This window comes from Heloderma suspectum, chromosome 3, assembly GCF_057233095.1.
Source record: "Heloderma suspectum isolate Gila_16-S chromosome 3, 16-S_ref, whole genome shotgun sequence".
Taxonomy (NCBI): domain Eukaryota; kingdom Metazoa; phylum Chordata; class Lepidosauria; order Squamata; family Helodermatidae; genus Heloderma; species Heloderma suspectum.
In genome coordinates this window covers 31,942,678-32,086,856 of record NC_139460.1, presented here as the reverse complement: position 1 = coordinate 32,086,856, position 144,179 = coordinate 31,942,678, and the positions used below count along the sequence as shown (strand labels likewise).

The 144,179-nt window shown below is 42.9% G+C and overlaps 2 protein-coding genes and 1 pseudogene across 12 annotated transcripts in view; 2 read left to right on the top strand and 1 right to left on the bottom strand.

Moving 5' to 3' along the window:
- CPAP (centrosome assembly and centriole elongation protein) overlaps positions 1 to 28,411 on the top strand; it is a 36,760-nt gene extending 8,349 nt beyond the window's left edge. For 2 of the 3 annotated variants that reach the window (XM_084842780.1, XM_084842778.1), the window contains exons 5-17: positions 2,892 to 3,030; positions 6,121 to 6,226; positions 8,424 to 9,996; positions 13,393 to 13,525; positions 14,892 to 15,057; positions 15,992 to 16,231; positions 17,352 to 17,448; positions 20,585 to 20,685; positions 22,053 to 22,154; positions 23,065 to 23,205; positions 23,290 to 23,374; positions 24,175 to 24,295; positions 24,694 to 25,074. In XM_084842780.1, coding sequence (XP_084698906.1) covers positions 2,892 to 3,030; positions 6,121 to 6,226; positions 8,424 to 9,996; positions 13,393 to 13,525; positions 14,892 to 15,057; positions 15,992 to 16,231; positions 17,352 to 17,448; positions 20,585 to 20,685; positions 22,053 to 22,154; positions 23,065 to 23,205; positions 23,290 to 23,374; positions 24,175 to 24,295; positions 24,694 to 24,886 — 3,197 coding nt within the window. In that variant the 3' untranslated portion in view covers positions 24,887 to 25,074. Of the gene's footprint in view, positions 1 to 2,891; positions 3,031 to 6,120; positions 6,227 to 8,423; positions 9,997 to 13,392; positions 13,526 to 14,891; positions 15,058 to 15,991; positions 16,232 to 17,351; positions 17,449 to 20,584; positions 20,686 to 22,052; positions 22,155 to 23,064; positions 23,206 to 23,289; positions 23,375 to 24,174; positions 24,296 to 24,693; positions 25,075 to 28,344 lie in introns of those variants that run through there. The other variant, XM_084842781.1, reaches the window with a different exon arrangement.
- Positions 28,412 to 34,075: 5,664 nt separating this feature from the next.
- On the bottom strand, positions 34,076 to 112,646 carry RNF17 (ring finger protein 17). 9 transcript variants are annotated; one of them, XM_084842768.1, is made up of 37 exons: positions 112,467 to 112,646; positions 110,205 to 110,260; positions 107,934 to 107,989; positions 105,942 to 106,047; positions 104,443 to 104,523; positions 102,306 to 102,406; positions 101,233 to 101,404; positions 97,061 to 97,137; positions 95,883 to 95,957; positions 84,003 to 84,277; positions 82,198 to 82,278; positions 80,476 to 80,631; positions 79,701 to 79,890; positions 79,000 to 79,171; positions 78,410 to 78,600; positions 70,934 to 71,072; positions 66,910 to 67,066; positions 64,776 to 64,891; positions 64,054 to 64,174; positions 62,799 to 62,919; positions 62,297 to 62,581; positions 58,112 to 58,262; positions 56,895 to 57,013; positions 56,401 to 56,491; positions 54,741 to 54,850; positions 53,091 to 53,410; positions 52,321 to 52,484; positions 51,326 to 51,445; positions 49,093 to 49,173; positions 48,068 to 48,196; positions 46,054 to 46,110; positions 45,439 to 45,555; positions 44,068 to 44,221; positions 43,143 to 43,278; positions 38,066 to 38,255; positions 36,554 to 36,652; positions 34,077 to 34,266 (listed from the first exon to the last, which is right to left on the bottom strand). In XM_084842768.1, exons 1-36 carry the CDS (start codon positions 112,585 to 112,587, stop codon positions 36,560 to 36,562), a joined length of 4,881 nt encoding a protein of 1,626 aa, XP_084698894.1. In that variant the 5' UTR covers positions 112,588 to 112,646; the 3' UTR covers positions 34,077 to 34,266; positions 36,554 to 36,559. The 9 variants fall into 9 exon arrangements, with proteins under 9 accessions (XP_084698899.1, XP_084698901.1, XP_084698894.1 ...); XM_084842774.1 differs by lacking the exon at positions 48,068 to 48,196 and adding an exon at positions 35,688 to 35,728; XM_084842770.1 differs by having other exon boundaries at positions 82,198 to 82,266.
- Positions 99,559 to 100,291, top strand: LOC146349496 (serine/threonine-protein kinase pim-1 pseudogene; annotated as a pseudogene).
- Positions 112,647 to 144,179: the final 31,533 nt, after the last annotated feature.

Genomic DNA, 144,179 nt, shown 5'->3' with positions numbered 1-144,179 from the left:
ATCCCTAAGCTTTTTGTGAAGCCACATCGGCTTCTTCTGTTGTCTTCCACCTTTTCTTCTTGTTGGAATGGTTTGTAATTGTGCCTTGAGAATTTCCTTTTTTAAAAACTCCCACCCATCCTGGACTCCTTTTCTCGTTAGAGTCGCTTGCCATGGGACCTTACTTATCATTGTTCTGAGTTTATTAAAATCGGCTTTTCTAAAATCTAGGGTACACGTTGGGCTACACTTGGCTTTTGCATCCTTTAGAACCAAGAACTCGAGTATAACATGGTCGCTTTCCCCAGAGTTCCTGTAACTGCTACTTTATCCACTAAGTCATCTCTGTTGGTTAGGATCAAGTCAAGGATATCCGATCCTCTAGTTTCTTCCTCTACTCTCTGTAGGAGGAAGTTATCCGCAACACAAGTCAGGAATTTCTTGGAGGGGCCATGTTTTGCAGAATTTGTCTCCCAACAAAAATTGAAATTCCCCATTACGACTACATCATGCTTCCTTGAAACATTGGCTATTTGGTTTTCAAAAGTTTCATCCTCATCTTCTCCTTGATTGGGTGGCTGGTAGTAGACTCTGACCACCATGTTCCTTTTGTTCCTTGCTCCATTTATTTTAACTCAGACGCTCTCAATGGGGCTACCAAGCTCATCCTCCTGTATTTCTGTGCAGAGATATGTATTTTTAACATATAGTGCAACCCACCTCCCTTTCTGTTCCTCCTGTTCTTTTTGAACAAATTATATCCTTCAGTTGCTGTATTCCAGTCATGAGAGTCATCCCACCAAGTCTCAGGTACGCCTATCAAGTCATAATTTCCCTCCTGTATTAAGAGTTCAAGTTCGTTCTATTTGTTTCCCATACCCTGGGCATTAGTATATAGACATCGAAGACCATGTGCTTCATAGTCTGGCTTTCTTCCTACATGTTTCTGAAGACTATTATTGGGCGCTATTAATGCTGTTCTCTCTGTTGCGTTACCCCCAACTTTACATCTCCCTTCCCTGTAGGATTCAGTTTAAAGCCCTTCTGATAAAGTTCTGCATGCTATGGCCAAACATATTCTTCCCAGCCTTTGTGAGGTGCAACCCATCCCTTGCCAACAGTCCATCTTCCAGGAAGTATAGCCCGTGGTGCCACAATCCAAATCTCGTCGGCACCACCTTCGTAGGCACTCATTCACCCGGATGGTTTTTATTTCTCTTTCTATCCCTCTTCTAACTAAATGGATGAGAAAACTATCTGGGCCCCAAAGTTCTTGAGTTTCCTTCCCAAAGCTTCAAAGTCTGATGTGATTTCTTCGTAGCTCCATTTGGCAGTATCATTTGTTCCCACATGGATGAGAAGAAAGGGATACCTGTCAGTGACCTTTATGAGTGCAGGCAACCCTTCAGTCACATCTCTAATCCATCCTCCCAGGAGACAGCATACTGAGCGAGTCCACGGGTCTTCGCGACATACTTGAGTTTCAATCCCATGCAGCAAGGAGTCTCCCATTACTACTACTCTTCTCTTCTTGTTGTTGTAGGCCTTGGTTTCATTGCCTCTGCTTGACTGACCTTCAGCCTCTTGCTCACTCTCATGCAGGTTCCCCTGTGATTCTTCCTCTGCAGGCTGTCCTCCAGTCTCATCCGCAAGTACCTGGAATCGGTTCCACAGCTCCACTGCTTCCACCGGTGCAGAGTGGCATCTAGTTCTTCTTCTCCTAACTGTCACCCTTTTCCAAGGAGTATCCTCTACTCCATTTTTCTTCACCTCAGCATTTTCCACTGCCTTATCTTGCTGTTGCTCTTCAAGCTTCTGATCTTCCCTTTGCTGCTGTAGTTCCCCCATTCTGTCCAAGAACTCTTTGTGTTCTCTTATTCCCCGGAGGGTCGACAGTTGCCGCTCCAGTCCACTTTTTCTTCCAGCAGCGTGATCAACTTGCATTTGTTGCAGGTGTAGGCCATGTTGTTCTCAGGCAAGAAAATAAACATTGCACACACCTTGCAGGTCACCACCACTGGAGAGTCTTGTCCTTCCATAGCCTCTTTTCCCTTTTTGTGTCTAGCTTTCTGATTGTTCTAGAGTAGCCTGTGCTTGGTCCTCTACTCACTGGAGGTTAAAAACAGAGTCCCACTGGTATGGAAGTGTGTGTTACAAGAAAAATAAATTTAAAAATACGTTAAAAAAAAAAAAAAAGCTCAGAGTGGTGACACAGGTAAGAACTGTGATTGTGATCAGGGGATTGTGAGGGTCCATTGGTCAGCAATTATTTTGGCTGGCTTTTGAGGCCAGTTTGATCATAAGTACAGTTGAGTTTTATACTGCGTTTCAGCAAAAATTGCATCTCCCCGCCAGTAGTGTTATTACTACTAATTTACTATTAGTAGCAATAATAAATTAATTGGACACAGGAGATCCAAGGTCTCAAAAGAGGCTTGTGTCTCCCCCCCCCCCCCCCGGTCTCTTTCACACAAGCATACTACACAGGAACAGCAACAGGCAGTACCATGGGCCTGGAAAGGGAGATCTCTGCACACCTCTCATATCCCTGGTGTGCATCTAGCAGAGAAAGTAGCTAGATTGAGTCCTATGAGGTTCTTTGTGCCTGTACTGCAACTGGATTGTACCCATAACATTTTTAAATACTACGACTGGATTGTGCCCATAACATTTTTAAATATTGCATTTCAGGTGTGCAAAGCAACTTGCATGCATGCCCTCAGAAACCTCTTCAACAGTCCTTAAAGTAAACATTGTGCATGGGATGAAGCTAAGAGAATTAGTGGCTTGCCTAAGACTAGGCTGAGATGAGATCTGACTCACAGACTTAGCTGCTGAGCTACACCAAACCCTTACACTCAGTTAAGGGGTAAAACACCTGAGAAAACGTTAGCTTTCCCTTTATTTTACAGGAGGAAACAGTCAGCCTCCAGAGGAAAATATACTGGGACCTGCAGATGGTGACATTAGTTGTGAAGGAACAGGGAATGTAGAGACCTCTGAAAGTCTGACTGGAGGGAAGTGCTTGGAAACTCTTAATGCAGACGAAAGGTGAGGTTTTTTGCATGCAGAATGGCCTTGAATGTGTATGTACAGGTGAGTCACTTTTGCATGCAATATTACACATATCTCCTCAGAAGTAAGTCCAATTAACTGCAATGGGGCTTCCTCCCAAGTAAGTCTATGTAGGATTACAGCCCAAAGGAGAGGTAGGCAGCTTGGTGCCTGTGGGAACAAATGCACCCCTGGACACCTTTCTTGTCACCCAGCAAAGAGCCCCACCCCTCCCACTTCTTTTTTTAAATGAACACATTTTGTTACTGGCAGCTAGCTTTGGTTCAAAGCAAAGTGATGGCCTCCAGCCGCTGCAGTCTTCAGTTTCCCATGGAGGTGAGAGCTGTCTACACTTGCGATCCTCCATTGACGTAAATCTCCAGTGTAGTGCCAGTGGGGCTATCTCTTGACATTCTTCAGTTAGAAATGAGTTTGTCCATTCCTAGAACATGGACAAACTTGAGCCCTGGCTCACCTTGCTCTCCTTTTGCCATTATAATCTTATTTTTGTCCTGGCTTGGAGGGTTCAAGGAGAACTCAGGGTTTTGCTCTGGTTTTTTAAGTTCTATGTCATATGGGGCTCAAGGAAACCTACAAGGGCTGAGCCTACCTTTGGTCCCCCGTCACGGTCTGGTGCCTACTCTAAGCAAAGTGTTGTTTGAGAACTAGAGTATCTAGCCCATCCATAATTCATGAGGAACCAAAGTTAGTCCCAAAGACTAACTCCTGGATCACAGCTGGTCCTGAGGTCAAGCCCCCATTCTACCTCCTTTGTATTGGAATAGGTGATATTTGTACTTCAGTCATATTTCTCTCTCTAACTTGTCTTTTTTTCTTCAGTGATTCTCAGCCAGCTACCTGTGTACCTGCATTCTAGTCCCCATCTCCAACTCATTTAGGCCTTATGTGTGTCTGTTTCATTCCTATTGCCCTCCTATCTCATTAGATATCAACTCCTCCTCCCCCATCGTTCTGATATGCTATCACACTGCCCCATCTCTCTCCTAATTCTTGATCCTTTCCCTCTATTCCCAGTTCTCTCTGTAAAATTAACTGAATAGTTTCTGGCGTCTTTGAATCCTGCTCATGTACCTACATTCTTTATTTCTGTAATAAACCATGTATTAGATTACTTTAATATCTGGCTGATTGTCTATTGCTCTTTCCCCACTCTGGGGGCCCTGATTCTTGCTGCAGCATACCATGACTCTAGACTAAAGATCCAAATTCATGTTCCTCCTATACGCATATGTGGTCAGACATGTAGACGTGGTATCAGACATGTGGTAACAATGCAGATAAGTTTTCTCTCTCTCATAATACTAGAACCCAGGGTCATCCAATGAAGCTGAATAGTGAGAGATTCAAGATAGACAAAATAAAATACTGCTTCACACAGTGCGTAGTTAAACTATGGAATTTCCTACCACAAGATGTGGTGATGGCCACCAACTTAGATGGCTTTAAAAAAGGTTTCGACCAGGGCTGGGGAATCTCTGGTCCATGGGCTCGATATAACCAAAACAAAGGAATGATTCTATTTCCAATCAGCAGCTGAGCGAGGATAAGAGCTTAACTCTGCTGCACAGTGACAAAGGTTCCCTTTCTAACTATGCAGCAAAAAGCTCTTATCTGCAATCAGCTGCTGATTGGAAACAAAAGTTTTTCCATGCAGGGGAGAGGGGACAGGCGTGGAGAGGAAGCTGCTGAGTGATTCAGTCCTGCTTTCTTCTTTTTTAATTTTATTACACGGGTGACGAATGGAAGCCAAATAGTATCAAAGGCCTCAGAATTAGTATGCCCCTTCGCCATACGTAGGTTATGAATTAGCTTTTCCATCAGGGCAAGCTTCCATACACAACTATACCAAATCTCTAAAGTAAAATTTGAAGATCCCACTCCCCGCCCACTATTGTAAGTTGAGCTAATGTTAAAAGAAAAATTATAAGTTCCCTATGTAATAATTTTGTACCTGTAAATTGGGAGAGGAGTGCGAGTACTGGGGTTTTGGGAACTAATTGTATAGTAATAATAGAAATCTGATTAAAAATGGGATCCCAGAAATCAGACACATAGGGGCAAAGCCACCACATGTGGAAGAAGGACCCACATTCCGTGCATCCTCTCCAATGATTAGGGGATAAAGAAATGTTCCTAAAACTCAGTTTCACTGGAGTAAGATACCATCTATGAAGCAAGTTTAGGGTTACTTCCCATATTGAACAGGAAACAGATTGTAATGGAGGCGATGGCCACATATTTTTCCATGCTAAGTCAAGGTAGACAGACCTAGGTCTGCCTCCCAAACAGCCCTGAGTCCGGAAAATTGATCAAATGTCGCATCTGTCATTATATGATATAAAATGGAGATCAAACCCTTTCTCTGGCTTGAAGATTCCAAGCAGATATTGTCAAACGGGAGTCCTGCTTACTTCTGAGGTTAGTCCTGCTTCCATCTTAGGCGTGTCCTGCTTACTTGTGAGTAGATATGCTGTTCATGCTTATCTCTGAGTAGACATGCAGAGGTTTGGTACTTGGGATGCTAGTTGAAAGTTCTGCTGAGTGATTAAGTCCTGCTTACTTCTGAATAGGTTAAAATTCATAATCATATTCTGGCCCCACCCACTCTGCTTTTGGCCACATCCCCTTTGCCTTTGGCTCTGGCCACAGATGGAATGTGGCCTATGAGATCTTTCCCAGATTGGAAATTGGCCTACAGGCTGAAAAAGGGTCACCACCCCTGGATTGAACAAATTTATGGAGGATAAATACCAGTTGCTGGGAAACAACAGCAAGTGAGGACTATTGCTCTTATGTCCTGCTTGTGGCCTTCCCATAGACAGCTGACTGGCCACCGTGGGAAATAGGATGCTGGAGTAGATAGGCCTTTGTCCGGTCCAGCAGGGCTGTTGTATGTACAAAACTGGATTATGGTAAATTTTTAGTATAAGAAAGTATTTGGGTGTATAAGCTGCAACACCGATGTTTATATGGTTAAAACAAGCAAGATAGTGCTGGGGATGTGAAGGCATTTATTTTATTGTGTTTTAAAAGATTTGACAATTAAATCTGTGTCTCTTGAAACAGACCTATTCTGGCTAGTATTCAAGAGAGAAAAAAGTCATTTGAAGAATTTCTAGAAGAACAGATACAACTAGAAGAGCAGCGGCTGAGCCAAAAAGGAAACATAAAGGTTAATAATTATAGCTACTATTTGCTACAGTTTTTAAAATGTGCCAGTTTCATAATATGAGGTTGAGTCCCTGCTTTAATTATGGTGCTCTCTTATAGATGCAATATATAACACGTTTTAGAAAATCTGGAATTCCTAAACAGTATTTTGATAGTGGCCGTGTTTGGACATCATGATAATGCATGATAGGTTAATAAGCTACACACAGTAGCTTATTTTGAAACAGTCTATGATCCCCTGACACACGAATGGGCTAATAAGCTTGTTGTTGTTCAGTCGTTCAGTCGTGTCCGACTCTTCATGACCCCATGGACCATAGCACGCCAGGCCTTCCTGTCCTGCGCTGTCTCCCGGAGCGTGCTCAAGTTCATATTCATTGCATCGGTGATGCTATCTAGCCATCTCATCCTCTGCCGTCCCCTTCTCCTTTTGCCTTCAGTCTTTCCCAGCATCAGGGTCTTTTCCAGAGAGTTTTCTCTTCGCAACTAATAAGCTACTGTGTGTAATTTGATTCACACCACCCCCTGTCCTGCTGCAGTCCTTCCACCCAAGCAGTGGAGCTGTTTCAACTCTAAAGGGCTGAAAGTCTGCCATCAGGAGGCACCTGATCCAACATCAAAACCCCACATGACTACTCACCAAGAAGTAGTCCCAGAGGATCAACAATCCTGAGTCCACCAAAAAGGGGGTGATGGCTATAAAACCTTTGAAGTTTGCAGGATCGGGACCACACTTCATACACAGCCTCTCCCAGTTGGGAGGCACCCAATCCAGCAACAAAAACCTGCACAACTATTAACCAAGGAGCGAAAATCCCGAGTGCTCCAAAAGGGGGTGGGTGGGTAGAAAACGTTTGGGGTTTGCAGGATTGGGACCAAGCTTCACATGTAGCTTCTCCTAGTTGGGGGGCACCCGATGCACCATCAAAACCCTGCATAATTACTCCAGAGGAGCGAAAATCTTGGGTGTACCAAAAACAAGGTGGCACAAATAAACCCTTGGGGGTTTGCAGGAGCAGGACAAAACCCTCAAGTTCGCATTTCCCCCCATAGCCATTACTGACATAGATGCCTTTATTGTCATCAAAACTGACGACAATAAAGTGGAGTTGCACATTTCCCCCCAACTCATTGCTGGCAGAGCTGCTTCCATTTGCTATAGCACTGTAGCGGTAAAACAAATTTGCGCAAAAGGGAATTTGTGCAAACCTGGAATTATGCAAAAGTGCAATTGTGCATCCCCCCACAATAGCCATTTTGCTGCTTCTTGGAAAAGTGACCAGAGAAGGAAAAAGTGGGTGGGAGCTATAACTTCCTGACAGTTTGTTGGAATGGAGTGAAATTGCACAGCTGGGATGCTCTCATTGAGAGCTTTCAGATGCTGTAGTGGATAATTGTAAAATTTGGTTCTTCATGGAAAAGTGTGCATAACAGGGAAAAGGGGGTGGGAGCTATAACTCCCTGACGGTTTGCTGGAATGGGGTGAAATTGTATAGGTGGGGTACCCTTATGGGAAGCCTTTAGATGATATTGTGGATAATTGCTGAACTGCGCTTCTTCACAGAAAACTGAGCAGTTCTTTTTATTTATTAAATTTTGGTTCTTCCCCTGTTTTCCCTTTTTCCCAAGTTGTGCAGTTTCAAAGCAGTGATCAGGGAAGCCTGTCATTGCATAACTTCGCTGTAGCAGGGTAGCACAATAGCGCAAGGCTGTCATTTTACTTGGGGAAAGCTGTCATTTTGTAACTAATGTGGCATCAGGGAAGGCTGTGCTTGTTTGGCTGCGGTTGTCCCTGGGCTGCTTGTCAGATCTTGGAAAAAGGGCTCTGCAGGCTGGAGCAGAGCGGCCACAGCGGTTTTGGCTGCTCTTGCCAGCCGACTCTGTAGGCAACTGGAGTAAGCTACGCTGAGTGCCAGACAATACCATAAACCATGATGGGTTAAATAACTTTTACTGCAGACCGTGGGTTATCAGAGTGAGTTATTTCAGCCAAATATGCCATTGTGGTTTAAAAAACTGACAGTTGACACAATAACCAACGACGGGTTAAATAAGCCACCGTGGCTTATTTAACCCATCGTGTGTTATTGTGTGATTCGAACGCAGACAGTATGTCATACTCTCCCTATAAAGAAAACAAAGCATAAATATATCGATATCTGAAGCGTAATATCTTTTTTTTTTTTTTTAACTTCTAGGATGCTGGAAAATCAGCTTTCCAGAAACCAGTTACAAAACGACCCTTTCTAAAACGAGGTGATGGTTTAACTAGGTTTACCAATGCCAAATCTAAAGTAGCTAAACAAAAAGAAAGCAAAGTAGCTCTTCTTCCTGATATTTCAGAAGTAAAAGATATTGTCAAAGCAGACAAACCACAGCTTCATCGGAAAACTGCCCCTTCAAATAAAGATCACATTTCTGACAACTTTCTGCTTAAAAATGGTAATCAGAATGCTAAAACAAAGAAAGCTTTTGCTCTTCCTGCTCGGAAAACAGTAGTGCTCAGGAACAGCATTGGGAAAGGTATCCCTTCATCTACAAGACAAAGCCCCAGTGAAAGGAAGCCCGGAGAACTGAGAAATTCTGTCAGATCAGAAATAAGTGGTGGTAGAGAAAAGAATAAAGAAAATATAATGGCTCTTGCAAAGCTGGATGAAACTGACATCAAGTTACCAGAAGAAAAATATGAGCGACCAACGGAACTAATCAAATGTCTTACAGATTTGTCTGAAAAAGACCCAGAACTCTCTTTTGAACTTTCTTTCCAGAAGAAGTTGGGAACCTGGGAAAATGAAAAAGAACAAGAAAAAAATGAATTGGATGAGTTCTTGTTTCTAGAGCAGGCTGCTGATGAAATCTCTTTTGCTAGCAATTCCTCTCTTATAATAAAGATCTTGGATCAAGGCCAGCAAATTTCCACAGGCCATAGACTGTCTTCTACGCCTGTCAAATCAAGGCAGCAGCATATGAATGTTCTGGATATTATGGCTGCGAATAACAGAAATGGAGAACAGTGTCTTTCCCAAGAAGCTAACAATGAGAAGTTCAAAGGCACAATCGCTGCTTCTCCAGCACCTGAAGTGCTGAAGGATCATCGAAATAAAACTGGTGTTAAAATGCTTCAGGCTTGTCCCATAGCTGAATTTCAGGATTTTGGAGATACTGGGTGGGATGAAGATAAGTCCGATGGAAGCAGTGATATGACTTCTGAGGAGGAATTTGAGATTACCATAAAGCCTGCAAGTGAGAGAGAAAAAAAGCTTGCTTTGAATAATAGACGTGACAGTCCTGAATTTTCTGGGTGCAAAGGACAAGCTAAAGGCACAAGCAGAGAAGCCAGTCCTGGTTTACTGGAAAAAGATAGCGACCAATCTAGTGAGATAAACAAAGCTGCTATATCACCAAGTGTACGCTGTACAAATGAGAATCAAGTTGATTTCGATGATGAAACATCGTGGTCCGACCTTGAAGAGAATGGGAGTCGGTGTACCCAAGTTTCAAACACTGATGTGGTTGTTAAAGTGCCTCTGTCCCCTGACTGTTCTGCTAAGAGTGAGGCATTCTGCTCAGATAAAGTGATAAAGAGGAAGGTTGCCATGATGAAGAAAGGGGATGTAACGCCCAAACAAAGTGTGACTGATAGTGAGCTAACTGCTCCCCCCACAACAGATCTGATGCTGAAACTCTTTCCTTCTCTGAGGCCCAAACAGAAGGTAGATGCACAACAAAGACAAGATGCCAAACCCAACATGGCTCGGGAGGAATCAGGAGGTAAACAAAGGGGAGAAGCTAGTATTGTGCATAGCAGTCAACCCCTTACATCTCAGCAGTACAGGTTTTCAAAGCCTCTGTCTATCTTGTATTCTCAAGAAAGAATAGCAGAATTATATGCAACTTGGTATAGTTCTACACTTAAGTGCTATGTTGCCTCGGGCCAGCCCTGTTGGCACCGTATCAAATGCTACGTAGCCCAGTGTTGGACGGTTTGTTCAGAAGGTCCCAGCTTCAATCCTTCAGATCCCCAGTTAGAAGGATCAGGTAGCCAGTGATGGGAAGGATGTCTACCTTGAGACCCTGGAGAAGCGAAGCCTGCCAGAGTAGATTGTACCACAGGGGTCCCCAACCTTTTTGAACCCGTGGGCACATTTGTGAATTTGAGAAACTGCTGTGGGCGCCACCACAAAATGGTTCCCATAGAGGATGTAACTAGTTACATAATGGCTGCTGTGGGGGTCTGGCTAGTCAAAAGTGAGCTAAAGAAAGGTGGGGGGGGGAGAAATTGTGAGACAAGGGGCTGGGAGGGAGGAGGAAATAGCAAGGCAAAGGGGTAGTGAAAGAGCAAGGCTAGAAAGAGAGAGAAATAAGACTACCCTAACATTTTCCAAGGTTTTTTTAAGAACATTTTTTTTTGAAAGGGACAGGGAGGGGAGAGCTTTGTGGGGGCCTCTGGAGGTCCCTATGGACACTACCTCGGAGACCCTGTAGTACTGGGGTAGATGGACACAAAGTCTGCCCTGATATAAGGTATATTTCTCTATCTCATGTTGGCTCCTCTATTGTGCAAAGGCTCCATAAACACAAGTGCCCTACTTGATTGACACTACTGTACTGTTTGTTTGTTTGTTTATTACATTTCTATAATGCCCAAGAGACAAAGCTTTGGGTGGTTTACAACAATTAAAACCACAAAGTACAGCATAAAAACAGTATAAAATATAAAAACTTAAAACTATAGTATAAAATTATAACTAGAATAAAACCTAGCAGCAATGCAGAGATTTAAAATACAGATTTAAATCAGCAGATATAAAAGATTAGAGTGTTAGAATGCTGTGGGGGGATAAAGGTCTTCACCTGGTGCCACAAGGAATACAACATAGATGCCAGGCAAACCTCCCTAGGGAGCTCATTCCACAGCTGGGGTGCCACAGCGGAAAAGGCCCTCTTCCTGGTAGCCACCCGCCTCACTTCTTTTGGCAGGGGCTCCTGGAGAAGGACCCCGAAGATGATCTTAGGGTCCAGGCAGGTACATATGGGAGGAAGCGATCCTTCAGTTAACTTGGCCCCAAGCTGTTTAGGGCTTTGAATGTTAATACAAGTACTTTGAATTGGGCCCAGACATGGACTGGCAGCCATTGCAGCTGGAAAAGCACTGGCATAATGTGATCTCATTGGCCAGTCCCCATTAACAATCTTGCTGCCCTGTTTTGGACCAGCTGAAGTTTTGGGATCACTTTCAAAGGCAGCCCCATATATATCGCACTGCATTAATCTAGACGAGAGGTTATCAGAGCATGGAAAACTGTAGCCAGGCTATATCTGTCCAGATAAGGGTGTTGTTGGTATATCAGCCTAAGCTGATAAAAGGTGCTCTGTGCCACCGAGTCCACCTGTGCCTTAAGTGACAGTTCTGGGTCCAAGAGCACCCCCAAACTACAAACCTGATCCTTTAGGGGGAGTGCATCCACCTCCAGAACAAATCGAATATCACCAAGGCAGGCAGACGAACTGTCCAGTAACAGTACCTCTGTCTTGTCTGTATTGAGTCTCAGTTTATTGGCCCTCATCCAGTCCATTACCGGACTGCTTCAGAACAGCCACTGCCTCACCTGGATTTGATGAAAAAGACACATAGAGCTGGGTGTCATCTGCGTATTGATGACACCTCAGCCCACACCTCCAGATAACCTTCCCCAGCAGTTTCATGTAGATGTTGAACAGCATAGTGGATAGAATAGAGCCCTGTGGAACTCCACAGCATAGTTGCCAAGACACAGAGGAATAATCCCCCTGTATCACCTTCTGGAATCAGCCATCCAAATAGGAACAGAACCACTGCAGCACAGTGCCTCCAACTCCCAGCCCAGACAACTTTATCCAGAAGGATACGATGGTTGACAGTATTGAAAGCCACTCAGAGGTCCAAACGAATCAACAAGTTTGCACACCCCTGTTCTTCTCTTGGCAAAGGTCATACCACAGGGTGATCAAAACAGTTTCTATTCCATAACCAGGTATGAAGCCCAACTGAAATGGATCTAGATAATCTGTTTCATTCAAGAGTGCCTGGAGCTGTTCTGCAACCACCGGCTCAAGCACCTTGCCCAGGAAGGGGATGTTAGCTACCAACTTACAGTAGTTAACATCCTCCAGGTCCAGGTTTTTTTCAAGAGTGACCTAATTACAGCCTCTTTTAAAGAGGCTGGCACCACTCCCTCTCTCAAGGAGGAATTTACAACCTCCTGGATCCAGCTTGTATTGATTCTGCACAGAAGTAGAATGCCTGAATAGGGCTTCTGTTAGAACTTAATGTGAGAGGCACTGACAGGGACTTTGGAAGCAAGGTAGGCAATGGATCTTGGTTGGAGGAATGCTGTATCCCCAAGCCCTTGTTCATATATGGAATACTGTATCCCCAAGCCCTTATTCATATATGGTTCATATATGTCCCATGCTCTCTACAGGGCAAGAGGTTGCGCTGCAGCATAAGCCATAACTAAGGGCCATAAATCACAAACTGGATTGTATACATATAGTACATTGTCATGGCTTTCAAACAATGTATGCTAGGGATATACTTGCAATATAGAGTTTGTAGGCGTGTATGTTTCCCCACAATGTGTCTTGTGCAGGCTGTTAAAAAATAGTTTAAAAAACAACACCATATTTTCTATCCCTTATGGTTGTAAAATCAAGTTTTCAAATGTTGAAAAAAATGCCACAGATCTAAAGTGACTGTTATGATTTCTGTTTATACATTTATATGCAGAATCCAGTCTCTGGATTCTGAACAAATTGCCAATCCCTGAGTTATGCAGTTTACTGGAGCCGTTTTGTGTTTTAGACTGGTTCCTGTTCATCATGTCTATGTGACAGCTATGATTTTAGTATGTTTTTCAAGTGGTTGATAATTCTTCTGAATTCCACTAGCCCCAAGCTGAACCCCGTGAATTTAATCCAGACTCATGGATACCAAAATAGACAGAGGCATCACTGAGTAAAAAAGATACTGAGTTAATAACTTTAGAGTCATGTTATAAAATTCATCTCTAAAGTCTGAATAGAGAGAGTAGGTGCCTGGTAAAATGTTACTACATGACACAATAGTGCATACATCAATATTTGATATGCTTGAGCATCAAACTCTGTTCACTTGTTACCTCTTAGGAGACACTGTTCGTTCCCAGCTTTTGAGAGAGAAACTTGTTGAACTGGAAATGGAAATTGAGAGATTCAGGGCAGAAAATGAATCTCTTACAAAACTTCGAGAAGAGCGCGAGAATGCTTTGGAAAATCTCAGGTAACTTTCTTCAGTCTTTCTGTCTGACATCTATCCCCTTGCGCTGAAGTTGACTTTAACCTAGAGCAGGCCTACCTAACCTATGGACCACCTGCCATGTATGGGTGTCAGAGCTAGTGGGGCAGTCTGTGATTTAGGCTAACTGACTTACGATGTTCCCAAACTAATGTACTGTATGTGATATTGTTGGGCAGCATTCCCCAATTCTTTGAAGGGAGAGATTTATTATGGCTCATGGCCAGAATGTGTCTTTTGACAAATGATTCATTTTCATATTATGAAAACTGAGGCCACAGAGACAGTACAGCACATTCCGCTAAAAGATTTTCTCAAGTATTTGGAGGTTAGGAAACTTTCTTTGTTAAGGAGGGGATTAAGGCATGCAGATATTTAGACTGAGCAATAATAATGATCTCTTTTGCCAACCAAGAAACACTTTGGACAGTTTCTAAATATATCCCTGGCCTGTTCTTGGATTATTGTGTTTTAATGTATAAAGATGAAAAGGGTGGCCAAAGCCCCTTTGAAAGAACTGAGATCTCTTGCAGCAGCAGTAGGTTGTGTTCTATGAGAGTTTTATTTTTAAATACAGATCAGTTTTGTTTTTGTTTTTAAAAAGAAAAACAAAACACAACAACAACAGAAACAGAAACACAACAACAATACACATACAGTAAAATATCTCTTAAGGTTGTAAGACATCTACCTTTGGCTCCCCTTACACAACAAATGCTTATTATTATTATTATTATTATTATTATTATTATTATTATTCTCTAGTTCTTGTCTTAGTTGTATATCATACGTTGAGTTCACAGACATTATGTAATTTCTCCTAATTTTAACAACAACGGAAAAAAGAGAATCAACCATCTCAAAGTTCAAAATCCACATACATAGGTATCATTTTTCTCTATTTCTTGTACAAATTCTATATAAGGTTTCCAATCAATATAGACCAGTTTTGAATGATCACAGAGTGGGAAATAAGCCATGGGGACTTATTTCCTCCACTGTATGTGCTGGGAGGATTTACATAATTGCCCTTGTCAGCGTGGTTTGCCGTGTCATGTGAACCTGGCAAGGGTGGCTCGTTGCTGTGGTTAACAAGCCTCCCAGAACTCGGGTTTGCATGGCACAGCAAGCTGCACTAGTAAGGGTAATTATGCAAATACCCCTGGTACATATGGTGGGGGGAAATAAGCCACAAGCCACCATGGCTTATTTCCCCCACTGTGAGTGTGCAAATAGGCCCACAGTGTGTGGTTAGCTTGTGGAATTAAGGTTGCTGAGTTACAGCTAACTATAAGATGTCTGATTTCGGGGGAGGAACACTTTCTTGTTACCTTTGTACTGTAAATTTCAGGAGGGAAATGACTGACTTTGAACAACAGAAAACAAAAGAACTGTCTCAAATTGAAGAATTAAAAAAAGAAGAAACAAGAAAACTGCAAAAAGAACGTAAAGTTTTTGAGAAGTATGCACAGGCAGCTAGAGCCATTCCAGATAAAAAAGAACGTGATGAAATTCAGGTATGAATGTAAGAGAGAGCCTATCTGGTTACTTTCATTGAGACTTGACAAGAACAACAACAAAACACCATATATTTAATCAGTGCACCCCAGGTAGATAATAGATCACTTCTTCTACAACTAGTTAGTACTAGTAAAATGATTGCTTGGCTGTGATGGGTCTTGCATGTTCACATTTGGCTCTTCCAAAACTCTTTCCTGAATTGCTGCTCATTAAGGTGATTATGGGTAGTATCCTATTGTACCTGTGCATCCGTGGGACCCATTGCTTGTGGTGAAAACACTCGTTTCCATAACAGGTCAGGTCAGGAGAGCTTGCAGAAGGGAGCTCTGCTGACCTGTCCTGATCCTGAAACAAGCAGTTCTACTCATTTCCGGGGTTATTTAGAAGGGCAAAAGTCCCATTGCACAACGGAACCAGTGAAGGAGAAGCAGCCCTGCTGGATACTGCCCTGTGTCATCTCTCCAATTGTACTGCAACTAAATTGTGCTTCACAGACAGTGTCTCATTATTTCTTTCCTGGGCAAGTAGGCATAATGTGACCACTTCTTCACACTTGCCTTCTAGAATTACCTTTTAATCCCTGCTGGGATCAGGTTTCCCAGTCGATTGCCTAAAGTGAGGAATATGGGTTAATGAACCAATGCTTTGGGGTTGAGGTGAAGTGTACTGCCCAAGTCTTGACATAGAACAGGATTGATTTTAATTTTATGGATTTTTAATAAATATGTTCCTTATTTTTCAGTGTATCCACTTTGTGTAGTTTTTATCTTGTACGCTAGAGAGGTTTCCACCCCTAAAGGTGGCCTAAAAATAATTTTAAATAAATAAAATTAAAATTCTGATAGCTCTACTGTGGAAAGAGATTTATTCTTTTGTTTATGTGTTTGTAATGTAGCAGAAAGTGACTAGTTTGGATATTAATTTCTTAAGGCTTTGAAACACCAAATGGCAACCTTGCAGGAAGATTTAAAAAGAAGAGAAGCAAAATGGTCAACAACCCACGCTCGACTTAGAGACCAGATTGAGGCCTTAAGCAGTGAGAATATGCAACTACGGGAAGAGATCAAAATTATGGAAAGATTTCGTTTGGATGCTTGGAAGAGAAAAGAAGCACCTGCGAACAAGAAGAAAACAGATGGTTCTGCATATTCAAAGAGAGCTGAGTCTACAGTAAGTCTTTATTTCAGAGAGGCAATATGATGTAGTAGTTATGTCACACAACAATTGGGAGACCTTGGTTCAGCCCCCCACTCAGCCTTGAAGCTTACCTTGGGCAAGTCACCATATCTCACCCTAACCTACCTCATAGGGTTGTTGTGATGATAAGAGGGGGTGAGTGGGGAAGAACCATGTAAACTACCCTGAGCTCTTTGGTGGAAAAGTGGGATATAAATTATTTTTTTCCATGTGACCCTTATTTGACTGGAAAACAAATACACAATATTCAAGGTTGTTAAAATGTGGTGAAAACTTGAAACTTGCCTCTGATGGATGATGAAATGAAACACAAACTTCCCAGTCATCCAAGTGTATTAGTTCTGTTTTGGTAAAAACTGGCTTACATTTGAGTACTCTTGGCTGTTTAAACAAGGTGTCTTTGTTGTCATAAGTCTGATTCTTTCAGGAGGAGAGTTTGTGTGAGCAGCTGTTAAGGCAGATGAGTGATTTAGGAGTCTTGGAGAACCAAGGACAGAATATTCTGAGTGCAAAGTCCTGATTGACAAGCTATCTCCATTCCTAAATTTTTCATGCTTGTGTATTAGTGTACAATTCTCTGGCTTAATCATTCTCGTGATTGTGTTTGACAGTGTATAAATGTTATAAGCTAAATATTAATAGCTTATGTTTGATTGGTTTTAGTTGTACTAGTTGTGAACAGCTTTGTAAATTAATTTTGAAAAAGGGGTATACAAATGTGGTAAAATAAAATCTTTACTTTCATGGCAAAAGGTCTGTGTTCCTGGAGGTTGTTGCAGCATTTTAACAACATTTTTATGAGACTGCTGGTTTAATATTCATTAGTGTGGTAGCTCCCATCCTATGGAACTCCCTGCCCTGGAGGTCAGGCAGACGCCAACGCTGGGTTTTTTCAGCGCCTCCTGAAACAGCTCTTTTCCAGGAAGCCTTCCTTGATTAACCAGCCTCAGTTTTATTGGCACCCTGTTTTTTAAAGAATAATCATTCTTTTTAGCTTTTGTGCATTTTATCTCTTGTTGTTCACTGCTCTGGAATCTGTTTAGATGTGGAGCTTTATACAAATGTTGTAAATAAATGTTTCATTTTATTTCAGCATTTGACAGCTGTATTGCAAAAAGGTCAGGCTGTGTCTTCAGTTCAACCAGAAAAAAGCAGCAAGATAAATGGCAAAAGTGATTTGTCATTAGAAGGTAAAAATATTTATTTACCCGAAACGGTTCTGTTTCTTTTTATCGATAAGGTGTCATTTTATTAAATGTCCTTTCTTTTGCAAGTTTGCACATGTGTTACTTGGTGCAGGGCTGGTTCCAAATTTTGGTTTCAATAATTTTATTCATACAATCAGTCAGGGATGCTTTGACTTGGATTCCTGCATTGAGCAAGGGGTTGGACATGATGGTCTTATAAGCCCCTTCCAACTCTACCATTCTATGATTCTAGTCAGTCTAGAGAGAGACTTGAGGTTTCCTTAATGTATGCGGTAAGCTTTGACAGGGTAAACTACTTTATTATTTACATTCTTAATCTCTCGTAGAAGAGAGCATTGCTTTCTCCCGCTGCTGGGAGTACCACCACCTCTAGCCATTGGGGAGTAATTATCCATTTGATTCAAAAGATTGTTGTTTATAAGCAAACTGTAACAATTAAAAAGCCAAGAATTAGACTGATTTATTTCATTCAGTTTCAATTTTCAGAGGTGCGTATGGATCCTTGTGTAGTCAAATCAGCACCATCCATGTACAAGAGAGATCTTGGTGGGCTTTGGGGAACCCAGAGGTTTGAAGAAGTAGAAAACTTTAGGGAAGAAAACGGGGGGAAGGGATCCCAAAACGGGCCAGTGCGTGCTCAGTGCATGTAGATGGGGACGGGGGGTAGAAAACTGAGTGTAAGAGGAAATGGAATTGAGTTTTGTGGAAGAGGGCGTGGTTGACTGACTGGAACACTGAACAGAAGCACTCTACACTGCAGTATTTTGTTGCAGGTCCCACTTGGGTTTATAGAAAGAGGACACTGAGGGAAGGTGAGAGCCAGTGTGGTGTAGTGGCGAGAGTGTTGGACTAGGAGCTGGGAGATCCGGGTTCTAGTCCCCACTCGGCCATGGAAGCTCACCGGGTGACTTTGGGCCAGTCACAGACTCTCAGCCCAACCCACCTCACAGGGTTGTTGTTGTGAGGATAAAATGGAGAGGAGGAGGATAATGTAAGCCGCCTTGGGTGCCTTGCAAGAGGAAAAAAGGCAGGTATAAATGCAATAAATAAATAATAAAGGTGAGGGAATCCAGTTCCATTGGGATCTGCTGCCTCAAGGCACTGGCAGTGCCTTGAAGTAATGGTCACCCAAGGAACAGTCCCCTCTTCTCTGCTGCTCAGCTGTTGCCCAGTCAGCTGAGCAGCAGGAGAGGTATGGAGATCACAGGTAAGGGAGGTTTGAATTCCCCTTCCTGTGATCCCCTCCCCCATCTCTTTCACTGCGGTTTATGTGTGCCTGTGGAGGGTGTATATATGGATGGATGGATGATGTGCGTGTGTGTGTGTGGATGGGGGGGGATGAGTGAGTGGGGGTACATGCTTTAGCCTGAGTACCGCCACCCAGAGGGAATGCCCCCTCTTTCCCAACTTTCCCAAAAGGAATGAGGAGGGGCAGTTTCCCCAGTCTTGCTTAAATGGATATACAACTTGATATTCTGGGTGCTAGTAATGTACTGGAATACTTTTTTAAAAACGGGTAGCAAAACTTCAAGAGGTCCCGAGAATAGGATTTCCCCATGTTCATTGTATATGTGAAGTGAATGGCCCTTATATTAATATACACTTTTTAAAGTCTGTGTATTTTTACATTTTGGGTTGTGGCTAATGCTGTATTATGTGTGATAATTGGATTCTAATGGGTATTTATGGCTTTCAGTTAAGTGAGACAACATACCATTCTCTCTCTCTTATGAGTCAGAAATTTACTCTGGATCTTCCAATCTTCTGTCATTTTTGCTACAAGGTTAGCATTCCTGTTAGAATCACTGGTGTTCTAGCCAGTTTAGAAGTGGCTTCCAACACTTCCTTACTGACTTCTCAGATTTTAGGAGCTGAACGTTAGCAGAGATTTGGGATTGTTCTTGGAATGGAATCATACCAATGAATTTATAGGCTTGTGTTTCTTTACTTTAAGGAAATGCATTAAGGGCTCCTATGTAGGACCAGAAGCCCTAAAACTAGTGGCTTTTCACTAGTTTCTGATCATGCTGTTACCAATATAAAGAAAACTCAATAGTGAGTTAGACCAATAATTCCTCTAAACCATCTGTGACACCACAGCAGACAGTGGGCAGGTTCAGATGCAATGCCACACCATGTAAGGCTTTGTAAAAGACCCTCACACGTGCACAGTCCTGCTGCCCCTCGTGCATGGCAGTTCCTTGCAGTCTGCGATCCTGAGTCTTTAAAAGCTTGTTCATGATGTGCCAAATCATGGTTTGGAATTACTTCTGAAGCAGGTCAGTGGCTCACCACAATTTCAGGCAGAGATCTTTCCTAGTCATCTGTTCTTCACTTCTGATGCTAGACTCTAGCATATGCAAAGATTAGAAATCCCCCCCAGCCCCGCAATCAGGTTTTTAAAAAGCCTCATTGCAGCAGTTGGGGGGGGATTTTCAGGAGGAGATGAGTGTGTGTGCAGGAGGGAAGGGGTTCTGAGTGCTCAGGTCAGGGGCCATGCCAGCAGTGGGATGGCCCTGCCTGCTTTGGGATGTGGCCCCACCCAGTGCTGGCAGGTGACCCCCAATGTGCTTGCTCAGGCTGAAAAATGTTCCCCATCTCTGTGTTAGAGGGTGGAACCTGGAATTCATATGTGGAACATATATATATATTGAGCACACTCAGGGAGAGAGCGGAGGACAGGAAGGCCTGGCGTGCTATGGTCCATGGGGTCACGAAGAGTCGGGACATGACTTAACGACTGAACAACAACAACATATATATATATATATTCTCTGCCATGAAATTATGATGCATTAAATTAAAATGTCTTATCTTCAGTGCCAAGTTATTTCCTGAAGTTAAAGGCTTCATGGCCTAGAACTGAGTAAATTATTCAAAAATATTATATTAGTTGCAAACACCTTGTTTGTCTGCCACTTATTCTACCAGCAAACTACTGTTAAGTAATAGCACCTGGTAATACTTAGTTGTAGCAGGGGTCAAATTACTTCATGTACCTGCACGTTCACATTTACTTGAAAGTAGCAGGAAATGAGAAGGGGATGTATTGTAATCTACCTCAAGCCATGTCCTAGGAAATGTAAATTGTACAATCTGATATTCTTATTTGAAATAGGAAGACCCTTTGCAAAACCTAAACTAGCAGCTGCACATGATGAGAGTAAATTGGACAATATGGCAACGACTTCTGAAGATTCCTCCAAGACGTTTATGGTAGTAAGTAAGCTAGGAGAATATTGTCTTTTTCCTGGTTTGCCAGAGGGATGACCCAGGGCCACTACTGCAACTCTGGAGGGGGTAGCTTAATGTTTTGCATTGGTACAAGATTTAGCTTTCTGTTGACCATGTGGCTCCTCTTTTAGCTGAAGTGAAATTTGTGGAGAAATGCTGAATGATACGTTAGTAAACACTCTGTATGCGTATAGAGATTAAGTCTTAGCTTAAGACTTAATGGGGGGGGAACCATTCTAACTTACAGGATGGTGGGCATTGGGGTTGGGTAATCGTCGTGCTATTGGCATGTTTTATTACTATGCAAACACAGAGAATTGGTTTTCTGCCGTTTGGATTCAAATAGTTCAGCTAAATACAATTTATTCTGCAAGAGCTTTTACTTCTACATAATAGTTCTCAGTGTGTTTTGGTGTAGCGAGAAGCAGTGCATTCAAACCAAAATGTTGTGTATTTTTTTTTAATTATTGGATATTCATCCTGCTTTTCCATAATATTCAAAATGGCATTTATTACCTGTCCTGCCATTCCTGTGGCTTCATGGCAAATCACAACAATGGGCATACCAGCTGGCAAGGTTATAAAGCCTCACTTGCACACTGTATTCTGTGGGAACCTAGATCCTTTGGAAGCTTATCAGGTTTTTTTGGTAAAAAGAAGAGGAATGGCAGACCAGCTTCCCCGAGCAGCAGCTTGCCCACCACTGCTGAGCTTTGCTTACAATGCACAGCTGCCTGGAAGTGTTATATTCCAGACTTCATATGGGCTAACGGCTAAGCCCAGTATGCCTGGCCAGCTCTGCATGAGCTGGCTGTGCACTCTGAACATGCCCCAGAATATTCTGCCACATGTGGCCTCCATGCGCACACATAAGAGCCGTGCTGGATCAGACCAAGCCTCCATCTAGTCCAGCATTCTGTTCACACAATGGCCAGCCAGCTGCCCGTGGGAAACCCATGAGTAGGACATGAGTGCAACAGCACCCTCCTGCCCATGTTCCCCAGCAATTGGTATACATTGGCATACTGCCTCTGATACTGGAGGTAGCATATAGCCATCAGAACTAGAAGCCACTGATAGCCTTTTCCATGATTTTTTCCAGTCCCCTTTTAAAGCCATCCAAACTGGTGGTCATCATTACATCTTGTACACGCATTGATGTGGAAAGGGATCCATAAAACTAGAAGGTTTGACGGCTACTACAGTGGAATGTATGCTCTTTTAATGTTCCTATTTACATGAATGAAGTTTGTTTTGTGCAAGAGCAATTCCCAAGGTATTGTGGCCATTTAGCACCCACAGGACTATTGTTTACCTCTTAAGAAAATTGATCACATTTCTCCCCCCTTCAGAATGTACATGGCAATGCAACTGTTGAGCCATCATCCGCATTAAGTCCTTATTCTTCAGGTGGCGAAGAAGTAGAGAGGGAAGCTAGTCATCCTGATGGAAAGGTAAGAGAAGAAGCATTTCCTCGAAAGAGATTCCACCGTACTGTATTAGAAAATCCTGCCTCACCTCAGAAAGAATGATAGCCAGCCCCATACCTGTGCCTTTATAAAACTAATCCTGTGCTTGGGGAAGCTTTTTGGACTTGGAATACACGTTTACGCTTTGCCTAATCTTCAGAATTTAGTGCAAAGAATACCAACTAATGTGTAATGGCAAAACCAAGAGGTCTCAAGTCTTCACAATATGGATTCCTTCCCTCCCCCCCGGCCACCTTCCATATTGGCATAGTCTGTGCACCAGCAGTTTCTCTATGTTCCCCTCAGCCCCATAAGCTTTTGTGCTGAATTTAGGCAGGGGCCCCATTACGCAGAGAAAAGCACATTGCCAATTTTTACAGTCTTGGAGCTGTTTGCCAGGCAGTCCTAAGTACTCAGAGGCAGTTCACACTCAGCCCTGGTGTTTGGTTATGCTTATAGCAGACATGGGAGTAAACTTTGGGCTTGTGTAGCCTCCCTCGCTGCATGTAGAAATTTCAGCGTGAGCTCGGCCATGCTCAAAATGTGCCGAATCCAAGAGATCCATTTGCTGCAAAAAAGGGGATAGATAATTCCTGTACGGCCTATGCAAGAAGGCTGCAAATCCCACAGCCATGTATGGGACCATCTCTAAACAAGGCCCCAGTGGGTTTATTTGGGGTTGGGAAGGAACCTTGTTCCTAGTCACATGTGTGGGAGGTTTCTGCCTCTTTCTCTTCCCTAGCTTCTGCCCATAGGACTTTGCTTAGCTGATTTGCTTGAATGTTGTGAAACTGTTTTGTAGATGCACATCTTCAGATACTTCAAACTATTCCAACCTTTCTGTGTCTGTAGGATTGTTAAGAAATGTATTTTTACCTGCTTTTTTTCTTTTTAGATTGAAAAATTTTTTAAAAATGGTTCCCACCTTATTATCTTCCCTAATGGTACACGGAAAGAAGTAAGCTGTGATGGGAAGATCACAACTGTGACCTTTTTTAATGGGGACGTAAAACAAGTTCTAGAAGATCAAAGAGTGGTATGTATCCAGCAAGTAGTACCATTATTCATATATGGTCAGAACATTTCTATTAATGTCGATTTTATGAACTCTTCCCAACAGATCTACTATTATGCAGATGCCAACACTACTCACACCACCTACCCCACAGGTTTAGAGGTTCTACATTTCTCAAATGGACAAATAGGTAAACTGAGATCTGTTCCTGTTTTGCTTATGGTGACTCTGTAAAGCAAGGGTGTAGAACCTCTGGCCCGCAGGGCATCCCAATCTGGCCTGTGCGGTCTCTTGGAGTTTCCCCCAGGGGGTGGGGCTTAGGCTTCAAGCTCTTCCTTCTGGAACAAGGCTCTCAGAGGACATCCCCCAGCTGTTGTCTCAATCTGAGATCAGGCAACAGTGGGGATTCCCCTCATGGCGCATGCCAGCAGCAGATCCTCAGCTGAGAAGAGAAAGGGACTCAGCCGCTTCTCGCTTCAGGCACCTCACCTCCTTCCCCCATTGTGGGAAGGAGGCAGGTTGTGCAAAGCCAGCTGAGTCCTTCACCCCTCTGTTGGAAAAGCAAAAGGGAATCAGATGCTGCTTCTTTGTGTATCCTGCCTCCTTCCCCAATCTGTCAGAAGAGCAATGGGGACTAGGTTGGCTTGACTTTGCTGCATGTAGCACTTCCTTAACTGGGAAATTCTGTGCGTAGCGAAGCCTGTTCCCTGGCCCAAACACCAAGTGGAATATCAACCCTGCACTTGGGCTAGGTAGCAAATGACATCAGGTGGCCGTGGCCATGCCCACTGGCATCAGGGGAGTGGCTGCACCCACCTGACATCACATGGCCAACCGAAGGCTGGGTAGGGGCCCTATCCAGGCTCCAACCCAAAACTAGTTCTGCACCCCTGCTGTAAAGTGTGTATTGATGACGCTACATTAAATAATAACATTTATACAAAACAAGATGACTGAACTTACTGACATGAAATGTGCATATTACTGCAGAAAAGCATTTTCCAGATGGAAGGAAAGAGGTTGTATTCCCCGATCAAACCATTAAGAATGTGTTCACAGATGGACGAGAAGTAAACATTTTCCCTGACGGCACCATTGTCCACCTGCAACAGTAAGGTTTTACTTTGACATAACAATATTGGATCAAGTTTGGTTGCATCCATATAGGAAAAGTAGTAAGTCTCATTAAGAATGTGTTTGAGGAAATAGACTGTGGTACTGAGGGGGAAAGATGTCATCAAGGAGGTAATTCTCAGTGCCAAGCGCTGCTGTTATGGAAGTCTTTGTGGTTCCCTTATTTGATCCTTCCCCAGGGTGCCCAGGTTCAGGAGTAACAAAACGGGGGGCAGCGATCATGGAGCCATAAGTGAGGGCACACTGATGGGCAGTGGTGCTGCAATAACTAGCTGCAATCTGTTCTCCCTCCACCAGTTCTTAAGTTTGCTTTTCAGCAGAAATTAGCTATAATTTGTGCATTGGAAATTATTTATAAACATTGTTTTAATTAAGGGATGGAAGCAAGATTATAGAGTTCTGCAATGGTCAGCAAGAAGTGCATACGGCCCACTTCAAGAGACGTGAGTATCCTGATGGTACCATCAAAACTGTGTATGCCGACGGACGCCAAGAGACACAATACGCTTCAGGTCGCGTAAGAGTTAAAGATAAGGATGGTGATATTATAATGGACACTCTCCCCTAAATGTTTGTGTTTTATGTCTTAATAACTTATCCATGTTTTGTTTGTAGCATTCTCTGAACGCTATCCTAATCTCGTTTGCAGAAAATGTATGTAAAAACTGTTTGTACATAGGCAATAAAATTGTTTTTGTCGATATTTTTAAAATAATTTTAATATGTGAGACTTACAAATTAAATGAATCGCTACATACAGCTGAATCATGAATGCGTTGACACAAAGGTCCAGTGGTTGAAAGATGCATTATATGACCAAATGGCAGTACATTTCTGAAGGGAAGCTTAAACTTTGAGGTTCTTCAGCCTCTTTGTAGGTAATAGTGACCCATTTTTTAGCAGTTGTGTTGTTGCAAATTACAGGACTACTGGGTAACATCTTGTACTAATTGCATGTTTCATAGTAAACCTTCTATATATTAGCACTGTGTGATAGAAGAAAATGTAAACCAGCAATGGGAACTTTGGATGCTAAGAGCAATTCCACTCATATACCAACTTCCCCAAGCTTCCCACTTTTGAATGTTAGCTTAAGGCAGCATTTAAAACAGGGGTAGGCAACTTTTGGGCCTCTGGATGTTTTGGCCTACAAGTCCTATGATTCCTAACCCTTGGCTATGCTGGCTAGGGCTGATGGAAGTTGCAGTCCAAATATCTTGGAGGACCACAAATTGTCCACCTGATTTAATGGCACAATTGGGTGAGATAGATGTGAATAGGTTAGCCTAGTAACTGGAACAGAATCCAGCAGCATCCCTTAAGAAGTTTCCTCTTCTGGGATATCCAGAGAAAAACGGTAAAAAGCCCAAGTTGAAGCAGAATTTCTCTGGAGAAGAGACAAAATGGGTGTGCTCTTGAGCCATGTAGAAGTTGTCAAGAAGGGGAAGGGGACCAAAAAAAAAAAAAGCCTAGCCATATGCTGTCCTACCTCTTGAGCCCAATGGGAAGATATAGCCCAAACTGTATACTCTCCCACACCATCTCTGCACCAACTGCAGGAGTGATTAACTTGGAATAGTACATTTGGGGGGAACAAAGTGGTGCTAAATTAATGCTAATCCAGAACCAGTAGTATATTGTCCTGTCCATTCCTAATAGTTTTTGGCAAGAAAAGGCAGAATATAAATGCAATAAATAAGAATAGGGGAGGAGAGAGACATACGGCTTGCACTGCCTTAATAAAAAAATGCACGGTGTTCACTTGCTCATCTTAATACTGATATTGGATGAATAGTCTACTGCTCATGAGCACACAGCCAATAAAGCTTTTAAAAAAGTGATTGGCAAAAGGGAGACTTATCAATACAACTCAACTTTTAAGGTATAAACAGTGACAGATAGCTGAAGTGGGAGCTGCAGCAGAGGGAGGTTGAGTGTTTTTTTTTAGCTGTTGCCAATTTTGGGCTGTCATCCCTTACCCCTATCCCTTTCCACTCATCTTACTTTCTCTGGATACAGTCCTGCCTTGTGCCTCTCCTACCACCACCTACCCCAAATCCTAACCACTAAATTGCAGTGCTGGTACTGTTATTTGGGTAATTGTAACTAGTTGTGAAGAGTTCTGATAGTAATAGTAAGCTGTTTGATACAGAGTCACACCATTGGGCCATCTAGCCCACTATTGTTGACAGACTGGAACCCTGGGAAGTACTGTCAGTCTGGAATTTTCCCTGCTCTACCTAGAGATGCTGGGAATTGACTGTGGGCCCTTCTGCGTACAAAGCATGTGCTTGATCACTGAACTACATACCTTCCCAAATAGTTCTTATTTGTCCTAACCGTGGTGGAATAATTACAAAGCTGAGAACTGGCTGGCCATACAACTAAGGCCCGAAGCACATTTTACTACCGTTCTATTTACATCCACTTGCCAGGATATGAGAAGTCTTGCCTTAGCACCAGATGCTACACCCGGGTGGGGTCTTCTTGTAAAAGCACCCTTGTATGGCAAAGTAATGCCACCATTAATGTCTTTAGTGTACATCTGACAAACTAAAGATAGTCTGTTAAGAAGATCAAGGTAAGTTTAAAGAACATGAGTATTTACTTTAGCAATTTCTTAAAAAAGGGAACTATTTTAGAACCTCAGCAGTTCACACAACTCTTGGAGACAGTTATGACATCTGAAGTCTAAGCTGCTAGAGCAGATTAAAAATATTGGGGGTACAAGTAATTGGAAATAGTTAAAAGCCAAGATGGGTGGGGTGCTTAGACTTCCTTCCTGAGTTAATGACTTGGAACAAGTTTGGAAAAATGGCATAGCCCCACTTTTTGCTCTGAATTGAAGGGTGAAATGTATCGAGTAGTTGGGGAAAGTGGATCTCCCCACCCCCCACAGTAACACATCTGTACTATATTAGCTTTATTATAGCCCCTCTTACATTCAGCATATGAAAGCTATTACTTAAAACCTCAAGACGCTTCACCAGCAACGCTGTAACCACTGGTGCTGGTTCTGCTGTTGCAGTTTTTCTGGTGTTGGTGGGCTTTGCCTGACTCCTTATCCAGAGTGCAGCACTCTCATTTCTATGGGAAAAATAGCGTAGGGGTGGCAGTAAACAGCTCCTGCTCTAGTTCATCTTAGTGTCCAAAGCAAGCACCCTTTTTTGACCCAACTGTGTTACAGATTGATGGAATCACATTCCTTCGGCATGCGTCGGAGGGATAACGTTTAACCAGAACAATTCATAATATGGCAGCTTCTCCATCAGCTGCAATACCAACACAGGAAGTTGAAATACTTCCCAATGCAAGCCTGGTGCAACAGTGTTCTTCCATGTGTGTTGATTCCAGCAATGAGCTCAGTCTGTCTGTGAGTTGTGGGTGCTATATACACTGATGGCAAAACTACTATTGGCCCTGGATGGTGCTGTACATCCCCACCTACATCAAACCCAGCCAGCTCAGTAGCTCCCATATGACCATAATGATGCAGCTAAGACCATTGGTCACTTGCCCATAAAAGGTATTTCTTTATGCATGTAAAACGGTACATCAGGTGGGTCTTATGTGCCGCCTATTGGTCAATGGCAAAATCACTGCTCCAATTAAGTCTTTTAACTATCTTTCCTGCCTTTGAAGCTCAGTTTCCAATGACATGCTCAGAAAGTACTAGGATCAGTGAGAACAGCAAAACACGCACAAGAAAAACAGGACATCTCATACTCTCTGCAGACAGGGCTTGGAATGAAACCAAGTGCGACAAAAATAGGAATTGCCATCAGCAGAAACTGCTATAACAATCTGATTCTAGGCATATAAGTTGATCTTGTAACGTTTAACAAACGTGCTAGGATTTGCCCATGTAGCTGCCCTACGAATCTCATGCAGCGGAACACTGAAAAAAGCTGCCGATGACTTGCCACTCCACTCTTCTTCATCCAGGACAATGAAGTCCGCATCATTCCCATCTGGGTTAGGAGAGTCCAGACTTCAGTTGATGTTTTCTTTTTAATTTCCCCCTAGGCACATCATGAGGATCTGGAGATCTACGAACCCTGTCTCAAGCTGGAGCTGAAGGAATCTGTGGAGGCTGCTGTGGGGTTAGGACCGAGCCAGAGGGCCGTGCAGCATTTCTAGATTAGCAGATATAGAAAGGGTTAAAGACTGCGAATGAACCAAGGCATCCTTAGCCAGGCCAGCTAATAAAGCCTCCTTCCTGCACTGTAACAGAGAAGGTGGAATTTCCAGAGAAACTGAATCCCCGCAATTGCTGCCCAGTTGTAGGGGACTGACAGGGTTTTGGCGGGAAAAAGCAGTGGGCCTGGAAGATGATGCCCCTGTTCCCACAGGGCGGTCTGCAAGCCCCTGGAACTCCTCTGGGGAAGATTGCATCGAAAACAGATTTCCTAAATTTCCACTCAATTCTGCCTCTCCATCATCAAAGAAATTTTAATCTGTCTTAAGGCTCCTTCTGGCCAACCGCCTGGAATATGACACAGCAAAAGCTGGGCTCCTGCATAAAGCCAAGTTCACCCCTTCTTCTCCTCCTCCTCCTCCCAAACTCGCATCCATACCAGCCAGGGCTGTGTTGTTGTGGGCGCTCAATTTTGCTCTGAGCCCTGCTGAGGAAAACTGTCCCACGATGGAGAAAAGGGAGCTCTGGATGCAATGGAATGGCTTGCTTTTTCATAAGCTGTATACAGACAAACCGTTTCAGTGCAAATGGGAGGCGTGTCAGTAATGGCCGCCATTATTGCCTTCCTGTTGCTTACAGAGGCAGCTTGAGAACAGCCCAAGGAGACTGCCGGGCGAAGCTTATGAGGAGACTTGTGGGCAAAACCAGACTTTCCTCATAGCAAACAGCAAAGTCAAAAACACAAGGAGGAAAAGGCTAGCCAAACTGGAGGGAGTGGGGTGGAGATGATGACCAAGGTAGCTGACAAGAATGGAGAAGCTGCGGGTTGTAGGGATGTACAAAAATCACCTTTCGTGGATTATGCTGATGGTGGGGGGGGGGGGAGGCGTTCCGTCCCTCCCCCCAGAATCCTGGATGGGGGGGAGGCACTCCGTTCCTCCCCCCCCCCAATCCTGGCCGGCTGGCTATGCTCCGCAGGGATTCTGCAGAGCCACCGGCCGGCTCCGCCAGCAGCCGGACATCCGGCCGCTGGCTAGCAGGGACGCAAATGGCGGCAGCATTTACGTAGCCTATCACGGCTGACTTACATAGCCTATCATGGCTACATAAATGTTTACGTAGCCTATCACGGCTGACTTAAGAAACAATGCGCGTACACAAATGGCGGCGGCCACAGCCGCCGCCATTTGCGTTCCTTATTTTGGCACATCTTGGTCTACGTCAAGATTTTCGTAGACTAAGACAGCGAAAATAAGGGGAACGCAAATAGCATAGCGTCCATTTTTAAAAAAAACCTAGCCGTGATAGGCTACGTAAATCTTTTTACGGAGCTGCCGCCACCAGGAAGATCCGTCCCAGGTAAGTCTCGTCCAAGGGGGGCAGACCGTTCCGCCACCGATTTCAGGGGGCCGAATGCGCTGGCATTCGGCCTCCCCGAGATCCATGGCGGAATTCTCTGACATCCCTAGCAGGTTGTGTTTTTTTTTTACTGTTTTCCCTGAAAGGAAAAAAGATTAGGAAGGGAGGAAAAGAGAACGACAATAACACAGACGCGTGCAAAAATTAGGGAGAAAATTGAAAAAACTAGCTTAAGTCAGAAGAACGGGGGAAAACCCACGACCACTTCAGTGAGGCAAAATTGCAAAACTGAGCTTCAAAGGCGGGAAAGACTTAATTGGAGCAGCAATTTTGCCATTGACCACTAGGTGGCGCATAAGACCCACCTGATGTTTACATGCACGAAACGAGTATCAGAAGCCTCCTTCAACACACACTTCCTCCCTTACCAGATAGCAGCAGCTGTCCTCTCCACAGGTGTCATGCAAGTCTATTTCAGATGCTATCCAAAGACTAGCTCTCCTAGTGAATGGAGTAATTCCTTTCCCATTTCCACAAGGCTGAAAGGATGTGAACCACCCTTTATAGCTCAACGTCGCAACAGAGAGCTGGGATGAATAACACGTGGCCCTCCCAATGTTTGGAAAAAACAATGGAGAAAAGAAAATTGAGAAATCCCAGGTGCCTATAGAAAAAGGTTTATTGTAGTTCTTTTATATTGGCCTGACATGTTTCAGAAATACTGATTTCCTTCTTCAGGGGCTACAATAAAAATATATACATACATCATCTTGGTTATTACATGTTACTCCAGAACATATAAAAACATCTCAAACACTCCTAAAATAAATAATTACTATAAAATTATATAAATTTCACAGCCAATTTTAACCTATACACAAATAATACTTCTCACATTCATATAAAAATCAAGAAACCATTACTTACAAGTAATGGTTGTACAAGTTACAGAAAGCTAGATTCTGGCTGAACATCAGGAAAAACTTCCTCACTGTTAAAACAATATGACAATGGAACCAATTACCTAGGGAGGTAGTGGGCTCTCCCACACTGGAAGCATTCAAGACGAAGCTGGACAGCCATCTGTCCGGGATGCTTTTGTATGGACATTCCTGCATTGAGCAGGGGATTGGACTCAATGGTCTTATAGGCTCCTTCCAACCCTACCTTCTATGATTCCACTTTTACACAGTAAAACCAACAAGGCAAAAAATGAGAACGACGAAGTGCAAAGATTTGTTATCTGTATATATAAAAAAACTTCAAGTGAGAACATCAGGATTACTTTAACCACAATAATTATATTACATCAGTACAGGTTTATACCCCTTCATGGATCACTGCCTTGTTGTGGCGAAGGGGCTTGCGTAACTCAGTGAAGCCATAAGCTATGCCGTGCAGGGCCACCCAAGACGGACAGGTCATGGCGGAGAGTTCTGACAAAACGTGGTCCACCGGAGAAGGAAATGGCAACCCACTCCAGTATTCCTGCCAAGAAAACCCCATGGAATGTATCACAAGGCTAAAATGAACCTGAGCACACTCCGGGAGGGAGCAGAGGACAGGAAGGCCTGGCGTGCTATGGTCCATGGGGTCATAAAGAGTCCGACACGACTTAACGACTGAACAACAACAGGTTTATAATATTAAGAAACCTTCCTCACATAGAAACAGACCAATTGGCTTGTCTACCTTATATTGCACATTTGAAAACGCCCAGCACCATACACACACACACACACACACACACACACACACACAGAGAGAGTACTGCGCAAAAGTCTTAGGCCACCACCAGCTTTGTTGTTTTAGCAAAGTTTTAATGACCATCCATAATTATTTTTCAGTCTCTGTATTAAGATACAAACAGAAAATACAAGGAATATGTACAGGCAAAAGTCAGTATTTAGTGTGACCTTCCTTGGCTCTAAGCACATCTTGAACTCTTTTGGGGAGACTGTCCTGAAGTTTTCTGAAGTAATACCAGGCTTCTTTCAGCACTTCCCAGAGTTCTTCTTTAGATGTAGGTTGTCTTTCTCTGTCCAGGTGATCCCATACTGCCTCTATAATATTCAGGTCTGGACTCTGTGGAGGCCAGTCCATGACTGTCAGTTTTATCAGCTGTTTTCCTCGCTAAATATGATTTCACTGCATTAGCAGTGTGCTTGGGATCATTATCATGCTGAAAAATGAAGCCATTCCCAATCAGGCGCTTTCCAGAAGGAATGGCAAGATGAATTAAAACCTGTCTGTACTTTTCAGCATTCATGATACCATCTATACAGACAAGATCGCGAACACCTCTGGTAGAAATGCAGCCCCAAACCAGGACAGACCCTCCACCATGTTTCACCGAAGGCCGCAAGCACTCATTTGTCCATCTCTCTCCAACTCTTCTTCTCACATATTGTCAACGATTGGACCCCAAAACTTCAAACTTGGATTCATCACTCCATAATACTTTTTTCCACTAATCCTCATTCCAATCTTTGTGAGCTTTAGCATATCTTAGCCTTTTCACCCTGTTCCCCTTCCGCAAAAGTGGTTTCTTGGCTGCTACCCTTCCACAAAGACCATTCCTGGCCAGGCGCCTGCTGTCACTCTAGTGTAAGGGAAGGTCACACTAAATACTTGCCACTTTAGCCTATGGAAGCTTTTTTCTGATATTTTTCCTATTGTTGAATACTGCATATAAATTTCCTGTATTTTCTGTTTGTATTCTAATGAAGAGACTGAGAAATAATTATATATGGTCATTATACCATTGCTAAAACAACAAATCTAATGGTGGCCTAAGACTTTTGCACAGTAGTGTGTGTGTGTGTGTATATGTGTATATATATACATACATACATACATACATACATATATATATATATATATATATATGTAAAAATATTATATTCACAGCAAATTAGATAGTGTTGACCTTTATAACAGAGTGGGCTTCATGAAGTAAATTTGTAGTAATGGAAGTGTACCATTTATCAATAGCTCTCCAAAATGGCATCCCTCAAGCATGTGGGTGTTAAGCAAGTAACATCCGGGGAAAACTGGCTCATACAAGATTACAATATTTTTTGGTGAGTCTAGGATCTGTTTATATTGGGCACAAAAAGCAAGGGATTAAGTTTTTAGTATGGACATTCCTAACCTCTCTTCCCTTCTCTACTTGTCTTCCTGGTCATTCAAATAAAGTTTCTTAACGGTCTAAGGCAATTTTAAAGAACTACATATTTTTACAGGTGAACAAATGCCTGTTGTTCAATTAAGATAAATAAAATAAATTTTAAAAATCTGTACAATAAGTTGATGTGAGGACTTTAATTTGTCTGATTATCTTACTAAATGGTGGCATAATATAAGGGAATTAGAGTTTAGGTTTTTTTCTATGGTAAATCCTCTCTTTTAAGAGAATGCCTTAGGGATGCCATTTTTGAGAACTACTGACAAATGGTACACTTCCATTACTACAAATTTACTTCATGAAGCCCACCCCGTTATAAAGGTAGTTCAACACTATCTAATTTGCTGCGAAAAAAAAAGGTGCTGGGCGTTTTCAAATGTGCAATATAAGGTAGACAAACCATTGGTCTGTTTCTATGTGAGGAAGTTTTCTTAATATTATAAACCTGTACTGATGTTTTAATATAATTATTGTGGTTAAAGTAATCCTGATATTCTCATTTGAAGTTTTTTATATATACAGACAATAACAAATCTTTACACTTTGTCATTCTAATTTTTTGCCTTGTTGGTTTTAATAAGTGTAAAAGTAGTGGGTTCTTGATTTTTATATGAATGTGAGAAGTATTAATTGTGTATAGGTTAAAATTGGTTGTGAAATTTATATAATTCTTATAGTAATTATTTTAGGAGTGTTTGAGATGTTTTTATATGTTCTGGAGTATGTGAAATAACCAAGATGATGTATGTATATATTTTTATTGTAGCTCCTGAAGAAGGAAATCAATTATTTCTGAAATGCGTCAGGCCAATATAAAAGAACTACAATAAACTTTTTTCTATAGGCACCTGGGATTTCCCCATTTTCTTTTCTCCATTGTTTTTTCCTGCACATGTGCCTCCCCTCCTCTTTTTATCCTCCTGATGTTTGGGCCTACAGGTTGCCCACCCATGATCTAGAGTATCATGCTAGCAAAGTGACATGCCTTCCATGGCAAGTGTTGTTGGGAATAATTTCTGGATGAGCTGAGAGGAGGATGTACAGGATTGCAACATTAATTAACACAAGCAAGGTACTTTCTGATGGAAGAACAGATATTTTTATTTAACATCCTACAGTAGTTGAACATTGCAACGAAACAGGTCTTTGAACTCTTCAATGTAGAATTATTCTCTACAGAAGGAAATACTAGGGAAAAACAAACAAATCCAAGTATAATGAAATCTTTCTCTATTCAGGTTTATTCTCATCACAAGGTTTGTATCTGAAACACAAAAAGGTAATTAAAGTTGGAGCCTACAACTCCCATTTCTTGAGACATAGTAACATAACAAAAGGTATGTGCTCCCCCATTGCATACATTGGCTCTTGCAGTCACCACTGGTTTTGTGTCTTGCTGTACCACTGAGTGGTACAGCAAATAAAAATAATTAAAAGCAATAAAACCACATGAAAACATTGAAGATGTGTCTTAACACCTTTCCAAAAAGCCAAGAATGGGAACCAATCTTCGCTCTGAAGGGAGAGCATTCCACAATTTGTGAGTAATGTGGAAAAAAACCGTTTCACATGTGCCAACAGAAGGGCCTCTCTGAGCAGATCTTAGTAACTGTTCTGTGACGAGACAGGTAGTCCCTCAGAGAGCCAGGCCCTCAGACATTTAAAGCAAGAGTGGGCAACTTGTGGCCCTCCAAATGTTTTGGCCTACAACTCCTATTAGCCCTAGTCAGCATAGCCAATGGTGAGGGATCATGGGAGTTGTTGTTGTTGTTATTATCTACATTTCTATACCACCCCACAGCCAAAGGTCTCTGGGCTGTTTACAGAAGTTAAAACATTAAAATACGATATACAAAATTTAAAAGCCATTTACATAAAAGCACACAGACAATATACACAAATAACATATAACTAAAAACAACTTTCAACAGTCATAACTAAAGACACATCCAGGACTGATTAAAACTCATCATTTGCTGCCAAATGCCTGGGAAAAGAGGTAGGTCTTAATCTGGTGTCGAAAAGATAACTATGTTGCCGCCAGGCAGATCTCATTGGGGAGCTTGTTCCACAGATGGGTGCCTGAGAAGGCCCTCTCCTTCGTTGCCGCCTTCCGAGCTTCCCTCGGAGCAAGCACTGAGGGAGAGAGAGGGCCTTCTCAGTTGTAGGCCAAAGCATTGGGATGGTCACAAGCTGCCCACCCCTGTCTAAAGGTTAAGACTAACACCTTGAATTGAGCCCAGAAAATAATTAGCAACCAGAGCAGAACTTTAAATACAGGGGTGATATGATCACAATACCACGCACTGGTTAGCAGACAGCTGCCACATTTTAATTGCTTCCTCAAATAAAAAGGATTCCCTGCACACAGAAAACCAGCAACTGCTCTTTGACCAAACTCTCATTTCCCCATTACCTTCCTTTCACTCTATAATTTTCTTCCCCATTCCTTTCCTTCCCCATTCCTGTCCCTCCTCTGCATTTTTAGTCCTTTCCATTCCCCTTTTCTCTACTACAACCACTGTTTTATGCACTCCTCTTTGTCCAATTGCTTTCCCTGGAAAGCAGGACCTAATGTCAGCTAAGGTTTCTCAGGGCACACATCAGAACTTCTTTCAGTGCCAGAGTTCACCTCTAGGAGATGTACAGTTATAGTAAGAAAAGCTATGAACATATACAGACTACCTTTCCATCTCCACTGAGAAATCAAAACCAGCAGTCATTCACTGAAAGAAAGGGTAACAAGTCAGAAACTATACCTTCCAGACTGAAGTCCTGGCACCCCTCCCTTAGATACTGTCTGGAAAGTGAGGGGAACAGGAGCCCTCCTTTCACTGGTACATTCAGGTCTCCTCTCTCTCCCTCCAGGCTGGTTCCTAGTCACTTCTATTGCTTAATTAGTGACTTAAGATTTGAGTACACAACTCTTATTACAACACTATCAATCCTCAAGCTCTGTTCTATGGCATGCAAAAATCCTACTGGTTGAGAATTGATAATGCAGGCATGTATTAGCAATTTCCTGAATGGCTTTTTAGAAGTAAATTGCAGGTGTGTGGCCCCTAATCCAGAGCAGCATTTTGGAATGGGGAGGTAGGGGGCTTTAACCCTTTGCTCCCACTCTGCTGCAGCCCTGATCCAGATTGGGGCCCTGTGCCTATTTGCAGTGTAAAAAAAAAAAGCTCCCACTGCAACAAACGGAAGCTTTCCCCTGCCCAATGCAAATAGCAGGTATGGGCCCCCTAATTCACGCAACTACTAATTGCCTGAATGTGTGTCTCATCTAATTTAGCCCAAAATTGTTTTAAAATCAGGACACCTATTTTAGTTTTCTATTTTTCATTAGAACCATTAAGGTTTGCCCACTGCGTGTAAGCAATTTCTTCAACAGTAGCGATATGTTAAAAACCCATTTTCTCAATTTCATGGAATTCATTTGCAAAGCCTTTATTTGCTTTCTGAGACTCTGCAAGGTTCACAAGCAAGGTAAGCAGTCTCTTTAGTGCTGATACAAGACAAACATGTCTAATACTTCTATTCAGCATACTTACTTGTCACTAGCTTAATTCTGCAAATCCCATTTCTACCAGCTTCATGTGAAACAGGTATCCATCTTCATATAAAAACACAGTATGCTCTGGTGAGTGTGTCTGAAAGCAAGATGTATGCCCATGTCAACAGGCAAAACACAGATACAGAATCAATATAGCTGTAGCAAATCCCTTGGCCCCCTCTATCCTTAAGCACTCTCACACACACAAATAAGAGAGGCTTCAGTCTCACGCTTTAATTTATTATTCATAGGCTCATTACAGATGCAAATCCTCAAAGACTCTCTGGCTACAAAGGAATTCCTCCAGGGGATTCAACCAAATGTTGCCGGCAGTTTGAAAGGGAGGCTTTCTGGCTAGGCGAACTTGGGGAGGGAGGTCCCGCCCCTCGCGTGATGCTTCCCTGCGTAGCCTCTCACGGCATCGCTGACTAGCTCTGAGCTGCCACCTCGCATCTCTTAGGTCACAGTCCCCAATCCCTTCCTCCTCCTGCTCGCCGCTTCTCACAGAAGGGGGCAAGGAGGAAGCTTCATGCCCTGCCATCTGGGAGTTGGTAACCTGAGAAGCACACCTACCTATATTTGAACTGGCTTGTGAAAATGCCTCCCACAGGTCTGGCTGCTCCTTTTCTGAATCTGAGCTGCTCTATCTCCCTGCACTCAGAATCAATCCTGACAATAACTACAAGGAATTTGAGTAATCCTACCTTCTTGGCCATCCAAATGTATCACCAGGCAAAGCTCCATATAAACTATAAAGCGGTGGCACACAGTTTGGATAGGCTCCTTGAGGTATGACTAATTTTGTCCCACTGGCATGGTGATGGGTAGCTGGACTGTTCATAATTTGCCAGGATAGTGTTGTAATAAGAACTGTGTGCTCAAATCTTAAGTCACCAATTACGCAACAGAAGTGACTAGAAGCCAACTTGGAGGGAGAGAGAGGAGACCTGAATGCACCAATGAAAGGAGGGCTCCTGTTCCTATCACTTTCCAGGCAGTATGTAATGGAGGGGTGCCATGACTTGAGTCTGGAAGGTATAGCTTCTGACTTGTTACCCTTTCCTCCAGTGAGTGACTGTTAGCTCTGGCTCAAAGGAAAGATCCAACCCTTCATCTTTGTTTCAGCAGGAGTACACGATAGGGCTGCATGCATGGAACAGCAGACAAATTTGAACCCAATATGTTTATTCCGCATCACCCACCTCCAGAAACCATAAAGGATGGTGATTGTTTTGTTTACTCCACTGGGGAGACAAGGTCCCAGAGCCACCTCTAGCAAACTTAAGGTTAAAAATCAGACTGGAAATCTTAGGAATAAGGTATCAAAGAGTTATGCTGTGATTCAAATGGTCCTGGCTTTTAATTTCTACTTTTATTCATTAATATATTTATTTATAATCCCATGTAAAGCCAGTCAAGCTCTTTGTGTATGGCAGAAAAAAAACATATATACAGGTTGTGGATGGGCAGAGTGGATAGGATAAAATGAGAAGGGTAAGAAAAAGCTTACCAATGAGGAAGCACAGAGGTTTTTCCCTTGGAAGCAGTCCATCACGGTCCACAATGCTTCTATGCTCCATTCAGGACAATAAGGAATTCTTTCTGCTGCTGGATCATATAAAGCAGGTTTGAATCCAGCCAGCAAGACTCTGAATGCTTGAGCAGGGTATTGCATGAACTGAGGAGGAATCTGACGTAATCTGAAACAAACTTGAAGTTAGTAACTTTGAATATAGTAACTATATTCAAGGTGACAGTTCATGGCCAAATTTCACAAGTAACAGTAAGCCAAGTTGCAGTTTGCTGAATTGTGCCAATCATTGCATCTGAACCCATCTCTGCAAACAAACCATGGTTTGTTTTCCAGCAACAAGCCACAAATGAGAACCCACAGTTTGAGATGGCTTATGACCTCCAGCTTGTTTTAACAGTGGCTTGTCATTACATCCAAACACAGAACTGTGGGCTCCAGAATACACTGCAGAACGAAGGTCTCCTGACACTGATGTCAAAGGAAAAGGGCTTGAGGGGCTTCCACTGTACCATCTTTCAGTGAAGGGAGAAAATGAACACCTTCAAGAATAAATTCAAGAGGGTCACTACCCATAACAGGTAGTTTGGAGGAGAACCCCACATCATGCCTTTCTGTGACAAGATAGCAACCCCCCTCCTGGACAGAACAGATATCACACCTGTGCAGACTGTGGTAACAGTAACCACAACTCTGCAAGAACAGCCATCGTAGACCAACCAATAGCCCCTTGCCTGGGCAAACTGTCCTGAGGCACCTGGGGGATGACTTTGCAAGGGGCATGTCCCTATGCAATGGGCATCACGCATTCTTACACAGACAGCCTGCAGAAGAGCAACTGAGCACTAGTGGGGTTTCCATATCACTGGCCAAACAACCCCAGTCGGCAGAGGCAATGTCGATGGACACACTTCTGGAAGTAAGTGCTTCTATGCTGCCGGGCCCCTCTTTCCTTGAGTGGGTACGGGAATCCTGCTTGACTTTGGACTCCTCAGGGACACTGTGGCATTCAGCAAGTCCCCACTAAACAACGACTTGCCCATCGACTTCCCTGCTCCCTGCAGAGATGGAAGAGCAGCAGAACAGCGGTGAGGAAGGCAGCGCTCTAGTTGCCATAGTGTTGGACCCTGCTCCAATTACTGTGGAACTGAAGAGAGTGTTTGATAAGCAGAGCGGTGTGGCATTCCTGAGCATAAGGGAATGGAGTCTGGTTATTCCCAAGATAAAGGTTTCCTTTTTTAAAAAAAAAGGGTGGGATGAGAGCAGGGACAAATAGTAGGAATTCTGTAAATAAAGTGGGGTGGGGAAGCCCAGTAAAATCTATGATAAAAGAAATAAGGGGGTGGGTGATGAAACTGTAAAAGTAGGGAACTGTAGCTTGTTTACAAGCCATGGCTTCTTCAAACACTTTACATACCATTCCTTTCTGGGAGCAGAGTATTTTGAAAAGGAAACACTGGTGGAGCCCTTGGATAATACTCAGATGTACAATTTGAGGGTGGGAAGATGTGGTAAGACTTGTACAGGAGGAAGCTTCCAGGAAGGCGCTCTTACAGTTTCTTTTAAAATGGAGGGGGGAATAGTTAAATATTCAATGCATGTCTAAAAAAAGGATGGGGGTGGTTCAAAGATGTCCAACAATTTACTTAAAAATGGGTTTTGTTGTTCAGTCATTAAGTCGTGCCTGACTCTTCGTGACCCCATGGACCATAGCACGCCAGGCCTTCCTGTCCTCCGCTCTCTCCCGGAGTGTGCTCAAGTCCATATTCATTGCATCGGTGATGCTATCTAGCCATCTCATCCTCTGCCGTCCCCTTCTCCTTTTGCCTTCAATCTTTCCCAGCATCTGGGTCTTTTCCAGGGAGCTTTCTCTTCGCATTAGGTGGCCAAAATATTTGAGCTTCAGCTATAGTATCTGTCCTTCCAATGAGCACTCAGGGTTGATTTCCTTTAGGATGGACTGATTTGACCTCCTTGCAGTCTTCTCCAGCACCACAGTTCGAAAGGATCAATTCTTTGGCACTCAGCCTTCCTTATAGTCCAGCTCTCACAGCCATACAATGCTACTGGGAAAACCACAGCTTTGATTATAAGGACCATTGTCAGCAAGGTGATATCTCTGCTTCTTACTACGCTGTCTAGGTTTGCCATAGCTTTCCTCCCAAGGAGCAAGCGTCTTTGAATTTCATGGCTACAGTCACCATGTGCGGTGATCTTGGAGCCCAAGAAAATAAAATCTGTCACTGCTTCCATTTCTTCCCCTTCTATATGCCAGGAAGTGATGGGGCCAGATGCCATGATCTTCGTTTTTTTAATGTTGCGTTTCAAACCAGCTTTTGCACTCTCCACTTTCACCCTCAACAAGAGGCTCTTGAGATCCTCTTCGCTTTCTGCCATTAGGGTGGTATCGTCTGCGTATCTGAGGTTGTTGATAATTCTCCCGGCAATCTTAATTCCGACCTCTGATTCATCCAACCCGGCATTTCTCATGATGTACTCTGCATATAAGTTAAATAAGCAGGGCAACAATATGCAGCCTTGTCGTACTCCTTCCCAATTTTGAACCAATGGGTGGTTCCATGTCCAGTTCTTACTGTTGCTTCTTGACCCTCATACAGGTTTCTCGGGAGACAGGTAAGGTGGTCTGGTACTCCCATCTCTTTCAGAATTTGCCACAGTTTGTTGTGATCCACACAATCAAAGGCTTTAGAGTAGTCAATGAAGCAGAAATAGACGTTTTTCTGGAATTCTCTTGCTGTCTCCATGATCCAGCGAATGTTGGCGATTTGATCTCTAGTTCCTCTGCCTCTTCGAAACCCTGCTTGTACTTCCAGTAGTTCTTGGTTCACATGCTGCTGAAGCCTAGCTTGTAGGATTTTGAGCATAACCTTGCTGGCATGTGAAATGAGCGCAATTGTGCGGTAGTTTGAACACTCTTTGGCGCTGCCCTTCTTTGGAATTGGAATGTAAACTGACCTTTTCCAGTCTTGTGGCCAAAAGCAGTCTTTAATGGTGAACTTGTTTAAAAGACCACAGAGCCCTTACTTTAAGAAGGATGGTGTGCGTGTGTGCCCGCATGTGCGTTCCTATTTCAACAAAAAAAGAGAAAGCCATGGACAAGTCTAAAAACTGATCCCCTTTCCATTCAGTTAAAATTGTATGGAGTAATGGAGTGGAAAGTTAGTCACTCACAGTGAAGTTCCATGCTGGTTCGGTGTGTAGAGGGCGTCCATAATGGGTAATCTCCTCCCACTGGGCAGGAAACATGTGACCAAGATCTTTGCCTTGGTCCTGACCTCTGCAGTCCTCCCTTCCAGTTCTGTCCTACCTGAGCTAAAAACTGAGGAGCCAGACATCGGGGGAAGGACAGTGACAGGATAAACTGCAACCCTCTGAGAAAGCGCAGGCACCACTGAGTGTATTGTTCAATAGGGCTTGATTAGATGTGAAAACTCAACCTGGTGTTCATACAGCATGGTTTGGATGCCCCCTTCACACTGAACCAGAATGGAACTTCACACTGAGTGACCAATTTTCCATTCTACCTGGCGTTAAGGAGGCATCCACGATAGGATGTTCACACGCCAAGAGACCAGTTAGGGTGGGCATAATCTGAAGACTGAGTTCTAGGACTGTGGTACTTCTTGTTGAAATACTCTTTGTCCAAAGGCTACCTCTGCAAGCTGTATCTAACTTATAGTGCCTCACGAATGCGTTATAGGAAGACCAAATAGCTGCCTTATAGATTTCTGCCAAGGGCACATTAGTACAGAATGCCTCTGCGGTTGCTGCAGCCTTGGTGGAATAGGCAGTTACATGTGCTAGGTTGGGAAGTTTTGGGAATTCGTACACAGCAAAAATCCAGGCCTTGAGCCAACATCCAGTGAGTGCCAAGTCCCCTCAGAGGGGCTCTGTGAAAGAGAGAATTGACCTTAAGAAGAAAGGAAGGATGAAACAAAGGGAGATCTGGAACAGAAAACAAGAGCTTGAACAGCAGATAAAAGGACAAGGCCTAGACAAAGTTGTGGAGAGACACATGCTCTGTCCTGGGTGAGGCAGGAAATGAAACTGGGAAGAAGGAACCACAGAGGCCAGGACCAAGGCAAATATTTTGGTCATATTCCCTGCTTTGTCCTAGGAAGATAATTCCTCATGGATGCCTCCTCATATTTAACAGGGAAGGGGAGCCTATGCACTTTGACAAGGGAACATTAAGAGGTAAATTAAATGACCACCAAGGAAGACAAATGGTACTCCTCCCAGCAATGGTAACTGCTTTCATCTGCATTTCTAAGTAACAACCAATCAGGTGTGTTTATTGCATTAGCAGCTCCAGGTGCCAGTCAGAGCTGGTGAATGCTGGTTTTTGGAATGGTGGATTATTTGTGGAAAACGTAGGACCTCTTGGAACTTATGTGATAAGGTTATCACAGACCTAATCAGGTGGTGGGTACACAGCTTTCCCTTCCCCAAAGTAGGAGAGATTTTCTGCAGAAACATAACAGAAAGGCAAACAAGAGTTGGGGGAGAGGCAGGGAACTCTGGATACTGCTTGTTTTTTAAATACTTCTTCCAGACTGCCCATGATATGCTTTCCTGGAGGCTGCCAGTTACAGAGACCAAGAGGGCCAGAGGTGTGAGAAGCGTGTAGGAATGGCACAGGGCTGGGTAGGGGAGAAACATTTTCTCATGTCCCTTCAAAGTTAGATATGTGACTACCTGGTAGACTTGCTTAGAAATCTGTTTCTGTGGACAGTCAAAGCTGGGAGAAATATCTTCCCCTCAGTGCTGCCATGGGTAGGAAACAGTTGAAGATTTGTTTGGTCATGTGCACAACAATTCACTGCTAAAGCAAGCAACAAACCCTGATTAACATAAACCATGGCTTACCGCTGCATGTCAACTCAGCCAGTGAGCAACTTGGTTAGATGCAACTAGAACATTATGAAGGATGCTAATATTTATATTTGGTACAGATCAACTTATCTGGTTAGAGTTTCACTAGTCTTGATGAACAGGAATTTACAAAAAATGCATGAGCAATGTATAGGTTTACCTGCTTGTGGGTAGCGTATCGGTTGAACCATAATCAACAAATTCCACCAGAATTGAAAGAGGACTGAACTCATTAATTGAGAGGAGCTTTGCTCGATACCACAAGTCATCTCTGTACTTTGCAAGGCAAGGCATGCCTACAAGGAAACCCCACCAATTAATTCAGAATCTAAATTCTATAACTATATATACCGTGTTACAGACCATCTTTACTTTATAAAGATGGGAAGGACGTCACATAAAACTGTCTGGAGTAATTAGGTATGATTTAGCATCGGTTGTGCTCCATGTCTGTTTTATGGAGCAAACAACTGTTCGCCTGGGTGATCCTTTGCAACACTAACTAGCATTCTCTATTTTCTACTGGCATATCTGGCAGCAGACTAGTGAAGATGAACAAACAAGTAGCTAGAATATTAGTACAGGTGAGTGAGGCAAGCCTTGCAGCTCTTAGCCATCTGACTGATGTTCAGAATCCTTGGCCATCCTTGTCTGTTATAATTTTACCACACACTGCATCTAATTTGAGTGTGTTAAGTGCTAGGGATCAGGTTAAAATACATCAAGACACACCACAGTTCCTTGAGAATAATGTATATAGTTTGATGGAATCAAGTATTTGTCATTAGATGCTTTCAGAGCACAGCTGCTTCACCAGAGCTGCTGTCACATAAGGATACTAGGATTAAATTATTTCACTATGTGAAGTTCAGCAGAAGCTCAGAGGGGAGTTCTTTGCACAGTTTTTATAGCAAGGGGGACATATGAACTGCTTTCTGGAGGCTTTGCTTTTTCCTACTTGACTCCGAATGAAAGCAAGAGATTGAGATTCCATTCTAGAATAGTTTTAACACTTTTGCTTTCGGTTACATAATGAATAATATTCTATATTTATAATTTAACTTAGATTCTAAGAAATAAGATACCTTTTCGAAAATCTGTTAGAAAAGGGATGGACTCTATGTTCCGATTACACTGACTCAAGGCTTGATCTAGAGTTTCAGAATCTGAGCTGATTCCTCTGTCCTTTGTATCATTATGCTGGTTAGCACTGTCTGACTGGTCAAGGGATATATACACCTGAGACCAAAAAAATAACTAAATTAAGAAATGCTCATGTCAAAATAGTAAGAGGCTTAGAAATGTGTTAGTTCACAGAGAAATAAAGATATTGGAGAGGGAATTCCCCCCCCACAATGAACGTGCCAGCCTCCCATTTTTAATCTAATGGAAGGTGGTCAGAGTTTGACAAGATTCTACTGCTTCAGTTGTGTATAGATAATTGCTCCAATAGCTCAAAGCAGTTAACAAATAAAAAATGTACAATAATAAAAAGAATAAAAGCAAACAAAACAAATGCTGAGAAGGCTGGTATTTTCCATGGCAACTGCCCATACCATAGCTTCTTAGGCAGTCTCTCATGCTTTGAAAGCTACTGTTTGTCATATCTACTATCTGTGCAGCATCCTAACTCCCACAAATTCTTCTGAAAAGTATTAAAAATGGCATTGGCTGACACCTTAAGTACAGCTATTTATAAAAGTCACTTTGAATTGTATTAAGTGGGGCATCATTTTTAAAAAATAAAGTAAAATGCTGGTCATTTGTTCTTTATTGAGGTTCTCAGCAGATTAAGCGTTTGTAGCGCAGTGAACAACCATTCTCATTTGCCTTGCACTCTGGTCTGCTCAACAAAAACGTTAAGTAGCACAAAGACAAGTTCTTGGATGGGTATGGCATTAACTGGGTTCACACAATACGATAACCCATCGTGGGTGACTACCCATGATGGGCTAGTGTGTTGTTCTGCCGCCAAGTCCTCTGCGATACCAGGTGGAGCCACGTGGACTGAGGGGGACGGGAGGGGGAAACAACACACTGTCAGGCGCACCAACCACACACTGGGGTTTGTTCACAGAACAACCCAATGCGTGGCTAGTCACGCACTATGGGTTAGCATGTCGTGCAAACATGTCCATTGCGTATACTAGTAAATAAAGGTTATAGGCAAAAGGTAGAGTAGTGGACAGTGGCCAAGTAGCTCCTGGATAGGGATGAGCAAACAGAAAGCTGGTTGCCACAAAAACATGGCAAAATTTAATATAAGCATAATTAAAATACAAGTCATTGCTAAATTTCATATAAAGTTATTGTACCTGTCTTCAAGTACATCAAAAGAGTAAGAGTAACTTATTAACACAGAATACAAGTCCTCCAATGCATTTCTGTGAAAGGGAGCAATTACAATATATCAGATGACATTAATGATAGTTGCTTAGCATGTTTAATAATGATACCTCATTAGGTGACACAATATGTGTTACTTTCACTGGATAGAGTTCTCCAAGAACAGGCAGCAATGGCGAGATATATGGCGGCAGAAGAGGAGTGTCTACTTCAGACATGAGTAACTCCTAGAACAAATGAAGAATTAGGACACCCCGTGTGTCTAGAAACGTGTGACCAGGAGCCCAATCTGTGAGAACGATCCAAGAGAATGCCAAGAATCTTGGCACTTGGATCTATGTCTCACCAGAATGTCATGGGGGCTATTCTGTGCAAGACCCACTCTTCAAAGGACGCACTATTTGGGGAGCAGGGGCCATAGCTTTTTAAATGCTGTGAAATGCGTTTTAGGTGCAACCCTTGAGGAAAAACCCTGAGTTGGGGTAATCACTTAACAAGACCATTATTGTATGCATACACAGACACATGTCCCTATGCCTCCTCCACCACAAAAAGCTTGCAGTCTTGATCCACCCCACTCCCACCCTCCAAAAACAAACAAATGGATAATGCTATGGACCAGCTGAGGTAACAAAGAAGTGGGAACTTAACAAATGGGATTCAACAAGGTAACAAAGCAATGTTTAGCTTAAAAGCCAAGATGTCCGTTGAACATTTAATTTTACCTCATGACTGATTTCACAATTTTCCTCCAAATCATCTTCACCGCACTCTGTTATAACCTAGAATGTGTTAGGAAAGTTCTTTTAAAGTAAACCTTAGCAATTCAGTTTCTAAAAGTATAGGAAATGGTTGCAAACTAGGAGTTTCTCTCTTCAAGGACACACATTTCCAACTACAGATTGCCATCTAAAATTTGTAGAAAAAAAAATCGATTTAAATTTATGCCATGGAAACTGTAGGAATCAGGACTAATCTGATATTTAAAAGGTGACTGCTCCAGAGAAACAGGAAAATGGAAATCCCTTTCCCCCTAATTCATATGGTGGTTATTGACGTCTTACCTCTTGACCTGAAAGTTTGCCTTATCTACAGAGTTTCTAAAAAAATGTTTCTAGGTCACTCTTCAGTGCTGGAGCCCTCCCAAGGCGGCATACAACAATAAAATGCATATAATAAAAAACAAATGCAGTAATAAAAACAATGAATGTTTAAAAAAAACACCAAACACCAGCGTAAGACAGAACCCACAACACAACTGCAGCCACTGAAGGCAGGTGTATCTGATGCCAGCGGGGCGGTGAATGCATGGCAGGTTTTAGCCAGAATTCTAGTCAGAGCTCCATATGTTGGATAGCTCCTTTAGACTTCTGACTGAAACCCAGAGTGGATTCACCACCCCTCTAACATTGGAGCCATCAGAGTCCACTGACTGCAGCTATAACCTGCTCTGATAATACACTTGCATGTCAAGCAAACTGGGACGCTCTTGCCTAACACTGAAGTTGCTGAATTTTCTCTTTCATATGTATTGGCAGGAGGGAGATCTGCTTACTCGTAAAAGGACAATTCTTCCAGTTGAACCAGGGTTCTTGTCATCAATAAGGAGAATGAAAAACCTGGTATGCCTGCAACTAAGCTTTCCCTTCAGCTGCAGTTTTGGTCCAACTTTCTTTCCGCTAAAGAGGGTGAGACCTACACCAGCTGTTTGTCACACAGTATGATTAAAGACTTACTACAACAGCTGGTGCTTCCTACACCTCCATCCTCAGACCTACCCTGATAGGTTTCTTTTGAACAGCACACTGCAGTTCACAACTGTGCGGGCATGATAATGAAATGAAAATGGTTTAATGAAACGGTTGAACAGTTTTTTAACATTTGGGATTCGTATTACCTGATGTGCTTGGACAGAACAGCTACAGCTGAAATGACATTTCTTACACTTTCTTTCAGACTCTACCAATCATATTGTCCTCTGTATATTTTAGGAAATGGCAAGTCATGCTGAGAAGTTCATCAATAAGGGGAAAAAACTGCAACTCAATAAAAATGATCTATACAGCAATTAGTAACTGAGTGTTTTACCATTCCAAATCTGAAATTATTGGGTAGTGTCCAATTGGGGCCTTACATGCGCAGCCAGCCCTGCAGACCCCAGTCTTTGCATGCCCCACCCCGCTGGCCCTTTTCAGCATGCGGCTGCAATGTAACGTTTTTAGGGGAAAGCTCCCAAATGAGCACAAACGTTCATTTCTGGAAGGGGCACAACCTGCCCCTTCTAGAAACAAGCATTTTTGCTAGTTTGGGGGCTTGCCCCCAGAAGTGCTACATCACGACCCTGTACATACCGGCACATGCAAGGCCCCAATTGTATACTAGCCATTTAGTTGCATCAGTATGAAATGGCAAGAGTAGCTTGCAACAGCAAATATGGAAATCTACATCCATTTATGTATTGTATTCTCTAATGTATGCTATACAAAGTAGCACCCCACATTATAGTCAGTTTTGAGCTTGCTTCCTTTTCGAGACATCTTGCATTTGCTGTTTTGGCAACAAACCTCTCCTGGGTTTGGAAAGAAATTATATCTCATATTTGCCACCTGTAACATAAGCATTAACTGTGAACTGAAAAGTACAGCATAGGACAAAGAACATACATCCATAACCCTGGGGAAATGAATTTCCCTATTCAGTTCTATATAGCTCTTAAAGCTGGAAAGAAAAAAAGATTACCAGTTTTGGTATACAGCCACCATCATCTTCACTAATGCAATGTTTATGGTACGCCATGAAGGAAGAAAGTGACATCCCAGAAAAACAGAGTTTAATGGACACTTTTCCCCATGGATTGTCTGACTGTTCCTGTTAAGTTAAAGACAGGTAAGCCTGTTACCACTTCCACTATTTTAAGCTCCTACAGTATGCCAGTTGCTGTACAGAACAAAGATAATCACACAGCCCCAAAGAATAGGCAGGCTGGCACCCCACGGACATAACACACCCAGAGCACGCCTGTAGTTCCTGGTTGTGTGCATCTGTGCTAAACTGGAAGCACAGAAAAAAACACCTCCAAGAACTATGTGCAACAGGAAAATATTGTGCTAAGAGAGGGGCAGAAGACCACATTTTAATGGCTTTGTTACTTGATTTAGATCCAACTTGGTATACTTTGTGATCTGTTCTGTAAGTTTGTGCCTGGTTTCATCCTTTAGGGTGCAACCCCATCGAGTTGCTGCCCATTCTGAGTATCCAATACCCTGCCAGCTGCTGCCAGCAGTGGGAGGAAGAGTGACAAGAAATCCTTGTCTCAAAAAAAAAATTGTTTTTGAAGAAAGGAAAAGGGGTATTTAAAATGGGGAATTGAATAGTCTTCCCCTCATGCTGTCACCCCAGACACTTTTCTCCAAGCCCAGGTCTGATACAGAAAGTGTACTAAGAGAAGTGGGGAGATGGAGCATAGGGAGAGGGTTCAGCTCCCTTCAACGCACATGCTCCTTTTCATGTTAAAAAAACCCCTCTGTATCCCTTGCTTTACAAGTGAACAGGGCAGATGCATGAACAAATATAGCTTCCACCTTTTCTATCTAGTTTGGCGCTTAAGTGAAACGTATCTGAAATAGCCTGCTCTTCAGACTTTGAGATAATGGTTATGCTGCTTGCCTCTGACAAAGTGCACTGGCATAAAATCATAAAATAAATATCTGTAGAGTGCAAGAGCAGCACCATATATACTTACATGGTTTAGTCTTTATGCTTACCATAATGTGTATTTCAACAAGTCTTTTTGTAAGTAGTTCTTGAAGGAGTTCAACTGCATCCTGCTGCCAAACATTTCCAACCTGCATGATCAAAGATGAAACACACCAGCCAATCTGTTAAGTATGGAAAACCAATTAAGAACTTAAGGAGAGCCATGCTAGATCAGATGAAGGGTCCATCTAGTCCAGCATTCTGTTCACACAGTGGCCAACAAGCTGTCAATGGGAAACCCATAAGCAGGACTTGAGTGCAATAGCACTCTCCCACCCATATTTCCCAGCAACTGGTGTACATACAGTGACTTGCATAAGTATTCATCACCCTTTGACTTTTCCACGTTTTGTTGTGTTACAACCTGGAATTAAAATGGACTCAATTAGGATTTCTTGTCACTGATCTACACAAAGTAGTCCATAATATCATAGTGGAGGAAAAACCTATATATTTTACAAAATAATTTACAAATAAAAAACTGAAAAGTCTGGACTGCTTAAGTATTCACCCCCTTTGCTGTGACACCCCTAAATAAGCTCTAGTAGAATCAGCTGCCTTCAGAAGTCACATAATTAGTTGAATGGAGTCCACCTGTGTGCAAGTCGAGTGTCACATGATCTCAGATTAAATAACGTTTCTGGAAGGCCCAGGAGTTTGTGGGAGAGCATATCTAAACAAACAGCATCATGAAGACCAAGGAGCTAACAAAACAAGTCTGGGATAAAGTTCTGGAGAAGCACCAATCAGTGTTGGATTATTAAAAATTTATACAAATATATCCCAAACTATGAACACCCCTGGAGCACTGTTAAAAAACCATTATTACAAAATGGAAAGAATATGGCACAACTGCGACTCTAACTGGAGAAGGCCATCCACCAAACTCAGTGACCGGGTAAGGATGGCATTAGTCAGAGAAGCAACCAAGAGGCCAATGGTAACTCTGAAGGAGCTGGAGAGATCCACAGCTGAAGTGGGAGAAACTGACCACAGGACAACTATCACCTGGACGCTCCTCAAAGCTGGGCTTTATGGAAGTGTGGTGAGAAGAAAGCCATTGCTGAAAACAACCCATATCAAATTCCCGTTTGGATTTTGCCAAAAGGCACGTGGGAGACACAGCAAACACATGGAAAAAGGTTCTCTGGCCTGATGAGACCAAAACTAAACACACAGCCAAAGTTACTCTGGAGTGGTTTAAAAACAAGAACCTGAATGTTTTAGAATGGCTCAGTCAAACCCAGACCTCAATCCGAATGAGAATCTGTGGCAAGACTTGAAAATTGCTGTTCACCAATGGTCCCCATCCAACCTGACAGAGTTTGAGCAATTTTGCCAAGAAGAATGGGCAAAAACTGCATGATCCAGATGCACAAGGCTGGTAAAGTCTTACCCAAACAGGCTCACAGCTATAATTGCTGCCAAAGGTGCCTCTACCAAGTAATGACTCAGGGGTGAATACTTATGTTTGTTTTTGTTTAATTAACTTTTGTTGTGCCACGATAAAAATATTTTGCACCTTCAAAGTGTTAAGTATATTGTGTAAATCAAATGGTAAAAATGCCAATTAAATCCATTTTAAGGTCAGGAAGGATTGCACTTTCCACCTCAGGCACCTAGATGTTTTGGGCCAAGTACTAGCCATATCCTCACTGATCTCAGTGCTGACTGATATTGTCCACACCTTCCTTCCTCTCCCGAAGAACCACTGACAGTGAGAATACTCATCCTCCTTTATTCACATAAATACTAGAGAGGCCAAGAGAGATCATATAAATATAGTCTACATGTCCTATCTGCCCCAACTTTTTGCTGGGGAATAGTTTTTTGCAAGTAGACTCTCTAGAATTTCAGACACACAGATATATTTAAATACTTACTAGGACTACAGTAATTGCAAGAACTTCTATGTTGATAGGGCAGTAAGCCCTGTCCATTGTTCATGTCCATACAGCATCATGGATGCAACGGTATTGTGTAACGTGGATATTGGATTTGTCCACTTTCATATATTGCTTCATGGAAGACTCACAACCTTTGGGTCTAATTCCTTGTGAGCCATTTTCCCATTTGCAGAAAATTTCTGCAACCCATTTTCCCATTGCAGAAAAATCCTGCAATTTATGAAGGGACAAGTAATACATACATAATCATTTCTTAATTGCCTGTACCCTAGATTGAGCAGCATGTATCTTTCAAACTGCTGCTCGTATTTTTCAAAACATAGTGTCTACTCACTGGTACAGTTTTATAAAGCTGACATGGTATGGAAAATGGAGGTATGTCAGCATACAAAATAGTTGGATAGAGATGGCACTGAGGAATTTTCTCAATATATCCATAGTCCAAATACTGTACCTAATAAAGAAAGAAACATACAACTGGTAGATCAGTGCATATATTTCACAATGTGGTTTTATTCATTTTAAAAAGCATGCCAGCCACTGATCAATTCTTTGCCATAGGAATTTGGGAAATAACCATGACACAATAGCTCCCCACCACTATCACCACCAAAGTAGTCTCTTTAAGGAAAATAGGATCTACGTATATAGATTATGAAATTAAGGGTAATCACAGAGATCACTGAATTTAGTTATTAACACACTAGATTATCAGGGCACATTCATGAATGACTCTTTAGGTTACCTCCTGCATCCCCCATGGCTATAATTTCCTTTATAGAATTTCTAAGCCACCTCTTTTATCATGACACCCCAAAAGCTAAGCAAATATAAAACACATTCCCTAATAATGCATCCTGCTACGTTCCTTGTTCCTCATTACCCTGTGCTTGGGAAGGCATTTTACATATGGGAGGTAAGATCACTCCTGCCCTTTGCTGATGCATCATGTGAACAGGGGATAGGGAATATCTCCTCATTCCAATCACGTTTTGTCTTACGGTTTTGGTCAATTGCTTGAGATTGCTTCCTTGAAGTTGTTTTAGATATATGTTGTCTTGTGTATATTGTCTGCTCATGTGTTTTTATGTAAATGGCTTTTAGCCCCTGTATACTGTATTTTTAATCTCTGTAAACCACCCAGACAGCTTAGGCTATTGGGTGGTATAGAAATGTAAATAAATAAATAAATAAATAATAATACACGAATCATGTGGACACCACCAAAAGAATACACCTTTTGTAATACAACCTTACATTAAAAAAACAACACCTCCAACACATACACATGCAAAAATGAGAAGGTCTTTACACAAAGGTCAGTCTTACTCTTATAATGCCACCACCAACGTCTCTAACTTCCCCTCGATACCACATTGTATCTGCTGCTCTTACAACACAAGCCTCTCCTCTTTTCCAACTGTAGGGTTCCAGAAGCCCTAGACATTTGAAATTATTCTGTATGTCACTCATCAACTTGCTTAGCTGTTGTTCTAGAGAAAAATACCAAGGGAATATTGTTAAAAGCTATTAATACATATAATAATTTCTAAGGATTTCCATATATTCACGTAGCGGTTTGTATAACAATTTTACAGCTAGAACATAAAATATCTCTATTTTTTGTATAAAAAGCGTTATTTGAATAAAATACCCTAACTTTCTAAAGGACTGGGGGGGGGGGGTGGCAGCATTACTGGAAACAGTAGCAGAGGTTCCAAGGAGAAGGACAACAGTGGAAAAAGAGGCAAAAAAATACTGCATCACCTCCTCCTTGTTAGAAACTATGACCAATTTTTATCACCAGCATTAAATAGATGGCCACCATGACAACAACAGCAAGTGTATTTGTAGACCTGATTATACTGAGGGGGCTGGGGAAGGAGAAAGAGAAAAGAGGAGAAACAGGAAAGGGGTTAATGTAAACATCACTGAATTTAGCTCCTTGACAAATGTGTATAGGATCACAATGTAACATCAGGGATGTACTGACCCTTCCCATCTATGGAAGTTTCTTAAATATGGCATGCTCAATTATAAAGCATATTATAAAGTTGCAATTTTATATAATTATTGTATTACTACAATTTCTATTTTACCTTGTGACTTTGGAATCACATAAATAGTTCCATTGTCTGAAACACAGCTGACTATAGCACTGAAGTAGCCTGAGCTAGGGATAGCTGGTGGTTTGTAGGTCTCAACCTTTAGAGGCTGAGTTACAGGCTGAGCCACAGAGATCTCCAATTCATGCTCTTCACAATCTGTAACTGAAGGTTCAGGGTCCTTCTGGGGTATAGATGGCCTTGGCGAACATTCTGTTTCTGCAAGCAAGTGGGTTATCTCTGCATTCTTAGGCTGGAAAGGCATTTCATGTGGTTTGTCAGAGGATCCTGTACGTGAGTCTATGTTAGGTGCTCTAATCAAGATTCAACAGAAAATATATCAACAGAGAAAGAAATCAAAAATGTCAAACTAATTTTATTTCTAGCCTGAAGGTGCTTCTATCTTATTTTTCTTGAATATTGCAACTTATTAAATTACTCGACACCCCCGCAACTTAATTTTTTGCTCTGTTACTCAGTTTAAAGAATATATTTTGACTGATTTTACAGTATTTTGTTGCTACATGCTTTATTACTTTATTGTATTACTTTATTGCTGCATGGTTTTTCTGAAGCCCCCAAACTTGGATTTTTGTCAAACCCAAAGTAGCTTTAGCATTTTAAGCAGGTTTCAAAGTAGCTTTAGCATTTTAAGCAGGTTTCAACGTTATCAAGAAGAGCAGAAAATCAAGGATACATGGCCAAGCAGTTTTGGGAGGATTCCCTTTAAGGATTGTATAAAACAGTTTAGTTCTGTAAACTATAGAAAATTTCTTCGAGTTATAGTGCTGATTGGTCCATGTTGCTTAATTGTTGATGAATAAATTAAACTGAGCCCAGCAATCAGAGGGGTTAATTCCTAATGAAGCCAATAGCAACTAAAAATGCATTAAGTACATACGATTATCAAATAAAAAACTTAGCATTTCTATAGTTTATTTAAAGTGTTCAAAGCCCTTCACATACATTTGCTCAGTAATTACTACAGCCCTGTAGTAGGGTAGACAAGTATTACAGATGGAAGGTTGAGAAAGAGCAGTGTCTTGTCTGGGGAGACCTTGGGAACAATCCTATGCCCCCCAGACAGCATCTGGGGAACATAGGATTCTTTGGTTTCCTAGATACGAGGTCGTAGACAGGGGTCCAACCTTGTAGCCAGGAAAGTATGCTCCCTTCCCTCCTCCCTCTTAGCCAGCGCAGAGAGAATCGCGCCAGCTACCTCTCTGTACTAGGTAAACAGAGAGCGGAGACAGGGGGAAAAGAGACATTCCTATGAGTGGGGAGGGGAGGAGACCAGGCCGGCTGGCTTACACCTTTTCCTATTGCCGTCAGACTCCTTTCCTCCCCCACCCTGAAGCCTTTGCTACATGGGCAAAATCTGCCACCTAGCTTAAATGCAGCACGGGAGGCTCAAAGCCCCTCCTGCTCTGCACAGGATACTCATACGCCTCCGAGTTTAGGGGCTTACGAGTACCCAGGGCACAACACCCCTTGTGAATTTATTGCTGAGATGCGATTACACAGATGTTTTCAAAAACAAAATTGAAGCCTTTATACTTTATTCTCAAAAACTACAAAAAGATGCCAACTCCTAAACATTTTGAAAACTAATAACGTCTCCTAATAATTTTTAAAAATGCATACCTTCTTTTTCTAAGTGCCAAGCCTTCTTTAATCATGTATTCTGAAATGTCAGTACACAACCCTCCATCTTTGCTAAATATTTTCACAGGTAGAGGTGAAGAGTTACTCTCCTGAGTCAAAATAAGATTTCTTGTTATGAAGTTCAGCTGCCATTGTTCTGTGCAAACTATACAGTGAATTCCATTTCTCCTCAAAAATGGTCAGAAAATGTGACCATTTTTATTTAATTAACTACATTTATATCCTATATTTTGGTGCTCAAAAACCAAACCTTGTATATTTGCTCTGGGTTCACAGCAGCTCTGCCTATAACCCAATGGTAACTGTAATTGTTAACAAGTATGCTTGGATGCAACTTTCTTCAAAAACACATTGCCACTTATTTTCCAGTAAACATATTTATGATTAACAAATTGGAGAATAAATGGAAAACAAATCGACTATGCGTGTCTTAAATGGCCTAGCGATGAAGGTTTAAACGAACAGAAGATGCTTCATTTTTAAGATGTGTTCCCTTTGCCGATAGCCAAAATTTAATCCATCCTTAGTGACTGAAATTCCCCATATTATAGCATATGGGATAGCCAATTAGAAAGCTACTATTAGCATCTAATCTTACAGAGACATTTTGCATTCTGATATACATTTACAGTCAGGGCACCAACATACATCATAGCCAACAGCTAAAGAGAACGCAGTGGCGTCTTTCTTTGATATCTATTGCTAGGAATCAAACACTAGATGCCGCTCTATTTAGACATTCCACATAGGACCTTTTCATTTTCCTAGGCTTAAAAAAATGGTCTTTCTATATTTTAGATTTCTGCAGTGCTGCTGGATTTTTATCTTGTTATCTTGCTGTTTTAAACTTTATATTGCATTTTACTATGTTATTATATTTTATGGTTTTAAGTTTTGTCTTGTGAACCACCCAGAGTGCTTCAGCTAACAAGCAGCATAGAAATGTAAGAAATAAATGAAAATAAAATATTTGAGGATATACCAGATAAACCAGAAATAGCCACCTTACATATTTGGGCACAGCCATGGCTTCCCTCCCAGGTTATGGCTCAGTGACCATCCCCAAATGTAGGATTCAGGGATGTAGAACAATCACTATCAGAATATAATGCCAAAATGTACTTGCTAGTAACTCACCATTCCCTTCAAACATTTCCCCCCACCCGTAGACATTTTTGACACATTTTTTCCCCTGAACTAGACTTCCTTCAAAGCAGACATTGCACCTAGGGTAGATAGCAAAGATACAACTTTAGTCTACTCTAGTATGAACAAAACTAGTCAAACTAAGGGCCTCTTATACCTTCAGTGGGATTCTACCAGAGACCAGGAGAAGGCCTTTGGCTTGTGGTCTTCCTGCTATGGGGAGAAGATAATGAGTACACTGGATGATGTCACTTCAAATAAAAGCAGAGCCTATAGTATTTTTTGTCATTTCCTCCCTGCAGTGAATTCAGGGGGTGGGGGTTAAAGGTTGTATAAGACCAAGACCTGCTTCAAATCTCAATCCAGGCAGAATTCTAGGGGCCAAAGTAAAAACTGAACATGCTCCATTGCCTAGCACCATATGATTAAAACAAATGTTATTCTCCCTGAAAGGAAAGCTGTGCTAGTAAATCAGGTATTTTCTCTTACAAACCTGTATTATTAGATTTACCACAGCTCCAGTTAAGTAATGTGAAAGAACGTCACAAGCTGTTGCTGTCCACTGCTCAGTCCCACCGGCTGGTCTAAAATGAGAAGTTGGAGGTCGGGGGGAAATAAATATCATTACAGTTCAAACAACATGCTTTCCCCTGTTGTTTATATCATTTCTGCAGAGGATTCAGTTCTGCAGGCAGAGTACATATAATACCAACAATTTGATTTTGAGTAATATTTTTCAGTCATCTGGAGATCTTTTATTCCTTATTTAAGAAAACAATGTGGAGAAATTCCAAAGTACTAGTGTCAAATATAGATGCCATCTGAGAAGCATTGTAAATACTTCCCAGGGCTTCTGCATGGCTAGAGAACAAATGGTATAGCAGACACAGTTTATACTTGGAACAGGGGTTCAAATACCTCCTCAGCTACCAAACTTACAGGGCAGGAGTAAGAAGGTTTCAGAATTATATTAAATGGACAAATTACCTTATGTCTGTTAATGAGCACTCCACTGCAAGAGGCCTGATAGTCTTGAGATCCTGTTCAAGTTCCCTTAGACACTCAGTATTCATAATTTTCGCTATGCCAAAATCAAAGAGGAACACCTGCAAGAGACAATGAGTGTCTATAAGAAAAATATAAATCATGTTCATCAATGATTAGACGTATCAGTTTAAAAAAATTCTGATTGACCTTCTCGGTCAATCATTTTTCCCATTAGCCAGTTGTGAAATCATATCTTCCTATGATACCGCAATGATATTGTATACATTTTCAAAACCTATTATTAGTTTAGACTGAACAATGTATTAATAAATCAGGCTTAACATATGTAATTATTTTTTAATTTGGGGAGAGCAATCCTATAGCCCATAGACAGCAACTGGTGGGCCACAGGGTTATTTTGGATTCCCGGATCCAAGGCCAGACACAGTGCTCTGACCTCGGAGAGGGGAATCCATGCTCCAATCCCCCTCGCAGCCAGGGTGAAAAAGCCGTGCCGGCTATCTCTCTGAAGTTGGGAACACAGCCTTGGAGAGGGGGCAAAAGGGGCGTTGGGCAGGGAGGGGGCCAGAGGGGCCCAGGATGGAAGCTATCCCAGAGCCTCTCTAGCCTCCTTCCTTCACCCTCCGAAATGCCATGGATAGACAGGCAGAAAAGCCCATGTAGCAAAAATGAAGAGGGGGAGGAGTGGGGAGGTGAAGATTGCCTCTGCTGCTCCTCCAGCTCTGCACTGGATGACCCTAAGCCTCAGAGTTCGGAGGCTTATGGTCACTGTGGCAGGACTGCACTGCCAGTCTACTGACTCTGTAGTTCCACGTCTTCCCACCAACCAGCCACACCTTCTTCCAGGATACTCCATTCTATTGCCTCTCCTCAGTTTCCCATCCCACCCCCCACCCTACATCAGTCACCATTCCATGGCCACTAAACGTGCCTAGTCCTCGTTGGGTTATTTTGAGAGTCTGCCTCCTTTAGGACTTTTTTTTCTAAAGGGTTTTTTCTGCAAACCTTGAAGACTGCTCATACCTCTCTTGTGTGAATGCTGTAGTTTTGGCTTCATAATAGGCTCTTAGAGAACTGTTTGTATATATTTTTGTCCTGTTTGTCCTTTTTTATCACTAAATGGGTGCTCCCCACTCATACTAAGCACAATGAAACCTCTGCATATGAAAAAGAAATGATTTTCTAAACAGTGTTACCTCCATCACTTTTTCAGAAACAATCCTGCGGATTCGGCCTCTTTGCCATTGATTCAGATCATGTACATAAGCAGCACAACTCTTATCCATTTCCCACTGAACTGTTTCACTCACAGATTCAAAGTAAGTGGCAGCCATCTTTTCCTGTAAACTTAACATTTTAAAAAGCCAAACGAAAGAGTAAAGGCACCGTAGACATAGTTATTGCTATAAACTATAGAAAATAATCTTTACAGAGAAGATTACATTACAAAATAGCTATAACTTATCCAAATACCCAAAGATAATATGGAGGAGGAAACAAAGTTGACCTTTGTCTTGTGATTTCCAGAAACTGACACTCATTTTTGCTTAAGTTAATTATGTAGTGGATTATGTTATCCTCTTATAGAACAAGTTGTTTTAACGAAAAGAGCTATATCCCAAATCTCCTAAACCAATTTGAAATTCTAGGTGGTTCTGGCATTTTCATCTGACTTTTTTTTTAAAAAAACTAGGTCATACATTTATCCATTTTTTTAACCTTTCTAGTTTTTGCCTGTTTGTTTGCTAATTTTTTTTTAAATTAAGTATATAATATTATTGTATAATTGTGTTGACCTTCTGTTTACAAATTCAAGGGTGAACTAATACACAATATAGGCATAGTCAATATGGACTACGGTTTCTTTGCACATTATTATGAGTTTCAGTGCACTCTGTGGTTTGTAACTGTTGCTTTAAAAGAACAGAATGCTTGCTGCAGATCTATCTATTAAACTGTATTTTCAGACTCAAAGCCTCCAGTTTCACTTATGGCATTTGATGAAGTAAGCTCATGCAAATGTATTAAAATATCTGAACAACTGAAACAGTTATTGGCATGATCACGGATGGAAAATAAGACACAGTGGCTCATTTTCCATCTCCACACATGCCAGTTGCAAGCTGCATAATTACCTTCATGACGTCTGAACCAGGTGAGGGTGGGTGGCTGGGGTGGTTTAGAAACCCTGAAACCCATAGCTTGTTCTAGGGTTGCTGGATGGTTTGTAAACCACAACCCATGCCCAGTGAGGGTAATTATGGTAATTAGGCAGTTCACAACCAGCACATGCAGGGAGGGAAAATAAGCCACCGTGGTTTATGTTTATCTTGAAAAACTGAATACTATTTTTTAAATCCAAACAGAAGATGAAATCTACATCTTCAGTACTGTTCTGAAAAGAAATCTGCTTCTGTAGAGGGAAAAGATCTGTGCAATAGTGTCAAGTTATTTACCTGTAATTTACCAGGTGAAGTTATTTACCTGTTAAAATAATGCTCTTCAGCTCCTGAAACCAACTTCTCTAAACTTCTCTAAAATGAGGGAACTGGTGAAAAGGAAGTTAAAAGGGTGAGTCAAGAGGATTAAATCCCTTCAAAATGCTTGGCGATTACTCAAAACCACAATAATAGAAGCCCAGCTAAAACGTATACTGTATACCACAGGACAGGAAAGGTAGCACCAAGTCCAAGAGGTCACCAGCATGCGTAACAAGCAGTGTCAAGGGAGCTATTAGAGAAAAGAGAGCTTCTTTCAGAAAATGGAAGCCTTGCCCAAGTGAAGAAAGGGAGCACAAGCTTGCACAAAGACGATGCAAGTGGACAATAAGAAATGCAAAAAAGCATTTTGAAGAGCATATCGCTAACAACATCAAGGCCAACAGTAAAGAATTCTTTAAATATATCAGAAACAGAAAACCAGCTAGGGAGGCAGATGGACCATTGAATGACAAGGGAGTTAAAGGAGTACTGAAGGAGGACAAGGAGATTGCAGAGAAGCTGAATTTATTATTTTCATCTGTCTTCACTGCAGAAGATATAGGACAGATACCTGTGCCCGAACTGATGTTTTCAGGAAGGGAATCTGAGGAACTGAGGAAAACAGTGATGACAAAAGTTCCAAGCTTATTGAAAGCAAATAAATCACCAGGCCCAGATGATATCCATCCTAGAGTTCTCAATGAACTCAAATTGCTGATTTTCTAACCAAAATATGCAACATATCCCTCAGATCAGTCTCTATGCCAGAAGACTGGAAGATGACCAATGTAACACCCATTTTCAAAAAGGGACCCAGGGGGACCTGGGAAATTACAGACCGGTTAGCTTAACCTCTGTTCCAGGTAAATTGGTTGAAGGCATTATTAAAGATAAATTTAGTCAGCATATAGAAGGACAAGCCCTGCTGAAAAAGAATCAACACAGCTTCCACAAAGGTACGCCCTGTCTCACTAACTTTTTAGAGTTCTTTGAGAGTGTCAATAAACATGTAGATGGGGGTAATACAGTAAACATTGTTTACTTGGATTTCCAAAAGACTTTTGACAAAGTCCCTCACCAAAGACTGCTGAGCAAACTTAGCAGTCATGGGATAAGAGGAAAGGTCCTCTTATGAATCAGTAACTGGTTAAAGAACAGAAAGCAGAGAGTAGGAATAAATGGTAAATTCTCCCAATGCAGGGAAGTAAATAGTGGGGTCCCACAGAGATCTGTATTAGGACCAATGCTTTTCAACCTGTTCATAAATGATCTGGAAGTAGGTGTGATCAGTGAAGTGGCCAAGTTTGCCAATGACACCAAATTACTTAGGGTGGTTAAAAACAAAAAGGGATTGTGAAGTGCTCCAAAAGGATCTCTCCAAACTGGGAGAATGGGCATCTAAATGACAAATGCAGTTCAATGTAAGCAAGTATAAAGTGATGCACGTTGGGGCAAAAATAAAACAACAACACACACACCCCAACTTCAAGTATAACCTGATGGGATCTGAGCTAGCAGTGACCGACCAAAAAAGAGATCTTGGGGTTGTGGTGGACAACTCGATGAAAATGTCAACCCAGTGTGTGGCCGCTGTAAAAAAGGCAAACTCCATGTTAGGCATAATTAGAAAAGGAATTGAGAATAAAACTGCATATATCATACTGGCCTTATACAAATCTATGGTGCAACCACACTTCGAATAATGTGTACAGGGGCTAGAGCATCTCCCCTACAAAGGAAGGTTACAACAGCTGGGATTGTTTAGCTTGGAAAAAAGGTGAGGAAGGGGAGACATGACAGAGGTGTACAAAATTATGTGCACTGTAGAGAATGTAGACAGGGAGACATCTCTCTCCCCCCCTCCATACTAGAACCCAATAGGGTCATCCCATGAAGCTAAGTGGTGTGAGATTCAGGACAGATAAAAGTACTTCTTCATACAGCGTGTAGTTAAACTATGGAATTTGCTACCGCAGGATCTAATGATGGCCACCAATTTGAATGGCTTAAAAGGGGGTGCTACCTCCAGTACCAGAGGCAGTGAGCCTATGTACACCAGTTGCTGGGGAACATGGGTGAGAGGGTGCTGTTGTGCTCATGTCCTGCTTGTGGGTTCCTGGTCAAAAGCTGGTTGGCCACTGTGTGAACCAAATGTTGGACTAGATGCACCCATGGTCTGATCCAAATGGGCTATTCTTATGTTCTTAACTTACTGGGCTTCATCGCACAGAGCTTTTATCCTGCGACTGAGATTGCTGTTTGCGGGCTCTTTACATGATGCCATGCCCCTCCTGCACTAAATGCCCTTTGTTCCATTTTTAAATAGATCGCAGATAATGAGCTATCTAATTACCCTGTTCTGTTCCGCTTCAGTTCCCTCTGTGAAAAAGGAAAAGCTGCAAGAGGAGGAGCTATATCAATGAAACATATGGAAGACTCAGATAAGGGGGAGGAGGGAGGAAAGGAAGTGTGTGTAAAGGGAGTCCGTTGTGATCCTGCATTTAAAACGAAAGCAGAAAGCCCCATTTTAAATGCAGGATTTTAGGCTGGTGTAGAGATGCCCACTGTCTCCTCTAGAAAGGGATAAGAATTAAGCAACTAGCATGCTATTCATTTGAGATTATATGATTATTGTATCTATAGAAAACATGCCTATATTGTGTATTAGTTTTGTAAAACCTACGAAGGCGATTTGTGCTGCCTTTGTGCATGTGGAGTGGGAGGGTCTTCTAACTCCTCACTGATGTTTTTTCCCCAATGAAACAGACAATCAAGTTTCCTGTCAGCAGTACACGAATCAATCATGACAAACTAACCAATTCTGGGCTAGGAAAGCATGGCTGTCATTTAGTCCTGTGTTTTCACAAAGAATGCACCCATGGTGTCAAGTTCCTCCCATACCTTTTCAGAATTTGTTCTGATGACATAAAGTGCACAAAGATCTTGCTTGGGGATACAACATGATTAATCCGCACTTGCAGTTCTTTGTTGCAATCTAATCTCAAATCTTCAGACTGTGACAAGTCTTCCTTTCCAGGTTTTAACACATCTCTCTCTGTTTTTAAGATTTCTTCTAGAGTAGGATCCCATACTTCATTGTGGGACCTTGCCATCATTTGGCTTTTGTTTTCTTCTACAGTAGGATCCCATACTTTACTATGGTATCTGGAAGTCATTTTGGTGATCCTGTAGAAAACATAATGGTTTCATTTAAATTTTATCTATTGCCATATCAGACTATTAGAAGCAGAAATGCCCCTCCCAAAGCCCACAACAGCCCCCACCCCAAGCATGAAGCAATCACAATACAACTTTATGGAAAAGTTCCAAGCTGTTCCACACATACGTAAGTTGCAAGTAAGACTGAACTTTCTGTGACAACTTTACAAAACAGCATACTTGCCTTGTTATGTGAGATGCTAGACCTTCGTTAACCAAGAGGCTGTTAACACTACAAGACAGCTCTGGTGATACACACACACTTTCATAGAGCTCAACAGACAGTACATCGTCTTGCGATTTCTCTACAAAGAGACAAAAAGATTACATTCAAATATCCAAGAAATAAATGAGCTGAGAATGTTTGGAAAGAGAGGGATTGCTAGCATGGTTTTGGGACAACTTTACCTGTGCTAGTATGTGTTATTTTGTTATGTTATACTTTTATTGCTCTCACTAATTACATTATTATTTTTTTAAACTGCTTTTTAATTTTAGCAGCCACTTTGTAAGGAGAAGAGTTTTCCTAAAAAAGTGGAGTATGAACAAAAACAAGACCAGAGGGCTTCTGTCTACTGAAAAGCCTTTGAGGCTATTACTTAATGGAATGTGATGCTTATGCATTTGTATGGCAGATCCAGGTCTCTGGATTAGAAAAAACATAGATCTTTAAAAAAATGCTCTGAAATGCACCAAACATTTCAGAAGGTTCAAAAATTACAAAGAATTTTTATCTCATTTGTCATCATAGCAGTCCTTAAGAGTGTGACTTCAAACTACCCAGCTTGTTTCACAGATGAACTCCAAATGAGCTCCCCCCCATACACATAACCGGATTTGATACACTGCTAAATCGATTGGGTTGTGGATGACCTCCTCCTGCAGAGCTGGCTGGACAAAGTGGAACACTCAACTACTCCAGTTAGGAAGAAAAGAGTAGGGATGTTGGAGGAATCTGTCCAGGGGTTGGAGCTCCCCCCAGACTTTGGCTCGCTTCCACGCAAGCTGGCCCGACTGCAATTTGCATAATATGTGCAAACTATGGCCGAAATTTGCTCAAATTAAGGCCGAAATTTAGCCAACTTTCTTTTTACAACCCCTCTCTCTGCCCTGAAAAAAGTTCCCAGATTTTTCACTAATGTTTGGCCTGCGAATGCAAGCCAAGCAGGCAGCAGGAACCTGTTCGGCCCCAAAAGAGGCAGATTTACAAACAATGGACAGAGAGGAAACCATGCTAGGTCCTGGAGCTTTGCTAATCACAGGAGCAGCAAACAGCCCTACTTATGCCGAGAAGGCTTAACAAGACTGGAGGAAGTTATTCCAGGGGAACAGATAAACCAGTCTCTTCTGAGAACGCATTTCTTTAGTTTTTGAGCAAACACTTCTTCTTTATTCCTCTAATATCTCATAAATGACTCCATGAACAGGTGAACACTTACCAGTAACAAAGCAGAGCATGCATTTGTCTTGAATCAGTTCTTCAAATCTGTCCTTTGATTTAGTACTCCATTCATTTACTCCTTCACACGGTTTGATATGAGCCAGCTTGCACCTGATGGCCTAAGTTAAGAAATATAGATTGGTTTGTTTAGCTTGTTTATGCCATTCTTCCTTTAAGAAAATATCAGAGCTGTTTACATAGGGGTACCATTGGTCTCCCATCCATGCAATGAATAGATCCATATTGCCAAACCTCACCCTTGCTATGGCATTAGCTTCTTCCAGACACATCACAGAGCCCCAAAGTACCACCCCCCACCCCCCCCGCTTAAGGGCAATTTGCCTCGATCCTACAAGCTGCCTTGAGTGCCGATTTTGGGTAGAAAGGTGGAGTACAAATCGATAAATCAAACAAATTAATAAATGTGTTGTTAGTGCAATCCACTATGGTGATAATGGGGGAAAACTTCCAGGGGAAACTTTTGACGTATGAACATCAAAGAGTCTTATAGCACCTTAAAATACCAACAAATTTATTATAGCATAAGCTATAAGCTTTTGTGGACACTGCCCTTTGCGTTGCATTTACAAAATTATGAGAATATGGTGGACATAGAAATGTATATAAAACACAAAGAGATCCATAAGCTTTAGGAACTGAACTGAAACCTGTGCAAAAGGTGCTTTGTCAGATTTACTACATTCTGTAGTTTTAACTTACCTTTGCTGGGAGAGTTAAAAACTCATCTTTTATTTTGCGCATCTCTTTCACATTTATTTTAGCACTATTGCCAAAGTCAACATATTTCACCTCAGCTTCTTGATGGCCTGGCAGTCCTTCAGAAAACATTAGGGAATTAGGAAACACTGACAGGTGGACATTATACAATTATAGGCAACATTTGTGTGCACCTGCACCAAGAATTATTTTCTTGAGAGTATAGACATGATATGCAGTGCTCGAAGTGGTGGGAAATGTCATCTCACTTCTCTTCAGGTGGACGTATAATCACCTTAACACCCCACCTTTTTCTCCCACTTTAAAACTACCCCACTTGAAGTAACATCCCAGTTATGTTTCTCTCCCACTTTAGGCACTGCATACACAGCTATTGTTTAATGCTAGCAAAAAGCCTCACAAGAATCAACATTTCAATGTCTCCATATTTCTCTCTATTATTAAATAAGTAGCATTTATTACCCTGCTGAGCAATAAAATTGCCCAAGGCTACAATTAAGCTTTAAAAGAACAGTTTAAGACTTGCGTTTCTTGACATAATAGTACCAAGTCTTAGAACAAAGATGATCAGGGGCCTGGAAACAAAGCCCTATGAAGAGAGACTGAAAGAACTGGGCATGTTTAGCCTTGAGAAGACTGAGGGGGGATATGATAGCGCTCTTCAAGTACTTGAAAGGTTGTCACAGAGAGGAAGGCCAGGAACTCTTCTTGATCATCCCAGAGTGCAGGACACGGAATCATGGGCTCAAGTGACAGGAAGCCAGATTCCAGCTGAACATCCGGAAAAACTTCCTGACTGTTAGAGCAATACGACAATAGAACCAATTACCTAGGGAGATAGTGGGCTCTCCCACACTGCAGGCATTCAAGACGAGGCTGGACAGCCATCTGTCAGAGATGCTCTGACTTGGACTACTACATTGAGCAGGGGGGTGGACTCAATGGTCTTGTAGGCCCCTTCCAACCCTACTATTCTATGATTCTATGAACAGACATCCAAGCTGGCATAGTTTGGCACTTGCCCTGTAGACCGGAATTGGAAAACACATTTTAAATTCCAACTCCGGTTTGGAGGAAAAGCATAAGCCATAGTTTGCCTATTTTGGATGTACTTGCAAACTATGGTTAGGAGAATCAGAGCAAGTGAAAAGAGAGGAGAGGCCATAAGCCTTAGGACAACCAAATCATAGGCATTATTTTCATGTGAACCAATTCATCATTTTTTATTTATGTATTTATTAAATTTATTAATCGCCCATCTGGCTGGTCACCCAGCCACTCTGGGCGATGTACAGCATATAATAAAACAGTTTAAAACAATAAAATTCTACAATAAAAACCTAAAATACCCTAACCCACCCCAAATGCAGCTGTACAATTACACCTACAAACGTTACCAACATGAAACTAATTTACTACTTGCCAATGTAAGCCTGTGATAGGTATAAGATTTTTTTTAAATTGTAAAGTTTATACAGTGGTTAGAAAAGGTTTGTGAACTCTATTACAGAAATTCCATAGTTTTACCATGAATAAAAACCATTTTTTTCTAAATATCCAGTAGGGTTTATATTAACCAATTCATAGAATCATAGAATAGTAGGGTTGGAAGGGGCCTACAAGGCCACTGAGTCCAACCTCCTGCTCAATGCAGGAATCCAAGTCAGAGCATCCCTGACAGATGGCTGTCCAGCCTCGTCTTGAACGCCTCCAGTGTGGGAGAGCCCACTATCTCCCTAGGTAATTGGTTCCATTGTCGTATTGCTCTAACAATCAGGAAGTTTTTCCTGATGTTCAGCCGGAATCTGGCTTCCTGTCACTTGAGCCCATTATTCCGTGTCCTGCACTCTGGGATGATCAAGAAGAGATCCTGGCCTTCTTCTCTGTGACAACCTTTCAAGTACTTGAAGAGTGCTATCATATCTCCCCTCAGTCTTCTCTTCTCAAGGCTAAACAAGTGCTTACTAATAATTCCTATATTTATATATTAATTCACACACACACACACACGATAGATAGATAGATAGACAGACAGACAGACAGACAGACGCCCTTGAAAAATTATTTGAAGAGCAGGATAAAAATCCTTCAATACCTAAATACTCCAGGTACCTACCAACAACCTGTGCTCTGTACCAAACTCCATCTTCAAATCTTGCTATGCATGGTTGACCCTGGATTGGACAGAGAATTTCCAAGCCGACTCCACCTTCATTTTTATACACTTCCTCAACTTTGCTCAGAAAAGCTGCAAATTCTGGACCTTGTTCCAGCTATCATAATAAAAAAGATAAATTCCTATGAATTGTTACAATTTATTTAGCATTAGTGTACTAAGTTGTACAGAACATCAAACTGATGCAATACCCACTTAAAGAATTTCTATTTTTCATCTAACGACGAGATTTTCTTATGTGATAGGGAAAGTGGCATGGAACAAGTGAATAGCAGGGCACGTTAAACCCAGGTTGCAATGTGCCCTCTTCCAGGATACCCCATTCCATTCCCGTTCCTCCCTGATTTTTTATTCCCCACCACCACCACAACAGTCAGCAGCATTCTGAAGCTGAGCACGCTTAGTCCTCATTGGGCTGTTTGGAGGGCAGGTTGCTCCCTTATTTTTCCCTAAAGGATTTTTTTGGGATACTTCTGCAAACCTTGCTGTTTTCCCGAGCCTGCTGATACCTCCCTCTACCATTCTGGCTACAAAGGAATCAGTGCTCGCTCCTGAATATTGCCAATAGAGAGTATTATGTAAATGGAGACTGACAAGGAAGAGGTATGATGCAGACATAACTTTCCTGATAACTTAACTATAGTTAGGAAATGGAAATCATAGGAATATAGCTGCGTTATACAGAGTCAGACCATTGGTTCATCTAGCCCAGTATCGTTGACAATGACTGGCAGCAGCTCTCCAGGGTTTCGGGCAGGAATTTTCCCAGCCCTACCTGGTGATGCTGGGGATCAAACCTGGGACCTTCTGCATGCAAAGCAGGCGCTCTACCACTGAGCCAAACCCTTCCCTTTAAGCATGCTGAAGGCTTCTGGTCTCTCCCCCTCACACACATGCATCACCCCATCCCTTCCATGGGTTGCTTTAACCATGGTGTAACTCTCTACGGGCCTGTTCACATGATCACCACAGCTTAAACAAGCCACAATGGCTTGTTTAAACTGTGGTGCATGTGGCATTTGCCTAATTACCTGGCCAGGCGTGGTTTGTCATGTTGTCTGAACCAAAGCGGCATCGCTCACCGGAGGGGGACACAACTCTCAAATAACTGAACAACAGCTCATGGGCTATTTGAGGGTTGTTTCCTCCTCCAACAAGCAATGCCGTCAGGTTCATAGGACCCAACAAGCCGCACCCAGGTGAGTAATTAGGCAAATGGCGCCCAGCACAAACCTTGACTTAAACAAGCCGCAGTGATCGTGCGAACCAGATTAATATGTTGGCTCTAACTATGGTTAATGCTAGTCACACTGCCTTGTAACCATGGCTTCCAAATCTGTTTCGAATTTTGGTTTCAAAAGCTTGCTGTATTGTAACATTTGCCAATCTCTTAATCATCGTTAATTGATTGGAAGCAGCCTATATTACACAAATCCAGTCTAGCTATATTGATTGCTTCATAATGATTCCACATAAACAATAGTTTCAGTTCTTCTTCTGAAGCACAGAAACAGCACTGAATGCCCGACTTGTCGTCAGATAACTTACTATTGCTCACTATTATCATTCATTCAAGTGATATTTATTAACTAAATTCACTCTCGTATGTGCCTATTACTATTGTTAACCATTATCAAGAGATACTTTTGTATTGTAATTATACTTGCGGGGTAAATGTAAGTTACTTACATTCACTATCATTATTATTTCTGTATGGTAGATGTTACACCATTACGTATTCCTGAAGATGGCTAATTGCATATTATCATTTGGGACTCTATGTTTGCAGCATTGCTATGTCTATGTTCTATCTTTCTTACATAGTGTCTTGCATTTAATTGTATGGTCCTATGTCAACTTGAGACCTTGTGCTTTCACTTGTCACAGCAAGTTTAGTTTGGTGTACATGTGCCTACATTTTTAGTATATAAAACATATTCTTATCCTGAGTTTCATCTGCTTTTTGCTACAGTTGTGGGTCCATTGATTTGCTTGAGGATGCTCTTAATCTAACCATAGTGTATCAGGAACACTGATTCCGCCACGATGCAAACCTAGCATGAAAGGTGAGCAAACGTGTTCCGATAGGCAGCAAGAGTGAAGACCAGCAATTAAATAGTACAGGCCACCTGTTGTGATGGCTTTACAGATAAAGGGGGAGAATGGAAAGGTTCCTTAGCAGGAATTTCTATGCTAAGCAAAGCCAGTAAGGATGAAATTACATTACATTAATCTAAACAAGATACAGTCAGAGAACAGACAAAGGTTTTAGTAGTCAGACTTTGGGGGTCAGAATAAAGGCAGCAAAATAAGGCACAAGAATGACATATCATCCTGAATGTGCATACATGTAGAGCAAGGAACGTATGGGGGCACAACAGTGAGTTTCACATATTCTCTACAGAGACTGCAAAATGAAAAAAAGAGTTTTCAAACGATACACTGATATGGTGAGCGAGTATGATATAGTGGTTAATGTGTCAGATGAGCAACAGAAAGAACCAGGTTCACATGCCCATTTAGCCATAAGACTCACTGGGTGACCTTGAGCCAGGCACTCTTTCAGGTCAACCTACCTCACAAGGTTGTTGTGAGGATACAAGGGGGACACACACACCCATATACACAGCCTTGAGTTACTTGGAGTAAAGAGGGGACACGCATGTGTATATGAATGAATGTGTGAAAAAGTAAGGAAGAGGTCCAGGAGTGGACAATCGCAAATAAGCAAGACCAATTTGAGAAGAAAGGTTACTAGTTTTTTTTTTAAAACAGATAATTCCAACGGTAGTGCAAATATAAGCATTAAAAACCAAAATACTGAATAGAAATTTAAAGAATAACTACCATGTATATAGGAGACAGCCAACACAGATTAATGTCTTCTGCCAACTATGCCTCAAACAGAAGAGTTCCTAGTTCAAAAAATGCGATTTGGATAGGGATGAGTGAGAAATTCGCACTCTCCAAACCAGAACGCAGTGGCATGGCGATATTCGCACTTCTTTGGATTTTGGAATGCAATTCATAAAAAAAGCAGCAGCAGCATAGATGGAGGCTCGTTCTATACTTTGGCTTATAAAGCCAAAATATAATCATCCAAAGACAGCCATTGCCTGTGATGGGACATCTTACTAAACCAGGGATGGGCAACTTGAAGCTCTTCAAATGTTGGGACTGTAACTCCAATTATCCCTCACCACAAGCTATGCTGGTGTGGGCTGATGTGAGTTGCACTCCAACAACACCTGGAAGAAGGCCACAAGCTACCCACTCCTAAACCATGGTTTAGTGAGACCTGAACAAGTCTAGTCTCTTCTCCAGGTCTGTGTGCTTCCCCCAATCCTCCCAAGCTCAGGAGTTTGGAAGTTTTTGGTTAATCATGTTTTGTTGTGTCATCCAAACCCGACAAGACTGTGGTTAAAATTAACTACTGATAGTTTCAAATAAACCAACTTTAAGCCATTGTTTGTGAAGGTGGGTTTTTGAAAACTAACCACATTTAATGTTAACCACAGTTTTGGGTTCAGGTAACAGCAAGCTCTGGTTAACCAAAAGCAGAAGCTTCCAAACACCTGCTCCTAGCCACACTGGAGGAGGCTAGGCTAATTCAGATCTCACAAAATCATAGTCTAGTGTGACGTCCAATTACAGCCATAGAAAGTTTATGGACTCAGCCTTCCACAGTATAGGCCAAAGCCTTCCAATCACTGAAAGCCAAATAAAGCAATATTTTTTTACTTGCCTGTGCATAAAACAAGCACTAGAAAAATATCTCATTTAGTCACTTTATAAATTTACAACGAACTTTTGTAAAGCATACTGCTTCAATTTCCAGCGGCAGTTCTCTTTATATAGAAGTATAAGCATTTAAGAAAGTACATAAGAAGGGCTATGCTGGATCAGACCAAGTACTTTTAAAGAAATGTGAACAGAAAAATTATATATACTGAATGATACTTACCAGCTGAATATAGAAGTCACCAGGACTATAAATGTAACTAACAACAACTGCAGCTTCTGTATCTTCTTGTGGTATCACAGGTGGACAGTACTGCAGTGGTACATCATCTTCAGATTGATCAGAAAGCTCAGTGCGAAAGCTAGTAAAGAGTCCATAATAAATTGCTCAACTAACTTGTAAAAGGAAGTAGTCTTCAACTGCAATTTTTCAAGTTAGTCGTAGTAGAAAATTTACTGTATTGTTGAAACATATTTTTGCATAACCAAGAAACAGAACTCAGGGCAAGGCAATGCACACTGGGGTTCATTTAGTTCTTAATGGCTTCCCATAAATTCTATGGGACAGAGTCAATGACCTGAATTTGAAACACAGCTGCAAATGTACAAAGCCTCCTTCTTAGAACCTAATTACATGTTACACAGCAGATCCACAATTTGATCTTTTTATTTTAAAGCAGTCAGCAGAGGGCTGAACATGATCAAAGAAGGGATGCTAAGGGAGTGTTTAAGCCTTTCACCATGTGTCCTCTTCCCATCCCGTAAGCTCATGGGAAGCAAAAAAACACTGACAGGTACCAATCATGGATCTCCCATGTAACACTGGGTTTGGTCATCCAGATTTGGATCCACTAGGGCAGCTTTAGTCGCATTCGAATGGCGAGGCCAAGTGCATGCTTTTGCACTCTCTTGATGTTACATGAATAGTTCTCATTCATTTCTATGGGGAAAATGGAATGGTTGCACATGGCGACAACATTCTGGAGGGCATAAAACATGCTTGCCAACAACATAACCACATGGTGGGGTGGTCGAGGCAACTATCTCCCTCCTGATGACAGCTGCACGGTTGTATGGTGGGACAATGTATTTCTGATGTCCTCCAAAGCCCTGTGAGGATTGGAAAGGACAGAACTCCTTCCCTCTCATTTCAACCAAAGCTTCTGAAATGGGATTGAAAACATTCCTTGCCTCATTTCTAAGGACCTGGATGTAGTCTTACAATTGGTGGAATAGGTCATAGACCTCAATTTGGAGTATTGGGCTGACTCTTTTGATACACTGGAGGATGGGAAATGGGAAATTGGGTACTTACCATGAAGTTCCATTCCAATTCAGTGCGAAGGGAACATTCATCATGGGTTAACTCCCCCACTGCCCAGGACAGGCAAGGAACATGTGACCAAGCTTTTTGCCTTGGTCCTGGCCTCTGTGGCTCCACCCAGCCAGTTTGGACAAAGTACCTATTGAGGAGCCATTAATGTAGTAATTCAAAAAACAGAAGGGAGAACACAAAGGGAGAAAAACCGCTCTCTGGGTATTGGCACACGCCATGATAAAAATCGCAATGATAGTATATCAACTGGTCAGCCTGCCAGAGAGTGTGGTATGGATGTCTCCTGTGCAAATCGGAATGGAACTTCATGGCAAGTACCCAACTTTCCATTCCCATCCAGTGTGAAGAAGACATGGGATGTACAAAAGCGACTATTCCCAAAGGGCAGGCCCCAAAGCAGGCTGCCTCCATGGTTGAGATAATACCTGTTGTAACACCCTATATCCAAAGGCTGATTCAGCAGAAGCATATTTATCCATCCTATAATGCCTTATGAACGTATGGTGTGAGGACCATGTGGCTGCCCTACAGATCTCTGCTAAGGGGGCGCTAGTAGAAAAAGCCGCTGAGGCACCCACAGCCCCAGTGGAGCGTGCTGTAAAATGTGCAGGTTTAGTGAGGCTTTTTTTACTCCCATAGGCCTCATGAGCCACCTGGCAAGTGAGGCACGGGAAGCTTTCTGCCCTAAGGCTGTTGGATGAAAGGAAACAAAGAATTGGAACGTCTGAGTTCCTCAGTCCTGTTAAGGTAGATTTTGATGGCCCTTCTAACTTCCAATGTGTGCCAGACCTGCTTAGAGGGGTGAGAAGGATTAGGGCAGAAGGAGGGAAGAACAATTTCTTGTGTTCTGTGAAAGCGTGTTAATTTGGGGAATGAAGGATGGATCCAACCGGAGCGTGACAAGAGTCCTTGCTGAATGTGCAAAGGTGGTCCATCATGGAAAGAGCCGATCACTCTGAAACTCTTGTAGCAGAGGTTATAGCTACCATAAATAAAACCTCAAGTGAGAGGAAACAGAGATAACAGTTCTGAGACGCTCAAAGGTTGGAGCGGAGAGTGCAGAAAGGACTGTACACAGGTTCTACGTAGATAAATGATGTATAACTGGAAGGGAGATAAGCAATGCTCCTCTGTGGAATCATTTAACGTGCAGATGAGCACTACTAAGTGGCTTGTGGCAGGGCTTGGAAAGGACAGAAGAAAAAGCTGTGGCTTGTCTTCGAAGCATGTTTGCTTTGAGTCCCATAGCTAGCCCCACTTGCAGGAATAGGAGCAATTCTTTGACTCCTGCCATCTTGTGATCTGTGCATTTTCTCCTACACCAACCAATGAACGCCTTCCAGGTTGTTTCATATATTTGATTGGTGGATGGTCTCCTGGAAGATAGCATGGTGTTTATTACCTCAGCTGAATAGCCTACAGAGAGGAAGCTGCCACATTCAGTAGCCAAGCAGCAAGACGCAGACACTCAGGGTCCAGATGCCACACAGGGCCTTGCATGAACAGGTCAGGTGTGAATGGAAGGAACCAAGGGTCTGCCTCTGCCACTTGTAGGATTTGGAAGAACCAAGATCTCCAGAGCCAAAAGGGTGCTATGAATATGACGGTTGCCATTCTTCCTTGATCTTCCTGAAGACCCTGGTCAAAATTGGAAACGGCAGGAATGCACGAAGACAGCGACTGTGGCTTCTGCGCTTCGAGCTAGATGGCTGGAGAAGAAGTGAGGTAGTTAATTGTTGAGTGGGGAGGCAAATAGGTCCACCAGGGGTGGTGACAAAGACTCTGAAAAACTGTTGGATTGGGAGTCCACTCACCTGGGTCGAGTTGTTGTTGACTGAGAAAATCAGCTTCTGCGTTGAGGATCCCCTGGATGTGCTCTGCAGTGATGGGACAGAATGTTGTGTTTTGTCCAGTGGAGGAAGGTAGAGCTATCCTCATGAAGAGATTTGGATTTTGTTCCTTGATGATTTATGCGAGCTAAGGTTGTGCTGCTGTCTGTTCTGACTACGAAATGGACAGGACCCATGAGTTGGACAAAATATTTGATAGCAAGGTGGATTGTTCATAACTCCAGCCAGTTGATACTGTGGTGCTTCACCTTGGGAGGACAGATCCCCTGAATGGGATGGCCCTCCAGGCTGGCATCTGTGGTCATAATGATGCAAAGGGGTTCCTGGATAGGTATGCCCTCTGTTATGATGTGCGGTGTTTTCCACCAGAGAAGTTCGGAACGATTGTGGAAGAATGACTTTGATGTGGCATCTGTGAATTATTTCCAATTCAGAGAGGAGAAGCAGCCACTGCAAGGGTCTGGAATGTAACCTGGCTCATGGGACCATTGCTAGCATTAGCTTGGAAAAGACTCTTAGCATGATGACAGACTGAAGGGAAGTGCCCTGTACTGAAAATACTTTCAGATCACTGAAAATATTGCCCCTTGTAGAAGAAGTGGAGAAATCCACGGTGTTGTGCAACAATGAGAACATGGAGATAGGTCTCCGTAAGATCTATGGATGAAAGGCAATCCCCTTATGTAGAGCCTCCTTGATAGGGTCTGTAGGGTCTCCATCCTGAATTTTTGGTATGCCACCAACCTGTTTAGGTGTTTCAGATCCAGTATGGCATGCCAGGAGGACCCTCCGTTCTTGGGGACCAGGAAGAAAAGGGAGTACACCCCCTGGAAGTGCCCGGGAGGTGGAACAGGTTCTATTGCCCCATCTCTTGGAGGTGGGCGATTGCTCCTGCCTTCAGTTGTTGTTTGTGAACGGTTCCTGGAAGTGGGGTGAAACTCCAGGAAATAGCCATGTTGAATAATGTTGAGAGTCCAGGTGTCTGGTGCTGTCTGTTCCCAACATGTGCAGGAAGGGAGTCAGAATTGTTGGCGAGGAGCTTTGGAGGACTGGGGCAAGCCTGACCTTCCAAGGTTGGAGGTCTGAGATCTGGATTGGCGCCTGGTTCTGGACCATGTGGGCTTTGTGAACTTATAACTGTGTGTCCAAAAGGATTAGTTGAATGGAGATCTGAAGGAATGAAAAGGAGGAAGTTCAGATAGAGAACCTCCTCTCATCCCTCTTCGACAAAGAAGTTTCCACTAAAATGTTTTTGAGGGCTTACATCTTACACTGGAAGGTTCATCCACTGTCCCAGGATCTGACCATTCATCTAGCAAACAATAGAATCTGAATCAGAAGGGTGCTGCTCAGCTGAGATTCCCTTTGACTTACCATGTTTTCCCTTGTCCATGAGGCGAGGGTCGGGAGAATGAGGGGCTGATTCAGCAGAAGATGTGGGCAATTTAGTTTTATCAGGCATCTTGGAGAGCTAGGCCTGAAGTGCCCTCTTTTTTCTTTTTTTCCCTTTGGCTGTGGGGAAGGAGGAGGAGAACTGGAGGAAGGAGTCCTTTTCCTGCCTTTTTACCCCTTCCTTGGCTCAGCTCTCTGATCAATTCCTTTCTAATGGCCTGTTGTGTTGTTTTAAACAAAGCCTGATCCTGGGGAGGGAGGGGCTGATGTTCAGCTGAATCTCCTGTGCCGGGGTTGCTGTGCCCTAGTATTATTCCTTGGAAAAGGCTGTGTTTGCAAAATGCAGGCTGCAAAATCCTGGGAAAATGAAACTGATTTTTGGTGGGAAAACAATGGGCGTGTCCCAGCTTCGCCCTGCTCCCAGGGCCCCAGGGAGTTCTTATATGCCCTCACAAACGCCTCCGGATTGATGTCTGGGTCAGCCTCTTCAGAGGGAGGAACTGTGGAGGGCACGAGATCCCGCATCATCCAGTTCCACAAGGGCTCTGCTCTGCTCCATCTGCTTGTGTTTGCAGAGCTGTGGTTGCTATGGCAACAGCGGGGCGCGTGTAGGCTATTCCTGGATGCTACTGGCCCTCTTGTAAACTCCTTACTATCGGAGCCAGGAGCGACCTTCAGCTCCTCAAGGTTGAGCAGGGGTGGTGCCTTGTGATTGGCAGCTGGATTCCGGACGACTCTGATATGCCTTCCTGAAGGCGCCTTTTCTTTTTTCTTACCAGGTTTAGAGCTCTTCTTGGCAGGTGATGCCAACTTGGGGTGAAAAGGCAGAAGAACCAGAAAAAAGTCAGCAAGACCTTTTTGTTTGTTTTTAAAAGAGAGAAAAGTCTAAACTAGAAAAAAAGAAAATTTGTTAAGGAAGGGGTTGAACAAAGATTGAAAGGAAAAACAAGGCCTGGAAAAGGAGATTGTTGAGGAGAGGCAAGAACAAGCTCTGTCCCGGGGAAGGTAGGGAATGAACTGGCTGGGAGGAGCCACAGAGGCCAGGACTAAGGCAAAAAGCTTGGTCACATGTTCCTTGCCTGAACTGGGCAGTGGCAGGAGTTAACCATGATGGATGTCTCCTTCGCGCTGGATGGGAACACACAGATGAAGGGGAGATGGACTACAACTCTCTATTTGTCCCCCACCCCCACAGTCTTTAGTTAGTGCTGTTTAAAAGCCAGGCAGTTTATAGCCAAGTGGAAGTTAACTCTTATCTGTTTTGTTCTGCATTATCAAGGAAAATGCATGGGGGGGATTACAGTGTCCGGATTCGTGCGACAAGGCAACCCACTATGGGTGATCAGCCATTGTGTGTTGTCAGGAAAACCCAGCACAGTTTCTGCAAGGTGCTTTATTTTTCATGAACAAGCCACCCTGAAAACCCATGGCTTGTTTTAGGGTTGTTGATACCCATGATTGTTGTTGTGTCATCCGAACCCCGCAGGGTGACTTCGTTGTGGCTTCTCAGGAACAGCTAGAGCCACCTGGCAAGAGCAGCAAAAAACTCTGCCTCGCCTCATGATCTCACTAGTGCCACAGCCATTTTCCCTCATCCCTTCTCAGAGCCCTCCACCCTGTGCTCCTAAAAATAGTGAAGAACACCAGAGAGCACCCCGAATGCTTTTGCAACTTCCCCCACCCCATTTTTATTTTCAGCCCTGCACAAAGTGCGCAGGAGTGAATGACAGCTGCCTTTACAATTATGCCATTTCCACCTCCATGTTCCTGCTCTGCCTTGAGATTTGAGCAGTTTCTTCCTCCTTGTTAGTGCTCTGCTTGGGATTTGCACAATTTTCCCCTCCATGTTACTGCTTTGCCATATCATTTGTGTATGTATAGCAATCCCACTCACTGCTCTGTAACTCGTATCCCAATGTGACAGCTAGCAATGAAGAGAAGGGATAAACTGGACAGAAAGGGAGCCGAAAGTGGCTGGTAGCTACAGGAGAAGGCACTTAGGGTGTGGGTGTGCTCACATCAGTGTAACGTGAACTAGCCTTTTAAAAAAAGTTGCTCACTAGCAAGGCAAGCAACAAAATGGGGGATAAAAGTGACAAGGACATTGACAAGAGAGGGATATCAGTATGCTGGGCTAATATTGGATGGGCACTCTTGCGCAAAAGTGAAATGCCCTGAATATTTTTTTTTAAATAAAAGTTGGCAAATGCATTCCCATGTTCATAAGGTGCAGTGTGGTGCCAGTGGTGCAGTGACTAGAGTGCTGGACTGGGAGTCGAGAGATCCGGGTTCTAGTCCCCACTGGGCCATGAAAGCACACTGGGTGACTTTGGGCCAGTCACACACTCTCAGCCCAACCTACCTCACAGGGTTGTTGTTGTTGTGAGGATAAAATGGAGAGGAGGAGGATTATGTACATCACCATGGGTTCCTTGAGGAGGAAAAAAGTTGGGCTGTAATAAATAAATAAGGGCTCTGAAAATTAATCCATTTCGCGATCTGATGCGGGGGTGGGCAGGGGGAGTTTCCCTCAGTAGCCAGCAACCCCAACAGATCAATTGCAGAACAGGTGCTAACATAGAGACTGAGGCAATAAGGAGTTCTGCTGCAAAGGTGCCTGCCCTATATGCTGGATGCAGCGGGAGGACTGAGGGGGAACAAAGAGGGAAACTAGCCACAGCAAACCCAATTGTCTGTTGGGAGTAACATGGGTTGTTCAGCTAACAACCAACCCATGATGGCTTATTCGCAGGGCAGCTTAGTATGACGTGCCAACCCGCGCAATGCATCTTCAACTTGGAGTATTCGTCGTAAGATTAACAAATAAACTGCCTATTTTGATTTTGCATGTGTAAATTCGAGAGAGGCAAGGGGGAAATAATTTGAATGAGAAAAGGAAAATAAGTGGAGTCCCAAGTGCAGAGAGCCAACTGGAATTTTAGTCATTAAGCAGTAGTGGCTAGTCAACACAAGAAATATAAAATGTACGTTATGCTAAACTAGCCTCTGATAGAAAACTTACCCTACCCCACCACTTAATTATATTCACTGGATGCAAGCCCCAATTGATTCCAACAGGATTTTATTTTAAGCCTTTCAGGGTTAAAGAATAAACACATACCTTGCTAAATCCAAAAAAACTAAAGCATCTCTGAGAGATACTGGCATGTCACTACTTATTTTGTTTGCTGGAGGTTTCATCAGATCTACAATAAGCACACCATCCTCTTCTCTGAACACTTTCATTAGAACAGCTTTGTAATTTACCATTCTCAAAAATTCTGTCCTTGCTCCTCTATTCCAACCTTCAGTCTGTTGTGGGCAGAAGAACAAACAGTTCAATTCAAAATCCGAACCACCTGACAAGCCTAGGAAAGTTTAAGAATGAGGTACCTAGAAGTACCTTAGGTGAGAAGAAGCTGTTTCAAAGATATTTGAAGGTATAAGCAAAGGAAGATGCCTTGTTATGATTGTTACAGAGATCACCATCAAAGTAATCTTATAGCTAGTGATCAGCTAGAGTTAAAATTCACCAACGTGAGAAAGACTCAATTCAGACATCATGTCAAACCATGATTTACACTAATCACAAATCCAAACCATTGTTTGAATTTCTAGACACACAACAGGTGAACTATCGTTTAGAAAACCATGTCTTCTTTCATTTTCCATCCCCTTCGAATTCAGACAGACGACACAGTTCTTACTTACAGAATGTTTGGGAACGATGTCCTTCAGGGAGCATTGGAGTGCTAACTTATTTATACCTCTAAGTTGTGCCTCTATAAGAGAATCAGGCTTCCTTACAACCAAGCATAAGTCTTCAATCACTATATATTCTAGCGTGACATGTTCTGGATTCACAGTAACTTCATTCGGTACTCTGAAAGCGAAAGGAAAAATGCTAAACATTTCTTGATATAGCTTAGAATTAATATGCTTAAAGAATTTAATTAATGTGCAGATTTTTTAAAGTATAAAAATAGTTTCAGTTGAATGCTAGTGAGATGCTACTGGAAACCCTCCTTTCTTCCTACATTGTAATTGAAGACTTCCATACATCCGAAGTGGAAAGAATGGAGCACTGGTTATGTAGAAAGTTCCTTCTAGGTTGGTGTGATGAAGGTATCCCGCAATGAGTTAACTCCCTCTATTGCCCAGGAAAAGCAGGGACCATGTGATCAGATTTTTGCCCAAACAATTTTAACCAGCCCAAAGTTTAATTGCTTTTAGCCTTTATTAGTTATGCCTTCTTATTCTATTCACTTCTGCCTTAATATTCCTAAGAAGGCTTGAAAGTCTGCACCTCCTTTGCATCAAGAGAAGTTGGTACAACATAAAAACGTCTTATGTATATTGTCAGTAGAAATCAACATGGCAAAGATTCCATACAACTGTAAAACTATTCATACCCTGAAACAATTAAAGCTTCAGGATGCCCAAAGTCTATAAGGAATACTTTCATCATTGCAATGTCACCAATTCTGTATTTTGTTGGACCACAGGGCTTCCCCTCATTTGTATTCTGTAGTGGAATTAGTTCAATTATTTTTGCTCGGCACCACATTCCATGTTCTTTACTTTTAACAAAGATTCCCGTACCTGAAATAAGTTTTAAAAACAATTCATTACAACTTGTCAATATTCACATGAAATAATATTTTAGAACAGCTGAGCCATCACATTCAGCCTTTAGCACTTTAAGAACTAGTTTGAGTTACCATCCCCATCCCCTCTGCAGCCACAGGAGAACTGACAGACCATGACTTCAAAGAGGAGGAGGCCTGAATCTAGGCTGCCAGAAGCTGCTGTACTACAGTTACCTACAGATCATCCAAGACTTCCAGAACTCTGTTTATAAAACTTACTATTAGAGGTAGCAACTTGGGAAAACTAGCAAGGGCCACTGCATAATTTTACAAAATATATGCAAACGAAGATAAAATAGTTGTTACTATAGAAATTCCACTGTGAACCTTAGGTAGTAAACTATGAGCTTTCTATTTTCAAATTAGAACCCAATTAAGATCAGAGGCCCCCAAAGTCTAAACATGGTTAAACATAAACAAATGAAACTGCAGAATGTAAAGTATTACTTAGCAAAAATGACGTATTTCCCCACTAGAGAAATAAAAATATGCAATTATGTAAACATTATTATTCAGAGAATTTGAGAAGTGTTGTTACCTAGTTCCAAGATGTCGCTTGGGGATGAACTTTTATTACTACAAAATAGCCTCAGATTTTTTTCCAAATAAACTGCAATTTTCTTTTGTGAAACTTTTCGAACATAGAAGTGGCAAGGATTTACCACACAGCTGACAAAAACTAATTCTGTAGAGTCTGTGTAGGATAGAATATATCATAAAAACAAAAACCAGTGACCACAGATCATAGGCAAGCTTTACACACGCTGTTGAAAAATAAGATATTAGCATGCATGGTCACAGAAAGGAAGACAGATAAATAAGTTGCTCCTCCTTCCTCAGCAATGATTTGAACATAGAGAGAAATGAAGTGAAGTAATGAAGAAAATGCCCACTCGGAGAAATTGACACATCACCTAGTATTACTACAATGATAAATATCTCCCTGTTCACTACTCTCAATTGTTAAACAGGTGTGCTACTAAGTCATCTGAATATTAATCACTAGAAATTATAATGTTTTAACACAAAGCACTCACATTAGTTAACATATTGGGACATTCCAGATAACACAAACTCTGGATCAGACCAAAGGCCTATCTAGTCCAACATTCTGCTCCCACAGTGGCCAATCATATGACTATAGAAAGCCCACAGTAAGGACGTAAGTACAATAGCACCCTCCCATGTGTTCCCCAGAAGCTGGAAATGAGGCATACTGCCTCTGATAGTGGAGGTAATTCACCCAACAGATATTCTAAAGTTCACTTCACATCTCTAGGGAGACAACCAGAACAAGAAAATGCTGTTACAGACCACAAACTTCGCCCACTGAACCTTTTCCCCCAAACTGCACGCTTCCTCACAGAAGCAGTTTGCACATAATGGGAGCAAATCATGGGTTAATAAATCCAAGATTTGCCACAGCGTGTGTCGTGGCCATTTTGGATATTCAGCCTCCAATCAGGGGTTGCTACGTAACATCTGAACCCAGACACTATGACTGCTCAGTGTGTGGCTAGTACACCCATAATGGGTTAGCATGTCATGCAAACACGCCCTATAGATTAATCATAGGTTAAACAACCCTCAGTTAACCTACAATTAGTAGCTAACTGTGGGTTGCTCAACCCACGATTATCCTATAGTGTCTGGGTTCAGACATCACATAGCAACCCCTGATTGGGGGTTAAATATTCAAGAAGGATGTGGAACATGGCCTGCAACAAATTGTGGGTTAATTAACCAACGATTTGCCACCATTATGTGCAAACAGCCCCAGTGACACATAGGTTGATGACCTCATCACCAGAGAAGACAAAAGGTGGAGGAAGTAAGACATTGTCGTTTCTAGAAGGAGTCTTTGGCTGTTTCCTTGGCCTTTGTTAAAGCTAATCTCCTTAACAAAGTAAGGCACTCGCCAGGATTTTTAGCTAGTCGAAGGATCTGACAAAGTACGCCCCAGAGAACCTACAGTGATGGAAAAACCCATTCACAGAAATCTTAAGGAGTCAAGAGCCCACGAGGAGTGGGCAACTTCAGAGGCTGACTTAAGCAGTTCCAGAAGTATACGGAGGAACTACAAAACCAATCTATGTTTAAAGCCTCCGAATCACAGAAACAGCAATTTGGAAATCACAGACAACAGCCAGCCCAAAAACACCTTTCAGCCTTAGAATTTTAGCTGAATTATGTGACTTTACTATGAAATCTGTTCAGAATTTAAGCCCAAGAAACTCTTTACAGCATCTCAATTACATACCTGCCTTTGGTCCAAATGGCACCAGCCGTTTTTGGGAAAATGTTTTCCAATGCTTATCTTCAGAGTATTCTGCAGAATGCACTTTTAAAATGTTATATTTAATCAGTTTCACGTGAATAGAATAATTCCCATGCTATCAACTAATTCAGTGAAGAACTGACCGCCACCACCAAATTACTGAAGCAATATATGAGACCTCCAATGGTTAGTATCGGGTGTCAAGACCACCTGGAAGCCATGCTCACTGAACTGAGAACACAGCTTTCTATGCTGCCCCAAAGTCACTACCTTCTTTATTACTTCCCATATGAGTTTCAAGGCTGACCCCTGGCTAAGACATACAAGTTTTGTAGGATGTATGTGTGTGGGGTGGGTGTGCGGGTGTTATATCCACATTTCCACTGGTTTGATTATCTTACTCTCTAAATTCTTACTTACCAAATACAACCCTCAGATAGGCTAACTGTTTGTCAAATTGAAAAAGTTACTAGTTCTTTCAGTCACATCACCATTTCTAGAATGTTCCACATACCCAAGTCTGAAAGTTAGATACCAGAAAAAGGAACATAAAGAAATAAAGCAACTATCTTTATGCGATGCTGTTCACCAATAAAACTACATTTTCAATTCATTTACTGGGTACTCCTCAAAAACAAGACGGGTCTAAAAACCAAACAAGAAAAACTAGCAATGAAGCTGAAGATCAAAATAAAAGCAGGAAATAGTTTAGATAACAGATGAACAGTTGTGATCAAATACAGAGGGAGAACTAGGGAACAGTCAGACTTTAGCTCTATCACAAAATAAGCCATAAAATACAATCTTCTAATAAAAAATGAAAAATACTTAAGAACTCAAGGTGCCTGGTGAACAGCTTCATATTAACTCCACTGATTCGAATAGAAGTGATTTCCAAGTATACCTATATGTATCTAGCCACTGTCCAAGGTAAACTATAGTCCTAAACTAAAACAGCAGGTGATCAAACATTCATAGCTGCATTTAATTAGAAAAAAGTTGGAATATCTATCACAGGTCTTGGTATAGTGTGTAGTTTGGACTTGAGACCCAGAAAATTAGATCCCTCAAGAATGATAGAAGTCAATTTTCTTATTGTGCAAAGTACTGATCAACTGGTAGAGCCCTTCTAGATGAAGCTGTATAAAGGAGACACACTGTGGCCCTATTCGCATGCAAAAGGGGGAAGATTGGTTAGGGTAACTATGGAGTGGGGAGAGTTAGACTAACCATGACATGCACGCCCGTCACATGACCAGAAACAGCACAGCGCACTGTAGTTTACTTACCAATCCCTGCTCCACAGTTAGCGTGTCATTCCCCTGGCGCTGCCGGTTATCCCAGCAGCTGTTATGCTGGGAAATGGGTGTGCACCAGCTGCTGTCATTTGACAGCCACCACAGAGTCCAGCCACACTGCCTAGAGGGTTGCCAGATGTGGCAAACACTTTAGGCTGCCATCTCCATTGTTGCTGAGTTTTCGCACCATCTTTGACAATGGAGATCCTGCCACATAACACAGTAAGCCTCCCTGGGTCTCCTTCGCCCCTCTGTAGAGGGGCTGATAGCTGGGGTGGTTTCCTAGGCACCGTGGTCAAGATTTTGACCCCACACACAACACGCCAAGCCACCGTAGCTCGTGCAAAAATGCAAACCACGGTGGCTTTATGTGACAGCTAAACAGGTCCTGCATCTATACAAAGTAGCTATGTACTTTAAAACACTGAATGTTTTGAAAAGAGAAAGGACTTTATCCAAGTCTTACAACTGGTGAAAAGTGCTACTCACTTTCTTGATCATCTTCAATTATTTCTTCAATTATAACATCTGGGGTGGATGCTGATTGAGATAAAGCAGCAAGGCTTTTCTGAGTGGGTGATAGAGCCATTTCTTGGAGCTGAATGTAATTTCCTTCAAGACATGCATCAGATTTTTGCAGAGAAGCAACTTTACCAATTTCTTCAACAAGTGGTACAAGTTTTACATTTACTTGAGTTGGAGCATCACCTTTTAATTCCTCTTCCATATTGCTCAATTTTAGAGGTCTGCCCCCCAAACTTTGCCTAAGTTGAGAAATTGCCAGAGAAGACAGATCATGACCAGTGGATACATATTAATATAGAAGATCAAACAAACACACTACAGAAATAGTAAAGTGACCTTAGTTTTCAAGAGGCACTGCAGGCTTGGATGATATTCTTACAAAGCAGATAAAACATTTCAGGCCAAAAGCAAGGCAGTGGATATTAGAAATGTTTAATGCCTGTTTGGAACAATGCAAGATCCCTGGTGTTTGGCGAAGGGCTGACGTTATAGCAGTTCTAAAACCAGGTAAAGAGGCTAATAACCCTAAGAGCTACCGACCAAGCTCTCTTTTGTGCCATTCTTATAAAATTTTTGAAAGACTGATACAAAATCGCCTTACTGTAGCTGTAGAAGCCCTGCTTATACCGCAGCAGGCTGGATTTCACCCCAAAAGAAGCTGTACCACACAAATCCTTAATCTAACTCAATACATCGAAGATGGATTCCAAAAGGGTAGAGTAACAGGAACTGTATTTATAGATCTAACGGATGCATATGATATCATCAACCTTAGGAGACTGAAGCAGAAACTATATTTCTTTAAACTTACAACGTTATTAGGAATCTGCTTCAGAACCGTAGGTTTTTCATGGAATTCCAGGGAAGACAAAGTAGATGGAGGAATCAGAGGAATGGTCTACCACAGGGAAGTGTATTAGCTCCAACCCTCTTCAATATCTATACTAACGATCAACCGCTTCCTGCAGGCACTAATAATTATATATATATGCTGACAATTGGGCAATGGCCATGCAAGGAAAAACATTCGAGAAGGTACAACAACGATTAAATGAAGCTCTGGAAGAGCTGGATCGATATTACTGCAAAAGCCAGCTAAGGCCAAATCCAGCAAAAACTCAGGCATGTGCCTTCCATCTATGCAATAAGCAGGCTGCTAGGAAGCTGCAAATTACACGGAAAGGAGTGTTATTGGAGCATTGCACTAACCCTAAATATTTAGGGGTTACTTTGGATAGGGCCTTAACATATAAGCAGTATTGCATTAACACTAAACTGAAGGTCAGTGGAAGAAATAACATCATTAGGAAATTAACGAGCACTACTTGCTAAACCAAGGGTTCTTAAGACTATAGCATTAGCCCTCTGTGACTCGGCCGGCGAATATGCCTGCCCAGTTTGGTATAAATCAGCACATCTTGGGCAAGTTGATGTTGCTTTGAATGAAACAAGTAGAATAATTACCAGATGTCTAAAACCTACTTCTCTAGATAAGATCTACCAAAAAGCTGGCATTGCCCTGCCTGCCGTTTGTAGAGAAGCAGCAGATATTGAGGCTTAAATCCTCAATATCCAAACAACACCCTCTGTACAGCCTACAACGAGCTCCTCAGAGATTAAAATCCAGGAAAAACTTCCTCAAATTGACGGAAGACTTTGATGAATTCAAAAGTAGAATGGACTTATGGAAAGCTACACAGAATCAACACTGGAGGGAACCAGCAGAGGAACGGGCACCCGGTTTCGATGAAAGCTGGGAAGTTTGGAAATCATTGAATAGGCTGCGCACGGGTGTAACAAGATCTAGAGGCACTATGAATAAATGGGGTTATCTGGTGATCTCTGCCCTATGCGACTGCGGAGACTTGCAGACAACAACACATATGTATACTTGCCCTTTGTGCCCTGACCATGAGGACCTTATGGCAGCGCGACAGAACGCAATTAATGTTGCTAGTTTCTGGGCAAGATTTGTCTAATTTTTATATATTTTAACTTCTACATTTTATATTTTAAATGTTATGTGTTATAGTATATTTTTTAATTGTGATGCTTCTGACACAAACAAACAAATAAATAAAATAACATACATTAACTGACTTCTACATGTAATAAATAAAGTAAATGTATTTGAAGATCACTTTCGAGGTCACATATTACTGCACAGCATGAGATACTCTACTTTTGGAGAAACTATCACAACACTGAAAATAAAAAAAAATTATCTGGACATATTATACACTGAAATGAAGGTAAGGCTGTGCAACCAAATATATAATAGCAATGGAAGTCTGTCTTCGACAGGAGCAATGCAAAAGCATGGCTTTGGACTGCTGCATCATTTTAACCATACCACACAGTTGTTTCAATCTTATTACATGCTTGTTAGCCAACTCACTTCCTATAATTTGATGCATGGAATGGAAAGCCGAGTACTCACCATGAAGTTCCATTCCAATTCGGTGCACAGGTGACATCCATCATGGGTTAACTCCTCCCAGTGCCCAGGACAGGCAAGGAACATGTGACCAAGCTTTTTGCCTTGGTCCTGGCCTCTGTGGCCCCACCCAGCCAGTTCTTTTCTAGCCGAGGATTTGGACAGGGTACCTATTGATGAGCCGTTAATGTAGTAGTTCAAAAAACAGAACGGAGAACAGAAAGGGAGAAAAACCCCTCTCTGGGTATTGGCACACACCATGAGAAGAATTGCAATAAATGATAGTATATCAACAGGGGTGGTCAGCCTGCCAGAGTGTAGTATGGATGTCTCCTGTGCACTGAATCGGAATAGAGCGTCACAGCAAGTACCCAACTTTCCATTCCCATCCGGTGCGAAAGAGACATTCATCATGGGATGTACAAAAGCGACTATTCCCAAAGGGCAGGCCCCAAAGCAGGCTGCCTCTATGGTTGAGGTAATACCTATTGTAACACTCTATATCCAAAGGCTGATTCGGCAGAAGCATATTTGTCCATCCTATAATGTCTTACGAACATGTGGTGTGAGGACCACATGGCTGCCCTACAGATCTCTGCTAAGGGGGCGTTAGTAGAAAAAGCCACTGAGGCAGCCATGGCCCTGATGTAACATGTGCGGGTTTAAATAATTTTTTAACCTCATAGGCTGCAAAAACTCATGCCTTGAACCACCCAGGAAGGGTAGTACGGGAACCTTTCTGCCCTAAGGCTGTTGGATAAAAGGAAACAAATAAGGAATCAGAATGTCTGAGTTCCTTCAGTCTTCTTAAGGTAGATTCTGATGGCCCTTCTAACATCCAATGTGTGCCAGACCTGCTCAGAGGGGTGAGAAAGATTAGGGCAGAAGGAGGGAAGAACAATTTCTTGTGTTCTGTGAAAGAGAGTGTTCATTTGGGGAGTGAAGGATAGATCCAACTGGAGTGTGACAGTCCTTGCTGAATGTGCAGAGGTGGTCCATCATGGAGAGAACCGATCACTCTGATACTCTCCTGACAGAGGTTACAGCTACCAGAAATAAAACCTTGAGACGAAACATAGAGATACAGTTCTGAGAGGCTCAAAGAGTGGAGCGGTGAGCAGAAAGGACTGTATGCAGGTTCCATGTAGGTAAATGATGTATAACTGGATGGGAGATAAGCAACGCTCCGCTGACAAATTAAGATGTGGGTGAGCACTAAGTGGCTTGTGGCAGGCCTTGAAAAGGACAGAAGAGCAAGCTGTGACTTGCCTGCAAAGCATGTTTGCCTTGAGTCCCAAAGAGGAGCAACTCTTTGATTCCTGTCATTTTGTGATCTACGCGTTTCCTCCTGCACCAACGAATGAAAACCTTCCAGGTTTTGTATATTCAACTGGCGGATGTTCTCCTGGAAGATAGCATGGTGTTTATTACCTTGGCTGAATAGGCCAGGGAAAGGAAGGTGAGGTGTTCAGTACCCAGGCAGCAAGATACAGCTATTCGGGGTTCAGATGCCACAAAGGACCGTGGCAGGTCTGGTGTAGAAGGAAGGAACCAAGGGTCTGACTCCGCCAGTTGTAGGATTTGGGACAACCAAGGTCTCCGGGACCAAAAGGGTGCTGTATTACAGTTGCCCGTTCCTCCTTGATCTTCTGAGGATACTGGCCAAAAGTGGAAATGGCGGGAATGCGTGAAGTCTGCCCCTGGGCCAGGGCGAGTGGAGAGCATCTGTGGCTTCTGCTCTTCGAGCTAGAAGTCTGGAGAAAAAGCGAGGTAGCTAATTGTTGAGTGGGGAGGCAAATAGGTCCACCAGGGGTGGGCCAAAGTGACAGCACAGACTCTGAAAAACTGTTGGATTGAGAGTCCACTTGCCTGGGTCAAGTTGTTGACAACTGAGAAAATTGGCCTCCATTTTGAGAGTCACCTGGATGTGCCGCGCAGTGATGGACAGGATGTTGTGTTCCACCCAGTGGAGGAAGGAAGAGGTCTCCTTGCAGAGATTTGGATCTCATTCTTCCCTGATGACTCACATGGGCTAAGGCTGTGGTGCTGTCTGTTCTGACTAGAAGATGGACAGAACCCGTGAGTTGGACAAAGTGTTTGATGGCAAGGCGGATTGCTCATAATTCCAGCCAGCTGATATTGTGGTGTTTCACCTCAGGACGCCAGATCCCCTGAATGGGGTGGCTCTGGCAGTGAGCTCCCCATCCCTTCAGGGTGACATCGACCACAACAATGTGATGGGGTTCCTGGATGGGTGTGCCCTTTGCTATGTAAGCTCTGACTGGTTGTGGCATAATGACCTTGATGTGCCGTCTGTGGATTATTTCGGACTGAAAGGAAAGAAGCAGTCATTGCAGGGGAATGTAACCTGGCCCATGGTAGAATCCTGAAGCATGATATCATGAGACCCAGCACTTGAGCAAGCAACACATCTGCTGAGTGAGCTTGAAGGAGAGACTTCACTACCTGGTGGATCTTGGATAACCTGCCTGGGGCCAGGGTTCCTTTGGAGGTGTCTAAAACCAGGTGGATAAGTGATGAGGAGGGTTGGAGATGGCTCTTTTGGAAGTTCATCAAGGAACTGTGGTCTTGGACGCAAGACAGAGTGATCTGTAGATCTGCACAGGCCTTTTCAGTGACGGGGACCTTAGAAGGTCATCTAGATAGGGATAAATGTGAATGGTTTTGAGTCTGAGGTGAGGTACCACTGCTAGCATTAGCTTGGAAAAGACCCCTGGTGCCGACTCCTGATTTTCAGTCCTGTACTGAAAGTGGTGCCCCTTGTAGGAGAAGCGGCAAAATCTCCAGTGTTGTGCAGCAATGGGGATGTGGAGATAAGCCTCTGTAAGATCTATGGATGAAAGGCAATCCCCCTGATGTAAAGCCTCCTTGATAGTTTGGAGGATTTCCATCCTGAATTTGCAATACGCCACATACCTGTTGAGGTGTTTAAAATCCAATATGGAACACCAGGAGGGCCCATCCTTCTTGGAAACCAGGAAGATAATGGAGTATACCCCCTGGAAGTGCTCAGGAGGTAGGACAGGTTCTATTGCCCCTATCCCTTGGAGATGGGCAATTGCTCCTGCCATCAGTTGTTTGTGAATGGACCTGGAAAGGGGGAAGAAGCCTGTTCCTGGGAGTGGAGTGAAACTTCAAAAAACAGCCATGTTGAATAATGCTGAGAGTCTAGGCGTCCAGTCCTGTCTGTTCCCATGTGTGAAAGAAGTGTTGTAGCCTTCCTCCCACATGTGCAGGAAGGGAGTCAGAACTGTTGGCGAGGGGCTTTGGAGGACTGGGGCAAGCCTGATCTACCCAAGTTGGAGGTCTGAGATCTAGGCTGGAATATAGTTCTAGACCAGGTGGGCTTTGTGAACTTGTAACTGCATGGCTGAAAAGATGAACTGAATGGAGATCTTGATGAAATGAAGAGAAGGCAGGACCTCAGTTAGATAACTTTTTTTCATACCTCCTCAACACAAGACGGCATAGCCTTCTTATCCTTGCTTTCCACTAAAATGTTTTTGAGGGCTTCCTCTCCAAAGAGGCATGTTCCTGTGACAGGAACAGTGCCTACATTTCCCTTGGAATAAGCATCCACGTTCCAGTGTTTCAACCACAGTGAACATCTTGCCACTGTGGTTGCTGCAATGGGACTGGCTGCAAAAATCATGAAATCCTGTGTGGCATTTGAAATGAAGGTTTATGTCTTGTATAACTGAGAAAGGCTTCTAAGCAAGGAAAAACTATCCAGCTCTTTATTGTTGATATATCTTCAACCCACAGGAGAGTGGCTTGAGAGAAAAAGAAAGCCACAGAAGACGCTCCGAGAGCAAAAGCAGTAGCTGTGTTAGCTCTTTTCAGCGCTGCTTCAAAATGCTTTTCACTAGGATCCTTGAGGGAAGAATCCCCATCCTTAGGATTTATGGCTCCTGAAAGTTTTTTGTTTCAGTTTTTGTTTGTTTTTAAAAGAAAAGAAGGACTAAACTAGAAAGAGAGAGAAGTTTGTTAAGGTAAGAGATAGACCAAAGAGTTTTTAAAAAGTCGAGGCCTGGAAAAGGAGATTGCTGAGGAGAGACAAAAACAAGCTGTGTCCCAGGCAAAGGCAAGGAATGAACTGGCTGGGAGGAGCCACAGACAAAAAGCTTGGCCACACGTTCCTTGCCCGTCCTGGGCAGTGGGAAGAGTTAACCCATGATGGATGTTTCCTAACACCAGATGAGAATGACCACATAGATTATTTACAAAGTTATGGCTCTAAATAGGAGACATGGCCATATCCTATAAAGCAGGTACAAGACAAAAAAGCATATGCTATAAATGAATAGCATGTAGATATAAACAAAAATATGGGTTCTGTACAAACAACCATGTTCAATCATGTAAAGGTACAAGTTTGGCAGAATAAGTCAGCATCTGGCTATCACTTGCATAAGGAGTTTAATGATATTATTAAGTAACACTGCTACTGTAGGCAGCAGTATATTTCAACTGATTTTTTAAGCCAGTTTGGGGCATTTTGTCCTAGTTGTTTTTCATTGGAACAGCAGTCACCAACTCATATTGCTGTTGCAATATGTTGTGAGGACATTGAAGAGAAAGCAGGCTAGATCACGTTTATTTTCATCCGTTTCATCCGTGGCAGTAAATAATCTCCATACGTGCGGTAGTTGGGTATCAGCTCCATCAGTGGGCTTTTATATTGGCTTCTTCAGATCCACTAACTTGGATCATGCGGGCAGTCTTTGTAAAATAGGTTTAGGGGATGACTGCTTCCCAGTCAGGGCCAAAGCAGAAAGAGGGGACTGAAAGGACTGCACAAAAGGGCACACACACACACGGGTGGGGGTTTAGAGCAAATTTAGGAGAGAGAAAAACAGTAAGCAAAAAAACCCTCTAGAACTGTGTCCCAGGTATGGAGTTGACTGAAACAGGAAAGAGCTCTGTCCCAGGCAAAAGGCAGGGAAGAACACAGGCAAAGCCAGAGGGTAGTTTTGTTTTTCTAGGACATGATCCTTGCCTTTCCTGGGCAACAGGGACAGTTAAACCATTCTTGCCTCCATACACAAACTAGGAAATATTTCCACTACTAGTACATGTTTGGTAGTACATCTCTTTACCTTAACTTTGTGGCGAAGGGGCTTGCGTAACTCAGTGAAGCCATAAGCTATGCCGTGCAGGGCCACCCAAGACGGACAGGTCATGGCAGAGGGTTCTGACAAAATGTGGTCCACTGGAGAAGGAAATGGCAACCCACTCCAGTATTCTTGCCAAGAAAACCCCATGGAACATATCACAAGGCTAAAAGATATGACGCCGGAAGATGAGCCCCTCAGGTCGGAAGGTGTCCAATATGCTACTGGGGAAGAGCAGAGGGTATTTCCAAGTAGCGCCAGAAAGAGTGAAGCGGCTGGGCCAAACCCGAAAGGACACTCAGCTGTGGATGTGTCTGGCGGTGAAAAGAAAATCCGATGCTGTAAAGAACAATATTGTTTAGGAACCTGGAATGTCAGATCAATGAATCAAGGTAAGCTGGAGGTGGTCAAACATGAGATGGCAAGATTGAACATCGACATCTTGGGAATCAGCGAACTCAAATGGACAGGCATGGGCGAATTTAATTCAGGTGACCATCATATCTACTATTGTGGGCAAGAATCCCTTAGAAGAAATGGAGTAGCACTCATAGTCAACAAAAGGGTGGGAAAAGCAGTACTGGGGTACAATCTCAAAAATAATAGAATGATCTCAGCATGAATCCAAGGCAAACCATTCAACATCACAGTAATTCAAGCCTATGCCCCAACCACCGAGGCCGAAGAAGCTGAGGTTGATCGGTTCTATGAAGACCTACAACACCTTCTAGAACGAACACCAAAAAAAGATGTCCTTTTCATCATAGGGGATTGGAATGCTAAAGTAGGAAGTCAAGAAATCACCGGGATAACAGGCAGGCATGGCCTTGGTGTACAAAATGAAGCAGGACAAAGGCTAATAGAGTTTTGCCAAGAGAACACGCTGATCATAGCAAACACCCTTTTCCAACAGTACGAGAGGCAACTCTACACATGGACATCACCAGATGGTCAATATCGAAATCAGATTGATTATGTCCTTTGCAGCCAAAGATGGAGAAGCTCTATACAGTCAGTCAAAACAAGACCTGGAGCTGACTGTGCCTCAGATCATGAGCTTCTTGTTGCAAAATTTTGGCTTCAATTGAAGAACGTAGGGAAAACCACTAAACCATTCAGGTATGACCTAAATCATATCCCTTATGAATATACAGTGGAGGTGAGGAATAGATTTCAGGGATTAGACCTGACAGACAGAGTGCCTGAGGAACTATGGACGGAGGTCCGTAACACTGTTCAGGAGGCAGCAACTCAATCCATCCCAAAGAAAAAGAAATGCAAGAAAGCCAAGTGGCTGTCTGATGAGGCTTTACAAGTAGCTGACGAAAGAAAGGAAGCGAAAAGCAAGGGAGAAAGGGGAAGATATATCCAACTGAATGCAGCGTTCCAGAGAACAGCAAGGAGAGACAAAAAGGTCTTCTTAAATGAACAATGCAAAGAAACCGAGGAAAACAATAGAATGGGAAAGACTAGAGATCTTTTCAAGAAAATCGGAGATCTCAAAGGACCGTTTTGTGCAAAGACGGGCATGATCAAGGACAAAGAAGGCAGGGACCTAACAGAAGCAGATGAGATTAAGAAGAGGTGGCAAGAATACACAGAAGAACTATACAGGAAAGATCTGAATGTCCCTGATAGCCATGATAGTGTGGTCACTGAACTTGAGCCGGACATCCTAGAGAGTGAAGTCAAGTGGGCCTTAGGAAGCATTACTAACAACAAAGCTAGTGGAGATGACAGTATTCCAGCTGAGCTATTTAAAATCCTAAAAGATATGCTGTTAACGTGCTGCACTCAATATGCCAACACATTTGGAACACTCAACAGTGGCCACAAGACTGGAAAAGGTCAGTTTACATTCCAATTCCAAAGAAGGGCAACGCCAAAGAGTGTTCAAACTACCGTACATGCATTCATTTCACATGCCAGCAAGGTGATGCTCAAAATCCTACAAGCTAGGCTTCAGCAGTATGTGAACCGAGAACTACCGGAAGTACAAGCTGGGTTTCGAAGAGGCAGAGGAACTAGAGATCAAATCGCTAACATTCACTGGATCATGGAGAAAGCACGAGAATTCCAGAAAAACGTCTATTACTGCTTCATTGACTACGCTAAAGCCTGTGATTGTGTGGATCACAACAAACTCTGGCAAATTCTGAAAGAGATGGGAGTACCAGACCACCTTACCTGGTCTCCTGAGAAACCTGTATGAGGGTCAAGAAGCAACAGTAAGAACCGGACATGGAACAACCCATTGGTTCCAAATTGGGAAAGGAGTACGACAAGGCTACATATTGTTGCTCTGCTTATTTAACTTATATGCAGAGTACATCATGAGAAACGCCGGGTTGGATGAATCACAGGTCGGAATTAAGATTGCTGGGAGAATTATCAACAACCTCCGATATGCAGACGATACCACCCTAATGGCAGAGAGCAAAGAGGATCTAAAGAGCCTCTTGTTGAAGGTGAAAGAGGAGGGTGCAAAAGCAGGTTTGAAACTCAACAGTAAAAAAACAAAGATCAAGGCATCTTCACTTCATGAAGATACCCCATCACTTCATGGCATATAGAAGGGGAAGAAATGGAAGCAGTGACAGATTTTATTTTCTTGGGCTCCAAGATCACCGCAGACGGTGACTGTAGCCATGAAACTAAAAGATGCTTGCTCCTTGGGAGGAAAGCTATGGCAAACCTAGACAGCATAGTAAGAAGCAGAGACATCACCTTGTCGACAAAGGTCCGTCTAATCAAAGCTATGGTTTTCCCAGTAGTAATGTATGGCTGCGAGAGCTGGACAATAAGGAAGGCTGAGTGCCGAAGAATTGATGCTTTCGAACTCTGGTGCTGGAGAAGACTCTTACGAGTCCCCTGGACTGCAAGGAGGTCAAATCAGTCCATCCTAAAGGAAATCAACCTTGACTGCTCACTGGAAGGACAGATATTGAAGCTGAAGCTCAAATATTTTGGCCACCTAATGCGAAGAGAAAAGTCACTGGAAAAGACCCTGATGCTGGGAAAGACTGAAGGCAAAAGGAGAAGGGGACGGCAGAGGATGAGATGGCTAGATAGCATCACCGATGCAATGAATATGGACTTCAGCACGCTCTGGGAGACAGGAAGGCCTGGCGTGCTATGGTCCATGGGGTCATGAAGAGTCGGACACGACTTACCGACTGAACAAATGTCCAAATTGGTTTATTATGTGAGAGCGTCTCCAAAAGTAGTCCAAGCCAGGCCAAGAAAGGACGTTAAAAATTACTTTCAGGGTCATTTTGAGGGTGCCATCCACCCACATTATCTTTGTTAACCTATGTATAACCGATGTATATCTGGCATGGGTATCTACTTTTAACATGATGATGCCAATACCTCATTTTCTAAAGCACTTTCTGGATGTTAGGCTGGCCTACTAATAGTTTAGTGTTACATGAATGAACCTCGACCTTGTAAGCTCCCTTCTCTTGACAGAGCCACAAATGCAATCACTTACGTTTTTAACTAACTGTGGTTTAGTGTTATGCCCAAACCAGGACAAATTGTGGTTAGCCCTAACTATGGTTTTTTGAGAAAAGCCAGTTTCAAATCAATGAAATTGGCTTGTTTTTGGAAAACCACAGTTAAGACTAACCACAGTCTGTCTAGGTTCAAACAACACTAAACTGAAGTTAATTAAGAACTGAAGCAAAAGCTTCTGGCCTCTTCCTCACAACTGTGCCAGACAGGAGGAGAGAAGAGCACAAGACTTGTGCACATAATGTTAACCACAGTTTAGCTATACATCTGAACCAGGCCATTCTGTTGGAGCTAAACAGATGTCAGCACTTAAATAAAAAGCTAACAAGGTGCTAGCCATAGGAAGTATGCTAAATTTCATTAAAAATCAGTGGGACTGAAGCATGTAAATTAACTGCTCAAGTTTTATTAATTTTAACTGACGAGTTAACTTGCCTGTGGATCACAAGCAGGTTAAGTGTTACTTTTTTACAGCCATTTGTAACTCATGACAATTACGAATGCATAACCTTCCATTAATTGCCCCCAAGCTATCAAAAGCCCTGTTCATGATCAGAATCAGAGGTTCATTTGTATGTTAGTCTCCAGTTTATTTCTATATTGCTTCCAAGCAATCTGCTTACTCTTTATTCAAATATATGCCTGAATAAAAAGTATTCTATATCATTTAAGTAGCAGATGATGCAAAGTGAAGAATACTGAGAAAACGGATGAAGTATGGTAGGCGCTATTTTTCAAATCCAGGAAAGTACTTACACATTGGGGATATCATAGGAAAATTTCCCCATATTTTCAAACACAGGGATAATCTCATCACAGTCCATGTAAAACCTGTCTTAGAAATATAAAACCTGTTTTAGGAATATTCATCTTTTAGACAATATTATATACTTAATACAACTGGGTAACAGTATCTGTGCTGCATATTAATGAAAGGTAGTATCCAATTGACCCCTCTTGCCAAAGCAACAGTTTCCACCAGCAGAATGGAGAGGGGGCAACCCCCCCCCCACTGCTGCCCACCATGAACCCTCAAAATCTGCACTATAGGGTTGAGGGATCCTCTGGAGAAGGCTTTATGAAATGCAGGTGGAGGAGAGGAGGGGAAAGCCCTGTGGCACTAGTGTAAGTTCACTTGCACAATGTTTATTTGCCCAGTTAGTATATTTCTTAATGCAACGTCAACGATTTTTACCTACAACTCTGTATCTGCATTTTAATGTAATCTATAATGGTTATCTGAAAACTCATTGCTGTTTAGGGAACGAAAAACATTCAAGGAATCTCTGTGGATTGTTTAAAACCAGAACAAACCCAATACTATCCAACTACTGCCCTTCCCAATAAGTGAGTATTCCTACTAAGTCTTCTCAAACGAAAGAACTTATGAACTGTGGAAGGCGCTAGAATTGTGCAACAAAAATACAAAGCAAAGTAATGCATGCAATAGGTATTTACACCTTTTATTTCTGTACATTTGGATCCCTGCCATCCTACCTACCATGCAGAATTCTAGACCTTGTGCAGAGTCTATTGAAAGCAGTACAGCAATTCCACTTTATTCTCTTTTACAATTTCAATATGTTTCCTTTATGTGCAGTATCACAAGCTGTTTTTTCTCCAGGTGCAGGACCTTTACTATTTTTTACTGTGAAATCCTATGTTTACTCAACAGTCCCACTATGTTCAGTTGAGCTCGCTCCCTAGCATGTGGATTGGATCCAGACTGCATTATGTTTAGGGTAGACCAACTCAAATCAATGAAACTGAAGTTAATCATGACTAAATTAAGTCTCAATGTCTTTCAGTGGGTCTACTCCAAGTATGACAATGTCTAAACAGTGTGTTTAGGATTGTAGACTTAAAAAGTGACTAACACATTTTTAGTGAACATATAAAAATTAACCGTTCCACAGTAGCTAGGGCTCCATTACCTTGGGGGTGTTCTTTTTTTCAGATTATCTAGTTTTAAGACTTCATCCCCAACTGTCGTTTTTAAGTTGCAGAGAACCTAGAATAATAAAAATCCTAATTTAAGTTATGGTACAACATATCAACTACTGATGGAGGAAGAACATGGCTTTCTTTGAATGTTAGAACTACCATGTATGTGAAATTAGCGATTTTATTTTGAACCACAGTTACACACAGAACAACATATTACATATGATAAAGCTATAAAGACCAAAGCACAGTGGGCAGGTCCAGATGCAATCGGTACTAATATGGACATTTCCCCACCACACATACAGACCACAAGTCAATTCTGTGCATTTCTATGCAGAAGCAAGCCAAAAACAAGCCTCCAGTTTTCACACCTTCTCCTTAGAGGAACAGTATGAATACCTTGCTCTTTAAATACCTTTAAATTTTAGCGTTAGACTTAGGATCGCACTAGCCATGAGGGTCTTTTTGTTTTTTTGAAAATACTTTTTATTTATTTTTGTCTTTATAAATGAAATAAACAAGACCAACAACCTGATCAATAACTACAATTTCCCAACAATACAATATTCTTAGGAGGACACAACAATAATGAAAAGGAAAAGAAAAAAAAAAGACTTTTTTCTTTTTTAAAGGGTTAAATTTAAACTCCAATACACACGGGCTTCAGATCCCATTCTACTTTAAAAACTATACCTATAACATTAGCAATATTACAATTTAATAATCAACCTTACATTTCAATATCACAGCATCAGTCTTATAGCAAGGAAGCAGGCCTACAATTCATTCCCAGTAACCATATATCGCCCTTAAGTTAGAATATAATAGTAATAATAAAGCTTAACAGTTTAACCAACCAAAAATCTTACTAAGTAGTCTTATAGTGATGATGATGATAATACTAATAATGAAATTATGTTATATAATAAAGCTTGGAAGCAACCTTACAACAGTCAGTAATATATTTTATACTAGATATATAAATGAGTGTGCACAACACACCCTCAAACAATATATTTAAATACAGCATATCATATCATAAAATGGATCATATCCATTTTAGAGAAAACAAGAATTTAAATAAAAAGAAAAAAAAAGAAAAATGAAAGAAAGCAAACGAATATATGTATAATCAGTTATCTCTGGCCTAGCCTGAATCATGCAGACTAAACATAGACAGTTAACAAAACTTGTTTAAAGATTCCAGTTCATGGGGCTGGAACAGAAATCTCACGCATTTTTACATTCAGCCATGCCTCTGCCATTTCATGATTTAGGAACTTCTTCATCTGACCTTCAGAAACAATGCAAAATGTAGCAGCATATTTTAAGTGATATTGTAAGTTCATTTGTTTTGCCAGATTTTTCGCCTTGATCAGCCACCTCTTTGATGTAATCTGGAAATAATATAACTTTATCTTGTTTCCAAAAAAGATTTCCACCCTCTCTTGCCAAACGCAGGATATAATTCTTTGTAGATATTCTTGCAAATTGGACTATAATCGTATAGCCAGTCCCTTTAGCATTTGGCACACGAAATGCCTGCTCAATATCAAGTAAATAATCAGATGGCACAGGGAGAATCTCATGCAAAAGCTTGTCTACAAAGGTAGGAAAATTTACATCACTAGGCAAATTTTTAATACCAATAATAGGTACATTGGATCTGTGCGTGAAGACCTCCAGTTGGGAAATTCTGCGAGAAATTTTTGAAAAAAGCTTGTCGTAGTTTCGTTCACTGTCAGCCTATCTTGCAGCTCATTAACCTTTGCCTCCATTTTTTGCCAAGAAGTGTTAATTAAATCCACAGCCCCTTGCAGGGTGGTGATGGAATTTTGAATTGAACCCAACGTCTTAGCTTGCTCCGCAAATTGTGAAGATAAAAGTTTTTATCAGAGTAAGTAACTCCCCTGTATCTTCGGTTTTCAGAGCCTTTGCCAAAGGAGGTACGGGGGGAGTGGGCGGTGATTGCAGTTCCTTTCTTTCTCCTTGCTGTAGCCATGTTTCTCTTCAAACAAATCTTGCAGGTCCTCAAATATTGTTGATATTTCTTAAACCATCCCTCGGATGTTGTTGATATTTCTTAATCCATATATTACAATGGAACACGTCAGCCCTGTTTTCTCCTATTAGACAGGAGTTTCAAAACAGCTTTTTGCGATGATTAAGCTCTGGGAGAGTGGTCTCGGAATCCAGTCCCACCCCCCTGTTTCGCGGAGAGTACCTTTCTCCAAGATCTCATCCAGATGTTGCCTTGCCCCCTTCCAGGGGGGAGATGAAAAGGTTTTTCAACCTTTTAAAAAGCTGTTTGAAACAGCGTCCCGCAGAGGCTCCGCGGAATGCTGCGAGGGTGACACTGGTTCCAACCGGAAGTCCTAGCCATGAAGGTCTTCAAGGGCCACTGGCCCTCTGTGCTGCCAAACAGGAGCCTTACTACTTCAGAAAGATTACCACTTGGCAGCATTGATTGGTGGTGGCTGCTTCAATGCAGCTCAGCAATTCCTTCCAGGCAGCACTTAAGCATACTGCCAAGGAATGAGTCCTGCAGTTCCAAGCCCATGAATGGCACCCTTGTTCTGCTAGAAGTCCTACTGCTGAAGAACACGTAATCTGCCTTCTGGACTGATTTGAGCAACCTGACTTATACGCCATCTCACAACCTGTGTGATGTCATCACAAACGTTGGGCCACCCCTTGAAAGCTTGGCTGCAGTTATTTCTGGCAGGTGGGGGAGGCAATGCACCATTGCCACCTGTGCAGTGTATTGCACTGCAATATAAAGGACAAGACCATCCTAGTAGATCTCCTGCGAGGTGACCTCAAGTTTACGGAGTTTGACTCAGGTACATTGCTTTGGGATTCTCCATACACAGATTTTGATGACACATGGGTATACAGCTGCCCTGAATGGATAAAATACCACCAGTACCGTGGCCTGCCTGACACTGTGTGGTCATTGGGAGTGTTGATCTATAATATGGTGTGTAGGGACATCCCTTTTGAGTGTGATGAGGATATCCTCCTTGGGAATGCTCCACTATCACTGCAGGGTATCCCCAGACTGCCATCACTTGACTGAATGGTGCCTCTCCCTAGCCCAAATGAAGTGACCTTCCCTTGAGCAGATCCTGGCCCATTTCTGGCTCCCCACCTTCTTTGAACAGACTTGCCAGGAAGTGCAACAGCCCACAATCCCTAAAGCCAGCACCAGCCTGTGACTAGGGTGGCCTCTGGACAGTGCTGGTGTGGCTTGTCACGGAGTGGACCAATGTATCTTGGCTCTTCTGCAACAACAGGCTGATGTAACCACTGTCTCTTATTCTTGTTGATTAGCTGAGTGGCTGCCCCAGCACAGGTGTTGCCACTGGAGCCAACTCATGAAATCCCAGGTCCATGGCAGTGACCCTACCCACCCAACTAGAAAAGGGGGCTGAACTTGGTCCCTACCCAAGGTAAGAGAGACCAATGGACACTGTTCTGTTTACACAAAGACTCTGTGTGCCCCTAGTAAGGGGCAGAAGACTGGCACTAAGCAAGCAATATTTACAGGCTTCAATGCTGGCTTCCTCCTATGTACACCTTGATCAGTGTTGGAGCACCTGAGGATCTCCTTGATGTAAAGGACTGGATAAAATTTAAATGCCTTCAAATCCCCTTATTTCCAACTGCTGACTGGAGGTAAGGGTGGGGTTTCCCTGCACTGTTTCTTCAGCAATCACCAGGGGAATCCCAGCTCATATTTTCACTCAGTAACTGGAGATAAGAATGAGTTTTTTCTGTACAAGGCTGGATGAGGAACCTGCACAGGTCGGAAGTTCTGACTTTCGACTTGGGGGTTGGACTCGATGGCCTTGTAGGCCCCTTCCAACCCTACTATTCTATGATTCTATGTTCCCTTTCCCTGGTTTAAGCTGATACAACTATATTAAGCCACAGCTGACTTCCACATTAAAGAACTGACTTCTAGTTCCTGTAATTAATTGGTTAGAGAATACTACTGCAAAAAGTTGGCTTAACATCTTAGACAAAGACTGATCACTTGCAAGACCTGCAGTAGCAGTTTTCATGCTAGTTTTATTACTGCAAATGTAGCTTAAATTATTGTGAATTAAAAAACTCAGAAAGAAAACTAAGGAATAAGAATTAAAATTAAAGTTACCTGATTTAAATTATGGCAAGGTTTTAAGGAATGGGTTGCTTTCAACTCTCTTGCGGTCTTTATGGCTGCATCCAAATTGCTTTTTTTCTGTAGAACCAAGACCTGAACACTATGTACTTCAGTTATATAGTAACTGGTGTTCATTACCAACTCTGTCTCTAGTTTCCTTTTCCTAATTAGAAACAAAGAAAGTTAGACCGCAAAGCTGATCATACACTGCAAAATAGGAAGTTTGACTAGCCAACTACATTGTACAGAAAAAATGCACATTAAGAACCACAAGATAATTACATTACAAACTTATACTGTATAACCTACAGGGACACCAAATTTCTGTAAGAGGCAATACTCCTTGCCCTCAAGACAAGCAACTCTGAAACAGCTTAAATTCAGTTTCTTCTATCACTCATTTGCAATACCAACCACTCATTAAAAAGGCATGCCTGCACAATCTGCTCTTCAGTGTGGCATTATCTGCTACAAATCTTTGCAAAGTAACTAAGGACAACAACTAGTAATCTGATCTACATTCATGGCAAGGAAATGTTTTAAAAATAAACTATTTTGTTTATTAAAATGTTCATGGACGAGAGATTTGCTTGCCACATGTAGTTACTCCAAGTCAGTGATTTACTAGTAGAACTGAAAGTTACCTGTAGGAATCATGGGGAAAAGAAAGAGCAAAGAGAACAAAAGCAGAGGAAAACTGGAGGCTAGATGTTTTGCAATATTCTGTTTTTTAGATCACTGACTGCCATTTAATAATTTATATGGGAAAACAGCAGAGGACTGCAATAAGGCTCACTATTATGGCAGGGGAAAAATCTAGTCTGACTTATGGTCAGGCCTTTGCTGACAAAAACTTCATGCAGGGAAAACAAAGCATCTCGGGGCTCGCAGATGCATTGTGCCTCTCTAGGATTCCTACAATATATAGTCCTTCTCCCCTCAAGCACCATGTTGATACTGTTATAATGAACCACACAGAATGAAGAGATGAAGCCACATAGAACCGTGTATTTTATAGTTACGATTTTTAGAGAAAAGACTTAATACCAAAATGTAAGTTTTACCTTGAATTTAGAGCAGCAATAAAGTCTGCAAACTTGGTATTAACAACATCTGCAATCTTGCCTTCTTCCCGCTTTGCTTCAGTGACAAGGTGTTCAAGCATCTTTTTCATTTTTTGAGAAATGACAAGAAAACACAAATGTGCACATACTTTCTAGGCAGCAGAACTAGAGTTACAAGTATCGAGTTATAAGTTACAAGTACAAGTACTAAACTAGAATAAGTAATGAACAATACCACAGAAATTAGTGTCTTCCACCCCCTTTTCCTCTATTACTTGGTGGCACCCTGGTGAAGTAGAAATAACCTAAACCTTCTAAGCCCGGTGAGTCCAAAAAGGGCCAGATTTCCAGCAACAGACATCCCGACTGACAACAACTTCTGTAGCAGCCCTACCAGGGGTCAGACTAAGTAGCCTCATGCAGTCTCATGCTTCATGTTCTTGCTGAGCTCTTGCTCTCTGAAATATGTTTGTAAGCTGACGAGACACAGGAATTTCTTATCTTGTCAACAAAGGCTAAGGTCATAGTGATATGTATATCATGTTCTCTGCTGTTCTCTGCTTATCATGGCTACCCTATAACCCATTTCTTGTATTATTAACAATGGTGCTAGGAGAGGAAATGCTGAATACTGCAAACCCACACAGAAAGGGGCGGGGGAGATTTTGTATATGTGTCATAATGTCTATAAAAACAATGTGCTGATGTAAATCGGGGCTTTTGGCTCTTTGGAAGTGATTCCAGCCTTAAGCCCGCGCGTTAAATAAAGAAAAACTCTTTTCCTTCACTCCGTGGTCTCTCTGACTCTGAGTTCTGCAACACCTCCACCTGAACATCAAGATGCACCTTGGAATCTATGAGCACAGCCAGACTGCAGGCCTGAGTCTTAATGGGGAGTGCAATTCTGTACAGCACCAGCTGTATCCCCACTCTGAATCAGACTCGTCCCCAATCAACAGTACTTCCATCTTGCTTGATTAAACTTCAGTCCGTTCACACTTATCCAGTTCATCACCGACCACAGGCAATGGCTGGATGCTAAACATGGAAGACAAGATGGATCCTACAAGCCAAAAGCCAAAGGGACTAATCTCCCAGCACCCATCTCTCCGATGGTCCAGAAAGGGCTAGAACAACTGCAGTACAGTACAGCCCAGTCAGGAGACGCAAAAGCATACCAAGACTGATGGTACTGAAAGCCACCAAGAGGTCTAGGAGAACTAACAGGACACACTCCCTTCCGTCCATTTCCAAGCACAGGTAATCCAGCAGACTAACCAGGCAGTTCTCTGCACCAATGCCAGACAGGAAGCCAGAAAGAAAAAGATATAGATCAGCCTTGTTTTTAGTAATTCACCTGGTTCCATGAGCAGCTAGGAATTTCACCCAGGCAGATGAATGTGCTGCCAGGGAAGGGACGGAGCACTTGACCCCTCCTCCAGCAGCACATTGCATTTCTACAGAATGGGGAAAAGGGGAATCCACCTCCTGTCTGCCTAATGTAGACACCAAGCAGGCTGCCAGCAGAGGTATGGTGGGCTTCGTATTCCCACGCACCTTTGCAGTCCACTACTTTTCCACGTGTGATGCTCCCTCCTACAGCTCCAGAGCAGAAACCAAAAGGGCTAGTGGAGGAAGGAAGAAGCGTCCTTCCCTCTGCCAGGTTTCTAAACTGGACACACAGCAAGCAAACCTCCTGAGCACCTAGCTGGCTTCTGGAAAAGGGACAGAGCAATCCATGCCTTTGCCACAAGCCCACTGAGCTTCTATGCTGGACATAGAGAAACTAAACCCCTTCCCATATGTCCAGCATAGAAATTAAACAAGCTGTTAGAGGGGAGCACTCATTTCTAACTGACTTTTTACTTGTAAGAGCAACAGGCAAAGGAGGGGCAGAGCACTCCACCAGATCCTCTTATGAGTAAAAAGCAGGAACATATTATTTTCAAGCAATTAACTTTTGGGGGCTAATTTACAAGGCTGATCTAGTTAACTGTTATCATCCAAGGCCCTTGGAGCTAAGTTGCCACCAAGTGCTCTAGCACCTTGCTCAAATATTGCTAGGGAAAAGATTTCTGGGAACCCATAAAAGTAAAATCTGAAATATTTCAAGCTGACATAAAATCTCTTGGCCTACCTCCTCCATAGTCTTCAAACACTTAAGATTGCTTTTAGCTTCTTCCAAAGCTTTCTCTATCTCTTGCAAAGTTTTGCTATCCTGAGAAAAGTCAACGGGCAACACTGAAGTTGACAGAATGTGATTGTAGATACACACACAAACCCTTAGCATTACATTTCAGTAAACTTTAATTAAAAACCAAATTTTTCAGAAGTTTCTGCATCTAAATGAAGTTTCAACAAAGGACAGACAAATTAATCTTGACAGAACCAGGAAGATGCGTTGAAACAGAGCTTAAATCAAATATCCATACTTTTAGGCTAAATTATCATTTATGATGTAGTAAGTCTCCATGCGGAGCTGTTAATGCCTTGCGCAGGATCCAGACATTTATTTTTAAGGAAGCTTTTATGTTGTAAGGGACCTTTCCCCAACCTGGCCCCCTCCAGATGTTTTGGACTTCAACTCCCATCAGCCCCAATCAGCATGGCCTATGGTCAAAGCATTCTGGGAACTGTAATCCCAAACATCTGGAGCACACCTGGTTACGGAAGGCTGCTGTAAGCAAGCTGCATTTTTCATAATTGAAGGCAACTCTATTCCCTTGCTTTGCAGGCCTGTCTCATTATGACATGATTCGTTTGCTCCTTTACATTTATTATTTAGATCTTTGTAGCAGGGTGGATTAATTTAAATCAAAGTGATTTAAATATATTTAAATAAGCAAGAAAAAAGGCCAATTTATAGCAAGTTTCTCATTGATACTTCATATAGTTCCTGAAGTTACACTGATGGGGTCTGAGCTGGTGTTGAGTGATCAATAAAAAGATCTTAGGATTTTATTTATTTTTATTTATTTATTGCATTTATACCCCGCCTTTTTTCCTCTTGCAAGGAACCCAAGGCGGCTTACATTATCCTCCTCCTCTCCATTTTATCCTCACAACAACCCTGTGAGGTGGGTTGGGCAAATCTATGATGTGACCACACTTGGAATACTGTGTACAGTTCTGTCACCACACCTCAAAGAGGATATTAGAGAGATCACATCGCTCAATGATCCTGGTATTGGTATACTACTGTAACTGTGTCATATGTTATCTGACATGACAGCGATATTCAAAGAAACAATACTTTGCAGCCTTTTTGTTTTTCTGGGCTCTCTCCACTTTCTGAGCAATCTGGGCTAGACAAATTCCTGGAGAAGGCTGTCAATGGCTACTAATCCTGATTGCTATGTGCTACCTCCTGTATTAGAGGCAGTATGCCTTTGTACACCAGTTGCTGGGGAATATGGGCGGGAGGATGTGGTTGCAGTCATGTCCTGCTCGTGGGTTTCCCATCAACAGCTGGTCAGCCATCATGGGAACAGAACAAGATAGATCCAGCATGGCTCTTATGTTCTTAGATTGGAATAATCCATTGACTAAGAGACAGGAAACATTCCTTTTCTTAAACGTGTGAATTCTTTACCTCCATCGAATATCAGACAAATCCAAATAAGATTGTTTACATACCATATCCACTGTAGATGTCTCCAAAGTTAGATGATGAACTGGAGTCCAGTCAGGACAGTCAGTCTGCTTACTCTCCTCTTTGTTGCTTTGATTATAGTTACTAATCCTACAAAGTCAAATTATTCTATTTGTAAACAAAAATAAGCCTTTAAGAACACATTCTCTCTCAGAAAAAGAACCCTTCATTTGTCACCTCAACGTTTATACAAGACCCAGCTACTTTCCTTCTCCATGTTTTTAGCACTAGAATATCTAATTACAATTCTAATCCTAGCATAAAAGGGCAATAGGAGTTGACTGTGCTTTTATGTGGAATCAAGAAATAACTTTGGCACAATGAAAGGTTATGCTGCAGCAGCCTCAAGTGTTATTTTCTTTGTTTCTTCAACACACAGAATCAATCAGCATTGAATAAAACAGGCATTTAATCTCTAAGGAAGTACAGTTGAACAAATTCCACATAAACAAGAATCCCCTAAAACTTCAATGATAAAATTAGATTATACTGCATTGTTTACACACAGAAAAGAGTTATTATTACCATCAATTACACTAATTTGTATAGGGTCATTTGCATCAGAAAATTTTCAGTTGGCCCCAGAAAATCACTAGAATGTGATGTAATTTATTATGTTTACTAAATGTAAGTAAAATAAACAAAACTAATGAAGTATCCGATATTAACTATTTGTCCCAATACACCACAGGTATTTGACCTGAAATATTTGAGGGGGAAAATAAAGTACACTTAAGGTGCAATCCTATGAACATTTAGACAGAAAAAAGGCCTACAACTCCCAGCATCATGCTGGGAATTGTAGGCCTCTTTTTCTGTCTAAACGTGCATAGGATGGCACCCTTAATGTGATTTAAATGTTATATTATATGAAGACATTTTTATCGGAATACTTGTAAGATTTTAAAGACAGTAGCATTCAAACTTTCCTTACACTGTGTAAATGTGAGAAACAAAGGTACCAAAAACTGTTGATGCACTAATTCAGCCTTCCCAAACCTGGTTGTTGTTGATTATTCGTTCAGTCGCTTCCGATTCTTTGTGACTTCATGGATAAGCCCACACCAGAGCTTCCTCTCGGCTGTCGCCAAATATTTTGGATTACAACTTCCAGCATCATTCAGTAGGCATGGCTGGCTGGGAGTTATACTCCAACACATTTGGAGGGCACCAGGCTGGGGTAGGCAATCAGAAGAACAGTTCATGATATGCTGACAACCACTCATCTATTTCAATAGAATTCAACTTCCTTCCCTGAAGTTGTTGGGGCACATTCAGATTCGCTGTCACTACTTGTTCATTTCATTTCACTTCACACTGAGACATAGATGTATTTCAGTGACACTTGGGTATTCTTAGGGATGTCACAGGAGTCTGGAAAGGGGGTGGAGTCCAGCGGACTCCCCTGCCCCCCACTCAGCCTCCCAGATGCCAGTCCATGGACCGGCACGCTTGCCCAACTTGATGAGCAACTAGTCGGACAAGTGCAGTGACCCCTGCTGGTCCACCATTTTGCAAAAAAAACAGCGGCTCGGGATTTTTTGTAAATATAACGTTGCATAAACGGGGCCATTTACACAACATGACAGGCAGTAATGTTCGCAAAATGGCGATTCAGGCAGGGATTGGGCAGCCGCTCACGGCTCACCAGGAACTTGTGGCTTGGCGAACGGGGTGTGTGCGTGATGGGGTTTCAGCGAGCAGCACACAGTGCAGATGGAGGTGGGTCCGTCCATTCCTAGGTATTCTCTCACATACTTGCTAGGGATATCACCCCCAAAACATTCATTACAACTCTGAAACAACAAATCTGGCCTAATATTGTATTTGCAATTGGCATCCATTCATTGTTACTAATGAACTTATGAATCTTAATTTTTTCCACACCACATTAGTGATTATCACTCACTGTGAACATGTTCTAGCCTGACATGCCAACTCTTCTTACTTTCAACCATCAAAATGAACAGTTTTACCTTTTAGGTCTTTGTAAACTCCGCAGACGAACTTTTTGTTCAAAATCTAAGGTCACCTACAGGAGAGAGAAAAGGTAGTTTAAGGCACAATCCTACATATGTTTAGACAGAACACAAGTCCTACAACACCCAGAATCGCCTAGCCAGCCACGCGGGCTGGGAATGCTGGGAGCTGTAGGACCTTTTTCTACCTAAACTGCACAGGATTGCCCCATTAATGAAGCATTTTCACTGTTCATAAAACTAGCTGGCTCTTTCTTTGATGGTTGCTTAAATATGCTTTATTTCAGTTCAGGGCTAGAGCTATAACACGGGATAATGGAGCCTTAATGTATATTATATTATACTACTGGGAGATTTCATTTCATTCATTACATTTCTATACTGCCCAATAGCTAAAGCTCTCTGGGTGGTTTACAAAGATTAAAAACTTTAAAAATACAACATTGTACATAATATTTACATATAAACAGACAACATACACACACGCACATGTAAACAAACAATTTTAACAATCAACATTAAGAAATCCCATGACCTGCTTAAGAACCTTATCACATGCTACCAAATGTCAGAGTAGAGGAAGGTCCTTAAGCTGGTGCCAAAAAGGTAACACTGCTGATGCCAGGCGGGCCTGACTGGGATATTGTTCCATAATCGGGCGGGGGGGGCACCACCAAAAAGGCCCTTTCCCTTGTTGCTACCTTCTGAGCCTCCCTCGGAGGAGGCACCTGGAGGAGAGCCTTAGATAATGAGCATAATAAATGGGTAGGTCCATTGTGAACATGTTCCAGCCCAACAAACCAACTCTTCTTGCTTCCAACCATCAAAATGAATACAGATTTACCTTTTAGATCATTGTGAACTCCTCAGACAAGCACGGATCTGCCTCCACCATTCCCACTTCTCCTTCCCTCAATATTATTTAAGGGGAGAAAAGAGGCTGGTGCCTCCTTCCCCCAGCAATGCCCTTGTGGACCACGTTAGAATACAAGAACTGTGCTGGATCAGACCAATGGCCTATCCAGCATTGTTACTGCATAATGGCCAACCAGATCCTGATGAGAAGCACTCATGTTCTCCTTGTGGGCAACTGTTCTTGCTCCCCAGCAGCTGATATACAGAAACATACACAAATGTGTAGCCAATGTGGGTAGCAATAATTGATAAGCCTTATTTTCCATGCATTATCTAATCTCCCTTTAAAGCCATCCAAGTTGGTAGCCAGGCCTACATTTGTGGTAGTTAATTGCACCATTAAACTATGCATTCTGTGAAATACCTCCTTTTACCTATTCTGAATCATTCTAGTCCAGCATGGCTGGTCAGGGCATGGTGGGAGTTGTAAGACTTTTTTCTGTCTAAAAGTGTGTAGGACTGAGCTCTTAACATTTCTGGTATGTACATCCACAGGCTTTATGTCAGTCTCTACATCAACCATACTCTTGAGGGAGGAATACTATGTATGGTTAGACAGGAAAAAGTCCGGTAACTCCCAGCATTCCCTAGAGATGGAAAGAACTTACAAAGATGGAAGGAAAAGCATGCATGCAATATAAATCTTATCTTCCATATGTTGGGCAATGACTGAAAAGACTGACTGAGAAGTACTTGGCACATCATTAAACTTTATTAAGTTATTATTTTGTTTAATTTAAGTTCTCTTGAGGGAGCAATCCTATCCCAATGCTTGTGAGTCTCCAAACTCAGAGGCTTACAGGCATCCAGTGCAGAGCAGGAGAGGTGGTGGTGATCTTTGCCTCTGCGCACCTCCTGCTCCGCATTTTCACTGGGCTTTTCTGCCCATCTAGCTGGGGTGCTGCCGAGGGGAGGGGAAGGAAGCTGGAGAGGCCTGGACACACTTCATAAGCTGGCCTCTCCAGTCCAATCCCCCCAGAAATGCCCCTTTACCTTCTCTCCGAGGTCACTTTTCTGTCCTCATGAGAGGCAGCCGGCACGGTTCTCAGTACCAATGGGGAGGGAAGCATGGATTCCTGGATCCAAGGTCAGACCACTGTTTCCAACCTCAGATCCAGGAATGTGAAATATCCTGTGGCTCCCCCAGATGCTGTCTAGGGCCCATGGGATTGCTGCTCAATTATGTTACATAAATCTAAGCGTATTAGATGATTTGTATTTATGGCTTGTGCTTTTTACACCAACTGTACAGTGCCCCTCACATGTACTCTTAACATGCTCTATCACCAAATAATTGGCCACAGGCCTCATTTTGTTAATATCCCCTTATCTCAAAGTAACCAATCTAATTACTTTTGAAGTATAGCTGTCATTTTCACTGATCCTGCTGGAATTCCAAAACTTCAAACCTAAGAAGAAAACACATCAAGTAAATACAAGTTAGCATACTACTGCTTTTCTTATTTATGAAGGAGCACACATTAAAAAGCCCACAAATTAGCTACTGAATTTTGAAGCACGCATTTCAATAATTTCACAGTAACCTGTTGGAGGATTCTGGCTGGCCAAGTTGTTTTAAAGAAAAAAAGAATGGAAAAGAAATGTCTCTTTGTCTTTGGCCAACTTCAGCGTACCTTATTTGGACACTGTCAGTGCCCTCAAGGGAACTTTAGGTATTAATAAAACTAATTGTTCCTTCCTGAAAAGCGGCAACACTTTAACATATAATGCTGATAAAATTTAAAATGGGGGGGGGGTGAGAAAAGGAGGAAAGGAAAATTAAAGCCCCACTCAGATTAGATCTTAGAAAACCAGTTCTTCCAGAACTTCAACTAAATGGTTTCCATAAATTACATTATGGTTAATGCAAGTCCTGTGAACGACAGACAAACCCACACAACACAAATTAACAGCCCAGGATCGCCATTGCTTGAAAATTAGTGGTGCCAAAACTGGGGGGGGGGGGGGCAGCAAGATCCTAAAGCAGCTTTCCCCAGCATAGCGCCCTCCAGGTATGTTGAACAACATCTGTAGTGTACTGGTTAGAGTATTGAACTGGGGAGATCCATGTTCAAGCCATGAAGCTCACTGAGTGACTCTGTGCCAGTCACCAACTCTCGGCCTAACCTACCTCACAGGGTTGTTATATTTATTCATTTATATCCCGCCTTTTTTCCTCTTGCAAGGAACCCAAAGTAGTTTTACGTTATCCTCCTCCTGTGAGGTAGGTTGGTTTTGAGAAGAAAATGCAGAAGAGGACCATATAAGTCGCCTTGGGTTTCTTGCAAGGACAAAAAAAAAAAAAGGCAGGGTATCAATGTCATAACCAAGAAATAAATCTCGTACAATCGCTTCAGGCTGGGGGATTATGAGAGCTGTAGTTCAACACATCTGGAGGGCAGCAGGTTGGAGAATGCTGCCCTGCAGTAAGGGAGAAGGTCGACAGAAGAAGAGCTGCCCGAATCAGGATCAGGGCCCCCCTCCCCTACAACCCCCAATTTCACCACAGAATCTGATCCCGAACGACATGAAGGGGCGGCACCTCTCAAGGAGCGTCTCGCCGCCTGCAAAATGGCTGACTGAAGCGATAAAGCACCTCGAGCAGCCCCTCGGCAGCACGCGGCTTCCCCACGATCGCCCTCGTCGCCTCTAATTCGGGAGCGCCTTGCATGGGGGGCGGGGTGAGCGCGTCCCGCACGTGTGTTTGTCCACCACAAACCCGGGAGAGCGTGAGGAGGCTGGCGGGACTCCCCGCCTCCCTCGTGCCTCCCCTTAGTATCCCCACCCAGCGCGCGCTCACAACGTGGGCCTAACAGTGAGGTCCCACCCAGCTCGACGGGCCTTGCCCCCGAGTCAGCCTGCGCAGGGTCGCCACTTGGGAACAAGCCCCGCCGAACTCAACAGGGCGTGCTTCCGAGCGACCCTGCTTAGGATCACGGCCACGCCGCGCGCATCAGGGTGGGCAAGCCCCACGGCACAGTCCTACGCATCTTTACTCCGAAGCGAGCCCTTCTGAGTTCAGTATCCAACGTTAGTCCTACGTAGAGCAGACCCATTGAGCTGAACGTTAGCTATGACTATCTGAAGTCTCATTCATTTCAGTGGGTCTACTCTACATAGGGCTACCATTGGCACTACCCCACGTTGCAGCCCTGGGCAGGCTGACCTGAAAGTAAACCTCGCGACCTTATCCTAGGTACATTACCCAGCCGCAAGACACAGGACTTTTCTTCTGTCTAAACGTGCGTAGGATTGCGCCCTACAAATCCCAGCATTCCCCAACCACGACGCCAGGAGTGATAGAACCTTTTTTTCTGTCTAAGCATGCGTAGGACTGCTACTTCAATGGGCCGCTCACTCCAAACTGAGCATAGCTTTGCAACCGCGGGCGGCCGCTCTACGCACGCTTTCTCGGCAGCAACTCCCACTGAACTAAATGGGGGCTTTTTTCTTCCGAGTAGGCACGGTGAGGCTAGCTCTAGTTCCTTGCACGCAAGCCTCCTCCAGCTCTAGTTCCTTGCACGCAAGCCTCCTCCAGCTCTAGTTCCTTGCACGCAAGCCTCCTCCAGCTACCCCTTTTCAAGCAACTGCCGCGCCCCACCGATTTTCCATCACCTGCGGAGACGCTTATGGGTGCCCGACGAATCGGCACCCCGCGCTGCCGGCAGCCGTCGAAAGGACTTCTCCTTTGGGACCTGCCTCGCCTGCTCTGCACAACATCCGACGGCGACGCCATCTTCTTCTTTTTTGCCCCTCTCGCGACTTCCTACCGCCCCCAGCGCGAACGGGTCGCTCACTAGTCGAGCCACCTAGCTGGCACGTGCGGCAGGCTCGTTTCCATATTTCTTTGCGCCCGCCTGCCCGGCGCATGTGTTTCGGCCAATGAGAACTCTCGGGTGGCCTTTCGGTAGCCAATCGCGACGCCTCGACGGGGGCGGCGGGAGTCGTCATTTCGTATGGCATTTTCGTTAGCTAGCGTGGGACTTTTGGGTGGGTGGGCGGGGGTAGAAAGCAAAGGGCATCGTTTATAATGTGTTTATTAATTACAAATTAATAGAAGCGTGTCTGTGAATGTGGTAACTTTTATTGGTTTCATATTGTTCATTTTATTGCAATTTTATTTGTATGATGATGATGGTGTTTTAAATTGCAAAACGCCTATGGAAATTTATTTTATAAATTCAATAAACAAATGACGGTCCTTTCCGTAGAATAATATAAAAGACTGCCCAAGCCGTTGCTTTGCTATTCATTTAAAGCATTTTTCTCTGCTCTTCAGCTGGAAAAGGCTTCCAGGGAGGTTTACAAAATCCAATACTAAGCTAATAATGAAAAATACTTGCATCTGGACAGTTATATCACAGCAGTCCATGAGGGGAGTGTAGTCTGCTTCTGTTCAACGTCATTCTATCCTTATCAGAAGTGGCAGTTCCCTGAACTGAGAGTATGTCCAACTGCCACATTTCACAAGCCTATTTTATTTTTTTATCCAGATCTCACAAGATCTAATCCCTGTGCAAGACAAGTTCATGCACACCTCCTTAATACCTAACGGCTAGGATACAAAATGTTATTTTAGGCATTTCCAAAATAGTACTTTAGAGCTTGGGTTTGCCTAGTGGGGTATTAAAACAACAACAACAGCAACTCTCCCCCCCTTGACAACAGACGTCTCACAAACTGTTTTTGAAATTCCTATTTCAAAAGAGGTTTGGGAGGCTGTTTCGCTGGATCATGGAGAAAGCAAGAGAATTCCAGAAAAACGTCTATTTCTGCTTCATTGACTACGCTAAAGCCTGTGATTGTGTGGATCACAACAAACTCTGGCAAATTCTGAAAGAGATGGGAGTACCAGACCACCTTACCTGTCTCCTGAGAAACTTGTACGAGGGTCAAGAAGCAACAGTAAGAACCAGACATGGAACAACCGAGTGGTTCAAAATTGGGAAAGGAGTACGACAAGGCTGCATATTGTCACCCTGCTTATTTAACTTATATGCAGAGTACATCATGAGAAACGTCGGGTTGGATGAATCGCAGGTCGGAATTAAGATTGCCGGGAGAATTATCAACAACCTCCGATATGCAGACAATACTACCCTAATGGCAGAAAGCGAAGAGGATCTAAAGAGCCTCTTGTTGAGGGTGAAAGAGGAGAGTGCAAAAGCTGGTTTGAAACTCAACATTAAAAAACTTAAGATCATGGCATCTGGCCCCATCACTTCCTGGCATATAGAAAGGGAAGAAATGGAAGCAGTGACAGATTTTACTTTCTTGGGCTCCAAGATCACCGCAGACGGTGACTGTAGCCATGAAATTAAAAGACGCTTGCTCCTTGGGAGGAAAGCTATGGCAAACCTAGACAGCCTAGTAAGAAGCAGAGACATCACCTTGCCGACAAAGGTCCGTCTAATCAAAGCTATGGTTTTCCCAGTAGCAACGTATGGCTGTGAGAGCTGGACTATGAGGAAGGCTGAGCGCCGAAGAATTGATGCTTTCGAACTGTGGTGCTGGAGAAGACTGTTACGAGTCCCCTGGACTGCAAGGAGGTCAAATCAGTCCATCCTAAAGGAAATTAACCCTGACTGCTCATTGGAAGGACAGATACTGAAGCTGAAGCTCAAATATTTTGGCCACCTAATGCAAAGAGAAAACTCTCTGGAAAAGACCCTGATGCTGGGAAAGACTGAAGGCAAAAGGAGAAGGGGACGGCAGAGGATGAGATGGCTAGATAGTATCACCGATGCAATGAATATGAACTTGAGCACACTCCGGGAGAGAGCGCAGGACAGGAAGGCCTGGCGTGCTATGGTCCATGGGGTCACAAAGAGTCGGACACGACTGAACAACAACAACAACATGGGTGCTGTTGCTAGGGGCTCCAAAGTCTTCCTGACAGAATACAGGGTAAGTATAAGTACAGGATATGTAGTTCTTTGGATCCATGTCATAGTATGTTTCTTAAAAAAAAACTGTGGGGTGGAATGTGTGTGGGGTGGGGTGCATTGGCAGCTTTCCTTAACCTACCTGGATGGTTGTTTGTTTATGTACCACCCAGGGGCGTTGCTAGGTTCTTAAAAGATCCAGGGCACAGGCCCATAACACACATTTGCTTATACATACATACATACATACATATATAAAATATCCAAGTCTAAGCACACCTCTAATATATATGTGTGTGGTGTGTGCATGTCATGTGCTTGCATGTGTGTATAGATTACATACATACATAAGAAGTGTGCACTGGCCCCACCCCACTTCAACTCAGACCCCGATTCAGCATTTTGGAAAATATCCCGATTGTGCTCAGACCAATTTGTAGTCGGACCATTTCATCTCAGCACCAAACCTGAGTCAATGTTTGGAAAAATGAGTATGCTTCCTGTTGACTACCATTGGATTTTTTATTTTTTTTTAAACACCCTGTAACTTTTTCTCTTGGTCAGAACTGGGTGATCATTTCAGGCATAGTAGCCCCCTAGAAGAGGATTACACCTGCCCAATGTCAGAAAAAGAGGTGCAGGGTTTATATTTTGATTTTCTTTTAAAGGGAACTGCCAATAACATTTTATTACTTGGAAGAATTGGATAAACATTTCAGGATCCATTGCTCCATCAGAGGAGATCATGTCTGCAAAACTTCAGAATGCTAGCCACAAGGGATTTTGTGCAAGGGTGGCCTTGACATTTTGAGGTCTCCAAAAGAGGACATACTTCCCTCCCTATTTTTCTTGTGGACCATTGTTCTGAAAATTACAGACAGCCTAAAGTTGTCCCTAAGAAAGAAACCAGCAAAGTTTCAGAAGGATAGGTGCGGCAGTTCATGTGGAAGGGGTGTTCTCCAGTTTGGAGGAGGGAGTGATTTGCTTTTCTTTCCCTTCACCCCTTTCTGAATAGCTTTTGGGTAAATTTGTATGAAAATGCACAGGTCATTAGAGGTGTCCCCCTGTCAGGAGCACCCTAGCGGCCTCTTTCAGTACACTCCAATAGCCAGCTCAAGACACAGATGAAAGGAATTATTTTCAAGGCTTTAATCCTTTTACAACTTAATGACTCTTTCAGATGCTAATCACCAGCGACTAAGCAATGAACAGCAGATTAGCCTATGCTCCGGGTAGGCAGTTGGTCCCCATTTGAAGGAGAATCACTTGAAGATCCTGAACTTATGGGCTAGGGAGAAATCCTCCCTCTTTCCCTTGGGTCCACAGGACGCAGCTGTTGCTTTTACGCCAAACGGGCGCTACGCCTCCTTTCCACGCCCTCCATCGCTCGTCGCTGTCTGCATTGAGCGTCTAGCAAGCCCCCCTCCTGCAGTCTCTCACTGCCTGGGTCACTATCTATCTCAGGAATGCTGGCAGGAGGAATCTCTGTCAGCTGCTGTGCCTGTGAGGGATAAGCTGGCTCCTCTCCCACGGATTGCTGATCCTCCTCAGAATCAGAACTGCTCCGGGGTTCTATCGGCTCAGTTTCCACCCTGACACCCCCAGGCAGGAAACCTGCAAAGTTTCTGAAGGATATACATGCATGCAAATTTAGAATGACTAGAATGAATTTACATTTACATAGAATGTATTTACACCACATCAGTGTGGTGGCCCCCTTCCTGTGGAATTCCCTGCCTTTAGAGGTCAGGCAGGCACCAACACTGTGTTCTTTCCAGCGACTCCTGAAGATGTTTTTATTCCAAGAGGCCTTCCTTGCATGACCAGCCGTGGTTTGTTAAATTCCACTTCATTGGGGTTTGTGTTTTTTAAAAATGTTTTAACTCTTTTAACTTCTTGTTTTATTCTTTTATCATGTTGTTCACTGCTCCGAAACCTTCTGATGCGGAGCGGCATATAAATATTGCAAATAAATAAATAAAGTATTTACATTTCACCATTATTAACAGCAGGGGAACATGGGTGGGAAAGTGCTATTGCACTCATGTCCTACTTGTGGGTTTCCCGTGGGCATCTGGTTGGCTACTGTGTGAACAGAATGCTGGACTAGATGGACCTTGGTCTGATGCAACACAGCTTTTCTTAGTTTCTTAAACATAGAGTGCCTCTGAGCATATGCAGAATGCTTTTCTTTCACCACTGAGCACTTACATTCTCCCCCTACCAATTCTATTCCCCTCTATGTAACCATCCCTCCTCATCCTACCATCCTCCAGGAACTCTTCATAAAAACAGACATCTTGTTTTGTGCCACTAACTCTCCTCTACCTCCTCTCATTGTATCTTCCTCCCCATAACTTCATTTGTGCCAAGACTTCACCAGGTTTCAGCCAATGAGTCTGTTTTCAAAACTAGGGCTCATTATAGAGAAACTCTGAGCATGTACTAAGTGCCTTTAAAACTAGAGTTTTAAATGAAAAAAACACAAATGACAAAACATGCATAGGACTGAGCTGAAAGGGCAGTCAGTTCATTAGATGGAATTGGGCAGGCACTGTATTAAGCCTGCAATACCATGCTTACAACTCAGGACGTATTTCTGAGTAAACATGCAGAACATCAAGGTGCAAATCTCCCTGCAAGAGTAACTCGTGCTGGAATCCTATGCACACTTTCCTGAAGGTTGTTGTTGTTCAGTCGTTCAGTCGTGTCCAACTCTTCGTGACCCCATGGACCATAGCACGCCAGGCCTTCCTGTCCTGCGCTCTCTCCCGGAGCGTGCTCAAGTTCATATTCATTGCATCCGTGATGCTATCTAGCCATCTCATCCTCTGCCGTCCCCTTCTCCTTTTGCCTTCAGTCTTTCCCAGCATCAGGGTCTTTTCCAGGGAGTTTTCTCTTCGCATTAGGTGGCCAAAATATTGGAGCTTCAGCTTCATTATCTGTCCTTCCAATGAGCACTCAGGGTTGATTTCCTTTAGGATGGACTGATTGGACCTCCTTGCAGTCCAGGGGACTCGTAAGAGTCTTCTCCAGCACCACAGTTCAAAAGCATCAATTCTTCGGCGCTCAGCCTTCCTTATAGTCCAGCTCTCACAGCCATACATTACTACTGGGAAAACCATAGCTTTGATTAGACGGACCTTTGTCGGCAAGGTGATGTCTCTGCTTCTTACTATGCTGTCTAGGTTTGCCATAGCTTTCCTCCCAAGGAGCAAGCGTCTTTTAATTTCATGGCTACAGTCACCGTCTGCGGTGATCTTGGAGCCCAAGAAAGTAAAATCTGTCACTGCTTCCATTTCTTCCCCTTCTATATGCCAGGAAGTGATAGGGCCAGATGTCATGATCTTAGTTTTTTTAATGTTGAGTTTCAAACCAGCTTTTGCACTCTCCTCTTTCACCCTCAACAAGAGGCTCTTGAGATCCTCTTCGCTTTCTGCCATTAGGGTGGTATCGTCTGCATATCGGAGGTTGTTGATAATTCTCCCGGCAATCTTAATTCCGACCTGTGATTCATCCAACCCGGCATTTCTCATGATGTACTCTGCATATAAGTTAAATAAGCAGGGTGACAATATGCAGCCTTGTCGTACTCCTTTCCCAATTTTGAACCAATCGGTTGTTCCATGTCTGGTTCTTACTGTTGCTTCTTGACCCTCGTACAGGTTTCTCAGGAGACAGGTAAGGTGGTCTGGTACTCCCATCACTTTAAGAATTTGCCACAGTTTGTTGTGATCCACACAAAGGCTTTAGCGTAGTCAATGAAGCAGAAATAGACGTTTTTCTGGAATTCTCTTGCTTTCTCCATGATGCAGCGAATGTTGGCAATTTGATCTCTAGTTCCTCTGCCTCTTCGAAACCCAGCTTGTACTTCCGGTAGTTCTCGGTTCGCATATTGCTGAAGCCTAGCTTGTAGGTTTTTGAGCATCACCTTGCTGGCATGTGAAATGAGCGCAATTGTGCGGTAGTTTGAACACTCTTTGGCGTTGCCCTTCTTTGGAATTGGAATGTAAACTGACCTTTTCCAGTCTTGTGGCCACTGTTGAGTGTTACAGATTTGTTGGCATATTGAATGCAGCACTTTAACAGCATCATCTTTTAGGATTTTAAATAGCTCGGCTGGAATACTGTCATCTCCGCTAGCTTTGTTGTTACTAATGCTTCCTAAGGCCCACTTGACTTCACTCTCGAGGATGTCCGGCTCAAGTTCAGTGACCGCACTATCATGGCTATCAGGGACATTCAGATCTTTCCTGTATAGTTCTTCTGTGTATTCTTGCCACCTCTTCTTAATCTCATCTGCTTCTGTTAGGTCCCTGCCTTCTTTGTCCTTTATCATGCCCGTCTTTGCACAAAACGTTCCCTTGAGATCTCCAGTTTTCTTGAAGAGATCTCTAGTCTTCCCCATTCTGTTGTTTTCCTCGATTTCTTTGCATTGTTCATTTAAGAAGGCCTTCTTGTCTCTCCTTGCTATTCTCTGGAACTCTGCATTCAGTTGGGTATATCTTCCCCTTTCTCCCTTGCTTTTCGCTTCCCTTCTTTCCTCAGCTACTTGTAAAGCCTCATCAGACAGCCACTTGGCTTTCTTGCATTTCTTTTTCTTTGGGACGGATTTCGTTGCTGCCTCCTGAACAATGTTACGGACCTCCGTCCATAGTTCCTCAGGCACTCTGTCTATCAGGTCTAATCCCTGAAATCTATTCCTCACCTCCACTGTATATTCAGAAGGGATATGACTGAGGTCATACCTGAACGGTTTAGTGGTTTTCCCTACGTTCTTCAATTTAAGCCGAAATTTTGCAAGAAGCAGCTCATGATCTGAGCCACAGTCAGCTCCAGGTCTTGTTTTTACTGACTGTATGGAGCTTCTCCATCTTTGGCTGCAAAGGACATAATCAATCTGATTTCGATATTGACCATCTGGTGACGTCCATGTGTAGAGTCGCCTCTTGTGCTGTTGGAAAAGAGTGTTTGCTATGATCAGCATGTTCTCTTGGCAAAACTCTATTAGCTTTTGTCCTGCTTCATTTTGTACACCAAGGCCATGCCTGCCTGTTATCCCGGTGATTTCTTGACTTCCTACTTTAGCATTCCAATCCCCTATGATGAAGAGGACATCTTTTTTTGGCGTTAGTTCTAGAAGGTGTTGTAGGTCTTCATAGAACCCATCAACCTCAGCTTCTTTGGCCTCAGTGGTTGGGGCATAGACTTGAATTACTGTGATGTTGAATGGTTTGCCTTGGATTCGTACTGAGATCATTCTATCATTTTTAAGATTGTACCCCAGTACTGCTTTTCCCACCCTTTTGTTGACTATGAGTGCTACTCCATTTCTTCTAAGGGATTCTTGCCCACAATAGTAGATATGATGGTCACCTGAATTAAATTCGCCCATGCCTGTCCATTTTAGTTCACTGATTCCCAAGATGTCGATGTTCAATCTTGCCATCTCATGTTTGACCACCTCCAGCTTACCTTGATTCATTGATCTGACATTCCAGGTTCCTAAACAATATTGTTCTTTACAGCATCGGATTTTCTTTTCACCACCAGACACATCCACAGCTGAGTGTCCTTTCGGGTTTGGCCCAGCCGCTTCACTCTTTCTGGCGCTACTTGGAAATACCCTCTGCTCTTCCCCAGTAGCATATTGGACACCATCCGACCTGAGGGGCTCATCTTCCGGCGTCATATCTTTTAGCCTTGTGATACGTTCCATGGGGTTTTCTTGGCAAGAATACTGGAGTGGGTTGCCATTTCCTTCTCCAGTGGACCACATTTTGTCAGAACCCTCTGCCATGACCTGTCCATCTTGGGTGGCCCTGCACGGCATAGCTTATGGCTTCACTGAGTTACGCAAGCCCCTTCGCCACAACAAGGCAGTGATCCATGAAGGGGTACCTGAAGGTAAGCCTCATTAAATATAATGGGGCTTCCGAGTAGGCTTACATAGGATTGTATAAATGAGCAGTATTTATCTCCCCTCCATTTAAAACAACAAACCAAAAACTCATATTTCTCTTAAAGCTTTCTGTTCATAAGAACATAGGAAGCTGCCTTATACTGAGTCAGACCCTGGGACCATCTAGCATAGTCTTGTTGACAGTGACTTGCAGCAGCCGCCTTCTTTCCTAGCCCTACCTGGAGATGCTGGGGATTGAACATGGGACCATCTGCATGCCAAGCATGTGCTCTACCACTGAGCTACAGCCCTTCTTATTGCTGAATCATGGCAACTGACAAAACAGCCCCAGATTTGTTTCTCTGCAACCATGTGAACCCACTTTTCTCAATGACTTGAGTGAGAAGGAGAAAACCAACCCTCCTGTCTGTTTCTATAAAGTCAAATACAGTTCAGAATGTCTCTTGCCCACTGAAGAGAATTCTCTTTAAGAATTCCTCAAGATATGCTATGGGTGGAATAAAGAAGAGAAAGAAAGAACAGGATAGGGGAGGGAAGAAGAAAAGAAGAATGGTGATTGAAAATGCCCGGGGTGGGGTACAGAGAATTCCCTCAGCCAAGTGGCTCCATTCAGAGAGGTAGTACTTCAGAGGAATTTAGGAGGCTGTGGAAGGGGATTGCACGTACTTAAATTAACTTTATGAGATGAGGTGGCTGAGGGCTCTTTCTAGCTTTTTTAAAACTGTAGAACCTGTTTAAAAGCCTTAGCAGTTCTTCGATCATGATGCCACATAGCCCTAACCCTCCTTTTGAAATAATTTGAGTCCTACAGCTATTTCAGAGAAATTAAAGTGGAGGGGGAGAAAAAAGTTTGTGGAGGCTGATAGGATCCTTTGCTGTACTGAAGCTACTAAACTTCTGCAGAAGCCAAAGTTTCCACTTTGGGGCAGTAAAATCAGGTGCTGAATGAAATACCAGTATTTCACATGGAGCTCTTTCTTCCCTCCCTTGCCCCTCTTCAAAATTTCATTGCAGGCGAGCTCCCAACAGTGGGCATGTAAGAGCCGAAAAGAAAAGTAGGGGGAGAGAGGTATTTTGCACCTCACAAAAACCCTACACCAGAGATTAGGGATAGTGACCTCCTAATGGTCACCTTAAACACCTTCTGATTAGGATCTCTACTTCCCTGGGTGACATGACAGTTTTTACTTTTTGTTTTAGTCTTTGAGAAAAGGAAATTTTACGCATGGCTAGCACAAAAGCCACTGGACCTAACTGTCTGAAATGGGGCAGGTTGTCAGCTCCATAGGGGCTGCCAGGCCCCCAAATTCCATGCATGGATGTCGAAGCACAAAAAAAATATAGCTCTTTGTTTTGACAGATTTTCTTGAAAATAGCAAAATTTACCTGTGACTAGCACAAAGGCCACTGGACCTAACTGCCTGAAATTTGGCAGGCTCAATCAGCTCCATGGGAGCTACCACATCTCCAAATATCATGTATTTATCTTACAAAATAAAAAAGTTACGTCCAATTAGGACAGCTCAAAAGATCCAGGACACAGCTCAAAAAAGATCTGGGACCCGTGCCCAGGTGGGTGGTTTCTAACAATGCCCCTGGTACCACCTTTCATCCAAGGTGCACATTATTCCCCCAATTCAGTTTACCCTCACAAAGAACCCTGTGAGGTAGGTTAGGCAGAGATACAGTGACTGGCCCAAGGTCACCCAATAGGCTTTTTGGATCAGTGGGGAGTTGAACCAGGGTCTCCCCAGTCCTAGCCTGACAGTCTAACCACTACACCACTCTGCCTGACTTTTTCCTCTTTCCCCCTGGGTTCTGGAAAGCCCCGGGTTCCTACACGCTCTGCTACGTCTGGAGGTAGCAGCCTGAACCAGACATCGAGCAATAATCCTCACCTGGGGTGCATCAAGCTGGAGGGCTCCTAGCTCAACTAATCAGAAGGTATTATGCACACATTCTGTCTTTTTTTCTCCTTAACTGATTTTCCACAGTAAAAAAAGATGGAAGATTTATATATTTGCTGCATTTTTATTCCGCTTTTCAGACAATTTGTTGTTGTTGTTCAGTCGTTCAGTCGTGTCCGACTCTTCATGACCCCATGGACCATAGCATGCCAGGCCTTCCTCTCTCTCCTGGAGCATGCTCAAGTTCATATTCATTGCACTTGAATGCATAACCTCATGGAGAAAGCCATTAGGATATTGGGTTTTATTTTTAGTTTTTAAAGGTAATTACAGACTTTAGACGCAAGATGGCAGCCTGGTTTAGCTATAATTAGATTTGTGGAGAAATAGCTATTAACATTTACCAATATCTCCATAAATTTGCTGGCTTTGCCTGTGTTGCATACTGTGTTCTCAAACGCAATGTTTTGAGCACAAATTAGATATGATATTTCTCAGAGAGAGAGAGACAGAGAGAGGTGAGCTATTTAAAATGGTATACTAGTCAAATAAAGTTCCAATATAACTTCTCAGTGGTTTGGGGAAAGATTCTTTTTAATACACAGATGGGTAGATTTTTAAAAATCAGATGTGTTACATATTCTGGCAGACAAGCGCTTGAATCTGAATTACTCAGGAATTCAGTAGCTCATGGGATCACCTGAGCAAATTTTGTGGAAAACATGGTGAGACAGAAAATGTTAACATACAGGCATCCAGTGGAAGCATTCCTAAAGCCATCTTGTGGTCCTAGAAAGTGCTGCCATCTTTGTAAGAGGAACATACAGGGCCTTCCTTGCTTGTGAATTCCTGCTTGCCTTCTGGTAACCATTGATCTAATTTGGGCTACTAGAATCAAGTATCCTGTGTCTATTGTCCTTTTGACCTGGTCCCTCCCTCACTCATGGTCATCTCTCCCTTCACGTGACTAATACAGACAACTTGCTGTAGGCTGGGGAAGGAGCAGCTTATTGCCCTGTCTTGCTGGAGAATAAAAAGGTAAGAAGGAAATGGGACAGAAACTGAAAAGAATCTGTTGTGTGTATCAAACCACCTGAGAAAAAATCTGAACGTTTGGGTGAGAACCGAGTGTGTGCATACAGAAGAATGCATGATTTGCACAATCACTGCTCCAAAAGAGGTGGAAGGAAAGCAGAAGGGAGCAAGATGCATATACATACATGTATGTCCAGGTCATGCATTACTTCATATTTGCAGTGTTGCATGTACACGATCCTGATTGTTCAGTCGTTCAGTCGTGTCCGACTCTTCGTGATCCCATGGACCATAGCACGCCAGGCCTTCCTGTCCTGCGCTGTCTCCCGGAGTGTGCTCAAGTTCATATTCATTGCATCGGTGATGCTATCTAGCCATCTCATCCTCTGCCGTCCCCTTCTCCTTTTGCCTTCAGTCTTTCCCAGCATCAGGGTCTTTTCCAGAGAGTTTTCTCTTCTCATTAGGTGGCCAAAATATTTGAGCTTCAGCTTCAGTATCTGTCCTTCCAATGAGCAGTCAGAGTTAATTTCCTTTAGGATGGACTGCCCCTTCATGGATCACTGCCTTGTTGTGGCGAAGGGGCTTGCGTAACTCAGTGAAGCCATAAGCTATGCCGTGCAGGGCCACCCAAGACGGACAGGTCATGGCAGAGGGTTCTAACAAAATGTGGTCCACTGGAGAAGGGCTGTAGCTCAGTGGTAGAGCACATGCTTGGCATGCAGATGGTCCCATGTTCAATCCCCAGCATCTCCAGGTAGGGCTAGGAAAGAAGGCGGCTGCTGCAAGTCACTGTCAACAAGACTATGCTAGATGGTCCCAGGGTCTGACTCAGTATAAGGCAGCTTCCTATGTTCTTATGAACAGAAAGCTTTAAGAGAAATATGAGTTTTTGGTTTGTTGTTTTAAATGGAGGGGAGATAAATACTGCTCATTTATACAATCCTATGTAAGCCTACTCGGAAGCCCCATTATATTTAATGAGGCTTACCTTCAGGTACCCCTTCATGGATCACTGCCTTGTTGTGGCGAAGGGGCTTGCGTAACTCAGTGAAGCCATAAGCTATGCCGTGCAGGGCCACCCAAGATGGACAGGTCATGGCAGAGGGTTCTGACAAAATGTGGTCCACTGGAGAAGGAAATGGCAACCCAACGCATTATTCTTGCCAAGAAAACCCCATGGAACATAACATAAGGCTAAAAGATATGACGCCGGAAGATGAGCCCCTCAGGTCGGATGGTGTCCAATATGCTACTGGGGAAGAGCAGAGGGTATTTCCAAGTAGCGCCAGAAAGAGTGAAGCGGCTGGGCCAAACCCGAAAGGACACTCAGCTGTGGATGTGTCTGGTGGTGAAAAGAAAATCCGATGCTGTAAAGAACAATATTGTTTAGGAACCTGGAATGTCAGATCAATGAATCAAGGTAAGCTGGAGGTGGTCAAACATGAGATGGCAAGATTGAACATCGACATCTTGGGAATCAGTGAACTAAAATGGACAGGCATGGGCGAATTTAATTCAGGTGACCATCATATCTACTATTGTGGGCAAGAATCCCTTAGAAGAAATGGAGTAGCACTCATAGTCAACAAAAGGGTGGGAAAAGCAGTACTGGGGTACAATCTTAAAAATGATAGAATGATCTCAGTACGAATCCAAGGCAAACCATTCAACATCACAGTAATTCAAGTCTATGCCCCAACCACTGAGGCCAAAGAAGCTGAGGTTGATGGGTTCTATGAAGACCTACAACACCTTCTAGAACTAACGCCAAAAAAAGATGTCCTCTTCATCATAGGGGATTGGAATGCTAAAGTAGGAAGTCAAGAAATCACCGGGATAACAGGCAGGCATGGCCTTGGTGTACAAAATGAAGCAGGACAAAAGCTAATAGAGTTTTGCCAAGAGAACATGCTGATCATAGCAAACACTCTTTTCCAACAGCACAAGAGGCGACTCTACACATGGACGTCACCAGATGGTCAATATCGAAATCAGATTGATTATGTCCTTTGCAGCCAAAGATGGAGAAGCTCCATACAGTCAGTAAAAACAAGACCTGGAGCTGACTGTGGCTCAGATCATGAGCTGCTTCTTGCAAAATTTCGGCTTAAATTGAAGAACGTAGGGAAAACCACTAAACCGTTCAGGTATGACCTCAGTCATATCCCTTCTGAATATACAGTGGAGGTGAGGAATAGATTTCAGGGATTAGACCTGATAGACAGAGTGCCTGAGGAACTATGGACGGAGGTCCGTAACATTGTTCAGGAGGCAGCAACGAAATCCGTCCCAAAGAAAAAGAAATGCAAGAAAGCCAAGTGGCTGTCTGATGAGGCTTTACAAGTAGCTGAGGAAAGAAGGGAAGCGAAAAGCAAGGGAGAAAGGGGAAGATATACCCAACTGAATGCAGAGTTCCAGAGAATAGCAAGGAGAGACAAGAAGGCCTTCTTAAATGAACAATGCAAAGAAATCGAGGAAAACAACAGAATGGGGAAGACTAGAGATCTCTTCAAGAAAACTGGAGATCTCAAGGGAACGTTTTGTGCAAAGACGGGCATGATAAAGGACAAAGAAGGCAGGGACCTAACAGAAGCAGATGAGATTAAGAAGAGGTGGCAAGAATACACAGAAGAACTATACAGGAAAGATCTGAATGTCCCTGATAGCCATGATAGTGCGGTCACTGAACTTGAGCCGGACATCCTCGAGAGTGAAGTCAAGTGGGCCTTAGGAAGCATTAGTAACAGCAAAGCTAGCGGAGATGACAGTATTCCAGCCGAGCTATTTAAAATCCTAAAAGATGATGCTGTTAAAGTGCTGCATTCAATATGCCAACAAATCTGTAACACTCAACAGTGGCCACAAGACTGGAAAAGGTCAGTTTACATTCCAATTCCAAAGAAGGGCAACGCCAAAGAGTGTTCAAACTACCGCACAATTGCGCTCATTTCACATGCCAGCAAGGTGATGCTCAAAATCCTACAAGCTAGGCTTCAGCAGTATGCGAACCGAGAACTACCGGAAGTACAAGCTGGGTTTCGAAGAGGCAGAGGAACTAGAGATCAAATTGCCAACATTCGCTGCATCATGGAGAAAGCAAGAGAATTCCAGAAAAACGTCTATTTCTGCTTCATTGACTACGCTAAAGCCTTTGATTGTGTGGATCACAACAAACTGTGGCAAATTCTTAAAGTGATGGGAGTACCAGACCACCTTACCTGTCTCCTGAGAAACCTGTACGAGGGTCAAGAAGCAACAGTAAGAACCAGACATGGAACAACCGATTGGTTCAAAATTGGGAAAGGAGTACGACAAGGCTGCATATTGTCACCCTGCTTATTTAACTTATATGCAGAGTACATCATGAGAAATGCCGGGTTGGATGAATCACAGGTCGGAATTAAGATTGCCGGGAGAATTATCAACAACCTCCGATATGCAGACGATACCACCCTAATGGCAGAAAGCGAAGAGGATCTCAAGAGCCTCTTGTTGAGGGTGAAAGAGGAGAGTGCAAAAGCTGGTTTGAAACTCAACATTAAAAAAACTAAGATCATGGCATCTGGCCCCATCACTTCCTGGCATATAGAAGGGGAAGAAATGGAAGCAGTGAAAGATTTTACTTTCTTGGGCTCCAAGATCACTGCAGACGGTGACTGTAGCCATGAAATTAAAAGACGCTTGCTCCTTGGGAGGAAAGCTATGGCAAACCTAGACAGCATAGTAAGAAGCAGAGACATCACCTTGCCGACAAAGGTCCGTCTAATCAAAGCTATGGTTTTCCCAGTAGTAATGTATGGCTGTGAGAGCTGGACTATAAGGAAGGCTGAGCGCCGAAGAATTGATGCTTTCGAACTGTGGTGCTGGAGAAGACTCTTACGAGTCCCCTGGACTGCAAGGAGGTCCAATCAGTCCATCCTAAAGGAAATCAACCCTGAGTGCTCATTGGAAGGACAGATAATGAAGCTGAAGCTCCAATATTTTGGCCACCTAATGCGAAGAGAAAACTCCCTGGAAAAGACCCTGATGCTGGGAAAGACTGAAGGCAAAAGGAGAAGGGGACGGCAGAGGATGAGATGGCTAGATAGCATCACGGATGCAATGAATATGAACTTGAGCACGCTCCGGGAGAGAGCGCAGGACAGGAAGGCCTGGCGTGCTATGGTCCATGGGGTCACGAAGAGTCGGACACGACTGAACGACTGAACAACAACAACAACAACAGGATGGACTGATTTGACCTCCTTGCAGTCCAGGGGACTCGTAAGAGTCTTCTCCAGCACCACAGTTCAAAAGCATCAATTCTTCAGCGCTCAGCCTTCCTTATAGTCCAGCTCTCACAGCCATACATTACTACTGGGAAAACCATAGCTGGTTCTTACTGTTGCTTCTTGACCCTCGTACAGGTTTCTCAGGAGACAGGTAAGGTGGTCTGGTACTCCCATCACTTTAAGAATTTGCCACAGTTTGTTGTGATCCACACAATCAAAGGCTTTAGCGTAGTCAGTGAAGCAGAAATAGACGTTTTTCTGGAAGTCTCTTGCTTTCTCCATGATCCAGCGAATGTTGGCGATTTGATCTCTAGTTCCTCTGCCTCTTCGAAACCCAGCTTGTACTTCCGGTAGTTCTCGGTTCGCATACTGCTGAAGCCTATCTTGTAGAATTTTAAGCATCACCTTGCTGGCATGTGAAATGAGCGCAATTGTGCGGTAGTTTGAACACTCTTTGGCGTTGCCCTTCTTTGGAATTGGAATGTAAACTGACCTTTTCCAGTCTTGCAGCCATTGTTGAGTGTTCCAAATTTGTTGGCATATTGAATGCAGCACTTTAACAGCATCACCTTTTAGGATTTTAAATAGCTCAGCTGGAATACTGTCATCTCTGCTAGCTTTGTTGTTACTAATGCTTCCTAAGGCCCACTTGACTTCACTCTCGAGGATGTCCGGCTCAAGTTCAGTGACCGCACTATCATGGCTATCAGGGACATTAAGTTCTTTCCTGTATAGTTCTTCTGTGTATTCTTGCCACCTCTTCTTAATCTCATCTGCTTCTGTTAGGTCCTCAATACCCTCTGCTCTTCCCCAGTAGCATATTGGACACCTTCCGACCTGAGGGGCTCATCTTCCGGCACCATATCTTTTAGCCTTGTGATACGTTCCATGGGGTTTTCTTGGCAAGAATACTGGAGTGGGTTGCCATTTCCTTCTCCAGTGGACCACATTTTGTCCGAACTCTCTGCCATGACCTGTCCGTCTTGGGTGGCCCTGCACAGCATAGCTTATGGCTTCACTGAGTTATGCAAGCCCCTTCGCCACAACAAGGCAGTGATCCATGAAGGGGACACGATCCTGATACCAAGATCTTATTACTAGGATCTTAGGGTACAATCCTATGTGTGTTTAGACAGAAAAAAGTCCTACAACTCCCAGCACTCCCCAGCCAGCCATACTCCCTGTGGAATGCTGGGAGTTCTAGGAGTTTTTTCTGACTAAACATGCATAGGATCGCATCCTTAATTGCCTGAACAAGCCCATAGTAAACTATGAGGAACGCAAGCAAACAGTTTAGCCATCTTGATGGCCTTAGTAATATTAGGCTACACAATTTCTTCAGATCCAATTTGGATCTGAAACAAATCAAGAGTGCTTCATAGTCACTTTAACATGAAACTGAAGGCAAACAAACAAAGCCTCCGGAACCGAAATACTTGGAAAACAAAGCTTCATCGCTTAACAAAATTTTGTTTTGATTTTAGAAACTGTTTTTGTGTGTGGCTCATTTATGTCTAGCTTTGCAACAATTTCCAACGGACGCTGGAGCTTTTTCTTTATAAGGCAGACACCAGGGAGGTAGGAGTGGTGACTGAGAACAAGCCATTGATTGCAATTGACAGGTCTGTCATAAGAAGATAAGAACCATGCTGGATCATAAGAACTTAAGAAGAGCCATTCTCGATCAGGCCAAGGGTCCATCTAGTCCAGCATTCTCTTCACACAGTGACAAGCGAGCTGTCGACCAGGAACCCACAAGCAGGACACAAGTGCAACAGCACCCTCCCAGCCATGTTCCCCAGCAACTGATGTACCAAGGGTCCAAGGATCAGACCAAGGGTCCATCTAGTTCAGCATTCTGTTCACACAGTGGCCATCCAGCTGCCAGTGTGTCAACGGAATAGTGTCTAATGTTGCCTACAGTCTTGCAGCTTGGCTGTTTTTAATTAGTTCTGCCTTCATGTCCTGTTGGTAGGACTCCCTGCAGCTATTTTAGTAATTCTAAAATTTAGCAACACATTTTCCTAGGGTCAGTTCTGCATCATCTGTGACTTCATGGTACGGGTGGGCAATTTATGGCCCTCCAGAAGTTTTGGCTTACAACTCCAATCATCACCACTCACTATTCTGGCTAGGGATGATGGGAGTTGTAGGCCAAAACATCTGGAAGGCCACAAGTTGCTCACCCCTGCTTTATGACAATTAGGCATAAATATAATTATTAAAAGAAACCCCAAATACTATTTTTGATGGATAACTCTTGCACCCCATGAACATATCCATGCAAAAATTTGCTCTCTACATTCCCTATGCGCTTCCTGCAAATACTTAGCTAAAACACACACAACAGGTGGTAGGACAGCAGAAACTTTTTTAAACGCTCAAAATATTAAAGGTACCTAGCACAAAGCTCCCTGAACCAATTTGTTTGAAAAATGGCAAGGTTCATCCCCTCAGAAGAGGCTACTGTCCTTGCACATTTGATCCAATTCTGTTTAAATAATGTAAAAGTTATAGGTGTATTATGATTTTCCTGCTTATGAGAAATGCAATGAGAAATGCAAACAAACCTTTGTTTTCAAAGCAAAGCAACATATGCCCATAAAGCAACAAAATGAAGCAGCTTCCTGAAGCAACAAATACACATCTGAGCTGCTGATGATGATTGTACAGCCCTAAAATAATAGTTTGATTTGGGATGAGCCATACAAAGTTATATCCCTTTTTCCCTCTAAGTATGTGAACATCTGAGAGTGCATGGTTGATAAGCCCTTCTGTGTTTTACTGCCAGGGTTCCTTCTGTGTATCAGTTAGACGGTGCTGTGAATGGGAAAACCAGGTAAATCCTCAGAACAATTGTCTTAAAGAGGCAGATTTCCTGAGGATAATAACATATGCCATACACAAAGCTGGGACAGTCATTGAATAAAGCTTAATAAAATTAAAACTTGAAATGTGTCGTCTGATCCTTAAGCCCTAATGAAAGTGATATGCTGTGTAATCCTAAACCTGTTTACTTTGATCCAGTTCAAACAGACCTACTCCCTAGTAAGTGTGTTTAGGATTGCAGCAATCCAGCAAAATCCTAAAATCAGAGCCACCATCAAGGGTAGGCCTGGCCAGGCACCTGTTGATGCCCCACACTTCAGCAGGGGCCCCATGACAAGAGCCCTCTGGAGTTGTTGAGAAAGAGGATGAGGAGAAAGAACAGCCAAGGACAATGGTGCTGAGCAGTCATAGGAAGTAGACTCATTGAGGGAAGGGGTCCATTGAGGGTGTCTTGCCCAAGGGCCCTCAAAACCTGAAGCCAGCACTAAGATGTTGACTCATAATTTTTTACATGTATTTTTTACAGTGGCAGGGAAGTCACCATATTTAAATTGAACAGAACCAATTCTCTGTGGCACATTATGCACTGATCTGTTAACAAGTGTAATTGCTAACAGATTAATCCTGTACCAGGGAAGCTGTTCTGAGTGTTTTACCAGAAGGAACGAGATGTCTTTGGATTGTTGTGTTAATAACATATGAAGCAGTTTGACAAGACCTGTTACTGAATGAAGCAATCAAGGATGTGAGATTAAAACCAAGGATACCGCAGCATGGATAAAACCTTGAAACAAGCTTCTACATTAAACACATGCACACCATGGATTGGATTTTGTGTTGAAAATCTCTCTATATGTATCTTTAATTTATCACATTTGTATACAGCTCTTTCTGCAAGAAGCTTAGGACAACCTAGATCACTGCTATCTGATTTTATCATTAAAATCCTGTGAAGTAGAATAGGCTGTGACTTACCCATGGTTTTCAGTATGCAGCCAAAACTGTGAATCAGATCTAATTTAATAGATTGTGCATCCCCGACACACACACTCACACCCCTCAAATGTGAATGAAGTCTGTTAAAATGGCAATCTGATGGGAGGCATAAAGAGAAATGGAGCTTCATGTCAACTAGCATGCTTCATTCTGAATCCATGAACTCTTCACCTTCTTAGGCCTGCTTTAGATGTTAATTTAAATTGGAACTATCTATTAATTACATCTTAGGAGCCCGGGTATGTGGGTCACAAAGGGGGGGAAGCAACTTGGAATGGAAGTTGCGAGGGGAAAGTGGTAGGTGCGGGAAGAGTTAAACACCTTTCTGCCATCTGCACTTTCTTTGCTGCACGGCACCATTGCCTGAGGAAGGCCTGGCGTGCTATGGTCCATGGGGTCACAAAGAGTCGGACACGACTGAACGACTGAACAACAACCATTGCCTGAGGCTTCTTTGTCCTAATAGAAGCAGCAACCTGTCAGGAGTGCCCTAGCTGCCTCTTGCAGTCCCCTCCAATAGCCAACTCAGGACACAGACAACGAGGATTCTTTCCAAGGCTTTATTCCTTTATTGCTTTATGACTCTTTCAGATACTAATCACTAGTGACTAAGCAAGGAACTGCACTGGGGAAAGATAGCAAAGTAGCCTAAGCTCCAGGTAAGGCAGTTGGTCCCCGTTTGAAGGAGAACCACGGGAAGACTCTGAACTTATGGGCTATGGAGAGATCCTCCCTCTTTCCCTTGGGTCCTCGGGACGCGACTGTTGTTTGAGCGCCAAACGAGCGGAGCGCCTCCTTTCAGCACCCTCCATCTATTGCCGCTCCCTGCGTCTGCACCGAGTGTCCAGCAAGCCCCCCTCCAGCGCTCTCTCACTGCCAGGGTAACTATCTCTCTCAGGAAGGCTGGCAGGAGGAATCTCTGCCAGCTGCTGTGCTTGTGAGAGATGAGCGAGCTCCTCTCCCATGGATTGCTGTTCTTCCTCAGAATCAGAACTGCTCTGGGGCTCTATGGGTTCAGTTTCCACCCTGACACCCATTGGGGTATGCCTGCGTGCTTGCCTGTAAGCCAGGCTCTCTGCCATGGCAAAGGGCTTCTTTGGACCTGTGCAGCAGCCAGAGGTTGGAGGATAGACGGGTGGGTGCTGATGCAGCGAGCCTCGGACTCAGGTGTCTAGACGCACCACAGCCCATATAACTCCTCCTGCACTTGTTGTCCTGTTGCTGGCAACTCAGGAGAAGGGAGAGCCTGGGGTGGAGCTGAGGAGGAACTTCTTCCCTCTTGTTCGCTCCGGGGCTGTTTATTGGGAGCTTGACCCCGGTGGTAGACAGGGTTTTCTAGCCTTCCTGCCCACCCTACTTAAATGCCTCTTTCATTTTAGCATGCCTGGGGTGGGGAACCTCAGGCCCATGGGCCAAATACAGTGCTCTTGGGCTTCCAGTCTGGCCCTCCAGGGTTCCCCAAATGGACGCGACGCTTTCCCCCAGTCACCAATTGTTTGGTGGTTTCCTGGCTTTTGGACAGTTTATACATAAGGCTTAGGGCACAATCCTATGGCCGCTAGACAGCAGCTAGACAGCCATAGGATTGGTCGGTTCCCAGAGAACCGCCCCCCCCGCCTGCCACCTGGTAGGCGGCACAGATCGTTCCCACCCTCCGTGCTCGTAAGAGCAACGTGGATTGGGGACAAAGGGGGCATTCCCAGGGGTGGGGCGGGGCGGAAAGTTCGGAAGTGCCAGCACGACACTTCCTATGTGTCATCTGGCCTCCCCACCCCATGCTCCGATGTCCTGCAGTTAGACAGCCGAAATCAGCTGTCTAGCCACAAATGCAGGGCGGCTGGAGCACGGAGGAGACGATCCCCTCCACGCTCCTCCTGCCGTGCATTGGATAGGTAGTCACCTCCGAGTTCAGAGGCGGCCAACTATCCCCATAGGATTGCTTCCTTAGTTACCGGCAGTAAGAGCTTTAAGCTACAATATGCTGGTATTTTTTGTGTTTGGGCCTTTTGCCTTTGGCTCTGCCCCCTTTGCCTTCGTCCCCACCCACCACTAGAATGCCCCCCCCCTGCTTGTCTGACTTTGAGTGTGGCCCTCGGGCTGAAAGAGGTTCCCCACCCCTGGACAAATTGTTCAATTGCCAGTTGATAGGGCTGGGAAGGAACTTTTACTTGTGTTTCTGATTGACCTCTGGGCTATGGGCCAGGATGATAGCTAGGGAGCAGGTAGGGATGAGTTTCTGTATGCCCCCCGCAGGGACTCCCTTAAGGGGGCTTTAGAGGTATGCTAGTGGTCCAGCAATGGCCCCTTGGTCAGGCCTGGCATCATGGGTCGGCATGGTGGGGCAGCTTCCAAGGGCCCATTGGCTCAGAAGGGCCCATCCAAGTCCATGCCAACCCCTAAGATGGCAGGTGCAAAGCAACAGCCACTCATCCTCCCTGGGAGGCAGGCAACAGTGCTCTTGAATGGTAGCCAAGACAGTGCTTGGCTCCACGCCATGACTGCTCCTTACCTCCTCCTCTGCCCACTGCCTCTGCCATTTTCTCTGCCTCTCCACCACCGCCTCCACAACTTTGCCTTTCTCCCCACCCCTGCCTCTCACTGCTTGTGAGCCAAGATGGGCCCTTGGTTCTTATGTTCTTAACCCACTTTTTAGCTCCTTAGGGGCTTTGGAGATAGGCAGTGGTGAAGCCTGCAGCCTTGGCATACATTTCCTTAATTCATTCAAGAATGATTACCCCACAGATGGAGGTGCATGGATCTAGGAAAGCCTTTGTTGGCTTTGTTATGCTGCAGGTTCCTTACATAGACTTGAGTCAGTGGAAATTTGAAGTAGTATGCACATGAAGTATATCATGTTAATATCTCCACAGGGCTGGGTAGAAGGTAGATCTCCAGATGTCAACTCCCAGAAGCTCCTGCCAGCATGGCCAATGGTCAAGAATGCTGGGAGCTGAAGTACAAAACATCTGGCGATCTACTTTCTGCCCACCCTGTTCTACAGGACCAGAAACATGAGTACAATATCAGAATTATGTCAGTAAATGCCCAGTCTTGTGGTACTACAAATCATCTCAATCAATGTGGCTTTCACTTTATAGGTGTCTGTATGTGTGGAGGGTTGCTCGTTGGTTTTCTTGCACTTTGGTATAATTATACATCTGCAATTAACTGTCAAAAGCCTGCTGCGAACATTATAGACAAAAGCAGTCAGCAAAATTAGTTTATGCTTCTAGATTGCAAATGAGTCTCTTCCTCCAGATAGTTCAAGTAGCGGTTTTCATAAACAGTTCAATTTCGGATCCTTTTAAGGCCTCCGTCTCTTGCCTATTAATATTTTGTGGGAAAAAGCAGTATCATCAAGTCGGCAATCTGCCAAGGATTTAAGAATGGCATGAAAATGAATAATCACACATGATGAAAACATTTATGATATTACATTACATTCATTTTAGATAATTGGCAGACATATTTCAGGAAGGATAACAATATTACACAAATTCTAATGCTATGGTAAACAAAGGGATTTAAAGACTCTTGGGCAACACTGCTGGTAATATCCTCAGCTAAACTACTGATCATAATGTTTTTAAATCAAATTCAGATTTGTTTCCTTCTAAGCAATAACTAAGTCCCTACCTTTCTATATTATGCCTCTCAATGTATTCGTTCGAAGAAATTATTATTAACAACTCAGATTTGCATATTGTGCCTTCCTATCAAGACATTTTCAGTTTCTGCATTGCTATTGCCCCTCCAGGGGAAATTATCTCTGTGAGGGCTTGCGGGATAAGGGCCCTGGGTACCAGCTAAGTAGCAAAGGGGTTAGGGGAGATGAATGGGAAAAGAGATAAAAGCATAAGCAAGAGAGAAAAGGGACTCACTGGGGAATGGTTGTTTCCTCAGTCTGTGGGTAGAACCCTGAATCTTTTAAGTTCCCATTGATACTCCTGCAAAAACAGCTTACAGTAGAGGTCCCCAACCTTTTTGGGTTGGTGGGCACATTTGGAATTTTGAGAGAGTGTCATGGGCACTCTCTCAAAATGGTTGCCAGGGGAGTTACCTGTTCATAAAGTGGCTGCCATGGTGGGCATGGCCAGTCACAAAACATTTATTTCCCAGAAGACAAACTAGTGATATTAAAGGAAAAGTAATTTACCCAAGAACCTAATTACAAGGCAGAGGTGGGGTCTTAGCTCCAAAACACAAAACCACTTTTTTGAACCCAATTTAAGAGCCTTTCTACATTAGGCTTTTATTGTGCACTCATGATTGGTCACTCATCATACTTTGCAGGTCCTTTACACGACATTGTCATCTTCCAGGGCCTCTTTGTGACCATTATCATGTTTTTTTCCCTAACTGGGAAAGTCTGGTATTTTTTCTTTATTGCCTCTATAATGCCATAGCCATCTTGTGTAATTGTGCAATTCTGCTATACCACAGCACCACCTAGTGGTTGTATAATGGAACATATAGAAAGACAGAGAAAGAAAAATTTCAGGAAAAAAAGTGTCAAGGAGCCGATCTTAATCCCACAAAGAATCCAGAAAAAAAACCTTAAGAAATAAAATAAAAATCAGGAGGGGCAGGGAGCCTGGCAGGCACCAGTAAGTGTACACAGGCACCTTGGGCCCCACAACCACCACACCGGAGACCCCAGGCCTACAGGGAAAGGATTCAGTACCCTCGTTCCCAAATGCCACAGCTGCAGTCACATGTGCAGCCCTCCTGCATTCCTGTAAAAAATAAAACAATGAAACACCAGGAGATCAATCGCAACTCTCCTACATCATGTGTAGTTTGGTCCTGAGGCAGTAGCCCCACTCAGCTCCAGTAGCTCTGAAGCTTCAACAGGTGAGACCATAGATCTCCCACAGCACATGTTTGGCCCTTACCTATGTACAAGCGAGCATTAAGGCAGGCCCCATAAAACTGAGAAAAGCCAAGTATGTGTGGGAATGGCAATTCTGGGGATTGCCTGAGAAAACAAGTCTTTTCGCCTCCTTCCTGCCGCTATTACTAGGAAAGATGCTGCTAGACATCTTTCTTGAAAATAAAAATCATCCACCAAAGAGTAAAGGTGTGTGTGTGTATGTGTGTGTTGGCCAGTCATACCCAGAGAGGTACCCACTATCAAAGTAGCCCTGACCAAGCAAACCATTTATTTTCTGCTTTGTATAGAATGCACATAGTCAAACATCCATAGATATTGGATTGAAAATCTGTTTTGCCATTTTGTACTGAGACACAATCTCCTGTTCAACAGCTCCTTCTGGGTAAATACAAATATCCATTTACCAAGTGGCAACGTATTAAGGTTTGTCTTTATTCACTTGGTACACTGGCTCTCTGTATTGTTCTTCCAAACAGTAAGGAGACTTTTAACATACTTCCACATCTGATTAAAAAAAAAAAATCCTGGAAAGCAGGAAAATTGTAGTATTTTCTGCCCCACTTGACAGGACAATGCAGATGACTGATTAAATTATTACATATGAACTTGTGGTAAGTTACCACTTGGGGCTGGGTCACACTTATGGTGGTCCCCGTGTGGTGGTCTAGGAGTTCGCAAAGGCTGCTGCCGGGCTTTCAGCCAGGCTGTGCGTATATGGAGGCAGCCCTTGTGAAAACCGGTGCCTCCATGTGGGGTTGTACATGAGGCCAGCATCTCTTTCAATAGTGTAGTGACCCACAAAAGGGAAGCCGTGATCCCACAAATCATAGAAGCTGAGTATCCAGCTCCCAAAGAGAGGCAATGGTTCTCACAAAAGAAACTCCCAAGTTGTCCATGTGTTGTCTGCTATATATGTGAACTGGCCCTTGATAAGTGGTCACCTGTATACATTAATTGTAGTAGCCTCAGGTTAAGTAAAGGGCAAAACACTATGCTAACATTTTTCTCCTTCTCTCATAATACAAGAACCCAGGGTCATATCATGAAGCTGATTGGTGGGAGACTCAGAACAGATAAAATAAAGTACTTCTTCACACAGTGCTTAGTTAAACTATGGGATTTACTATCACAGGATGTAGTGATGGCCACCAATCTGGATGGCTTTAAAAGGGAGTTAGGCAAATTCCTGGAGGAGAAGGCTATCAACGGCTACTAGGCCTGATGGCTAAATGCTACCTCCAATATCAGAGGCAGTATGCCTATATACACCAGTTGATGGGGAACATGGCCGGGAGGGTGATGTTGCACTCATGTTCTGCTTGTGGCTTGCCTGTGGGCAGCTGGTCGGCTGCTGTGTGAACAGAATGCTGGACTAGATGGACCCTTGGTCTGATCCAGCATGGCTCTTCTTACGTTCTTAAGCACGGTGAATTTTTCCTCAACAATTTATGTGGTATATGAATGCACGAATAAACAACAACAAAATGCTGTCCATGTTTAATGGAGACAGCTGCTTAATGTGGTCAAAAATTGCTAATGATGGTAATGATTAAAGCTGCTTTGGGCCTCACGAAGAGTTCATGGTACCCAGGAGATGCAATTTATGTCCATCTACACCTGATGTAGACTGTGAGGCCTCATCTCGGTGTTTAAATGGAAAGGTTATGAACTCTTTAGATTTAATTTTATCCTAAGAAAACATGGTGGAAAAATAAACAATTATGTATTACTTTTTAGAGTGTCTGGTGAGGGGCTGGGGGGAGACAGAGAACACACATTTTCAATGAAACGTACAAGATCGGATTTGTCTGTTGTATCAAAACATCCCCTATATGATTGTCTATGTTATCTTACACAATTCATATGTAACTGTTTAATTTGTGGTCCAAAAATATCAGCACCGCACTGAGCGAAAGAAAGAATAATAAATGGATAGTTAGTTGAAACCCTTGTTAATGGTATGTGCAAAACATTAACTAATAGAATCAGCAGAAATAAATTAATTCCAAATGGAACGTCTTACATCTTGCAGTGGAAGCTAAAAACTTTCCAAAACATCTAGGACTTTTGGAGGTCAATACTTTTGCTTCTCATAGGAGCTATCTATTCGTCTCACCCTTAGAAACGAGACTTTGACTGTTCTGTGTAAGCCAGATTGAAATACGGAGTCCAGTTATTGGTACTGAAGTGCACTGATAACTGTTGGGACACATTACACATTCTATATACCACTTTTCTAGCGTTATTTCTTGGGGGCTGTCTTCATGGGGAATTTCCTGCGGATTGGGAGTGTTTTGAGGTCATTTATGACACATGTCATCATGGCCAGTGAGCTGCCAACCAGCAGCTTCCATCTTGAAAAGCCACATTATCGGAAACGAGTTTTACTCCAATTTTTTTGAGTTAAAGCGGCTCCCAGGCTGTTCCACTGCAGTGTACTGTGTTTCTCTGCATTAACTCCTGGGCATGCCTTTATGACCTGGCTGTGACCTGGCAGTGATGTTCTCCCCCCCACCCCATTCACTCATTTTCCCCATTGGCACTACTATCGCTAGGGAGAGTAACTAGAGTAACTAGCCTGCCTTTCTGACTCATCAAAGCGCTATTGCGCACTTTCAAGCCTTCAGAATCATGCTGCACTTCCTTTTCGCCAATAGGAGTATCTAGGCCCACTTTCCCTGTTGAGAGCCATCATTATGTGCTCTCTGATGTTGTGTTAATTCACTTCTCCAATGTTGCCTTACTTTGCATCTCTGATGTTTGCTTTACTTTGGCACTCCTCTGATCTTTTAATTAGGTCACTGCTTCTCTGATGTTTGTGTTACTTCGCTTCTCTGATGCTTGCAGTAAAAACGGGTTGGAAGCTATAACTCCATGAGAATTTGCTGGAATGGGGCGAAATTGGGGTTGCGGGGTGCTCTCATGGGGAGCCTTCGGATGCTGCACTGGATAATCTGGGATTTGATTTCATCATGGAAAAGTGTGTGAACAGGGAGCTTATACTCTTTCCTTTGGCATTAAACAAATGTGCATTAGGGCTTTATTGCAGTAGCGATCTATTGTGGTATTGGGTTTACAGGAGCAGAGAAACCTGTCATTGCGAGCAGGGAGAAGTGGCCAGAGAAGGAGAATGGGGGGTTGGAGCTATACCTCCCTGACTGTTTGCTGGAGTGGGGCTTATTTGCGCTGGTGAGGTGCTCTCATGGGGAGCGAGTATCTAGCCTGCCTTTTGTTATTCATAAAAGTGCTACAGCTCTGTTTCTAGCCTTCAGAATTGTGAATTAGTTACTCTCCATTCATAACAATGTAGTAGCAGGGGGGAGCCTGGACAGGGGTGGGAAACAAGCCTCTCTCATTGGTTGAGCAGCCCCTGTTGGGCTGATGATGTTCAGTTCTACTCCACCCATCCAACCTGGAAGTATGTTGATTCCAAGCACTGTGTGACCCGTGAAAAGTGGGGGGTTTGGTATGGTATACTCCACTTGTCTGGCTTTGTGTGTCCCTGACGGACAAAAGCTGATTTCCTGAAAATGCAGAGGATACCCTGATGCGCTTCTCCTTCTGTTGTCATGTAGATGGCCCCTTGCTTGTTATTCTGTATTATCCAAAACACCGCAACAGATGTCATAGTGTATATGGATATGCAAGAGGGATATAGCATCAACCATGATGGGATTGTATCATATGACATGAGATGTAGATCTGGTCCAGGTTGTCACTAGCACAAACCTGTTAGGTATAGTAAGGGTGCAATCCTATGCATATTTAGATAGAAAAAAGTCCTACAACTCCCAGCATACCTTAGCCAGCCATGCTATATAAAATAGGCTATAGGTCTATTTTAGGATTGCGCTCTAATAGAGGAAAAGTTTTGGTCACCTGGATCATCAGTCCTTAAACTATACCATGGTTTTGGATTTAGGACCATCTTTTCAGACAGTCATAGTTTTCAGATTTCAATAATGGGCCAAGCCCAGCTCTTGGATTCCAAGAATGCCATTGCCTTCAGAGGCATAGTTAGTGACAAAACATGAGAGGGCTTTCTCGGCATTAGCACCTGGCATCTGTGAAACTCCCTGCCCAAGAGGTTAGGTGTTAACTATGTTCTGCCAGCAAGTAAAAACATTTCTTTTTAAAGAAGCATTTTGCTCTACTGTTACTTAATGTTATTTATTAACCGTTAGTTTTGGTTCTTCATGTAACTGAGTAGGAATCAACTGTGCTCCTGCGCTAGCACAAATGATGTTGCACTAGTGTAAACCAATGCTTGCACAACATAACTAGTGTTTGCTAGTGCAGTACAATGGGAAAAAGCGGGGATTTGGTGCCGAGATTTGGCACTGCCATTGCCCTAGCAAGCACTAGTTACATCAGACAAGTGTTGGTTTATGTGACTGCAACACTGTTAGTACTGGGGCACTGTTGGATCTTGCTGTTTGTTTTTGCTGCTGTTTTTAGATTGTTGTAAATGTGTTTTGATGTTCTGCCTCCAGTACCAGAGGCAGTGAGCCTATGTACTCCAGTTGCTGGGGAACATGGGCAGGAGGGTGCTGTTGTGCTCATGTCCTGCTTGTGGGTTCCTGGTTGACAGCTGGTTGGCCACTGTGTGAACAGATTGCTGGCCAGATGGACCCTCGGTCTGATCCAGCATGGCTCTTACGTTCTTATGAGAGGTTGACTGACCTCTCATGGGAGCCCCGCAGCTGGGGCACAAGGTAGGAGCAGCCTCAGCCTCTCAGGCAGCAAAATATCTTGGGCCAGGCCTGTCTATTTCAGGTCATTAGTTGCATTTTAAAAAATAATTACACCTACAGACAGATTATTAACACAGAGCAAACAGGTAAAATTGAAACCACAAATATGAATGGAAAAAAAATGCAAAAATGAAGTCTTTCTTATGCTTGGTTGCTCGAGCCTTACTCAAAAGAAATATCTTAAAGCACCTTTTGAGATTTCAGTGGCATGCAGGTGGAATTGAACTCTTAAGTAGCTACTCAGAAAAGAACGTCTACTCAGAAAATAATCACATGTTGGGTTGGGTCTAGATTTAGGCAAGTGCCTCTGCCATGGAAGATGCCTTTGCCCGATTTGGGGGGATCCCCCACACCACAGACTATCCCATTCGGCAGGGTTCCCCAACCCTCTGTGTAAAGTTTTTTTGTGGGGTGGAGGGGCTGCTTTGGGAGGAAGGAGGTGGGGAAGTCTACTTCTACCTAAATCTGGTTCCAAAAGATTATATTCCCAATTAGAATTTTATGAACTAAGTATATGGGTGTCTTCTAAAAGTACCATGGGAAGCATCCCTGTGGGCCAACCAGCATTACTGGAGCTACTTTGACTTTGCTAAAATGTCAACAATGCCATATGGAGATAATAGCAGCAATAGCAAATAGCAACTACCAAAGAGCAAGGCCATGTTTAGCTTTTGATGTCGCATTAATAATGTAAAAGAACGTCCCAGCAGTCACCACCAATTAACCCTAGTGTTTTATTGTTGACATCCATTATCTTTTGGGGGTTTGTTTACTGAACAGTATAAATGTCCTTGGTTGGGGTCCATATTCTTTTGATTTATAGTATTCATACATGAAAAGTATTTCATCTCAGCTACTGCTAACTAATATTACATATATGGCATCAAGGAGTAAGAAACATTATCTGATACTGTTTTATTTTTGAAGACTGTCTGATTCTTCAGAGAAAGAACTTAAAGTGCATTTATTCTTACAATCTCATGATTCCTTTTAAGGTAGGTAGAAGACTTGGCTTGTAAATCTGATTTAGGCTGCAATTCTATACCCACTTACCTGGTAGTAAGCCCCACTGAATTAAATGGGACTTACTTTTGAGTAGACCTCCATAGGATTGTGCTGTTAGCCTTTTAAATCTCATATCCCACTCCCACATATACATTGCAACCTTACCCAGCCCTGGGTCCCCATGTTGGGTTACTACAACTCCCATCATCCCTGGCCATTGACCATGCTGGCTGGAGGTGATGGAAGTTGTGGTCCAACAACACCTGGCCACCCAGGCTTGGGAAAGTCTGATTTAGGTTAATTGAAATGTCCTGTTGCATTATCTTAAGGTAGGCAGCTGAGAGAGGCATTCCAGTCTACAGAGCCTTCTCAAGCTCCATCTTTACCAAATTCATTTTTCAAAGAGAGTAACTCTTTGCACTGAAGAAATACTCTTCCCTACATAAGGCTGAATCTACACATAGCAGTTATACCGTTATCATAACTATTGGTGCCCACTGGTATCATGTGTACCAATAGTTATGATAACGGTATGGTAACGGTATAACTGCTATGTGTAGATTCAGCCATAATAATCATGATAAATACTACATACTGCAAATGCAATACAGTACAGAGATTATTTCTTTCATGGGTCTCCAAATGCATTTTATCCAGTCCCCCATCTGTGGGGATCCTTTGTATTTGAATTTATCAGGGATAAGTCTGCCAATGGCTATCAGACATAGGAACAGAGGAACCTGCCTTATACTAAATCAGACCATCAGACCATCTAGCCCACTTCTGTCAACACTGGCTGGCAGTGGCTCTCCAGGGTTTCAGGGAGAAGTGTTTCCTCCCCTACCTGGCAATGCCAGGGATTGAACCTGGGACCTCCTGCATACAAAGCAGGTGCTCTTTCACTGAACTATGCCTTCTCCCTGAACATGCTAGCTAAGTGGAACCTCCACATCCTGCAGCAGTATACCTCTGGTTACCAGATACTAGGAACAAACAATGTTGGATTGTAAGCTTCCAAAGACATCTAGCTGGCCACTGTGGAGAGAGAGAGAGAGAGTTCTGGGTTAGATGGACCTTTGAGCCAATCCAACATGGCAATTCATATGTTCGTATTTTGTCCTCAATCCTCAAAAGGGCAGATGGTTCACTTTGGAGAACTCATTATTCTAAGCAGTTGGACATTCTGGAAACAAACGAAATTAGCTTTATGACAGACTGGCTTCGTGCTAGTCACTGACCCCAGAAAAAGTAAGAAAGGAAAGAATTTCCTCTTCTATTTAGTTTTCTCTAAATTCACTCCCAAAATAATTATGCAAAGGAGCCTGACACTTTTGGAATGGTGGGCACAACATCAGTGTTACACAACATCAATGATTTTCTGCATGTCATTACAGTGACACTTGGGAATGATCCCTGTGTAAGTTCATTTGAGAGGTTAGGGTCATCAATATAGTACCAGACCTGGAGGGAATAATTCCATTTGCTTAAAATCAGAAACAGGTTCTGGGCAGACCACTGTCTAAACATGTCAGAGAATGGTTCAGCTGACAGTGGCTTGATTTCCCAACAAATGTGTAGTATAGTCATCATAACTTGAAAGATTTTCACCTGTAGGAATTGACTTCCATCTTCCTGGGCCCATTTCACCAGCCCTTTGTTGTGCTAGTTCAATATCACTTTACTTCCATGAAGCGCAGTTCAAGTCACACAGGCACGAGACTGATGCAGTGGCAACAGCGGATCACACATGCATGCACACGCACACTATGCCTGCCGGCTGTTTTGCTGTGATTGTTGTGATTGCGGTACTCGATTCTGACATTTCATGA

Bases quoted from the DNA above. Each gene is read 5' to 3' on its own strand.
- RNF17 (XM_084842768.1), bottom strand. From the start codon at position 112,587: ATGGCGTCGCCGTCGGATGTTGTGCAGAGCAGGCGAGGCAGGTCCCAA. The intron at 106,048-107,933 runs GTAAAACTGTTC...TTGACTTTGTAG, and splicing joins AGTTTACAAAGACCTAAAAG to GATTAGTAACTATAATCAAA. The intron at 97,138-101,232 runs GTAACTTTAATT...TTATTATTCTAG, and splicing joins CTTGCCATAATTTAAATCAG to GTTCTCTGCAACTTAAAAAC.